The 128,540-nt window shown below is 42.5% G+C and overlaps 3 protein-coding genes across 3 annotated transcripts in view; 1 reads left to right on the forward strand and 2 right to left on the reverse strand.

The window, feature by feature from the left end:
- Window positions 1-3,069, reverse strand: part of metap1d (methionyl aminopeptidase type 1D (mitochondrial)) — a 19,866-nt gene extending 16,797 nt beyond the window's left edge. The window contains exon 1 of the mRNA XM_080726532.1: window positions 2,938-3,069. Coding sequence (XP_080582658.1) covers window positions 2,938-2,961 — 24 coding nt within the window. The 5' untranslated portion in view covers window positions 2,962-3,069. The remainder of the gene's footprint in view (window positions 1-2,937) is intronic.
- An 8,887-nt stretch (window positions 3,070-11,956) lies between these two features.
- Window positions 11,957-86,836, forward strand: LOC308286160 (electrogenic aspartate/glutamate antiporter SLC25A12, mitochondrial-like; the record flags this gene model as incomplete). The annotated part of the gene is made up of 19 exons (XM_080727116.1): window positions 11,957-12,031; window positions 20,584-20,637; window positions 38,884-39,029; window positions 44,173-44,288; window positions 46,042-46,181; window positions 48,561-48,587; window positions 48,742-48,861; window positions 56,224-56,362; window positions 60,290-60,383; window positions 62,072-62,156; window positions 63,964-64,042; window positions 64,944-65,102; window positions 70,205-70,257; window positions 70,727-70,804; window positions 76,718-76,858; window positions 78,404-78,542; window positions 82,877-83,035; window positions 85,808-85,898; window positions 86,554-86,836. 19 exons carry the CDS (start codon window positions 11,957-11,959, stop codon window positions 86,834-86,836), a joined length of 2,178 nt encoding a protein of 725 aa, XP_080583242.1.
- A 4,718-nt stretch (window positions 86,837-91,554) lies between these two features.
- LOC308286161 (uncharacterized protein) lies at window positions 91,555-120,478 on the reverse strand (the record flags this gene model as incomplete). The annotated part of the gene is made up of 13 exons (XM_080727117.1): window positions 120,410-120,478; window positions 119,578-119,691; window positions 117,259-117,372; window positions 110,771-110,884; window positions 110,295-110,393; window positions 109,334-109,392; window positions 106,240-108,064; window positions 102,935-103,108; window positions 102,230-102,403; window positions 100,852-101,004; window positions 100,326-100,375; window positions 96,025-96,591; window positions 91,555-91,661 (listed from the first exon to the last, which is right to left on the reverse strand). Exons 1-13 carry the CDS (start codon window positions 120,469-120,471, stop codon window positions 91,555-91,557), a joined length of 3,612 nt encoding a protein of 1,203 aa, XP_080583243.1. The 5' UTR covers window positions 120,472-120,478.
- Between the last annotated feature and the right edge of the window lie 8,062 nt (window positions 120,479-128,540).

Genomic DNA, 128,540 nt, shown 5'->3' on the forward strand with positions numbered 1-128,540 from the left:
CAGCTGCACGTACAGTTAACCCTTCGTTGTCTCGTTCAGGGACGAGACAACTCCTTTTGGCATGGTGACACCTAGTGGCCTTAACTCGTCACTGAACGGGTTTGGCTCCTTGGGTGTTAATACAGATAATACTGTTTTATAAATAATAGGTGTGGATATTGGCAAGAATCTCGTGATGCAATACGTATCACGATATATTGCAAATCTTTGCGATACTATTGCGATACTATTGTGATATATCAGCTTTAAAAGCTGAAGGCGCTGCTCTAATGTGGTTGTTTTTGTCGTTCGCAGACCTCACTCACTGAACCGTGGGAAGAGGAAGTAGCTACTATAGTACAGCGACATCTAGAGGCAGCGGAGTGTCAGGACTGGACTTCTACCATTGGTTCCTATGCATGGGAACATATTTTATTTTCCTCAAAGTATTGCAATACTACGGCCTGAAGTATTGATACAGTATTGGTAAAGAAACTATCGCGATGTATTGCCATATCGATTATATTGATATATAATCGATATGGCCCACTCCTAATAAATAATACTGACAACAGTCTTATTAATATTACACCTCTACTGAGTTGTCCAAAACACTTACTTAGAGAACGTAAAAAAGCTGCTTCTAGGTTCAAGGTTGTACTTTATTGTTACGTCTTTTCTACAGGTACATAAGAGTAAAACATATTTTTGTCCGGCTTCCTTCAGACAATGCAGTGGCATATACTGTATAATAACAGCAAAATCTAAAAAGATAGTAAGTCAATTTAGATAATTGTAATAGCGATAATGAGGTAGAAAGAGAAAAGAAAGAGAGTGCAAAAGGAAAAAGAGCAAAGAAGCGCAACTTTCGCAAGTGAGACAGACTTTTGCCTGAATTAATCACACTCAACGGCGTCGCCCCATCTCCCGGACGAAACTGGTGATGAATCAATAACCAACAGGATTTAATATTGTCCGTCTTTTGCTGTCTGTTTGAAGTGCGAGGCGCTGTATAAATATGATTGACATAAAACCTGAAACGCCATTCTTACCCCGACGATGCCCGGCGATTTAGAGAGAATGAACTTCACTTCACTGCTAGCCCACCAAAATGTGGAACGCCCTACCGAAGGCCTTAAAGGAGTGTGGTTCCCTAGCATCCTTTAAAATCGCCCTGAAAAACCACTTACAGGCGGCAGCCGTTCGCAACTGGTAATAACAAACCTAGCCCAGCCTCCCCTGACCCTCCTTTGTATTTACCTACTGTATATATTTTTTGCACTGTTTATTTTATTATATTTTTTTACTATATCTACTGCATAGTACTGTGTTCTATCCGTCTGTCATTCAATGTTATATGAGATACTTCAATGGTTTCCTATAGACCGGTTTCTTGTTTACAAACATTGAGACTAAATGCACAGCTGACTGTATCATGTAATCAATTCCCACCAATCCCCAAACCTGTTGTTTTGGGGAGCGCTGGTTTCATTGGCTCATTTGGTACCGACCTGCGCACGCATCTAGTTCTTATCAGTGTAACGTGGATCAGAAATGCGTCTATGGAAATAAGCTTAGTCTTTTCTAGGATCTCCTTTTAGTTGACCTTGTACCAGTGAACTATACTGTCAGGCCTGTAGGCCTGGGTTATTATTATTATTATTATTATTATTATTATGGGTATTTGGATTATTGATTAATAAGGTATTAAAGACTGCTGGTTGCCAACCACCTGCGATGCCCTGAACATGGCGGGGGGAGGGAGAGGGAGGGTTTTGGGGCCCGCCGAAAAGACAAAAAATAAAGTCAATTTTTTATTGGAAAACAAGCGAGTTTTAAAACAGGGGAGAAGCGAGGACTGCATGCGCTCCATGCCGCTCTGCTCTGGGCCGTGTACCACATTTTGGAAGCCACATACGTCACTCAGAGGCACAGCAGGGCAGCAGCAGCCTCGTAGGGGAGCACAGAGCAGCGTAAACTTTCTCTGTAATCCACACGACACAAGGATGTTAATACATACCTTGTGTTGTGGCATATCTTTTTTTTTATTCATACGGATTACTGGCGGAGCGTGGGCCGCGTGGACTAAAACCCGAAAATGAAACTATTTTACTTTTTCCACCGCGTCGCACGTTGTGCCCCGTCCGGCGGCGCGTCTGCGATTTTATAACCTTTTCTGTCAAGTCTTGTAACTAAAACCTGTATATAGCAGCACTCAATCACTGCGATTTGAGAGTTGAGACGTGACGTGAGTTTACAGAATCACTGTACACGATCTGACTACCCTTCCTCTTCTGGTTTGTTCACACAGCTGTTTGTGTCTGAAAAGCCCAAGTAGCTAGCCTACGTTACTATGGTAACCCGACGCGACGTGTTGTGAGCTTGTAGATCTGCTCCTTTCAAAGCCAGACCCGCTGTGCTGTACGGAGAAGTATAACTCGGGCAGTCAGGCTGTGGAGAGGCGACTTTTGGGAAGATGATTGCAATATTTTGGCTTATCGTCGAACCTTAATTAATAGATACGGGGGTGCAGTAATTACCGCAATACCGGCGGTAAATGGGAGGACGGTAACCGCGATAACAAAATGTCCATACTGCCCCAGGCCTAGAGCCTAGTACTATTGACAATTCCTCTCCTATTATTATATCTCTTCAGTCGTAGTATATATTATATTGATTCTAGATATGTGATACCACCTATAGATATATATATTTGCTACTATTTTGATATTATATAAACAAAAGAGCATTTTTGTACCACACTTTTAACTAATGTAATAAATCTTTGTATTGTTGCAATCCGGTTTTCAGTGTGATAATATGTATTGACCTGGTCCCTAGACCGACTTTTGCGGGTCGTTACATGTACCGTAATGAAAACTGTACCTTTTTCTATGCCAACTGTCAATAAAGTCTTCAATCAATCAATCAATCAATCAATCAATCAATCAAAGCTACCTTCAGGCTGCGTCCAGCCAGCATCAGAACGTGTCTGGCCAGCTGACAGGCTCTGCTCAGACCCTGGATCTGCTCCTGGTCCTTGATCTCCAGGTAGTCGGGCCACTCAGGGACCCCCGGCCGGCCCACGTAGGGGGGCCGCACGATGTGCTGCAGGGAGGGCAACCGTAAAGAGGTGGGTCACTGACACTGTATGTTAGAACAGGGTTCTAAAGCTTTTCAGCCCGCGACCCCCAAAATAAACATATTTTAACTAGGGACCCCCAAAATAATCATATTTTAACTGGGGGACCCCCAAAATAATCATAATCATATTTTAACTGGGGACCCCCAAAATAATCATATTTTAACTGGGGACCCCCGACCCTGACTTGCACTAAGAGTTGAGGCATTACATCTTGTATGACACGGTTCTATTGTGAAAATAGCAGATCTACATGCTCAGATCTGCTGTTTTCACAATTTCTGCCTCTAATATTTGACAATAAATCTGGCCCACGTTTTATTTGTCATTTTAGAGGTGTTAAAAAGTCCTTAACTCATTCCCTGCCAGGCCCGATAGTCCCGAGATTATTCCAATGTCTTTCCCCGCCAGGCCCGATAGTCCCGAGAATTTAAAAAAAAAAAAAAAAAAAAAAAAAAAAAAATGTTTTTTCAAAAAAACATTTTGACCCCCAAAAATGGAGTAGGCATGATAGCAATCGCGAAATTGCATGTTTAACCCCCATAGCAACCCCATCTTTCAAGCATGGCAGCCATTTTGGCAGCCATCTTTGTTAAACATAGTGGCTGTTATCTCATGAATGCCTGAACGGATTTCCATTCGGATTTTTTTGTTTGAAAGCTGTGAGCAATGTGGACACACGTGGTGCATTATCTAGGCATGGGTGTGCATGATCCGTGCACACCCAATTACATGGAAGTCTATGGAGACGAATGGCAGGTGGGAGTACGGAGGTATGTTAAAATGGCGGTCAATGTGTTAAGTTAATCATCTGGGGACCCCCCAAAATAACTTGAGAGGAAACGGGAAGAGAGTGGGAATTGAACCCGGGACTTCCCTAAAACACCCTGGACGACGCTCCACGCGTCCCAGACTCTTCTCCCTTCCCTAAAACACCCTGGACGACGCTCCACACGTCCCAGACTCTTCTCCCTTCCCTAAAACACCCTGGACGACGCTCCACACGTCCCAGACTCTTCTCCCTTCCCTAAAACACCCTGGACAACGCTCCACGCGTCCCAGACTCTTCTCCCTTCCCTAAAACACCCTGGACGACGCTCCACACGTCCCAGACTCTTCTCCCTTCCCTAAAACACCCTGGACGACGCTCCACACGTCCCAGACTCTTCTCCCTTCCCTAAAACACCCTGGACAACGCTCCACGCGTCCCAGACTCTTCTCCCTTCCCTAAAACACCCTGGACGACGCTCCACGCGTCCCAGACTCTTCTCCCTTCCCCAAAACACCCTGGACGACGCTCCACGCGTCCCAGACTCTTCTCCCTTCCCTAAAACACCCTGGACGACGCTCCACGCGTCCCAGACTCTTCTCCCTTCCCTAAAACACCCTGGACGACGCTCCACGCGTCCCAGACTCTTCTCCTTTCCCTAAAACACCCTGGACGACGCTCCACGCGTCCCAGACTCTTCTCCCTTCCCTAAAACACCCTGGACGACGCTCCACGCGTCCCAGACTCTTCTCCCTTCCCTAAAACACCCTGGACGACGCTCCACGCGTCCCAGACTCTTCTCCCTTCCCTAAAACACCCTGGACGACGCTCCACGCGTCCCAGACTCTTCTCTCTTCCCTAAAACACCCTGGACGACGCTCCACGCGTCCCAGACTCTTCTCTCTTCCCTAGAACACCAGTAAGGTAGGGATAGTTAGGATAAGGTAAGGTTAAGGTTAGGATAGAGAGCAGTACCTTTGGCACAGCGTACGCGGGTCGCACGGCGGCCGGGCGAACCACGCTGTGAGGAGGAGAAGTCCTCCATCTCTTCCAGAAGAAGCGTCTCTGCTGCTGCTGAGCGCTGGTTGGGGGAGGACCGCCCGCACTCAGCCTCCTGAGGACCCCCTGCCCACTGGAGGGGGGCGGACCACCCCCACACAGCCTCCGGAGGACCCCCCCTACACCAGAAGAGGAGGAGATGTGTGCATCACTACTGGGCACCAACGACTAGGGATGGGACATATGCGATATTATCGTTTATTGTGATTAAAAAAAAAAAAAAAACACTCACGATAATCGTATCGTGGAAATTTAAATGTATGGTGATATCGTCCTCCGTCTTGCACTGGGATCAATTCACCTTTTATTTGCAGAGCTGCATATCTGGTACCATTTAAACCCTCTATGATTGAGTACCTGAGATGAATAACAGTCCAAGTCCATATTTTAACATTTTGAATATAGATATTTGTGTTATTTACCAGACTGTAAACCACAATCTAGAAGTTTTTAATCTGTTAAATTGTTAATGCAATCCCCCCTCATTTTGTTGAATTAGATTTTTTTTTACTTAACTCATATATATTAGGAATTATAAGACATAATACTTATGGAAAGTGGAAAAACAGTTTGTGGAACAACAGTATAAGTCCGTACAAGCAATATTCAGCAGACAAAGGGAGCAGATAACATTAAAACAGACAATAGAACAAAATGAGGGGGGATTGCATTAACAATTTAACAGATTAAAAATTACTAGTTTGTGGTTTACAGTCTGGTAAATCAAAAAAATATCGAAATAAGAAAAATCAAATAAGGACTAAAGCCGCGTGCACACTACAGCTATAAAGTTATACAAATAAGCAAGCTAAAAAAAACATGTAGCTTTATTTTTATGCAAATGAGCATGTCCAAGGTACCTGTCACTCAACTCTATGCCAGTCAGCCTGCTTTCTATGAGACAAAACAGGTAGTTTTAACAGGAGCGCATTCGGAAACCTATAATCTAAAATAGCGTCTCTAGATGGGAAATAACTACTTAAGCTTTGTCTGGATAAAAAAATAATAGAACATTCAAACAAGCTATTAAATAACACACACACACAGCTGCTGCTGTGTGTGTGTGTGTGTGTGTGTGTGTGTGTGTGTGTGTGTGTGTGTGTGTGTGTGTGTGTGTGTGTGTGTGTGCGTGCGTACGTGCGTGCGTACGCGTGCGTACGCGTGCGAGAGAGAAAAACACGCATTCCTTGCAAAGAAAAAAAAACGTGGAGATATTTGACTAAATGAGGACCCCTGTTCTTGTTTAAAATAATAATAATGGGCATATTAGTTTTGTTTGTTGTTGTGCGTATACGTTTAGCGGCCGGTCGGTCACGCTGCTCCTATCTGGAAGAAAAAAATCTGAAAAATCTGATCTGATGAGAACCGCGGGGGCCGTGGCTCGGCCACGCCGCTCCCCCCAGACCTGTCTCCTCTCCCCGGGGAGATGGGTGGATGCATGGGGGGTCTCACGGGAGGACACAGTGTTTTCACGACTTGTTGGTTGTATATCCTTTCATTTCAGTCCATATATATGCCAAATCATCATTAATATTACATTATAGCCTATAGCTGTTATTTAAAAAAAAAAGTTAAAATATTTATGTCGCAATTTCTTCAGCTCCGTGTCTGTGGTCAGATGAGTTGACTCGGGGGACTGAATGAATCCCCGCCTACTCAGACCATGCTGTGCTCTGATTGGCTGGGCAAAACAAAGCAAGCTCCTTTCCAGTCTGAACGATAAAACCAAGCTGATATAAAATTGAGGACTAGTGAAAAAAAAAAGCAAGCTTTTCATTTCCAAGCTTTTTTTCAAGCATGGAAGCTGGTTTCCATAGAGATAACATTAAATAACCAAGCTAAACATTAGCTATAAAGCTCCCTATGTGAATGAGGCATTAGACTGTTTATATTCATCTCAGGTACTCAATTGGTAAAAGGTACTTATAATATACGTACTTGATACAGTCTTTTTTTTTTTACTTTCTACCAAATGTGCTTGCCAAAAAAATTGCAGATCTACAAGCTCACAGCGCGTGGCGTTGCGACGGGTTGTGTGAGCTTGTAGATCGGCAATTCTTTGGGGGCAAATATTCCACCCCAGGATAAGGAATTTGGGGGAATTTTTGATTATCGCAATAATATTGTAAACAACAATTTATTTGGTCACAATAATCTTCATATCGCCACATCCCGGATCCCATCGAAAGTTTAGTAAACATTGATAGTGGAAATAGCAGATCTACAAGCTCTGCAAGCCACGCCCTCCACTGACAGTCCTATAATCATATTATTAATAAATGTTTATTAATTAAACCACCTTCACGCTCTCCTCTCCTCCTGACCAATCAGAAAACATCAACACTGAGGCTGATGTGACGCCTGTCAATCACTCATCATGATGTGTGTGCGCGTGCATGGACGTGCATGAACGGCCAAGCGCGTGCACATTGATTCAGGGCTCCCAGTGCGTGCGTGCGTGCGTGTGTTGTTATTGTTCTTACCTCTGGACACACAGCTTGCTGCCGCACAGGGCGCCGCCATGTTGGATTATGGAAGACACGGTCACGTGACGTGAGGTGTCACCTGATGAAGTTGCCAGAGCAACGTTGCCACATCTGCTGTTTATAAGTAGGCTACTGTGGATTTTTATTTTTATTTTTGAAGTTGTTTGTTTTAAATGTTGCAGTGTAGTAAAAAGCGTTCACATTCTTTGCTCAAGTGAATATCTGTATATGATCTTGCATGCATTGGCCCCACCCCTAGAGGGGGGGGGGGGGGGGGTCTGGGGGTCCTCCCCCAGAACATTTTTAACATAGTAGATTTAATTTCCTGTGTTCTGGTGAATTTGGGGAGTTTAAAACCAAAAATCCAGGAGAAATCCAGGAGATGGGGTCAAACCAGGAGCATTGACAAGCCTGACTTTAATAGTTACTTTACGCCAGTGGATTGTAAAGAAACTTCTCCTCTGCTACTTATGACATCAAACTGTAATGTCACTACTCCACCCCTAGAGGTCACTGCCTGCTCATGGATTGATTGATTGAAGACTTTATTAGAAGTGTAGAGTTTCAGTTTCATGACAGTACAGTTCACTGGTACAAGGTCTACTAAAATTAGATCCTAGAAAAGACTAAGCTTAATTTCCACAGGAAACCATTAAAGTATCTCATATAACATTGAATGACAGACGGATAGAACACAGTACTATGCAGTAGATATAGGCAGGAAAAAAGGGGAAAACAAAAAACAAACAAACAAATAAAAACATACAGTAGGTAAATACAGAGAAGGTTCAGGGGAGGCTGGGCTAGGTTTGTTATTACCAGTTGCGAATGGCTGCTGCCTGTAAGTGGTTTTTCAGGGGGATTTTAAAGGATGCTAGTGATCCACACTCCTTTATGGCCTTCGGTTAGGCGCTCCACATTTTTGTGGTATAGCAGAAGAACGAGTTTGACCCTTTCTTTGAGGGTTAGGATATCTAAATAGTGTACAGTTTCAGTTTCATGACAGTACAGTTCTCTGGTACAAGGTCAACTAAAAGGATAAACATGTTTCAATTGGGGTATTTTTTTAAAACTCATAATGACATTGAATGATAGACAAATAAAACACTGCAGAAACTATAGGAAAGAAAGAAAAAAATATTAGAGATTGGAGCAGGGGTTCCCAAACCTTTTTGTCCCAGGGCACCCCATAATTTTTTTTTAAATCCGAGGCACCCCAACATTATAAATTTCACTCCCAGCACCTTATATTTATAGCATATCGTCGTTGTCGGGTGGAAACCTTCTATGTCCAAAACCGTTTGTTTTGTATTTATCATCTATAAAATGTACTAAACTAGTGAAAACATCAGATCACAAGCACACAACGCCGATGTGAGGTGTTGTGTGCTTGTAGATCGGCTGTTTTCACTAGTTTTGTGCGACAGTCTTGTATGATGAAGCAGGGCTTTGCTTTACCAAAAGACGTACACATTTGAAACATTTGGGACACCTTAGCTGAGAGAGAGAGATGAAGCAGGGACCCCTTAGTTGAGAGAGAGATGAAGCAGGGACCCCTTAGTTGAGAGAGAGATGAAGCAGGGACCCCTTAGTTGAGAGAGAGATGAAGCAGGGACCCCTTAGTTGAGAGAGAGATGAAGCAGGGACCCCTTAGTTGAGAGAGAGATGAAGCAGGGACCCCTTAGTTGAGAGAGAGAAGAAGCAGGGACCCCCACAACCTGTTCATAGATTCCATTTAGTTTCATTGTTTGACAGCACAATCATCAGTGTATTTTGGATTCATGTCAGTTTGTGTTTTCAAATATTTAACCACTTGAACCGTCAATACTTAATAAACTTGACCTTTCTCTCTGTACTTAGTCTGCTCTTTTCCCCCTCTACACCAAACATAGCTGCGAGGCGTTGTGAGCTTGTAGATCTGCTATTTTTGGCTAAAGTTCTCAGGCAGGCAGGGATCATCATAACATAGGCCTATTAAACATCCCCAGAGGAACTGCTTAAAGGACAAATTTAGTTTTTTACAACAAGGGTTCATATTTTAGATTGTAATTAAAGAATATAAAAGGTGCGTGTTAAAATGATTTCATTTGCTTCGTTCTATTGTTTTATTGCGTTTACCGTGCTAAAATCTGGGGCATGCGTACGCATGGGGGCATGCGTACAAATGGCTAAATATGTCTTTTTAGACACAATAAGCCAGCAGTTTCTTTATTGCTATTTACAGTAACACTTCTAGCCCCCATAAGTCACATCCAACCATGAAAGGTTGCGTTGCATCTTGGGAATGGGCTTATTTGTTGTGAAGAAAAAAGAGTTGAGCCGTAAGGCAAAGCTCTCTGTCTTTCGAGCAGTCTTCGTTCCCACTCTCACCTATGGTCATGAAGTGTGGGTATTCCGAAAGTATAAGGTCTCGGGTACAAGCGGCCGAGATGAGTTTTCTCAGAAGGGTGGCTGGTATCTCCCTTAGAGATAGGGTGAGAAGTTCAATCACCCGAGAGAGACTTGGAGTAGAACCGCTGCTCCTTCACTTGGAAAGGAGTCAGCTTAGGTGGTTGGGGCATCTAGTACGGATGCCCCCCGAGCGGCTTCCTAGGAAGGTCCTCGATGCACGTCCCACTGGGAGGAGACCCCGTGGCAGACCTAAGACCAGATGGAGGGATTATATCTCCACACTGGCCTGGGAACGCCTCGGTATACTCCCAGAGGGAGTGGAGGAAGTTGCGCAGGATAAGGAAATCTGTCTCAGTTGGAACTGTTACCCCCGCGACCCGATTCCGGATAAGCGGTTGAAGATGGATGGATGGATGGATAGCCACTTGTACGCCTAAACCCAACCACTGAAATAAGAATCTCTAAAACAATAGAAAGAAGTAAATGAAATACTTTTAACACTCATCTTTTATATTCTTTAATTACCCTTGTTGTAAAAAAAAGTTGTCCTTTAAGCACATTTAATTTTATGTTTTTTATGTTTGGGAATTCTTTAGAATAGTTTCTATTCATGTATTTCTATCACACAGAGAGCCTGTGTTGAAGGTGTTAAATGAGCGTGGTGTCATGCAGGTTTCAGTGTGCCAGGGAATCTGGTGACCCATTCTAAAAGGTTCTGCATCAACACTTATTAAAGGTGTGCTACAGAGGACACTGTTTTCTACGGGACACCAACCCCTGCATGACTGGGAGGACACTGTTCTCTACGGGACACCAACCCCTGCATGACTGGGTTAAACATTACTCTGATGACAGTGGAGTGGTGCCAAGTGCAGTAGCTGTAGATATGGGTCACCGTGTTATCACTGATAACAACACCTCTCCACGCTCATAAAGGTCACTGCACTGATAACAGGGGCTGCAGGGGTAGAGAAACCGTCGTTAGAACACAGAGGGTTCCCGGTTCGATCCCAGGCTCCCCCAGAGTTAGTGTTGAAGAGTCCTTGAGCAAGACTCTGAACCCCTAACTGCTCCTGATGAGCAGGTTGGTGCCAAGCATGGTTTCCTCTGACATCACTGTATGAATGTGTGTGTGAATGGGTGAATGTAATGAATGTCTGTGTGAATGGGTGAATGTAATGAATGTGTGTGTGAATGGGTGAATGTAATGAATGTCTGTGTGAATGGGTGAATGTAATGAATGTGTGTGTCATCAACATGGATCTCTCCCATACAGCGCCACCATCAGGACGATTTTTCCAAACACCTTTTTGGACACTGCTCCTACACATTTTGCTCTCAAATCACGCTGCGACCTGACGGTCGCTTATCTCCCGATCAGGGAGTCTTACTGGTTGTAGAGATCGCTGGCTTGTCAGAGGTGAGCTGAGGAGAGGAGGAGATCAAGCTCTACCAGTTCCACCTTCCAGTTCAATCAGGGACGTGCTGGGCCTCTGATTCAGCCCGGGAAAAAGAGTTGGAGAGGCCCTGGAAATATGTCCAAAACCGTTTGTTTTGTATTTATCATTTTAAAAATGATTTAAACTAGTGAAAACAGCCGATCTACAAGCACACAACGCCTCGCGGTGCGAGGCGTTGTGTGCTTGTAGATCTGCTGTTTTCACTACTTTTGTGCAACGGCCTTGTATGATGAAGCAGGGCTTTGCTTTGCGAAAAAAAAAATATATACATTTGAAACTTGGAGATACGAGGTTTCTGCCCGATAGTGACGATTTACTTTGTTGGCCGCCCAGCCCCCAAAATGGAACGAAGGCCGACATTTTATTTATTATATTTCTTTCCTAATGGCCAGCCTGGATCGGCCGGGAATGAACCGGCCGTTCGGTTTTCCCGCTTTTCCCAATGGCCAGCACGTCCCTGAGTTCAATCCAAAAGTATTTTTTTGTTACGGTAGCTTCAACAGTTGTGTTTTTTTCCACTGTATGGTTGTGATATCTTGATGATAAATCTTCTATCACGATGAGAAAGTCTCAGAGTCGCAGAGTTGTGATGTAAGATATGTTTAACAATGGAAATAGAAAGGTCATGTACTGTAGGCTACATGATGAGTACATGACCAGTGATTAGACAATGATAAAGAGCATGGCAGGATTTAAAGGAATGCAGTGTCACGACTACTTCCATGCAATGAGTCCTAACTTTAAGGTGAGCAGATTTATAATGGAATAAGCGTAAATAATAAGTTAAATAAATATGGATATGGATAAATCCATAACCAAAATAAGACAGAGACGAGCCAAAGGACAATCAATAAATTAAAGAGACAAAACAGTGAGCACCATCCTAGTGGCAGCTTGGTAATTCTCTCTTTCACAGATGGAAGTTAACATACAGAATATAAGGAATACAGATTATGACAGTTAGATCGTGGGACTCATTGATTCATTCCCATTATCATAACAAGAAGACAGAGACACATAAGGTCCTAGTAACTTTACACTAACCTGAACTTACAGTACCACCAAAACATGGTCTCCTATACTGTAAGTTCAGACAGTAGTTCACATAATATAACCTAATAAATTAATCATATAATTATGTATCATAATTCATATCTAACAATCAATATGAATTGATAAAAGGATGATATTAACCATAACAAAATACCAAGGTCTGATGGTGGATGTGGACCAAGGGTTTCTACTGTAACTGATTTATTTTTGGACTTTCAAACACTTTCTCTGAAGGGTTTATTGTCCAGTTCTGCCCTCCTTTGCTTTCGTAGCAAACAGATCCTTCTGAACAGATCTGTGTTTGATCTTTTCCTGCACCATTTATTTTTCACTGCGGTCCCATTGGCTTTAGTTGTTTCATTGTCTGACCATATGAATCCATTGTCCAACAACTAGGTTTCTCTCTCTCTCTCACACACACACACACACACACACACACACACACACACACACACACACGCGCGCGCGCGCATACACACACACACACACACACACACACACACACACACACACACACACACACACACACACACACAAACACACACACACACACACACACACACACACACACACACACACACACACACACACACAAACGAAGAATTCAACACATCAATACAAATACTACCCCTAACCCTAACCCATCAGAGCCATGGCAGGGGAATTACTTAAAAAAAGAAAAAACGTTAAAAAGTGAACACAAAATAATTGTGTTTTCCGCCTTCTTCGAGTTGCTTTAATGTAGGTCTACTGCCTGGCTTCACTCTGAAGCATACTAAACGATGACTTGTTGGAATGACTACATTTAGATTTATGACATTTTAGAATTATTATCAAATGAATTATGAATAGGCTACCTCATTTCTCTTTCTTATTACAATCAAAGCCAAACAGTACATTCTGCCGTTCAGACAAAAGTCAACATTGTCACCAATATGCTGAGATTAAAGTTACATCCTTCCAAAAGTCCATAGCGTTAGAATGAGTTCTCATTAACTCTATGTCACTATGACGTCACTATGTCACTATGACGTCACTATGTCACTGACGATCCTCTGCCCTGCAGGAGACTCTGCTCAGCCTCTCTTCTGTAGTAAAAATAACAAACACACTTTCTCTGCTCACCAAAACAAAGAGTGTTTTATGAAGGTGAAAGCCTGCTTTCCTCAGTGGCAACACTCTGACCCCCCCCCCTTCCCCCCCCCCACACACCTCACATCTAGAATACACTTTATGACACAAAAAGATGACATTTCAACTGTCATTTTAGCAACTCCACAGCGCCCTCTACAGATCTGGTCAATAGAAATGTACATTGAGCAGATTTAACGCTGTGGAGCAGAGCTGCATTGTCTCTTCTTGGTACAATCAATTCACACAATGAACAACAGATCACACAGATGTACTGTTGAACTGGAGGACACAGTGACTCTATGTTATGTAATGTAATGTTATGAACTTATGATTTTAACAGACTTTATCACTGAGAAGATATTTCTAAATGGAAGATTCCAAACTCCTCCCTCCCTCCCTCCAGCCATGTGACGTGATGTGTGACGTCACCCCCCTCTCTCTCTCCATTATTCTCTCTCTTTTTGTCACAGCGGCCGCGGCGCGTGCGCACAGCTGTCCGTGACGTCACAAGCAGCATGGCGGTCAAGGTGACTTGATGATTACATCTTCTACTTATTATTTTATTAATGATCTTTATTTATGTATTTATTCTCTGTTTGTGACACTTTATAACACCTCTCTCTGTCTCTCTGTGTGTGTGTGTGCGTGGTGTTACCAGCTGATGCTGGCCACATCTGATCTGTATACAATGTATCCATGTACTGTCTCCCATCAGAACATGGATACATTGTATAGATCAGATGATGCTAATAACCCTTACATCTGTTTGAGTCTCTCTGCGTTCTTCTGGTGGATACATTCATGTTGTATCCATCATCTGTCAGAGGGCTTGTAGATCGATCAGGACGACATGGATACATTGTATAGATCAGATGATGCTAATAACCCTTACATCTGTTTGAGTCTCTCTGCGTTCTTCTGGTGGATACATTGTGTTGTATCCATCATCTGTCAGAGGGCTTGTAGATCGATCAGGACGACATGGATACATTGTATAGATCAGATGATGCTAATAACCCTTACATCTGTTTGAGTCTCTCTGCGTTCTTCTGGTGGATACATTGTGTTGTATCCATCATCTGTCAGAGGGCTTGTAGATCGATCAGGACGACATGGATACATTGTGTTGTGTTGTGTCCATCTGAAGTAGTCTTGTAGATCAGGTGATGATGCTAACATCCACATTACAGCTGTGGGTTGGCGGATCTTTACTGTGTGTGTGTGTGTGTGTGTGTGTGTGTGTGTGTGTGTGTGTGTGTGTGCGCGCGCGCGCGTGTGCGTGTGTGGTGCTAAAACGCTGATGTATATATCCATGTTCTGTAATATATGGAGGTTATGTTTTAGCATCATCCGATCTACAAGCCTTCTAGTGGACAAGCTACACTGTATGCATGTTCTGTGTGTGATGTGGAATAACCTCCATATTAGCAGCTGTTTTAGATCTGTAAGATCATCAGCTTCACCATGTGTGTTTTGGTCGATTTTGACCTTAAATATTAAATATAAAAATCATGTCAAAAATCGGTCTATCATGGTTTTGATCCGAGGCTAGGATCGATATAGGCTAATCATAACAACAATAGTAACTCTGTTCTGTCTGTCTGTCATGTTTATTATGTTACTATGTGCTTATTGTGATTTACATGATGTTTTTAAAACGTTCTTCTCGTGTCTTTCTCTCTCTCTGTCTTCTTGTCATTGTGTCACCTTTGTTTTATTGTTGTTGTTGTGATGTCATCAGCACGCAACGGGTTGGTGTCTCATGTCATTGTAGTGTAGCATTTAGCTGTGTGTGTGTGTGTGTGTGTGTGTGTGTGTGTGTGTGTGCGCGCGCGTGTGCGTGTGTGTGCGTATGTGTGCGTGCGCGTGCGCGTGCGTGCGTGTTGCTAGAGGAGAACCAGTTAACTATTCAGTAGCTGCAAATTGCAACTCTAGATTTTATTTTAATCGGAAGAATCTATGGTTGCAAATACCTCCCATAGGCAACCAATGGATCACAACAGTTTTTTGCTATCTGATTGTGTTAAACAACGTCAAACTCACCAATATTGGGGCTCTATGGAAAGCTTGGAGTATCCTCTTTCTATCTGCAAAGTGTTTGTTTCAGAAAAATCCAGCGTAGACATGTTATGAGCTACTATCTGTCAAGAAATTCAGTTCAGGTGATTATTTTTAAGTGCTGGAGTTTAGAAGCGCTCGTGGGAAGTCACTCAGCGGTCCTGTGTACCAGCTGGTTCTAAATGTCACATAATGCAGGAGGCAGCGGGACATGGTGTTATAGAAGACGAGCGCTTCCAAAGTTCAACACTTAGAAAATAAACCATGTCTGCTCAGATTTCTTGACAGATAGTAGCTCATAAGTCATAACATGTCTACGGTGGATTTTTCTGAAACAAACACTTTGCAGATAGAAAGAGGATACTCTAAGCTTTCCATAGAGCTGCAATATTGGTTTGAAATTGTTTTATCCAATCAGATAGCAACAAACTGTTTTGATGCATTGGCTTAAAATGTAATCTAGTGTTGCAATTTGCGGCTAACTATTCAGATGCGTGTGTGTGTGTGTGTGTGTGTGTGTGTGTGTGTGTGTGTGTGTGTGTGTGTGTGTGTGTGTGTGTGTGTGTGTGTGTGTGTGTGTGTGTGTGTGTGTGTGTGTGTGTGTGTGTGTGTGTGTGTGTGTGTGTGTGTGTGTGTGTGTGTGTTAGTTAAACAACTAGTTAGATGCAGGTTATGCTGTGTGTTTTGCCTGGGTCTGAACAGAGCTGATCTACAAGTCATGGATGCTGAGGACTTGTAGATCAGCTGTGATCCTGATGTCTGTTGTTGTGAAAGTTGTGTTTGGAAGGAGAAACATGATTGTTTGTTTACTTTATTGATCACCACAATGTTGTCATGTTTAGCTTCACTGTTATGTTGTTTATAGTCTCGCGTAGCCAGACAATCTGTTTTCCAGGGTAACAGTTAAGGTAGTCTTGCGTAGCCAGACAACTATTCCACAATCTCTGAATGCTATATAGAGTCTGGAACAGCAGCTCCCGAACAGCGAGTAATGGAAACGGGCATTACCGTTCAAGAAAATATATTTTAAAATGTCATTTCTGCTAAGCAGCAAGCTAAACATGCTTATATGATTTTTATTTATATAATGATAAATAATGTGTGATGTGAGACTGAAACGGAAGTGACGAGGGGGCTTCACTTCCGCTTCATCTCGCACTCATCGTTTCTATTTCCCTTTACCAGACTGTATGCTGGGAGCATTTGACCAAATCGCGGAGGCAACAGTCTGGCCACGCGAGACTAGGTTGTTTAGAATGTAAACAGGAAAACAATGAACCTAGCATCAGTGTAAAACAGATGCTAGGATCATTGTTGTTCAGATAGCATGTTGTTTACACAGATGCTAGCTTCATTGTTTTCCTGCAATAGTTTCAATGTATAGATTATTACCAATAGGCTACTGCAGGGGTCTTCAACGTTTTCAAGCCAAGGACCCCTTAGCTGAGAGAGAGATGAAGCAGGGACCCCTTAGCTGAGAGAGAGATGAAGCAGGGACCCCTTAGCTGAGAGAGAGATGAAGCAGGGACCCCTTAGCTGAGAGAGAGATGAAGCAGGGACCCCTTAGCTGAGAGAGAGATGAAGCAGGGACCCCTTAGCTGAGAGAGAGATGAAGCAGGGACCCCTTAGCTGAGAGAGAGATGAAGCAGGGACCCCTTAGCTGAGAGAGATGAAGCAGGGACCCCTTAGTTGAGAGAGAGATGAAGCAGGAACCCCTTAGCTGAGAGAGATGAAGCAGGGACCCCTTAGCTGAGAGAGAGATGAAGCAGGACCCCTTAGCTGAGAGAGATGAAGCAGGGACCCCTTAGCTGAGAGAGAGATGAAGCAGGACCCCTTAGCTGAGAGAGATGAAGCAGGGACCCCTTAGCTGAGAGAGATGAAGCAGGGACCCCTTAGCTGAGAGAGAGATGAAGCAGGGACCCCTTAGCTGAGAGAGATGAAGCAGGGACCCCTTAGCTGAGAGAGAGATGAAGCAGGACCCCTTAGCTGAGAGAGATGAAGCAGGGACCCCTTAGCTGAGAGAGATGAAGCAGGGACCCCTTAGCTGAGAGAGAGATGAAGCAGGGACCCCCTTAGCTGAGAGAGAGATGAAGCAGGGACCCCCTTAGCTGAGAGAGAGATGAAGCAGTGACCCCCTTAGCTGAGAGAGAGATGAAGCAGGGACCCCTTAGCTGAGAGAGATGAAGCAGGGACCCCTTAGCTGAGAGAGAGATGAAGCAGGGACCCCCTTAGCTGAGAGAGAGATGAAGCAGGGACCCCTTAGCTGAGAGAGAGATGAAGTAGGGACCCCTTAGCTGAGAGAGAGATGAAGCAGGGACCCCCTTAGCTGAGAGAGAGATGAAGCAGGGACCCCCTTAGCTGAGAGAGAGATGAAGCAGGGACCCCCTTAGCTGAGAGAGAGATGAAGCAGGGACCCCCTCTACATATTGTATAAATGTGTGATGCAGATTTTCATGCATTTCATAGAAAGATTCATAGACTTGTTTGACTGTCATCAGTCTATGTTGGATTCATGTTAACAAGGATCTGGAGGACCCCCTGTAGTAACTCTGAGGACCCCCTAGGGGTCCCGGACCCCCTGTTGAAGACCCCTGGGCTACTGTATATCATTTAGTTTAGCCAGATGCTAGAGTCATTGTTTTCCTGTGATACATTAGTTTACAGCAGGGGTCTTCAACAGGGGGGCTGGGACCCCCAGGGGGTCCTCAGAGTTACTACAGGGGGTCCTTCAAATCTTTGAGTGATAGAAACTTAACCACTTGAACCCTAGTGTCCATATTCTGAGAACTTTAGCCAAAAATAGCAGATCTACAAGCTCACAATCGCGAGGCGTTGTGAGCTTGTAGATCGGCTATTTTTGGCAAAGAGGTTTGGTGTAGAGGGGAAAAAGAGCAGACTAAGTACAGAGTGAAAGGTCAAGTTTATTAAGTATTGACGGTTCAAGTGGTTAAATATCTGAAAACACAAATTGACATGAATCCAAAATACACTGATGATTGTGCTGTCAAACAATGAAACTACATGGAATCTATGAACAGGTTGTGGGGGTCCCTGCTTCATCTCTCTCTCAGCTAAGGGGTCCCTGCTTCATCTCTCTCTCAACTAAGGGGTCCCTGCTTCATCTCTCTCTCAACTAAGGGGTCCCTGCTTCATCTCTCTCAACTAAGGGGTCCCTGCTTCATCTCTCTCTCAACTAAGGGGTCCCTGCTTCATCTCTCTCTCAACTAAGGGGTCCCTGCTTCATCTCTCTCTCAACTAAGGGGTCCTTGCCCTGAAAACGTTGAAGACCCCTGGTTTACAGTATGTGGGTTTGTTCAGAGCACACTCCGACTCCTGACTAAAAGACCATTGATATTAAATATTGATGATGACAGTTAAATACAATCATTTAAATGTGATGCATGAGTCTTTGTTATGGTCTGACAGAAAGTACATTTTGTCAGGAGATGTAGACGGCCATTGGGTGTTTTAATATTTTCTAATGTGGCCCCCTTTGAAAAAACTTTGGACCCCTCTTGCACTACGCTATAGCCGCAGATTGCAACACTAGATTTATTTTTAAATTGGTTGAATCTAGGGTTGCAATACCTCCCATAGGCAGCCAATGCATCAAAACAGTTTTTTTTGCTATCTGACTGTATTAAACGATGTCCAACTCACCATTATTGGGGCTGTATGGAAAGCTTGGAGTATCCTCTTTCTATCTGCAAAGTGTTGGTTTCATGAAAACCCAGCGTAGACATGTTATGAGCTACTATCTGTCCGAGCAGTGTTGAACTTCGGAAGCGCTTGTTGCTGCCTCCTGCATTATGTGACATTTAGAACCAGCTGGTACACAGGACCACTGAGTGACTTCCCACGAGCGCTTCCAAACTGCAGCACTTAGAAAACATCCCCAGATCAATAACTTGATGTGCAACATTGTTTTCTTGCTCATCAGTAAACAAAGTAAAAAATCAACATACATTTTAAGTGTATAGAGGGTATCTGCACATTTCTAAAGTGACAATTTAAGGACTTTTTAACTCCTCTAAAATGACAAATTAAAAATTGTCCAAATTGACAAATATTAGAGGCAGAAACGCTGCCGAGGCGTTGTGAGCTTGTAGATCTGCTATTTTCACAACAGAACCGAGTTGTACAAAATGTAATGCCTCAACTCTTAGTGCTCGTCAGGGTGGGGGGGGGGGGGGGTCCCCAGGGGGGGGGGGGGGGGGGTCCCCAGTTAAAACATGATTATTTTGGGGGTCACAGGCTGAAAAGGTAGAGAACCACGGATGTAAAGTTGAGGAACCCACTTTGAGAAAGGACCTGTGTGTGTGTGTGTGTGTGTGTGTGTGTGTGTGTGTGTGTGTGTGTGTGTGTGTGTGTGTGTGTGTGTGTGTGTGTGTGTGTGTGTGTGTGTGTGTGTGTGTGTGTGTGTGTGTGTGTGTGTGTGTGTGTGTGTGTGTAAAAATACAATATCACAATATTTTCCCAAGCTGTATGACAATACATGATTTTATCACAATTCTTCACATAATTCTAACCCTAAATGTTAGAATTATGTGAAGAATTGTGATAAAATCATGTATTGTCATACAGCTTGGGAAAATATTGTGGGCTAAATCTTTCACATTGGTTTTTATGGTTATTTTTCAAGTTACTTGACATAAACTAGACTCTGGGTTCCTTTTGGAAGGTCTACATTGAAGTATGTAACCCTGACAGTATACAAATGAAACCAAATGGTTTCATTTGTATACTGTCAGAGTTAAGTGGAGACCTTGACTTTTTAAAGTTTGAGAACTACTGATTTAGACCAAAATGCAGGTTTAAATTGAATTCTACAATGAATCTCTGTATTAACGATTAAACAGCATTTCTTACAAGGCTCCCTCAATTGTATCACGATATATACGATACCTCTGAAAAGGCATATCGTGGAGACATTGTATCGTCTCAACGATAATTATCACCATATCGCCCACCCCTACATAGAAGTATCGACCATGGTATCTGAACAAGGTAACATGTAACTGATGAACTGTTGTGTTTTTGTTTTGATCAAAGGTTCAATCCACTAAACGAGGCGACACCAGTGAGCTGAAAGCCATCTTCCAGAAGGTAAGACAATCATAATATGTCCAAATCACGTGAAATGGCTTTGATTGATTGATTGATTAATTGATTGATTGATTGAAGACAGTATTTATTGTCAGTTTGCATAGGAAAAGGTACAGGTACACAGTATCTCTACAGTCATGTCATCAACATGGATCTGTCCCATTTCCCATACTCCCTCCTGATTGGCTACCATTGCCTTCTAAAGTTTGTGTATGTGACCTGACAGTCTCTTATCTCCCGATTAGGAAGTCTTACTGGTTTTTGACCAGTTTTGAGTAGCAGCCTCCTGTAAGTGTTTTTTCAGTGCGGTTTTAAAGGAAGTTAGGGATTTAGACTCCTTTAAGGCCTTCTGTAGGGCGTTCCACATGTTAGTGGTATAGCAGGAGAGCACCGAGTGCCACGCTGCGAGCTTGTAGATCTGCTATTTTTGAAAAGTCTTTGAATATATGTCTTTTTTTTAAGTGAACGTTTGTAACTCAAATTTTGCTTCTGGGTGGTCCCTGGAACTAAATATTTTGAGATGGGGGGTCCGTGGCCAAATACATATCATTTTGGGGGTCCTTCACATGAAAAGGTTTGAGAACCACTGACATAGTAGTCTCTCAAGAACAATTCAAATCTTCACGATTTTTCAAAAAATAGCAGATCTACAAGCTCGCAGCGCGGCCCTCGGTGCCACACTGTGAGCTTGTATATCTGTTATTTTTCAATAGTTAAAGCATAAAATATACCCTTTCTAAATGGGTTAAGGCCTTCGGTAGGGCGTTCCACATGTTAGTGGAACGCCCTAGAACGGAGAACGGATTTAAAGGAGTTTTTCACCCAAAAGATGACTTATTCTAAGTGACAGCTGGCAGGTGGAGGCCAGGTGTTGTTGATAAGGTGATAACGGGGGGGGGGGGGGGGGGCTGTGATAAGCTCTGGATGTCTCCTCTCCTGAACGTAAACGCCGGGCGATGTTCCGCCTAGCAGCCACTGTTGTTATTATGACATTTTATGTAAAATGATATTTTACATGATGATTAATTGTCACTCAAATAATTGCGATTAACGATTTAATTGTGTTTTTGTCGTTGACAATTACATTTCTGTTTGGCTTGTAGGCTTTGAAGTTGCACATGGTAGATATGACCGCTTCCCTAACACACTTCTGGCCTGTCTAAGGGAGAAGTGATAACTACCTCCAGATATGCTGCTACTGAGGGGATGGAGGGCAGATATGCGTTGACTATTTTGAAAGTACATTCCATTTTTAGTTGTTTAAAACTTAAAGGGATATTCCACTTTCAACAGGGAGCAGTGGAAGGGCCTCTCTCCACACACACACCCATTGTAACTTCAAACTCCATTTTAACCATGAGAGATTCATTAAAAACACACATTATTTCTTCTGGTGACTCATATTACCCTCCTAATACGTGAGCAGGCCGTTTTTTTCAATAACTTTTTTCATTTATTTTTAATAATTATTTGGGAAAATAGAAAAAATGAAATACAAAAAAATAATTATTAAAAATAAATGAAAAATGTTATCGAAAAAACACGGCCTGCTCACATATTAGGAGGGTATTATGAGTCACCAGGAAAAAAATAATGTGTATTTTTAATGAATCTTATCATGGTTAAAATGAAGTTTGACGTTACAATGGGTGTGTATGGGGAGAGGCCCTGGGCCTGGAGGTCCTGATAACATTTACATCAAATATCTAAATATTGAATCAAGCTAATTAAAAACTGTTCAGGGTGTTCATAAAAGCCTGATTAGACGCTAAAATTACCAAACGTTTTTTTGAAAGTGAAATATCCCTTTAAAGCTAGCAAAATGTGTGGGAGAAACACGGGTCATGACCCCAGGTGGAGAAGTAGCCCAATCACTTTGTATTGGGAGGTTTGGAGTTTAGTCTTTAGTAGCTTTTTGGTGTTGCAGTACCAGGAGGTCCAAGCGTAGTCAAAGAGGGACTAAATGAATGCCCAGCAAGAGACCTGAGGGACCTTTGTTTGACAACAGTGGAGATTCTTCCCAGGAATCTTGTTCTTTGATTGCGACCGCAGGGAGCAGTTTAATGTTAAAACCTGCAGCAGTTGTGTCACGCTGTCACGCTAAGCTATGACACTAAGCTGTTACCCTTGCCTGTCACACCCACACTATGCTCTTTCACACCTCCTAAAGGCAGCTTGTTGTAACTACACCTGTAATCAGTGTTAAGCCTGTTCAGTTAAATCAGCTCCATTGATGTCCAGCACACCTGAAACTGATCAGTTTGGTTGAGTGTCTCAAAGTGTTCAGATCTGCTCTGCTCTTTTCCTCCTCACTGAGCTTTGAACAGCCTTTACATGCAATTACGGTCTGCTCGCCTGCACGCAATTAATGGCTGCCCCCACCTTGTCTCATAGGGAGAGTGTTTTCTGCAGGTGTTTCAGTCAGAGTGTATCAAAGGGTGCGTTCGGAAATGTGCACCGGGTGTGTGCTCAGTGTAGTGAGTGCCTAAACCTAACCCTAATCCTAACCTCAGTAAAACTATACCTAAACCTAACCCTAACCCTAACCTCAGTAAAACTATGCCTAACCCTAACCCTAACCCTAACCTCAGTAAAACTATGCCTAACCCTAACCCTAACCCTAACCTCAGTAAAACTATGCCTAAACCTAACCATAATCCTAACCTCAGTAAAACTATGCCTAAACCTAACCATAACCCTAACCTCAGTAAAACTATGCCTAAACCTAACCATAATCCTAACCTCAGTAAAACTATGCCTAAACCTAACCATAACCCTAACCTCAGTAAAACTATGCCTAAACCTAACCATAACCCTAACCTCAGTAAAACTATGCCTAAACCTAACCCTAACCCTAACCTCAGTAAAACTATGCCTAAACCTAACCCTAACCCTAACCTCAGTAAAACTATGCCTAAACCTAACCCTAACCCTAACCTCAGTAAAACTATGCCTAAACCTAACCCGGGCGGCATAGCTCAGGGGTAGAGAAACTGGTATTAGAGCACGAAGGGTATAAATCCCGAAGGGTTCCCAGTTCGAATCCGGGCTCCCCCTGAGTTAATGTCGAAGGGTCCTTGGGCAAGACTCTGAACCCCTAGTTGCTCCCGGTGAGTAGGTTGGTGCCTTGCATGGCTTCCTCCGCCACCGGTGTATGAATGTGTGTGTGAATGGGTGAATGTAATGCACAATCTATGTAAAGCGCTTTGGATTAAAAGCGCTATATAAATGCACCATTTACCATTTACCTAACCCTAACCTCAGTAAAACTATGCCTACAACTAACCCTAACCCTAACCAGACCCGGTGCGCATATCCGAACGCACCCTTTGATACACTCGGACTGAAAGACCTGCAGAAAACACTCTCCCATGTCTCATATGCATACGTATACATGTTGATATGTTGATTTTTCTAAAATCTTTGGTGAGTCTAAATAGTCAAATTAGCTGGTACCCCCTGCGGTCGCTACTCTACCTTAGGGAGTGTTACTTTACTGTGTGTGTGTAATCATGACATGGCATGAGACGTTGGAGGTGACTTTGGTCTGTGTGTGTGTGTGTGTGTGTGTGTGTGTGTGTGTGTGTGTGTGTGTGTGTGTGTGTGTGTGTGTGTGTGTGTGTGTGTGTGTGTGTGTGTGTGTGTGTGTGTGTGTGTGTGTGTGTGTGTGTGTGTGTGTGTGTGTGTGTGTGTGTGTGTAGAACTGCTGTGACATTGCGTGGCGGTCAGCAGTTGTCAGGCTGTTTGGAATGTGTGCGACGCTGAATAGCTCAAACCTGCACAAACACGTGCGAGTGTGTGTGTGTGACTGTGTGTGTGTGTGTGTGTGTGTGTGTGTGCTCATGTGTGCACGTGTGTGTAAGTAAGTAAGTACCGGTAAGTAAATTGTATTTATAAAGGGGCACGGTGGTGCAGTGGTTAGCACTTCACCTCACAGTTAGAAGGTCCTGGGTTCGATTCCCGCCAGGGGAAGCTGTGGGCGCTGGGGGCATGTTCCTCCACCCGCGTCATCAGCACCCACACCCTAGGTGGGGTTGGCGATAGGGCCTTTCTGTGGTGAGTTTGCATGTTCTCCCTGTGTCTCCTTGGGCATAGGCCCTCACACAAAAACATGCAGTAGTCCTGGTTTCTATACTACCTCCCCCTAGCCAGCCGGGTGCTCCCCAATGTCCCCTGGCGCGGCAGGGGGAGAGCGGAAACCAGGACTACAGGTTGGGTAGTCACTGGGTGAGAAAAATGGGTTGCAAAAATCGTGGGATAAAAAACATAAAAAAAAAAAGATTGTATTTATAAAGCACCTTTCGAAGTGCTGTACAATGGACAAAAGTATACACAATCAAGTTAAAATAAGGCACATAGGAGTAATAACACAACAAGAATAAAATCAACAAAAAGAAACAATTCTCCACAAGTCGGTCATATAAAAGTAAATATAAGAACAACACTTCATGAACAAAATGCTGACGAATTAAGAGTGTCTTCCAGGCCTGAGATTACTGAATGTTTTAACCATAGAAAAATAGCAGATCTACAAGCTCACAGCGCGGCACCGAGTGCCGCACTGCGAGCTTGTAGATCTGCTATTTTCGAAAAAGTTGTGAAAATGTGTGTGTGTGGGGGTCCTTCACATGCAAAGGTTTGAGCACCACTGACATAGTAGTCTCTCAAGAACAGACTAACTGAGCTCCAGTTGAGTGAAAAGGACCTTTTCTTTGATGATGGCTGGCCAGATTGCTGACATAGAAACATAGGGTATAGGTTTTTTTTCAAAAAGACAGGATTCTAAAAGACACTTATAGAATCGGGTCAAAATTCTAATTTTCACCATGTTTCAAAAATAGCAGATCTACAAGCTCGCAGCGCGGCACTCGGTGCCGCGCTGTGAGCTTGTATATCTGCTATTTTTCAATAGATAAAGCATAAAATAATGATACACAATAATGTGTACCCGTTCTGAATGGGTAAAACCTTCAACCCAGAGTTTTGGGGCAACTGCCGCTAAGGCCCGGTCACCCTTAGTGACGAGGTTAGCTGGAGGAACTGTAAGAAAGATTTTCTCAAGGTCTTGAGAGGTGACGATTGCTTTGATTTTGGCAATATTGCGTAAGTGGTAAAAGCACGAATGGGTGCTTGTGTGTGCGCGTGTGTAAATGGTAAATGGTGCATTTATATAACACTTTTATCCAAGGCGCTTTACATAGATTGTGCATTACATTCACCCATTCACACACACACATTCATACACCGGTGGTGGAGGAAACCATGCAAGGCACCAACCTGCTCACCGGGAGCAATGTGGGGTTCAGAGTCTTGCCCAAGGACTCTTCCACATTAATTCAGGGGGAGCCTGGATTCGAACTGGGAACCCTTCGGGAACCCTTCGTGCTCTAATAAGGGTTTCTCTACCCCTGAGCTATGCCGCCCCAGTGTGTGCGTGTGTGTGCGTGTATGTGTGTGTGTGTGTGTGTGTGTGTGTGCGTGTATGTGTGTGTGTGAGATCAAGCATGTTGTGTTTAGACCTGTGGCAGTTACAGTATTACATAATAATACCCTGATCACAGTTACAGTATTACATAATACCCTGATCACAGTTACAGTATTACATAATACCCTGATCACAGTTACAGTATTACATAATACCCTGATCACAGTTACAGTATTACATAATACCCTGATCACAGTTACAGTATTACATAATACCCTGATCACAGTTACAGTATTACATAATACCCTGATCACAGTTACAGTATTACATAATACCCTGATCACAGTTACAGTATTACATAATACCCTGATCACAGTTACAGTATTACATAATACCCTGATCACAGTTACAGTATTACATAATACCCTGATCACAGTTACAGTATTACATAATACCCTGATCACAGTTACAGTATTACATAATACCCTGATCACAGTTACAGTATTACATAATACCCTGATCACAGTTACAGTATTACATAATACCCTGATCACAGTTACAGTATTACATAATACCCTGATCACAGTTACAGTATTACATAATACCCTGATCACAGTTACAGTATTACATAATACCCTGATCACAGTTACAGTATTACATAATACCCTGATCACAGTTACAGTATTACATAATACCCTGATCACAGTTACAGTATTACATAATACCCTGATCACAGTTACAGTATTACATAATACCCTGATCACAGTTACAGTATTACATAATACCCTGATCACAGTTACAGTATTACATAATACCCTGATCACAGTTACAGTATTACATAATACCCTGATCACAGTTACAGTATTACATAATACCCTGATCACAGTTACAGTATTACATAATACCCTGATCACAGTTACAGTATTACATAATACCCTGATCACAGTTACAGTATTACATAATACCCTGATCACAGTTACAGTATTACATAATACCCTGATCACAGTTAGTTTGCATAATGGGTCATAATGGTTTCCATTCATCCCAGGAAATGCTTACAAGCTCTTGTCTACAACAGATCTACAAGCTCTTGTCTACAACAGATCTACAAGCTGCTCTACGGAATCACAACATAGATTTACAACGCAGCTTGGAGATCTGTTGGATGTATTTATTTTCTCATGTTTGGAAAAGATTTTTCAATATTTATATGTTTCTGTTGGAGGATAAACTCATGTCATGTTTAGAGGTGTTCTCAAGGACAAGAATAGAACAGACATCACAATCTACTTGTTTCTGAGGTCTAGTTGTTTATTTGGGCTTGTTTTCTTCAACAGGCGGTCCAGGGACCCCTAGGGGGTCCTCAGGGTTACTACAGGGGGGGCCACCAAATCTTTGAGTGATAGGATCATGTTTATTTACATTAACCTTTTGAACCCTAGCATCCCCATTCTGAGTGGAACATTAGCCAAACATAGCAGATCTACAAGCGCACAACGCCTCGCAGTGTAAATTGCAACACAGTTGTATACACCAGTGGTTCCCAAACGTTTTTTTTTTTTTTCAGGGCACCCCGTAATTTTTTTTAACACATATGGTGCCAACCCCGAGTTTCCCGAGTTTGGGCCGTTTTTTCAATTTTTTTTTTCTTTCTTTTTTTTCAATTTTTTTTTTTCAAAAAATGTTTTTTGGACCTCCAGAAATGTATTAGTCATGATCGCGATCGCGAAATTGCATGTTTAACCCCCATACCAACCCATTCTTTCAAACATGGCAGCCATGTTTGTTTACATCTGAAGAAAACATAATGGCTGATAAATCATGAATGCCTGAACGGATTTCCAAGCGGATGTTTTTGTTTGAAAGCTGTGTTGAACAGCCTGCACACACGTGGTGCATCATCTAGGCATGGGCGTGCACGATCCGTTCACTTTAAATTACATGGAAGTCTATGGAGACCATGGCATCGCGGGACATTGAAGAGAAAAAATCATGGCACCAAAAAAGTTAATCCGAGGCACCCCTACATTATACTTTTCACTCCCAGCACCTTATATTTATAGCATATCGTCGTTGTCGGGTGGAAACCTTGTATGTCCAAAACTGTTCGTTTTGTATTTATCATCTATAAAATGTACTAAACTAGTGAAAACAGCAGATCTACAAGCACACAACGCCTCGCAATGCGAGGTGTTGTGTGCTTGTAGATCGGCTGTTTTCACTAGTTTTGTGCGACAGTCTTGTATGATGAAGCAGGGCTTTGCTTTACCAAAAGACGTACACATTTGAAACTTGGAGAACTTGGAGGTTTCTGCCCGACAGTGACGATATTTTAGTGATTATGTTGTGAGGAAAACGTTGAGATAACAGCCATTTTGGTTAGAACTGACTGAAAATAACTTTGTACCTCAAGTTTAAAATGATAGTCCAAAATAAATTCCAAATATTATCAGATTATCTTGCAGCACCCCTGGACTGCCGTCATGGCACCCCAGGGTGCCCCGTCACCCACTTTGAAAACCCCTGATCTACACTATATGGTTGTGGGGGTCCCTGCTTCATATCTCTCTCTCTCAGCAAAGGTGGTCCTTGGCCTGAAAATGCTGAAGACCCCTGCTCTAGAGCGTAGTTGTTTATTTGAAGTCAGTAAATGACACCATAACTGTCATAATGGACCAAACCTCACACCGTTCTGTCAGCTTCATCTCGCCCAGGGATGTCAAACTCAAATGCACAGGGAGCCAAAATAAAAGAAAAAATGGTTCAAGTCGAGGGCCGGACTGGTAGTGCATTGTGGGACTTGTAGTATTATGGTGTGTGTAGCATAGTGACTCACTGCCTCAGCCTGATGGCATCAAAAGTCTAATATCTCCCCCAGTCCATAGGGATATCCCTTTGGTCTGATGGTTAAAATGTTGGACTTTCTTGCAGGAGACCTTGGTTCGAATCCCAGGCATTTCATGTGCAATATACCAGAGGGCCGGGTTCTAATAGTAATTAAATATCATCCCAAGGGCCGAAGATAATTCATTCACAGGCCTGATTTGGCCCCCGGGCCTTGTGTTTGACACATATGATCTAGCCCATTTAGATGGGGTCTGCATATCTGTGTCACCACTTAAACCATTATTTCATGCTTTAACTATTACACAAATAGCAGAACTACGAGCTTCTGCTCGCTACATTTGATCTGTTACATTTGAAAAATCTTGAAAATGTGTGCAAATCTTTGAATGTATGTATATATTTTTAAAGCAGACATTTGTAAACACAATTCCTTCTTTCTCTTGTTCCCTGGAACTAAATATTTCCAGATGGGGGTCCGTGGTCAAATACATATAATTCTAGGGGGTCCTTGACATGAAAAAAGTTTGAGAACCTGACTTAAGCTCTGTCCAGACCGGCGAATTAGCGAAAGCGACGTGAATAAGCGAACCAAAAAGGCGAAGAATTCGCGATTCGCCCTTTTCCATACACACCAAAAAGCGATGCGAATATGCGTATAATATTCGCTTAATTCGCCTAAATACGAGGGGGTGATAATCTGCCTGTAACCACAGGAGAGAGGAGAAGAAAGGAGAGAGAGGAGAGAGGAGAACGGACGGGGAAACAAATAAAACAATGGAAACAACATCCTCAAGTGATGATGACCTGGTCGTGGTTGTTAGCCTATTAAATAATAAAAAGAAAAAGAAGAATAGAAGTCTTCACCGGCGCACACAACCCATCACATCACAGAAGAGACAACACACGTTCACCGTTCCCCCTCCGCTCTGTTCCCCCTCAGACAGGCAGCTCGCAGCAGCAGTGGTGTAAAGTAATTAAAAGTACATTTACTTGAGTAGCCTGTACTTCTAGGTATTTGTACTTGAGTCCAATTCCCAGTGCTTTCCTTCTACTCCACTACATTTCGGATCCTATTGTATTTAATACCCAGCGATTTATTTTAAAACATAAGTCTTTTTGCAGATATCAATTAACAATAAAACATACATAAACCATGCTTTTACCAGTAGACATTCGAGTACTTTCCCCAAGCAGCCACACAGACGAGAGACACGGAAAAGCAATGCAAAGGGAAGGTCCCTCGACCATGCTCTCTCTCTCCCTTTAAGTAGGATAGAGTGAGCTTGATTTAATACAGAGAGAGAGAGGAGTTCACCAGCGAATGTTCGCTAAATTCAACACAAGGGTGAATAAAAAACAGACGCCTTTTCGCTTTTTTTAAATTCGCGTTTGGTGTGGATGCTTCCATTGACTTTATAAGGTTTTAAACAAAAGGCGAATTATACGCTAATTCGCTATTCGCCAATTCGCCGGCGGTGTGTACGAAGCTTTAGGTTTTTCAGAAAACTGACTTTTTCTCATGTCTAAATGGGCTAGACTGTGGAACCATTGGCTGTCTGTATGTCAGAAACTCAACAATATTTTAATGTTGGGACAAAAATGTCCTTTTCACTGAACTGGAGCTCTGTTCTTGAGAGACTTCTATGTCAGTGGTTCTCAAACCTTTTCATGTGAAGGACCCCCAAAATGATATTTATTTGGCCACGGACCCGCATCTCAAAATATCTAGTTCCAGGGACCCCCCAGAAGCAAAATTTGAGTTACAAACGTTTGCTTTATTTTTTCTCAAAAATAGCAGATCTACAAGCTCACAGCACGGCACTCGGTGCCGCGCTGTGAGCTTGTAGATCTGCTATTTTTCACTGGTTAAAGCATTTCAATAATCCCAGGCCTAAATGGGTTAAATAACTGCCTTGGATCGTCTACGTTCCCCACCTCATCTTTGCACGTTTTTCTTGACACAACGGAATGGAAAATTTTGTCCTAATATTTAAGTGTGCCTGCCATGCAATGGCAAAAAACTTATTGTAATCCGCCATACTTATTAAGTGTGCCTGCCATGCAACGCAATGGCAAAACACTTATTGTAATCCGCCATACTTAATTAATGATAATAATAATAACTAGAAAAGAAAATTTCTAAGAAATTTTAAGTGTGCCTGCAGCTCGCTAAGTCTGTGCAACCTTGTGTAGCGGTTGGTGTTAGCATTAGCGTTATTAACATTAGCATTTTTTTGCATAAACGTTAACATTATTGTTCTTCATATGACACCACCCACATGTCTGTACGACAAACGGTTCACGAGAAAACGGGTCACTTCCTGTTTGGTGAGGGGCACTTCCTGTTTGGCGAAATAGGCCCCAATTAAGTTTAAGGACTCTTAATCTTGTCATTTGACGCAACCCGCGTGTCTGTATGACAAACGGTTCACGAGATCAAGGGTCACTTCCTGTTTGGTGAGGGGCACTTCCTGTTTGGCGAAATAGGCCCCAATTAAGGTCATGGACGATTAATGAATTAAAGCTGCAAGCAGCGATGACCGGGCCCTCGCAGCTCTACCCACGTCACAAGGCCAGCAGCCAATCAGAAACCAAACAGGAAGTCAGCCATTTCGACTAATTAGTGGCGTTTTGGCGCATTTTTGGCCGTTATCACGGGTCGCACTTTAACGACAGTTTTGTGAGAAAAAAAAAGTTTTTTGAGAAAAAAAAAAGTTTTTTGAGAAAAAAACATTTTTTTGAGGAAAAAAAAAAATTTGAGAAAAAAAAAATTTGAGAAAAAAAAATGAGAAAAAAAAATTGAGAAAAAAAAATTTGAGAAAAAAAATGTTTTGAGAAAAAAAAATTTGAGAAAAAAAAAATTTGAGAAAAAAAATTTTTTGAGAAAAAAAAAATTTTGAGAAAAAAAAAATTTGAGAAAAAAAAATTTTTGAGAAAAAAAAAATTTTGAGAAAAAAAAATTATTGAGAAAAAAAAATTTTGAGAAAAAAAAATTTTGAGAAAAAAAAAATTATGACACCAGCCGCGAGTCTGTACGACAAACGGTTCATGAGTTATAGAGGCACTTCCTGTTACAGAGGGGGCGGGGCTTAATCAATTACAGCTCATCCCTATTGGCCGGAAAAAGACCAAAGTTGTGTGTGCATTTTAAAGTTTAAATCACGTTGCTAGGCAAAAGTATGGCAGAGTTATGTGGCGCCAAAGTTTCTGTTTTTTTTTCGGAGTCCCCCATTCTAAGTCAATGGGGTTTTTGGGCGTCGTTTTTTGCGAATTACATCGCAATCGTATCGCGGATCGGAAAGAAAAGTAATAGCACACCATTCCCGGCCGAGCCGCACGTTTTGATGTGTATATTGCGGGGGTGGCGTAAATCGTGCGGCAGTTATTACGTGCCGAAATTTCCCCCATTCTAAGTGAATGGGGTTTTTTGGCGTCGTTTTTTGCGAATTACGTCGCAATGGTAACGCGGATCGGAAAGAAAAGTAATAGCACACCATTCCCGGCCGAGCCGCACGTTTTGATGTATATATTGCGGCGGTGGCGTAAATTGTGCGGCAGTTATTACGAGCAGAAATTTGCAAGAACATTACTTACTGACTGACTGACTTAAGTATGGCGGATTACAATAAGTGTTCTGCTATTGCATAGCAGGCACACTTAATAATGATCCCACAAATTTGGTGCGGTAATAACTGCCGCACAATTTACGCCACCGCCGCAATATATACATCAAAACGTGCGGCTCGGCCGGGAATGGTGTGCTATTACTTTTCTTTCCGATCCGCGTTACCATTGCGACGTAATTCGCAAAAAACGACGCCCAAAAACTCCATTGACTTTGAATGGGGGACTCCGAAAAAAAACCCAGAAACTTTGGCGCCACATAACTCTGCCATACTTTTGCCTAGCAACGTCATTTTTAAAAATGTAAAATGCTCACACAACTTTGGTCTTTTTCCGACCCATAGGGATGAGCTGTAATTGATTAAGCCCCGCCCCCTCTATAACAGGAAGTGCCCTTCACCAAACAGGAAGTGCCTCTATAACTCATGAACCGTTTGTCGTACAGACTCGCGGCTGGTGTCATAAATTTTTTTTTTCTCAAAAATGTTTTTTTTCTCAAATTTTTTTTTTCTCAAAGATTTTTTTTTTCTCAAAACATTTTTTTTTCTCAAAAATTCTTTTTTTCTCAAAACTTTTTTTTTCTCAAAATTTTTTTTTCTCAAATTTTTTTTTTCTCAAATTTTTTTTTTCTCAAATTTTTTTTTCTCAAATGTTTTTTCTCAAAAAAAGAATTTTCTCAAAAAAAAAATTTCTCAAAAATTTTTTTTTTCTCAAATTTTTTTTTCTCAAAATTGTTTTTTTCTCAAATTTTTTTTTCTCAAATTTTTTTTTCTCAAATTTTTTTTCTCATTCTTTTTCTCAAAATTTTTTTTCCTCAAAAAACTTTTTTTTCTCAAAAAACTTTTTTTTTTCTCAAAAAACTTTTTTTTCTCACAAAACTTTTTTTTTCTCACAAAACATTTTTTTCTCAAAAAACTCGTTAAAGTGCGACCCATGATAACGGCCAAAAATGCGCCAAAACGCCACTAATTAGTCGAAATGGCTGACTTCCTGTTTGGTTTCTGATTGGCTGCTGGCCTTGTGACGTGGGTAGAGCTGCGAGGGCCCGGTCATCGCTGCTTGCAGCTTTAATTCATTAATCGTCCATGACCTTAATTGGGGCCTATTTCGCCAAGGAAGTGCCCCTCACCAAACAGGAAGTGACCCTTGATCTCGTGAACCGTTTGTCATACAGACACGCGGGTTGCGTCAAATGACAAGATTAAGAGTCCTTAAACTTAATTGGGGCCTATTTCGCCAAACAGGAAGTGCCCCTCACCAAACAGGAAGTGACCCGTTTTCTCGTGAACCGTTTGTCGTACAGACATGTGGGTGGTGTCATATGAAGAACAATAATGTTAAAGTTTATGCAAAAAATGCTAATGTTAATAACGCTAATGCTAACACCAACCGCTACACAAGGTTGCACAGACTTAGCGAGCTGCAGGCACACTTAAAATTTCTTAGAAATTTTCTTTTCTAGTTAAGTGTGCCTGCCATGCAATGGCAAAACACTTATTGTAATCCGCCATACTTAATAATAATGATCCCACAAAATTTCGGCACGTAATAAGTGCCGCACGATTTACGCCACCGCCGCAATATATACATCAAAACGTGCGGCTCGGCCGGGAATGGGGTGCTATTACTTTTCTAAGAGAAAAGTTGTATCGTTTAATTGATATTAATTTATTCGTGAATTAATTTTACCCATTGACTTATAATGGGAATCGCAAAAACTCACATTCAATATTTTTTTTCTCGCAAACCATAGGGGCTACAGTTTCAAAACTTGGAGAGGAGATTTATAATGATATCAAGGATTAAATAAAAAATAATTTCATCAGTTGGCCTCATGGTGGCGCTATAACAGTCCACTTTACCTTTCGGCCTGTAACTCTTGAACCGTGGGTCGGAAAATTAAAATTCCTTTTTCCCTGGATTCCTTGGGTCATGACGCATCTCCTCATATAGGCCACGCCCATTTGCGTCAGGATAGATTTTCCGCCATTTTGAATTTTCTTCAAAACACACTTTTTGCTCCTTTTCCTACATATTTTCTCCAAATGTCACAAAAATCGATACACACGATCTATGGACTCATGCGATAAACATATTTAAACGATATTTTGATAGTCCATACTGTTCTTCCGTAACAGGGTTCCAAAGTTAGCGGGAGGAGCCCGTTTTGTAAGAAGTAGCCATAAATCACAAACGAAACATCCAGTCAACACCAAATTTTAACCAAAAGTGGGGGGCGCTATACTGAACATATACCCAAAAGCATTTCCACTTCGACCCATAGGGGGCACCACAAACGCGCAAAACTTAACCGTTTCATGCCAAAACGTGTTTTTCAGGGGGAACGACCCTCTCAAAACGAAACACTAACACCAACCGCTACACAAGGTTGCACAGACTTAGCGAGCTGCAGGCACACTTAAAATTTCTTTTCTAGTTATATACCCTCTCCAAAGCAGGGGTTTTCAAAGTGGGTGACGGGGCACCCTGGGGTGCCGTGACAGCAGTCCAGGGGTGCCACGAGATCATTTGATAATATTTGGAATTCATTTGGACACTTGAAAAAAAATGTAGTATCATTTTAAACTTGAAGTACAAAGTTATTTTCAGTTAGTTCTAACCAAAATGGCTGTTATCTCAACGTTTTCCTCGCAACATAATCACAAAAATATCGTCACTGTCGGGCAGAAACCTCGTATCTCCAAGTTTCAAGTTTGTCCTTTTGGTAAAGCAAAGCCCTGCTTCATCATACAAGACTGTCGCACAAAACTAGTGAAAACAGCAGATCTACAAGCACACAACACCTCGCATCGCGAGGCGTTGTGTGCTTGTAGATCTGCTGTTTTCACTAGTTTAGTACATTTTATAGATGGTAAATACAAAACAAACGGTTTTGGACATACAAGGTTTCCACCCGACAACGACAATATGCTATAAATATAAGGTGCTAGGAGTGAAAATTATAATGTAGGGGTGCCTCGGATTAAAACAAATATTCATGGGGTGCCCTGAGACAAAAAGGTTTGGGAACCACTGCTCCAAAGAGCACCTGTTTATAGCTTTACATTGCTCACGTTCCCACGTAGCGCTTCTTCTGCTTTTACTGTTTCAATATTTTAATGTGTTATTTCAGTAGCCTGGTTAATAAACCAGACTGCACAACACCACCCCCTGGTAACACGCAGTGAGGAATTAGTATGAACAACGCCAGTCTATTATTTCATGCCACGCATTGTGATGTTGGAGGTGATTTGTTCCACTGACCAACCCTGCCTAGAGGGAGATGCTAATCATTGAAGGTTAATGTAATTAATAATTAATAAGTATAAAACATTTAAACCGTGTGACTGTTCACTAATATGACCTTTACAAGATCATCACAGCACTGCAGCGGAAAGTTAGAGCTCAATGAAAACGACTGACACACGCACGCACGTGCACACGCACACACGCAGAATGACAGACAGACCAGTAAGACTCCCTAATCAGGAGATAAGCGACCGTCAGGTCGCAGCGTGATTTTAGGTCAAAATCTGTAGGAGCAGTGTCCAAAAAGGTGTTTGAAAAAAATCGGCCTGATGGTGGCGCTATATGGGACAGATCCATGTTGATGACATGAGTGTAGACCAAGTGTGTACCGATTTGATGTTAGGGCAAAATCTGTAGGAGCAGTGTCCAAAAATATGTTTTGCAAGAATCGGCCTCATGGTGGCGCTAGAAGAGGTTCATGTGAGAATTGATGGTGGAGGTTGTGGTTTGGCAGGAAAGGAGTGTGTGTGCAAAATTTGGCATGGATGGGGGCAACGGTGGCGGAGATATGAGCAGGGGAAAAGTGTGACGTGTGACTGACTGACGGACGGACTGACAGCCGGTGAAGTGACTGCGACCTGACGGTCGCAACTACTGATGACATTCATTTGGATAGAAGCATGTTATGTATCGAACATGGCTCTCAGTAAATAGCTTGTTGATCGGCAAATCTTTGTACGTGAAGAATAATTGCACATGAGTTTTATATTCAGAAATGCAGCTCTCACTAAGTGGTTGTCAAGCCTTTTAGGCCGTATAACTCCCAGAGATAATCGTGTTGTTAAAACCCATTCAGAACGGGTACACATTATTGTGTATCATTATTTTATGCTTTAACTATTGAAAAATCGCACCCGTGCGAAGTGAGCGGTGCAAACTAATTCCTGCGCAAATCAGTGTTGATAGGCATGCATGGCAATATTCTTTTTGTTGTGTATGATGTCAGTCTAGAGGTCTGCTCAGACTATATAAGGTAGCACTTTACAATAATGACCTGTTATAAATCATTTATAAACATTTATAAGCAGTTTATAGATGAGTAATAAACATGAACAAACTGTTTATTGACATTTGTAAATGTTTAACTAAACATTTATAACTGTTTTAAACATCATTTACATGTTATTAGTAAGGTATTAGTAAGTAGTAAACTAATCATGAATAAACCATTTATATACATTTGTAAATGCTTACTAAATCATTTATAACCAATGCTAAAATTCACATAATGTGTAGGTAGGAATGCATTTACAAATGTCTGTTAAGGTGACCTCCATGTGTTGTTCATGTTTAATATACGCTTTGTAGATGTTATCAAGAGCCCTAATGTAAAGTGAAGGCTATTCATTGCGACCGTGAGGTCGCAAGTTACTATACAAACCTCCACCGGATGTCCGTCACGTCACGTCACGTCACGTCACGTCACGTCACGTCACACTTTTGGCCCTACTCTTATCTCTGGAACCGTTGCCCCTATCCATGCCAAACTTTGCACACACTCCTTGGCTGCCAAACCACAACCTCCACCCCTGATTTCTCACATGCCCCTCTTCTAGCGCCACCATGAGGTTGCTTATCTCCTTACTGGTTATTTATATCTGTCTGTTAATGTGGCCTCCTTGTTTGTTCATGGTTATGCTTTGTAAAACATTCCTTAAATATCTATAAATCATTAGTAGATGTTATCAAGAGCCCTAATGTAAAGTGAAGACTATTCATTATTATTATTTATATTTATTCTGTTAATGTGGCCTCCATGTTTGTTCATGTTTAGCAGTTTGGCAAGTTTGGCATGGATAGGGGAAACGGTGCCGGAGATAAGAGTAGGGCCAAAAGTGTTACGTGACGTGATGTGACGGACAGACTGACGGAGGGACTAACAGACAGCCGGGGGAGGTTTTCATAGTAACTTGCAACCTGATGGTCGCAATGAATAGTCTTCACTTTACATTAGGGCTCTTGATAACATCTACAAAGCGTGTATTAAACATGAACAACACATGGAGGTCACCTTATCAGACATTTGTAAATGCATTCCTACCTACACATTATGTGAATTTTAGCATTGGTTATAAATGATTTAGTAAGCATTTACAAATGTATATAAATGGTTTATTCATGATTAGTTTACTACTTACTAATACCTTACTAATAACATGTAAATGATGTTTAAAACAGTTATAAATGTTTAGTTAAACATTTACATATGTCAATAAACAGTTTGTTCATGTTTATTACTCATCTATAAACTGCTTATAAATGTTTATAAATGATTTATAACAGGTCATTATTGTAAAGTGCTACCGTCATGGCTCATCAGTTAGTTGACCAAGCTACGGATTGTAGCTTGTAAGAGTGTCATAGTGTAATGATAAGTGACCTTATTTACCTCCAGAGAGGCCTCCAGAGAGGCGAGAAGAGGCCAGAAGATGAATATTTTAGTTTTTCAAAGTCTGTTCATTTGTATTTTAAACTTGTATTAGCTGCCTATCATTTATAACCTGTAAGATTTTCCACAGTCTGTCTAAAAGTGTGGTTATTTTATCGCTTATAAGTGATATTCATCTAATATAATTTTGAAATTCAAGGTTAGCACCGCTCAATAATTTTTTATGACGTATTTTACGCGGCCTAAACGCGTTCTAAATCAGGGTGAACCAATCGAGTGCCTCTGTGACTATGACATCATGGACAGATCAACAGAATCGAAGTGTTTCATTGGTCTAGCGAACTCATGTCATCATCATTTGTGACATCATAGTTTTGGTAAAAAATCGGTCTATAGGAGCGGTTAGCACCGCTCAAAAATAGCAGATCTACAAGCTCACAGCGCGGCACCGAGTGCCGCGCTGCGAGCTTGTAGATCTGCTATTTTTTGGGGGAAAAAAAGTGAAAATTTGAATTTTGACCCGAAGTGTCTTTTGAATCCTTCTAAGGTTTTTTTTTTTTTTTTTTTTAACCTATGTTTCTATGCCAGCAATCTGACCAGCCATCGTTAAAAAGCGCTTCATTCATTAACATGTTCTCTCTCCTCCATACAGCATGCCAGTGTGGTGGATAAGGACGGGGAGCGTTTCATGACCCCTGGTGATTTTGTCCAGAAGTACCTTGGTCTCCACACACAGATCCACCACAACCCCAAGACCGTGCAGCTCATCGCTGGAGTGGCCGATACCACCAAGGATGGGTATGTACCTCACTGTGATGTCAGGGGAACCACACTAACAGAATCCCTTTTATGCCCATATATGGAGGGGTATGTACCGCACCGCTCTGACATCACTGTGATGTAAGGGGAACCACACTAACAGAATCCCTTTTATTTGGCGAAAGGGCCTTTTTGTGTGGAGTTGGCATGTTCTCCCCGTGTCTCCTAGGGTAGATACCCTCACAAAAACATGCTGTCATCCTGGTCTCAATAATGCCTCCCCCTGGCCAGCCGGGGCGCCTGATGGAGGGGAAAGGAACTGGTTGGAATAACGTGTTCCTTCCACGCGCTACGTCCAAACCAGGGAAATCTCCACTGTCAGGTGAAAAGAAGCAACTTGGACTCCTCATGCATTGAAGGAAGCATGAGGTCAGTCCGTTGTCTCCCCAGGCGCGGCAGAGGGAGAGCAGAGCCCAGGATTACATAGGCAATTGGCACTGGGTGAAAAAATGGGTTACAAAATCGTGGGATAAAAATTATATATATATATATATATATATATATATAAAAAAAAAAACTTTTATGCCCATATATGGACTAGGGATGGGAGGATAAGCGATGTTATCGTATATCGTGATAAAAAAACACTCACGAAAAATCGTATCGTGGAGATTTAATTTATGGTGATATCGTCCTCCGTCATGCACTGGGATCAATTCACCTTTTATTTGCAGAGCTGCATATCCGGTACCATTTAACCCCTCTATTGGTAAAACATACTTATAATATATGTACTTGATACAGTCTTTTTCTCACTCTATCAAATGTCTTTGCCAAAAAAATAGCCGTTGCAACGCGTTGTGAGCTTGTAGATCTGCTATTTATTTTTTTGGAAAATCATGTTCCACCCCAGGATAATGGATTTTGATTATTGCGATAATATCGTAAATCGTGATTTATTTTGTCACGATAATCGTGATATGAAACGTTCATAGCGTCCCATCCCTAATATGGAGATGGGAGATCCCTGATGTCATCATATCTAACAGGACTTCATATGGGAATGCCCATATATGGAGGCCACATACCACACTAACAGAATCCATATATGGCCAAGACAAATGGCCAAGACAGCCCATATCTGTGTGCACTGGTTCTACAGACAGGGATCTCCATGTATGGGCATAAAAGTGATTGTATGTATGATGTCAGATGTCATAGACGTCATAGGACTTTCACATAACGAATAACTGAGTAAGCATGTTTGGGCTCTCACAGCATATCTCCATATACAGTACATGGATCTCCATATATGGGTACCAGGGGTCTCCATATATGGGTAACTGGTCTGATGCACATCACTGGCCAGATGGCCAAGACATGTCTTCCTTAGGCGTCGTACTGGTTTTATTTATATTTATTTTAAAGGACAACTTTATTTTAGATTGTAATCAGAGAAAAGAAAAGATGATTGTTAAAATGTTTTCATTTACTGCTTTCTATTGTTTTATTTTAGTACTTTGATTTCAGTGGGTGGGGCCATGCGTACAAGTGGCTAAACATGTCTTTTTAGACACAATAAGCTATCAATTTCTATATTAGCCTACTATTTACTCCATCCCCCATATGTCATCTGACCATAAAAGATTGTGGTGCATCTTGGGAATGGGCCTACTGTGTCTAAGAGAGATTTAGCCACTTGCATGCCTGCCCCCATAGACCTTTTTCATATGGCGTCATATAAGAACTGTGTTCCAAACATAAACAAATGATCTCAGCGGTTTGACTCATATGGATATGAAGAATCAACTGAAAACACTAATGTTACTGCTGCCCAATTAGTTACATTTTCACCAGAAACAGATAAGAGTGACTGACTATCATAAACCACACAGAAACTCCTCCACGACAATATCTAGAGGACCGTTTGTTTATTTTTGGACCACAATGCTTATATGAGAGGATTTAAGATGACTCAATGTTATTCTCCATAGAGAAATTACTTCATTGGAACCGGGGGATGAGCGAGTGATGTCATGACTTTGTTGCTCTATAGTTACTCTGTATAGTGGAATGAATGAGTATTTGTATCATTCTGTTCAGATGTGTTTTCTTGTGTTTCACTGGGACTCTGTAACGTCTGCCAGAGAGTAGCAGGTCGTATTCTGAATGAGAGGGGTCGGCAATGATTTTCTTAGACAGAAAATAATTGAAATAATAACACCCACACCCACACACATCTTTCATTTGTGTCATATTTAACAAGAAATTCTTGAACACAAACAATAGTAGATGCACAAGCTTGGGAAACTCCTCAGCAAGTATTTCACACAAATACTACTGCTAATTTCATCAACAAATAAAAACTATACTAAAAAACTACACATAAAAACTGTACTAAAATGTCACAGGGAGAAACAGTAGTGGAAAAGAGACCAAGTTGTGCTCTGGTGTTGCACTCTGACACACACACACGCACGCACGCACGCACGCACGCACGCACGCACGCACGCACGCACGCACACGCACACACACACACAAGGGAATTCACCAAATATTCGAATATTCGAATATCAAGGTCACTATTCAACATTGTTCACCAAAGTTGAATATTCGCTTATTTTTATTTTTTTATTGTTTTCTCTTTAAAAAATATATAGTTTATAAAGCTTGGCTAGATAGGAAGTCATAAGAATGAGTTGTCAATGCCCCTGGTGGATGAATGTGTTAATGCTCTATACCAGGGCTTCTCAAACCTTTTTAGGCCGTGACCCCCAAAATAAACATATTTGAACTGGGGACCCCCACCCTGACAAGCACTTGGAATTGTAGGTATTACATTTAATGTGACTCGGTTCCGCAGATAAATGTTGTGAAAATAGCAGATCTACATGCTCACAACGCCTCGCAGCGCGAGGCGTTGTGCATGTAGCATGTAGATCTGCTATTTTCACAACGTTTGCCTCTTGCTTACTTAATATTTGACAGTTTGGCCAGTCCTGTAGAATATTCCACTATTCGAATACTTTGAGCTCGAATAATTTGAATACTAAAAATCACTATTCGTGAATGCCCTATCACATGCACGCACACACGCACGCACGCGCACGCACGCACGCACGCACGCACGCACGCACGCACGCACGCACGCACGCACGCACGCACGCACGCACACACACACACACACACACACACACACACACACACACACACACACACACACAGACCTTATCATGTTTAATTGAGTAGTTTTACAGGTGTAGTGTGATTAGTGGTCATTAACAGATAAGATAAAACTTTGACAGTTAAACTGTCACAACGGTGTTCTGTTTTGTTGTGTTGTGTTGTGTTGTGTTGTGTTGTGTTGTGTAGACACACTGACAGCTGATTGGATCTTAATGCTGTCAATCATTAATTCATTCAGAAAACATTCAGCCTCGAAGGAGAAACAGGAAGTATTTACAGTAGAGGACCTTATAAGGTCATTAGAGGTTATCTGAACTCATTTACTGACATAGACCAGTGTTTCTCAACCACTGGTCCTGGGGACCTTTGCTGTGCCCCTGAGAAGGGTCAAGTGTGCCCCTTGAAACTGCTTGAAAGCCAGTATTGTATTTATCATTTAAAAAATGACTTAAAATAGTGAAAACAGCAGATCTACAAGCACAAGTTGTGTGCTTGTAGATCTGCTGTTTTCACTACTGTTGTGCGACAGCCTTGTATGATGAAGCAGGGCTTTACTTTGCCAAGAAACGTACACATTTGAAACTTGGAGATACGAGGTTTCTTCCCGACAGTAAGGATATTTACACCCCCGTATTATGTTGGTGTGACCATGGATTCTTGGGACATGAAAAGTGTGCCCATGCAGAAAAAAGGGTTGAGAAACACTGAGTTAGAACAATGTTTATCGGGGTTGACCCCCGCGATTGTGGATCTGCGCGCATGTTGTGGTCTACTCTGGAATACAACAGAACTCATGTTAATCCCTGCGACCATTTCAGCACCAGCTGGCATTATTTATCCAGCATCTGAACCACTGAACCACTGTTTGATGGCATTTAGTCATCTCAGACCCACGAAAATGTTTTTATTGTTGGATAAAGATTTTGTCCATAATTCCATGCTGTATTGATGTGGGAATGTGCTGTATCAATGTCTTATTAATAATCATATCATATATATGTATGTATGTACCGGTATGTATGTATGTAATTTATGTAATGTATGTTATGTATGTTATGTATGTTATGTATGTATGTATGTATGTATGTATAAGGGCTGGGATACGATTCAAAATTTTAATTAATTACAGGCTCTGTGATTAATTAATTGCAATTAATCACATTTTAATCGCACATCGATATTTGACCCGAGAAGCATTTTTTTTTCAAGTAAAACACATTTTGTTGTACGAGTGAATCAACGAGTGAGTTTTTTAAATCTAAATTTGGCATCCACTGGGCCAAGCAAAGCGCTCTGATCGGCTACTTCTCCCTTTGTGTTTGTTGTCTCTTCTTGGTTGGTGCATCGCTATGATCGGTATGCCCCAAACTGAAGGTTCTGAGGTGCAAAAACTAAGTGCGATTAAAATGCTTTAATCCTTTTAATCGCGTTAATTTTCTGTAATTAATTCATCGCAATTAATCAGTTAAAGTCCCAGCCCTAATTAATATTCCTATCATTCCAGACTCATCTCGTCTCAGGAGTTCGTAGCGTTTGAGTCAGTGCTCTCTGCTCCTGATGCTTTGTTCATAGTTGTTAATAATCATAATGTTGATAATCATATATTAATAACCATATATTAATAATCATATATTAATAATCATATATTAATAATCATATATTAATATTCATAATGTTGTTGTTCCTATCATTCCAGACTCATCTCGTCTCAGGAGTTCGTAGCGTTTGTGTCGGTCCTGTGTGCTCCTGATGCTTTGTTCATCGTTGTTAATAATCATAATGTTGATAATCATATATTAATAACCATATATTAATAATCATAATGTTATTATTCCTATCATTCCAGACTCATCTCGTCTCAGGAGTTCGTAGCGTTTGAGTCGGTCCTGTGTGCTCCTGATGCTTTGTTCATCGTTGTTAATAATCATAATGTTGATAATCATATATTAATAACCATATATTAATAATCATAATGTTATTATTCCTATCATTCCAGACTCATCTCGTCTCAGGAGTTCGTAGCGTTTGAGTCGGTCCTGTGTGCTCCTGATGCTTTGTTCATCGTTGCCTTCCAACTGTTTGACAAGACTGGAACAGGAGACATCAGCTTTGGTACGACCTCTGACCTGTGTGTGTGTGTGTGTGTGTGTGTGTGTGTGTGTGTGTGTGTGTGTGTGTGTGTGTGTGTGTGTGTGTGTGTGTGTGTGTGTGTGTGTGTGTGTGTGTGTGTGTGTGTGTGTGTGTGTGTGTGTGTGTGTCTGCAAAGTCAAGTGTGTTAAAATCATACATCAACAACAGTGAACAGTTGCATGTTAAAGGTTTTCTTAAGGAGTAGTCTGAAGCTTAAAGAGTTGTTTCTTAGTGAAACGGTCCAGGAAGGAGGGGCACAGAGCTGGGAGGAATGTGATTTGACGTTCAGAAAGTAGGCGGGCCATAACTCACTGAAGACATTAATTTGTAAAGACGATCGCAGCGTCGCTCCCATAGTCAGACTGACAAGGCAGCGGCTACGGAAACACATTTGTGTTCATAGGACAGGGGTCTTCAGCAGGGGGTCCACGACCCCTAGGGGGTCCGCCGGGATACTGCAGGGGGTCCCCGAAAATTGCTGATAAAAAAATAAAAAAATAAGAAAGACAAAAATGTAATTTGTCTTTAAATATATATATATATATATATATATAAAAATCATGATTCTGTCTCTTAGAAAATTTTAACATGGAAACGATTATGGCGATTATGAAAAATAATCGCGATTATGTCAAATAATTGCGATTTAGACGATTACCGGTATGTAATAATTGTGACAGCCCTATAATCACTACAGATATGCTCTCAAAATGTGAAAAACTTACTTTTCATTTCACTAGGTCTTTAAAGCTTGTTAGTGCCTCTTCTACGTACGCACCCTTAGTTTGAGTTAGTAAAGACAGATGATTGGAAAGTAATCAAGCCAAATATACGACAAAAAAACACACAAAACAACAGTTTCTTTGTACACAAACAGGCTGTGTGCATCGTGTCCATGTGTTCCTATGGTGAAACTCTTTGTTTCATAAGGTTATTATGGGATTATAGTCTGAAGACACAATGCTGCACACACACACACACACACACACACACACACACACACACACACACACACACACACACACACAAAGAGAGCTTTTCGGCTATTTTCAGCTAAAGTACTCAGACTATGGACTCTGGGGTTCAAGTGGTTTACATGAAAAAGGAGGAAAACAAAGTTTCTATCACACAAAGATTCGAAGGACCCCCTGTAATGACACTGAGGACCCCCTAGGGGTCCCAGACCTCCTGTTGAAGTCCCTTGCCTTACACTGTAAACTGTGTATATTTGTGTAGAGAATGTTTCTTACACCAGGGGTCCTCAAGGTTTTCAGGCCAAGGACCCCTTAGCTGAGAGAGAGATGAAGCAGGGACCCCCACAACCTGTTCATAGATTCCATATAGTTTCATTGTTTGACAGCACAATCATCAGTGTATTTTGGATTCATGTCAATTTGTGTTTTCAGATATTTAACCACTTGAACCGTCAATACTTAATAAACTTGACCTTTCACTCTGTACTTAGTCTGCTCTTTTTCCCCTCTACACCAAATCTCTTTGACGAAAATAGCAGATCTACAAGCTCACAACGCCTCGCAGTGCAAGGCGTTGTGAGCTTTTAGATCTGCTATTTTTGGTTCTCAGAATATGGACTCTAGGGTTCAAGTGGTGAATATGAAAAAGGAGGGAAAAAAAAAAAAGTTTCTATCACACAAAGATTTGGAGGACCCCCTGTAGTAACTCTGAGGACCCCCTTGGGTTCTAGCCTTACACTGTAAACTGTGTGTGTTTGTAGAGAATGTGCGTGACATCTTCAGCCAGACCACGGTGCATCACCACATCCCCTTCAACTGGGACTGTGAGTTCATCAGGCTGCACTTTGGCCACGACCGCAAGAAACGCCTCAGCTACCTGGAGTTCACCCAGTTCTTACAGGTAATAAACTACCATGAACTACCTGGAGTTCACACAGTTCTTACAGGTAATGAACTACCTGGAGTTCACCCAGTTCTTACAGGTAATGAACTACCTGGAGTTCACCCAGTTCTTACAGGTAATGAACTACCTGGAGTTCACACAGTTCTTACAGGTAATAAACTACCATGAACTACCTGGAGTTCACACAGTTCTTACAGGTAATAAACTACCATGAACTACCTGGAGTTCACACAGTTCTTACAGGTAATAAACTACCATGAACTACCTGGAGTTCACACAGTTCTTACAGGTAATAAACTACCATGAACTACCTGGAGTTCACACAGTTCTTACAGGTAATAAACTACCATGAACTACCTGGAGTTCACACAGTTTTTACAGGTAATAAACTACCATGAACTACCTGGAGTTCACACAGTTCTTACAGGTAATAAACTACCATGAACTACCTGGAGTTCACCCAGTTCTTACAGGTAATGAACTACCATGAACTACCTGGAGTTCACCCAGTTCTTACAGGTAATGAACTACCATGAACTACCTGGAGTTCACCCAGTTCTTACAGGTAATGAACTACCATGAACTACCTGGAGTTCACACAGTTCTTACAGGTAATAAACTACCATGAACTACCTGGAGTTCACACAGTTCTTACAGGTAATAAACTACCATGAACTACCTGGAGTTCACCCAGTTCTTACAGGTAATAAACTACCATGAACTACCTGGAGTTCACCCAGTTCTTACAGGTAATGAACTACCATGAACTACCTGGAGTTCACCCAGTTCTTACAGGTACACGCACGCACGCACGCACGCACGCACGCACGCACACACACACACACACACACACACACACACACACACACACACTTCTTAGCCGTCCATCGTGTCAGAGTGTTGTTTCAGTTTCAGCTCATCCGAGCTTCTTTCCAATTAGAAAAAAACGATACTATATTCTATAAGTCTACTACGGCCAGGCGTATGTGAGAGATGAGCACGGCTGCATGCATTCCACCCGTGATACATAAAAAAAATACCAGAGTTTAGTCTGTCTGTCTGTCTGTCTGTCTGTCTGTCTGTCTGTCTGTCAGTCACATGTCACACTTTTGCCCTACTCATATCTCTGCCTCCGTTGCCCTGATCCATGCCAAACTTTGCACACACACTCCTTGGCTGCCATTTCCCATATTCCCTCCTGATTGGCTACCATGGCCTTCTAAGGTTTGTGTATCTCCCGATTAGGGAGTCTTACTGGTATGTTCTACAGGAGTTACTAGTGTTCTCAAATTCTGCCGAACCCGACCGACATTTAAGGTATTGTAGGACCTAAAATGTATGCTAACTAGTCGGGCCTCGGGCCTGCCCATTTGGGGCCCAATTACGGCCGGGCCTTAATTTTCAGGCCCGTTGAGAACTCTAGGAGTTCCAGTTGGAGCATGCGTTCCTGCAGAAGGATAAGCATCAGAACATGTCTATGGGTATAGTATATTATATATGATATATAGGCTATATATATATATATATATATATATATATATATATTTACAGGAGTTAGAACATATTACATTGTATATTATATAATAGATATATATATTATATTGTATATTATATAATATATATTATATTGTATATTATATAATAGATATATTGTATATTATATAATAGATATATATATTATATTGTATATTATATAATAGATATTATATTGTATATTATATAATAGATATATATTATATTATATTGTATATTATATAATAGATATATATTATATTATATTGTATATTATATAATAGATATATATTATATTATATTGTATATTATATAATAGATATATATTATATTATATTGTATATTATATAATAGATATTATATTGTATATTATATAATAGATATATATTATATTATATTGTATATTATATAATAGATATATATTATATTATATTGTATATTATATAATAGATATATATTATATTATATTGTATATTATATAATAGATATATATTATATTATATTGTATATTATATAATAGATATATATTATATTATATTGTATATTATATAATAGATATTATATTGTATATTATATAATATATATATATATATTATATTGTATATTATATAATAGATATTATATTATATTGTATATTATATAATATATATATATATATTATATTGTATATTATATAATAGATATTATATTATATTGTATATTATATAATATATATATATATATTATATTGTATATTATATAATAGATATTATATTATATTGTATATTATATAATATATATATATATATTATATTGTATATTATATAATAGATATTATATTATATTGTATATTATATAATAGATATATATATATTATATTTCTAGGAGCTCCAGTTGGAACATGCTCGCCAGGCCTTCCTCCAGAAGGACAAACATCAGAACATATTATATTGTATATTATATAATATATATTATATTGTATATCATATAATATATATTATATTGTATATTATATAATAGATATATATTATATTTCCAGGAGTTACAGTTGGAACATGCTCGCCAGGCTTTCCTCCAGAAGGACAAACATCAGAACGGGGTGATTTCTGCCATGGACTTCAGTGACATCATGGCCACCATCAGACATCACATGCTGACACCCTTCGTAGAGGAGAACCTGGTGTCGGTAAGAACGTCAGAACATCAGAACATGCTCAGGGTCTTTCTGTGTGGAGTTCAGGGACGTGCTGGGCCCCTCATTCAGCCTGGGAAAAAGAGTTGTAGAGGCCCTCATTGCGCGCTATAGAGAGAGATCTCTCTATAGCGCTGCTGCTACTCAAAGATTTGCCATTTCAGATCATGACAAGTGACAAGCCAGTGGGACAATTACTGTACATGAGTTATATTTCGTTGTTGTCGGGTGGACACCTTGTACGTCTGTTTTGTATTTATCATTTTAAAAATGATTTAAATTAGTGAAAACAGCCGATCTACAAGCACACAACGCCTGTAGATCTGCTGTTTTCACTACTTTTGTGCAACAGCCTTGTATGATGAAGCAGGGCTTTGCTTTGCGAACAAATTTACAAATTTGAAACTTGGAGATACAAGGTTTCTGCCCGACAGTGACGATTTACTTTATTGGCCGCCCAGCCCCCAAAATGGAACGAAGGCTGATATATATATATTTTTTTTGAGCGGTGCAAACCGCTCCTATATTTCTCTTTTGGTTTATTTAGCTAAAACATATTAGCACGGGACGATTCTTTCATTCTTCATCGATTGGCTAGTTGATTAACTAAACATTAATATTGACCAATCAGAAACCGTTCTACCCATGACGACATGTGTTAGCCAAACAGAACAGACCAATCAAACGCTGTGTTGTTCATGCCAAATTTAGATCTGTCTTAGCCAATCAAAATCCTGCTGTGTCCATAATGTGTTGTGCGTAATGGCAGGTTGTTTGTCTGACCTCCTGTCTGTTTTCCCTCTTGTCTCCCTCTTGCTTTATAACTCTGAACTTCAAACCGAACTTCAAGCTGGTGTTGGCTGGGTGTATCCTGGGATCCAAGACAGCGACCACACTACATTACACTTGCAGGTTATGGTCGCTGTTTCAGATCTCAGGCTACACCTAGCCAATACTAGCCCAAAATACAGGCAAAGGCAGAGGGTAAAATCTATTCCCTTGAGTTGCACTCCCTCTATAGTATGTCCCTGTCTTGTAAGTGACAAAATATACATCTTCACACCTTATATATCTGACCACGAGTTGTCCCGCTTTCCCCAATGGCCAGCACGTCCCTGATTATACTATGTTATACTGTAAACTTTCTGTGTGGAGTTTGCATGTTCTCCCCGTGTCTCCTAGGGTTGATACCCTCACAAAAACATGCAGTAATCCTGGTCTCTATACTGCCTCCCCCTGGCCAGTCGGGGCGCCTGATGGAGGGGAAAGGAACTGGTTGGAATAACGTGTTCCTTCCACGCGCTACGTCCATCCCGGGGAAATCCCCCCTGTCAGGTGAAGAGAAGCAACTTGGACTCCTCATACATAGAAGGAAGCATGAGGTCAGTCCGTTGTCTCCCCAGACGCGGCAGAGGGAGAGCAGAGCCCAGGATTACATAGGCAATTGGCACTGGGTGAAAAAATGGGTTACAAAATTGTGGGATAATTTTGTATTATTATTTTTTTTTTAAAGAACATGCTGTCACCCTTCATAAGAACATCAGACATCACATTTCATAGTTTTAGTCGATGAAATCAATACTGGTGCATTGTAACCTACCTCTGGAAAATGTATGACTAAAATCTTTGCACACTGCTGCGTTTTTGGGGCCGAATATCGGAGTGAATTTCAGAGTGCGTGAATAAAAAAAATCTACCTCACGTTATGTCAATCACGTTTGCACACTGCCGCCCGTTTCCTATTTATTTTCGGACCAGGGTTGATTTTTCCCGATTTTCTCATCTGTCGCACTGAGTCCCTTGCTCTCTCTCTCTTTCCTCTCTCTCTCCCTGGCCTACGGCTTTCGGATTTCCAAAACGCAACGCAAACACGCAGTGCAGTAGTGGTGCAACCAGCTTTACTGTATATTGCAGGGTTGTATTCATGGTAATGCTGATCTCTGTGAGGCGCTTAGGGCTTGTAGATCAGGTACACAGTAAACAGTGTGGTTGTGTAGGGCTTGTAGATCAGGTACACAGTAAACAGTGTGGTTGTGTAGGGCTTGTAGATCAGGTACACAGTAAACAGTGTGGTTGTGTAGGGCTTGTAGATCAGGTACACAGTAAACAGTGTGGTTGTGTAGGGCTTGTAGATCAGGTACACAGTAAACAGTGTGGTTGTGTAGGGCTTGTAGATCTGGTACACAGTAAACAGTGTGGTTGTGTAGGGCTTGTAGATCTGGTACACAGTAAACAGTGTGTAGGACTTGTAGATCTGGTACACAGTAAACAGTGTGGTTGTGTAGGGCTTGTAGATCAGGTACACAGTAAACAGTGTGGTTGTGTAGGGCTTGTAGATCAGGTACACAGTAAACAGTGTGGTTGTATAGGGCTTGTAGATCAGGTACACAGTAAACAGTGTGGTTGTGTAGGGCTTGTAGATCAGGTACACAGTAAACAGTGTGGTTGTGTAGGGCTTGTAGATCAGGTACACAGTAAACAGTGTGGTTGTGTAGGGCTTGTAGATCAGGTACACAGTAAACAGTGTGGTTGTGTAGGGCTTGTAGATCAGGTACACAGTAAACAGTGTGGTTGTGTAGGGCTTGTAGATCAGGTACACAGTAAACAGTGTGGTTGTGTAGGGCTTGTAGATCAGGTACACAGTAAACAGTGTGGTTGTGTAGGGCTTGTAGATCAGGTACACAGTAAACAGTGTGGTTGTGTAGGGCTTGTAGATCAGGTACACAGTAAACAGTGTGGTTGTGTAGGACTTGTAGATCAGGTACACAGTAAACAGTGTGGTTGTGTAGGACTTGTAGATCAGGTACACAGTAAACAGTGTGGTTGTGTAGGGCTTGTAGATCTGGTACACAGTAAACAGTGTGGTTGTGTAGGGCTTGTAGATCAGGTACACAGTAAACAGTGTGGTTGTGTAGGGCTTGTAGATCAGGTACACAGTAAACAGTGTGGTTGTGTAGGGCTTGTAGATCTGGTACACAGTAAACAGTGTGGTTGTGTAGGGCTTGTAGATCTGGTACACAGTAAACAGTGTGGTTGTGTAGGGCTTGTAGATCAGGTACACAGTAAACAGTGTGGTTGTATAGGGCTTGTAGATCAGGTACACAGTAAACAGTGTGGTTGTGTAGGGCTTGTAGATCTGGTACACAGTAAACAGTGTGGTTGTGTAGGGCTTGTAGATCAGGTACACAGTAAACAGTGTGGTTGTATAGGGCTTGTAGATCAGGTACACAGTAAACAGTGTGGTTGTGTAGGGCTTGTAGATCTGGTACACAGTAAACAGTGTGGTTGTGTAGGACTTGTAGATCAGGTACACAGTAAACAGTGTGGTTGTATAGGGCTTGTAGATCTGGTACACAGTAAACAGTGTGGTTGTGTAGGGCTTGTAGATCAGGTACACAGTAAACAGTGTGGTTGTGTAGGGCTTGTAGATCTGGTACACAGTAAACAGTGTGGTTGTGTAGGGCTTGTAGATCAGGTACACAGTAAACAGTGTGGTTGTGTAGGGCTTGTAGATCAGGTACACAGTAAACAGTGTGGTTGTGTAGGGCTTGTAGATCAGGTACACAGTAAACAGTGTGGTTGTGTAGGGCTTGTAGATCAGGTACACAGTAAACAGTGTGGTTGTGTAGGGCTTGTAGATCAGGTACACAGTAAACAGTGTGGTTGTGTAGGGCTTGTAGATCAGGTACACAGTAAACAGTGTGGTTGTGTAGGGCTTGTAGATCAGGTACACAGTAAACAGTGTGGTTGTGTAGGGCTTGTAGATCTGGTACACAGTAAACAGTGTGGTTGTGTAGGGCTTGTAGATCAGGTACACAGTAAACAGTGTGGTTGTATAGGGCTTGTAGATCAGGTACACAGTAAACAGTGTGGTTGTGTAGGGCTTGTAGATCAGGTACACAGTAAACAGTGTGGTTGTATAGGGCTTGTAGATCAGGTACACAGTAAACAGTGTGGTTGTATAGGGCTTGTAGATCAGGTACACAGTAAACAGTGTGGTTGTATAGGGCTTGTAGATCAGGTACACAGTAAACAGTGTGGTTGTGTAGGGCTTGTAGATCAGGTACACAGTAAACAGTGTGGTTGTGTAGGGCTTGTAGATCTGGTACACAGTAAACAGTGTGGTTGTGTAGGGCTTGTAGATCAGGTACACAGTAAACAGTGTGGTTGTGTAGGGCTTGTAGATCTGGTACACAGTAAACAGTGTGGTTGTGTAGGGCTTGTAGATCAGGTACACAGTAAACAGTGTGGTTGTATAGGGCTTGTAGATCGGGTACACAGTAAACAGTGTGGTTGTGTAGGGCTTGTAGATCAGGTACACAGTAAACAGTGTGGTTGTGTAGGGCTTGTAGATCAGGTACACAGTAAACAGTGTGGTTGTGTAGGGCTTGTAGATCAGGTACACAGTAAACAGTGTGGTTGTATAGGGCTTGTAGATCAGGTACACAGTAAACAGTGTGGTTGTGTAGGGCTTGTAGATCAGGTACACAGTAAACAGTGTGGTTGTGTAGGACTTGTAGATCAGGTACACAGTAAACAGTGTGGTTGTGTAGGGCTTGTAGATCAGGTACACAGTAAACAGTGTGGTTGTATAGGGCTTGTAGATCAGGTACACAGTAAACAGTGTGGTTGTGTAGGGCTTGTAGATCAGGTACACAGTAAACAGTGTGGTTGTGTAGGACTTGTAGATCTGGTACACAGTAAACAGTGTGGTTGTGTAGGGCTTGTAGATCTGGTACACAGTAAACAGTGTGGTTGTGTAGGGCTTGTAGATCAGGTACACAGTAAACAGTGTGGTTGTGTAGGGCTTGTAGATCAGGTACACAGTAAACAGTGTGGTTGTGTAGGGCTTGTAGATCAGGTACACAGTAAACAGTGTGGTTGTGTAGGGCTTGTAGATCAGGTACACAGTAAACAGTGTGGTTGTGTAGGGCTTGTAGATCTGGTACACAGTAAACAGTGTGGTTGTATAGGGCTTGTAGATCAGGTACACAGTAAACAGTGTGGTTGTGTAGGGCTTGTAGATCAGGTACACAGTAAACAGTGTGGTTGTGTAGGGCTTGTAGATCAGGTACACAGTAAACAGTGTGGTTGTGTAGGGCTTGTAGATCAGGTACACAGTAAACAGTGTGGTTGTGTAGGGCTTGTAGATCAGGTACACAGTAAACAGTGTGGTTGTGTAGGGCTTGTAGATCAGGTACACAGTAAACAGTGTGGTTGTGTAGGGCTTGTAGATCTGGTACACAGTAAACAGTGTGGTTGTGTAGGGCTTGTAGATCAGGTACACAGTAAACAGTGTGGTTGTGTAGGGCTTGTAGATCAGGTACACAGTAAACAGTGTGGTTGTGTAGGGCTTGTAGATCAGGTACACAGTAAACAGTGTGGTTGTGTAGGGCTTGTAGATCAGGTACACAGTAAACAGTGTGGTTGTGTAGGGCTTGTAGATCAGGTACACAGTAAACAGTGTGGTTGTGTAGGGCTTGTAGATCAGGTACACAGTAAACAGTGTGGTTGTGTAGGGCTTGTAGATCTGGTACACAGTAAACAGTGTGGTTGTATAGGGCTTGTAGATCTGGTACACAGTAAACAGTGTGGTTGTATAGGGCTTGTAGATCAGGTACACAGTAAACAGTGTGGTTGTATAGGGCTTGTAGATCAGGTACACAGTAAACAGTGTGGTTGTATAGGGCTTGTAGATCAGGTACACAGTAAACAGTGTGGTTGTGTAGGGCTTGTAGATCAGGTACACAGTAAACAGTGTGGTTGTGTAGGACTTGTAGATCTGGTACACAGTAAACAGTGTGGTTGTGTAGGGCTTGTAGATCAGGTACACAGTAAACAGTGTGGTTGTGTAGGGCTTGTAGATCTGGTACACAGTAAACAGTGTGGTTGTGTAGGGCTTGTAGATCAGGTACACAGTAAACAGTGTGGTTGTGTAGGGCTTGTAGATCAGGTATACAGTAAACAGTGTGGTTGTGTAGGGCTTGTAGATCAGGTACACAGTAAACAGTGTGGTTGTGTAGGGCTTGTAGATCAGGTACACAGTAAACAGTGTGGTTGTGTAGGGCTTGTAGATCAGGTACACAGTAAACAGTGTGGTTGTGTAGGGCTTGTAGATCAGGTACACAGTAAACAGTGTGGTTGTGTAGGGCTTGTAGATCAGGTACACAGTAAACAGTGTGGTTGTGTAGGGCTTGTAGATCAGGTACACAGTAAACAGTGTGGTTGTGTAGGGCTTGTAGATCAGGTACACAGTAAACAGTGTGGTTGTATAGGGCTTGTAGATCAGGTACACAGTAAACAGTGTGGTTGTATAGGGCTTGTAGATCAGGTACACAGTAAACAGTGTGGTTGTGTAGGGCTTGTAGATCAGGTACACAGTAAACAGTGTGGTTGTGTAGGGCTTGTAGATCAGGTACACAGTAAACAGTGTGGTTGTGTAGGGCTTGTAGATCTGGTACACAGTAAACAGTGTGGTTGTGTAGGGCTTGTAGATCAGGTACACAGTAAACAGTGTGGTTGTGTAGGGCTTGTAGATCAGGTACACAGTAAACAGTGTGGTTGTGTAGGGCTTGTAGATCAGGTACACAGTAAACAGTGTGGTTGTGTAGGGCTTGTAGATCAGGTACACAGTAAACAGTGTGTAGGGCTTGTAGATCAGGTACACAGTAAACAGTGTGGTTGTGTAGGGCTTGTAGATCAGGTACACAGTAAACAGTGTGGTTGTGTAGGGCTTGTAGATCTGGTACACAGTAAACAGTGTAGACAAACACAGACAGGTTGTGTAACACAGTGTGATCCAGACCTCATATCTCTGTCTAATAGCAGCTCACTGATAAGATTAGATACACTTTATTGATCCTCCAGGATCAATAAAACCCTGCTGTCAAAGCCGCAGTCAAACCCCCTTCCCCTAGGCCTAGCGGTCCGAGCACCCAGGCTCAGCGCAGCCTGCCAGCGTGGCGCGGGTTCGAGTCCCGGTCCCAACGACCTTTTGCTGCAAGTCATCTAAAAAAAATAAAAAAAACGTATAAATACTCTGTCTATGACAAATGGTTCACAACTTTTTCAGGCCTTGAACTCCCCTAATAATAACAATTTATTTGAAGTGGGGACTAGAGATGGACCGACATTTTGCTATTTTGAAAGATGTGTTTGTTATGGTGCTAAACATGCAATTTCACGATTGCGATCATGCCTAATACTTTTTTTTTTTTTTTTTTTTTCTTTTTAATGGTTGCCAACTCGGGAAACTCAGGCCTGGCATTTAATGAGTTAAGAGCGTGTGATAAAACGTTTATTGTATTATTTATTCTAAGTCCCCAGAATAAAGTGTGTGTGTTGTTCCTGTGTCAGGCCGCAGGGGGCAGCACCGCGCACATGGTGAGTTTCTCCTTCTTCAACGCCTTCAACTCGTTGCTCAACAACATGGAGCTGATCTACAAGATCTACAGCACGCTGGCCGGGACTCGAACCGACACCCTGGTTACTAAAGGTAAGATCTGTGAGATCTAACCCTTAGTTGAGAGAGATGAAGCAGGGACCCCTTAGTTGAGAGAGAGATGAAGCAGGGACCCCTTAGTTGAGAGAGAGAGATGAAGCAGGGACCCCTTAGTTGAGAGAGAGATGAAGCAGGGACCCCTTAGTTGAGAGAGAGATGAAGCAGGGACCCCTTAGTTGAGAGAGAGATGAAGCAGGGACCCCTTAGTTGAGAGAGAGATGAAGCAGGGACCCCTTAGTTGAGAGAGAGATGAAGCAGGGACCCCTTAGTTGAGAGAGAGATGAAGCAGGGACCCCTTAGTTGAGAGAGAGATGAAGCAGGGACCCCTTAGTTGAGAGAGAGATGAAGCAGGGACCCCTTAGTTGAGAGAGAGATGAAGCAGGGACCCCTTAGTTGAGAGAGAAATGAAGCAGGGACCCCTTAGTTGAGAGAGAGATGAAGCAGGGACCCCTTAGTTGAGAGAGAGAGATGAAGCAGGGACCCCTTAGTTGAGAGAGAGATGAAGCAGGGACCCCTTGGTTGAGAGAGAGATGAAGCAGGGACCCCTTAGTTGAGAGAGAGATGAAGCAGGGACCCCTTAGCAGAGAGAGAGATGAAGCAGGGACCCCTTAGTTGAGAGAGAGATGAAGCAGGGACCCCTTAGCTGAGAGAGAGATGAAGCAGGGACCCCTTAGCTGAGAGAGAGATGAAGCAGGGACCCCTTAGTTGAGAGAGAGATGAAGCAGGGACCCCTTAGTTGAGAGAGAGGTGAAGCAGGGACCCCTTAGTTGAGAGAGAGATGAAGCAGGGACCCCTTAGTTGAGAGAGAGATGAAGCAGGGACCCCTTAGTTGAGAGAGAGATGAAGCAGGGACCCCTTAGTTGAGAGAGAGATGAAGCAGGGACCCCTTAGTTGAGAGAGAGATGAAGCAGGGACCCCTTAGTTGAGAGAGAGAGATGAAGCAGGGACCCCTTAGTTGAGAGAGAGATGAAGCAGGGACCCCTTAGTTGAGAGAGAGATGAAGCAGGGACCCCTTAGTTGAGAGAGAGAGATGAAGCAGGGACCCCTTAGTTGAGAGAGAGATGAAGCAGGGTCCCCTTAGTTGAGAGAGAGAGATGAAGCAGGGACCCCTTAGTTGAGAGAGAGATGAAGCAGGGACCCCTTAGTTGAGAGAGAGATGAAGCAGGGACCCCTTAGTTGAGAGAGAGAGATGAAGCAGGGACCCCTTAGTTGAGAGAGAGATGAAGCAGGGACCCCTTAGTTGAGAGAGAGATGAAGCAGGGACCCCTTAGTTGAGAGAGAGATGAAGCAGGGACCCCTTAGTTGAGAGAGAGATGAAGCAGGGACCCCTTAGTTGAGAGAGAGATGAAGCAGGGACCCCTTAGTTGAGAGAGAGATGAAGCAGGGACCCCTTAGTTGAGAGAGAGATGAAGCAGGGACCCCTTAGTTGAGAGAGAGATGAAGCAGGGACCCCTTAGTTGAGAGAGAGATGAAGCAGGGACCCCTTAGCAGAGAGAGAGATGAAGCAGGGACCCCTTAGTTGAGAGAGAGATGAAGCAGGGACCCCTTAGCTGAGAGAGAGATGAAGCAGGGACCCCTTAGCTGAGAGAGAGATGAAGCAGGGACCCCTTAGTTGAGAGAGAGATGAAGCAGGGACCCCTTAGTTGAGAGAGAGGTGAAGCAGGGACCCCTTAGTTGAGAGAGAGATGAAGCAGGGACCCCTTAGTTGAGAGAGAGATGAAGCAGGGACCCCTTAGTTGAGAGAGAGATGAAGCAGGGACCCCTTAGTTGAGAGAGAGATGAAGCAGGGACCCCTTAGTTGAGAGAGAGATGAAGCAGGGACCCCTTAGTTGAGAGAGAGATGAAGCAGGGACCCCTTAGTTGAGAGAGAGATGAAGCAGGGACCCCTTAGTTGAGAGAGAGATGAAGCAGGGACCCCTTAGCTGAGAGAGAGATGAAGCAGGGACCCCTTAGCTGAGAGAGAGATGAAGCAGGGACCCCCACAACCTGTTCATAGATTCCATATAGTTTCATTGTTTGACAGCACAATCATCAGTGTATTTTGGATTCATGTCAATTTGTGTTTTCAGATATTTAACCACTTGAACCGTCAATATTTAAAGGAGTGGTGACACCGGCCGAAATGTAACATTATGGTACAGTAGGTCACGTGGTCTTTGTTGAAACGGTTTGGAAAGGGGGTGGAGCTCAAAGTATGCAGTACAATCAACAGCCTATTCTCTGACTGTGTTGCTGCCGACACGCCCATACAGCTACTGTAGCTGTATGGGCGTGTCGGCAGCATCATTTGATTGGATAATTTAACATGGGGGTACATGACATCATTACAAAAAATGCTAATTTGATAGCCATAATTAGCTGTTTTGGCCGTGTCACGCCCCCTTTAATAAACTTGACCTTTCACCCTGTACTTAGTCTGCTCTTTTTCCCCTCTACACCAAACCTCTTTGACGAGAATAGCCGATCTACAAGCTCACAACGCCTCGCAGCTTGTAGATCTGCTATTTTTGGCTAAAGTTCTCAGAATATGGACGCTATGGGGGTCAAGTGATTAATATAAAAAAAGGAGGAAAAAAATACGTATTGTAAGTCGCTCTGTACAGAGCGACTTTCGCGAAATCTATCTAGGTCGTCCTCAGACGAGCCCTCCATCGTTGTTTCCAGTCATCTCGGTTCTCCATACATCTGGCCAGCTCATTGGTGTTCTGTGTCCCTACGTCTTCCTTGAGTATGTCCACGTATGTTTTTGTGGGACGTCCTCGCGGCCGGTGCCCGTGTGTTGGCTCCCACAGTACCAATTTGCTGGCTGGAAGCTCCTGGTGTCTTTGGCAGTGTCCTGCTAGTCTCATTCTTCTGGTGGCAATTTTCTCGCTTACCTTTGGTATTCCCTCATACAGGCTCTCGTTTGTAACATGTGCATTCCTGTTGATGTTGAGTACTGCACGCAACATTCTAGTGTAGCACCCGTCTAGAGACTTCTGCAGGGTTGGCTTCAGGGTCCAGCATTCACTGCCATAGAGGAGAACAGACTCCACCGTTGCAAAGAAGAAGCTAAGTTTGATTTGGCGGGGGAGGTTAGAGTTCCATACACTGTTCATGCCGTTCAGGGCCCTCCAAGCGAGTGCCTTCCTTACTTTAAGGTCTTTCTCAGTTGAGTCGACCCATGCGCCCAGGTACTTGAAGTCCTTGACTTCCTTCAACACAGCTCCTTCTGTTGTTGTCACGAAATATACAGAAATAAACAGGACATACTCGGATTACATTTACTCGGATTACTTTTCTCGCCAGTACTCTCGCCGGTAGGTAAAATGACGCGTTGCCATGGGCACCAGCAAATTAAGACCTCAAAACCACGTGGGCGTCCGATGTGTTAAAGGACAAGTTTAGTTTTTTTTTATAACAAGGGTTCATAATTTAGGTTGTAATTAAATAATATAAAAGATGAGTGTTAAAATTATTTCATTTACTTCATTATTGTTTTAGGGATTCATATTTCAGTGGTTGGGGGCATGCGTACAAGTGGCTAAATATGTCATTTTACACAGAATAAGCCCATCCCAAGATACAACGTAACCTTTTATGGTTGGATGTGACTTATGGGGGCTAGAAGTGTTACTGTAAATAGCAATAAAGAAACTGCTGGCTTATTGTGTCTAAAAAGACATATTTAGCCACTTGTACGCATGCCCCCATGCATGCGTACGCATGCCCCACATTTTAGCACGGGAAACGCGCTAAAACAATAGAACGAAGCAAATGAAAACATTTTAACACTCACTTTTTCTTTTCTCTAATTACAATCTAAAATATGAACCCTTGTTGTACAAAAAACAAAGTTGTCCTTTAAATGGTAAATTGTAAATGTATAATATCCATTCTCTCTCTCTCTCTCTCTCTCTCTCTCTCTCTCTCTCTCTACAGAGGAGTTTGTCCATGCAGCCAATAAGTTTGGTCAGATCACTCCTATGGAGATCGACATCCTGTACCAGCTGTCCAGCCTGCACTCCCCCTCTGGGTAAGACCCTGACCCTGACCCCTGACCCCTAACCTCTGACCCCTGACCTCTGACCCCTAAACCCTAACCTCTAACCCTACATCCTGTACCAGTGCCCTTTGCACACAGGACAGTTGCGTTTTTTTCGTTTGCGGCATGAATAAAACGGTTAAACGCGCCTGTGTGCAAAGGGCTTAAGACCCTAACCCTGACCCCTAACCTCTGACCTTCTAACCCAGGGGTGTCCAAAGTGCGGCCTCGGAACCAAATGCGTCCAGAGGACACATTTTAAACGGCCCACAGCGTCATTCCTAAAGTGTATCATAAAGACGTTCAAAGACGCCGTCAAACAAGATTATTTTCCCAGAGTATAATTCGTCAACATTCCTTGTTTCCTGTTGTCTCATTCTGGTCAAAGTATTTTTTTATTTGACCTTGCACGTCTGGTTACATTTGGTAATGTCAAATAATGCTTTAGTTTTTAGTGTTTTGTTCAGAGCAAACACCTGACAAAAGACCGTTGAAATGTATATTGATGATAAATAGTTAAATGAAATGGTTTAAATGTGATGCATATGTATGTGACTTTGTTACGGTCCGACCATAAGTACATCATGTCAGGAGACGTAGTCAGCTCTGCTACCTCCTTAACTCATTTCTGACAGAGTTTATTTATTTATAATTCTCTGACATTTGTTTTACACTTTTTCTCTCACTTTGATAAATTGTCCAGTTGTGATAAGCTCATGTGTTGTCTGGCTGCTCCACAAACGCACGCACGCACGCACGCACGCACGCACGCACGCACACACACACACACGCACACACACACACACACACACACACACACAGGGTCATGTCATTGACAACAGCTGCAGTCTTACAGAGAAGCCAGAGACTCAGTCTGACTGCATAGCTTGGTGAACAGCACCCTCTAGTGGCTAACAGTGGACTCTAGCCTGCATTGGGAGCCTGTAGATATTTTCAACATAACATTTGTTTGACGTTCCATTTGTTCGATGGGGGTGAATGCTAACCTGGTGAAATGCTAACCTGGTGAAATGCTAACCTGGTGAATGCTAACCACTATGCCTACACCTAACACAAACCCTAACCTCAGTAAAACTAACCTAACCCTAACCCTTAGTCGACACATAGAAGTAGCAAGATTGATTTTCATTTGAAGTCATATGACGTCGCCCTCCCCTAGACAATGTGACACCTTACTGACATCTGTCATGTTTGGTGATACCACATGTGGTGATGATAATAGTGACCTTGCTTAATGTAAATAGCTCTGGATTAAGAGCGTCTGCTAAATGCCTAAACTGTAAACTTTCTGAACCTGTCTGACATTGAGAGGATAATAATAATAACTGGAAAATTTGCACGTTGTGAAATTGCAAGTGTGGTTGCCCTGACAGGCCCTGTGTTTCAAATCATATTTGAGTTTTGGGAAGTGAATTTCCATTATTTTGGGGGCTGTGTTTGTTTACCAGTAAGTAAATGCATCTTGTGCATTGTAACCCCCATATATGAGTATAAGGGGCTACCCTAACAGTGCAGCAGATCTACAAGCTCGCAGCGCGGCACTCGGTGCCGCGCTGTGAGCTTGTAGATCTGCTATTTTTCAACTGTTAAGCATAAAATAATGATACACAATAATGTGTACCCGTTCTAAAAGGGTTTTTATATTGTGTTCTCCTCAGTCGTCTCAACCTGTCTGACATCCAGAGGATCGCTCCTCTGGAGGAAGGCTCTCTGCCTCATCACCTGGTGGAAGCACAGAAACAGGTGTGTGTGTGTGTGTGTGTGTGTGTGTGTGTGTGTGTGTGTGTGTGTGTGTGTGTGTGTGTGTGTGTGTGTGTGTGTGTGTGTGTGTGTGTGTGTGTGTGTGTGTGTGTGTGTGTGTGTGCGCGCGCGCGCGCGCGTCTTGGTCTGTCTCTAAAGGAGAATTTGATGATAGTTTTCACCCAACAACAACATCATGATGATGCATGTGTTTGTCTCTGCATGATAATCGCTGCAGTGTCTCTGACGTAAGTTTAAGATGTCTGTCTGTCTGTCTGTCTGTCTGTCTGTCTGTTTGTTAGGCATTAGTATTCCTGTCACATCTTCAGTACCATGTGACATGTCATGTGACATGTCATGTGACTGTCAGCCCTAAATAAGAGCTAAGGGAATAGTTTGCCCCAAAAGGAACAACTAAGATGTGTTTGTTGTGGGATTGAGCGTCCTACTGACGCTCATCAGGTTATGGTCTCAGGAATAAGACAAAGACGTGCTTAATTTATAGAAAATCATTCATGTTTTGGGTGAACTACTCCTTTAAGATGTCCCCGTCCAGTGGTAGATTTAGTCATTTAGTCTCTGTCCGGTCCAAAGCACTTGCAGCAGCTGCCTCAAGTCACGTCATTAAAAAAAGAAAGAAATAGGCGATCTACAAGCAACGTGGCAGGGCTCGTTGTGATCTGTTTTCACTAGTTTGGGTCCCTGGCAAATGTCCAATTCCTCTTTTGGGTTTCGACCTGAAAAGGTTTGGGAACCACTGGTGTAGATGTAGTGATGACCTGCAGTACCTCTGTCTCTCCAGCAGGGGGACTCCTCCATAGTGTACATATAGTGATGATGACCTGTAGTACCTCTGTCTCCCCAGCAGGGGGACTCCTCCATAGTGTACATATAGTGATGATGACCTGCTGTACCCCTGTCTCCCCAGCAGGGGGACTCCTCCATAGTGTACATATAGTGATGATGACCTGTAGTACCTCTGTCTCTCCAGCAGGGGGACTCCTCCATAGTGTACATATAGTGATGATGACCTGTAGTACCTCTGTCTCCCCAGCAGGGGGACTCCTCCATAGTGTACATATAGTGATGATGACCTGTAGTACCTCTGTCTCCCCAGCAGGGGGACTCCTCCATAGTGTACATATAGTGATGATGACCTGCTGTACCCCTGTCTCCCCAGCAGGGGGACTCCTCCATAGTGTACATATAGTGATGATGACCTGCTGTACCCCTGTCTCCCCAGCAGGGGGACTCCTCCATAGTGTACATATAGTGATGATGACCTGCTGTACCCCTGTCTCCCCAGCAGGGGGACTCCTCCATAGTGTACATATAGTGATGATGACCTGCTGTACCCCTGTCTCCCCAGCAGGGGGACTCCTCCATAGTGTACATATAGTGATGATGACCTGCTGTACCCCTGTCTCCCCAGCAGGGGGACTCCTCCATAGTGTACATATAGTGATGATGACCTGTAGTACCCCTGTCTCTCCAGCAGGGGGACTCCTCCATAGTGTACATATAGTGATGATGACCTGTAGTACCCCTGTCTCCCCAGCAGGGGGACTCCTCCATAGTGTACATATAGTGATGATGACCTGTAGTACCCCTGTCTCTCCAGCAGGGGGACTCCTCCATAGTGTACATATAGTGATGATGACCTGTAGTACCCCTGTCTCTCCAGCAGGGGGACTCCTCCATAGTGTACATATAGTGATGATGACCTGCAGTACCCCTGTCTCTCCAGCAGGGGGACTCCTCCATAGTGTACATATAGTGATGATGACCTGTAGTACCCCTGTCTCCCCAGCAGGGGGACTCCTCCAGGTCGGTGATGGTTCAAGCAGCAGAGTCGGCCTACAGGTTCACCCTGGGATCCATCGCTGGAGGTGAGAGGAAGATGATGATGATGATGATGATGATGATGATGATGATGATTATCTCTTTTTGATTGATTGATTATTTTATTAGACAAAAATGTAGAACAGTACAAGTATAGTCAATACAATATTATGTAGTACAGTACAAGTACAGTTAAACACCCTGCCTAAAAGGAACACATCAAATAAGACCTTTTACAGTCTTGTTTGACGGAAGCCCTCTGGTATTTAATTCATGAACATAATAAATAGCAAGCAAAGAAAACATTCAATAATATCACAGTTATAAAACACACTATGTACAGGATAGGGGAAACAAGGGGGTGGGGCTAAGGTAAGGGGGGGGGGGTGGGTGCTCACTTCTGGCCTGTCTATGAGAGAAGTGATAACTTCTCTGGTCCCTGGACTCGTGGAGCAGAGATCCAGTAGAACTAAGACTGGTGGAGAAGAGATGCAAGCTAAAAGAACAAGTTATTTTGTGTTTGGTTGTGTGCGGGCGTCATGTCCGTATATAGCTGATCTACAAGCTCTGCCGTGGACTGAAGACTCTCCTCTTCAGACTCCACCTAAACCCATAGCACTTCTGAAACACTCCCCTCGGTGGTATACCGATGTCTAGATTGATATTCCTATGCCTTGTTGTATTGTTGTTGATGTACTGACATATTATCTTGTTTATTATAGTGATGTATTATCTGCTTATTGTAAGTCACTTTGTATTAAAAGCGTCTGCTAAATGCCTAAACTGTCTTGTAGACCAGCTATTTTCCCTTTCCCTGTATTTTTCTCCTCTATGTGGACATAAATAAATGGCTAAACTGTGTGTGTGTGTGTGTGTGTGTGTGTGTGTGTGTGTGTGTGTGTGTGTGTGTGTGTGTGTGTGTGTGTGTGTGTGTGTGTGTGTTCATAGCTACGGGTGCCACAGCGGTGTACCCCATCGACCTGGTGAAGACGCGCATGCAGAACCAGCGCTCCACCGGGTCCTTCGTAGGAGAGCTGATGTACAAGAACAGCTTCGACTGCGCCAAGAAGGTTCTGCGCTACGAGGGAGCCTTCGGCTTCTACAGAGGTGGGACTGGGAGGACCCCCGCTGGCCGCGCTGCGACACTGCACCTTACGTTGGACATGTCCTTGTAGAGATAGTCTCGCGTCGCCAGACAACTATTCCTCGATCTCCGAATTATATGGAGATCAGGGGTTCCCAAACCTTTTTGTCTCAGGGCACCCCATGAATATATATTTTTTTTAATCCGAGGCACCCCTACATTATAATTTTCACTCCCAGCACCTTATGTTTATAGCATATCGTCGTTGTCGGGTGGAAACCTTTTATGTCCAAAACCGTTCCTTTTGTATTTATCATCAATAAAATGTACTAATCTAGTGAAAACAGTGACGATATTTTAGTGATTATGTTGTGAGGAAAACGTTGAGATAACAGCCATTTTGGTTAGAACTGACTGAAAATTACTTTGTACTTCAAGTTTAAAATGATTTTTTTCAATTGTCTAAATAAATTCCACTCTGTTTTCACTAGATTAGTACATTTTATTGATGATCAGTGTTGGGCAGTAACGAATTACTAATAATATATTACTGTAATATTATTACTTTTTCCAGTAACGAGTAATATAAGGTATTACTCTAAAAAAAATGGTAATATATAACGCTTTACTCCGGATACAGATCTACAAGACATCAACATACATCTACACTTCTACAGAGATGCGATGTAGCTTGTAGATCAGTCATTTGCGCAGTGCGCACAGTTATGACGTTGCTTATGTCATGAGATCAGTGCATAACCCAGTACGCAAATAGCGCCATCTTGGATATGGCGCAATGCATTCCGGGTATTCGCAAAGGTCTCTGGGATTGTTTGGGTCCATGCGCATCCAACGCTAGGGGCGCATCTCAGAGCCGCAATTGGGTTTGATGATAGTCTTGGAGGATGACGGACGCAGATGACCAATATAGTAATTTAAATGTTCCTCATCTAAGACGTGACATTGTTGTGTCAAATGCATTAAAGAAGGATTTAGTTGCCTGTTGCCGTGCAGCATGTATTTTAAATCTGCAACCACCAAAACAATACGCTACAGATTACAGAAATAGAGGACCAGAGGAGGTCCAAACTAATTTTAGATGGGGGTATAATTTGTCTTCCCGATCCTGATACCCTCCGAAACGGCTGGGTAGACGTCATGCTATCCACAGTTGTTACAAAGTGCTATAGAAGTAAGTCTAAGTCCGTTATTGTCTCCAGGTTGGCAGAGGTAGCGCCCAGGATTACATTAGATAATATAATTAATTGACACCGAACATGGGTTACAACATCGTGGGATAAAAACAAACAAACAAATAAATATTAAGTCTATTAATAAGAATCAAATCACGTTTGCTGCAATAAATAGGCATATATGCCATTGACTGTTAAAATATTGAATTGGCTCTTAATTATAAAGACCACCGGCTATGTGGCCGCCTGGCCAAATGCTGTTATTAGGCTATTTTATAATTTAAGCCTATTATTGTTATTATTATTATTATTTCGATAAAGTAGAACAACCATTAAAAATTCATAATCATTTAAAGTTTGTATCGTGCTCGGACTCTCTGTCCTGACAGCTTGCTGCTGCTGCTGTTATAGATCAGCCTATTTGTCGTACGATGGTGTTGCGCGCTGAAAATATCAGAGCTACAGGCTCACAACACGTCTCAACTCGCCAGGTTGAGAGCTTGTATATCTGCCATTTAGATATGCAGAAACACCGTCGTACGGCGAAGGCTCGAAGCACATTTTCTCCAATTTATCAGCGCGGTGTACGGGACTTCTTGGTTCGCTTGGAGTCGGGGTTTAGGTTTACTGTTATGACAAACAGAACCGGGCGTGATCTGAACCGGACCCGGTTGAGGATAATAAAACAGGGATACAAACTTCTATGGGTCGTGGAATCAGTGCCACTTGGATACGAGCAAGAACAGTGACTGTCTGATCACAGCAATGGATGGATTAAGTGCCAAGAAAAGTGGTGAAAGTTGGTGACGATGCAGGCAAGTTGCTTGCGCCATCATGACATAACATTAACAAAACAAAACATGTTTGCATATTAAGGTTGAATGAGATGTAAAAGCCCAAATCATATGAATTGGTAGGCTACTGTGCGACCGCATCGCGCAAGCAGTTCCCTTGCGCCCACTTCATTCATTTTATTTTTTGGCAAGCCCTCTGAGTCTGCACGAGTAGATTAATATAGACATTATTTTGTTAATTATAAAAACGGTAACAGATAGCATCTGTGATAAAGTGGAAGAAGTGCAGCGCTATAACATAAAACAGTTTAATAATCGGCACGTAGAGAGCAAAGACGCGTACACTCAAAGCATATCCCAAGCAGCTGAGACGCTCATGGACCCATTTACTCCCAGATAGCTTTGCGCTTACCCCCAATGCAACGCGAAATATCCAAGATGGCGGTATTTGCGAACTGGGTTATGGAACAGTGTCAGCGCTGCGCTGCCTGTCACAGTCACAGAGAGAGCATCAGCGTGCGACGCGCTTACATGGATGGGACATTTACAATCTACAAGCACTCCTCTCGGCCGCGGAGGGGTCCGCGGGGGTCCGCCGCGGAGGGTTCCTTTGCGGGGGTCCGCTGCGGACCGTCCGCGGAGCTCAGCGGGACCACCGTGGACCACTGCGGACTGAGTTGCTGCTGTTAGCCACTAATAGCCAGTTAGCGTAGCCTCCACTGTCTGAGCCCAATAAGCATCATGTCTGTTGTAAAATGTAAAACTACTCACCGAAATAGACGGTTTTAGGGAGTTGAAACTAAGCCTACTTTCCTTAGTGGGAACACCCAGAGCCCCTGCACCTCACGTCTAAAATAGCCTACACTTTTTAGGCAGAAAAGAAAATATGTAGCCTATTATTTAACTCATTGACTGCCAAGGCCCGAGTTTCCCGAGTTATTACAGTAGTCCCAGGCTGCCACAGCCCGAGTTTCCCGAGTTGGAAGCCATTTTGAAAAAAAAAAAAAAAAATCTAAAAATGCCTAAAATGTATTAGGCATGATCGCAATCGTGAAATTGCATGGTTAGCCCCATAACAAACACATCTTTCAAAATGGCAAAAATGGCTGTTTTGTCTGACTTTGAAGGCTTCTATCTCATGAATGCTTGAACGGATTTCCAAGCGAATTGTTTTGTTTGAAAGCTGTTAAAAAGTACTACACATATGGTGCATATATGGTGCATGGGCGTGCATGATCTGTGCACAAAAATTTTATCCGTGCACTAGAAATTTAGGAAGGTGGAAGTGTTTGTTTTGTCTGACTTTGAAGGCTTCTATCTCATGAATGCCTGAACGGATTTCCAAGCGGATTTTTTTGTTTGAAAGCTGTTAAAAAGTACTACACATATGATGCATATATGGTGCATGGGCATGCACGATCCGTGCACTACAAATTGATCTGTGCACTAGAAATCTAGGAACGTGGCATCCTGGTACTTGGCGGCCATCTTGAAAAGGGCATTCAATGAGTTAAGGATAATATAGGCAGGGGTCTTCAACAGAGCTGAGAGTTTTAAATGTAATAAAAAATAAGCAATGTTTTGTTGGGTTATATATTATGTCTTAATTATTAATTGATAAAATCCATTAAAAAAGTTTCTAACTGTTCCCAGGTCAAATATTGATGTGAGATTAAAATGTGATTAATTGAGATGAATTAATTACAAAGCCTGCAATTATAATTTCTTTAATTGCATCCCAGAGACTGTTATTGTTCCAATAAATTGGATTCAGTTCTAAAAGGAGCTGGCTAAACAGATTTTGCAGGTTAAAAAAAAGAAAAGAAAAAAAAGTAATATAACTTAATATATTACATATTACTCTTGATTCCAAGTAATAAGTAATATAATATTACTTTTTCCAAGGAGTAACGATTACTCTCCTAAGTAATATTGCCCAACACTGTTGATGATAAATACAAAAGGAACGGTTTGTCCAAATAAATTCCAAATATTATCACATTATCTCGCGGCACCCCTGGACTGCCGTCACTGCACCCCAGGGTGCCCCGTCACTGCACCCCAGGGTGCCCCGTCACCCACTTTGAAAACCCCTGATGGTAGAGTCTGGAACGGCAGCTCCCGAACGCAGAGTATTAGAAGTATTCACTGCTGCACTGAACTGTAGTCCCATTGGAAACATAACAGAAACACACTAGCACAGACAGAGTCATTATAATGAACTGTAGTCCCATTGGAAACATAACAGAAACACACTCGCACAGACAGAGTCATTATAATGAACTGTAGTCCCATTGGAAACATAACAGAAACACACTAGCACAGACAGAGTCATTATAATGAATTGTAGTCCCATTGGAAACATAACAGAAACACACTAGTACAGACAGAGTCATTCGAGCGGCATATTCTTGTTATGTGTGTATAGTTTAAGAAAACATTTGAAAATATCATGGAAGTAACACCAACAACACCAGAGAAAGACTAAATAACGTCCCAAATATATTGAAAGAAGACATAACGCTTCCAGTAGGACTTATCGCTACTGCACCAAGGGAGCGGTTGCAATGATTACTGTCACAATATAGAGCTATTTAACACTGTTACTGAACAAACACTCTATAGCAATGATTACTGTCACAATATAGAGCTATTTAACACTGTTACTGAACAAACACTCTATAGCAATGATTACTGTCACAATATAGAGCTATTTAACACTGTTACTGAACAAACACTCTATAGCAATGATTACTGTCACAATACAGAGCTATTTAACACTGTTACTGAACAAACACTCTATAGCAATGATTACTGTCACAATATAGAGCTATTTAACACGGTTACTGAACAAACACTCTATAGCAATGATTACTGTCACAATATAGAGCTATTTAACACTGTTAATGAACACTCTATAGCAATGATTACTGTCACAATATAGAGCTATTTAACACTATTACTGAACACTCTATAGCAATGATTACTGTCACAATATAGAGCTATTTAACACGTATTTTAACCAAAGAAAATGATTTACCCTACCTTTAAATTATGATGTATAAAAAAGTAAATATGAATGATTGATGATTTGCGCTGTGTCACACATGTGCCCTTATTTCCCACAATGCTTTGCAGGTCTGGTTCCTCAGCTTATAGGCGTGGCTCCAGAGAAAGCCATCAAACTCACAGTGAGTCCACGTGTTCACTTTATACACACACGCACACACACACACACACACACACACAAGCGTGCGCGCACACACACACACACACACACACACACACACACACACACACACACACACACACACAAAGGCTGTCACGATTCTTGATTCAAACCGAAAATGAATCGAAGTTGACGTTCAATTCCTATCAGAAATACATTTCCAGGAGAGAAAAAAAGTAATAGACAAATCTTGCCGACATTGAAACATATATGAGATGTATGAATCTAACACTGTGTGTGTGTGTGTGTGTGTGTGTGTGTGTGTGTGTGTGTGTGTGTGTGTGTGTGTGTGTGTGTGTGTGTGTGTGTGTGTGTGTGTGTGTGTGTGTGTGTGTGTGTGTGTGTGTGTGTGTGTGTGTGTGCGCGTGTGTGTGTGTGCGCGCGCGCGTCTGTGTGTGTGTGCGTGCGTGCGTGCGTGCGTGTGTGTACAGGTAAACGACTTCGTCAGAGACAAGTTCACCACTAAAGACGGCATCCCACTGTTTGCGGAGGTGATGGCGGGAGCATGTGTAAGTCTGTTCTGATTGGTCCATTTGGTTAGCATTTAGTCCAGGGGTGTCAAACTCATTTTGGGGTGAGGGCCGCATTGGATGAAAGGTGACTTGATGAGGGCCGAACCAGTCGCGGATCGGATGGCATGCACACTCACGCACATGTTGGCTCTGTTTTTCTTCCTGTCGTCTCAGCCACTGCTGTAGCTAGCAGTATAGCAGTATATCATTTTACAAATTGTGTTTATTATTAAGTAAAATAGCTACTTTCATTATTGGTATTACAGTTAGGTACGAGAGATGCTATTTGTTTAAAGGAGTAGTTCATCCCCAAAATGACTTTTTTTTTCTTTGATTACTCACGCCATGGAGACTTGAGTTCAATAATATATTTGTATTTTATTTGTCGCATTACTAAGACAAAAATGTGATAATAGTACACTTCCCCCCATTGATTCCGGATGGGGACCCAAATGCATTTGGGTCCCCATCCAGAATCAATAGGCATGCATTTATTGTAATCAAATTTCTGTTTTAGGAATGAGTCTCCATTGGCTCCATGGCATTTTGGGGGTGAACTACTCCTTTAAGAAGTGCCAATAAGAATAAACCATTTGATAATAGAATAATTCAATTCCTGATAGTCTCTGCTATAATTTGTAAATGGCTAAAAAAAATATTATTGATGCAGGACAATAATTATTTTTATTGTATTTTATAATAAAAAAGAATAAAAGTAATGAACAATAATGGCATATTCAGAAAATATCTGAATAATAAAACTTTTACATTTTATTATTATATTTTTTAAATAAGTTATTTTCTTAACAACATTAATTTCCATGTCTAATATGTGTAATCTTTGAGTACAGTTCGAATATTGTAGGTATGTTCAGGTAATTCATAGCCAGATCCCCCACCCCATTCCTAGCAATGCTGTCATCTTCAAAGAGAGAGAGAGAGCTGGTCACTTAACATTCCAATCAATCAACTCAATCACTGCCAGGTGGGAGAAACCTAGCCTGCAGTGAGAAGGCATTAGTTATGTTAATTCTTAAAACAATCATAACTCTTGACAGGAATGGGCTAGAGACTTACTTTTTTTTCTAAATGCTTGATTGAATGAATGATTGAATCATCTCGCGGGCCGGATCCGGCCCGCGGGCCGTATGTTTGACATCCCTGATTTAGTCTGACTAGCATTTAGTCTGACTGGTCCATTTGGTTAGCATTTAGTCTGACTGGTCCATTTGGTTAGCATGTAGTCTGACTGGTCCATTAGGTTAGCATTTAGTCTGACTGGGGTCCATTAGGTTAGCATTTAGTCTGACTGGGGTCCATTAGGTTAGCATTTAGTCTGACTGGTCCATTTGGTTAGCATGTAGTCTGACTGGTCCATTAGGTTAGCATTTAGTCTGACTGGGGTCCATTAGGTTAGCATTTAGTCTGACTGGGGTCCATTTGGTTAGCATTTAGTCTGACTGGTCCATTAGGTTAGCATTTAGTCTGACTGGTCCATTAGGTTAGCATTTAGTCTGACTGGGGTCCATTAGGTTAGCATTTAGTCTGACTGGGGTCCATTTGGTTAGCATTTAGTCTGACTGGGGTCCATTTGGTTAGCATTTAGTCTGACTGGGGTCCATTAGGTTAGCATTTAGTCTGACTGGTCCATTAGGTTAGCATTTAGTCTGACTGGTCCATTAGGTTAGCATTTAGTCTGACTGGTCCATTTGGTTAGCATTTAGTCTGACTGGGGTCCATTTGGTTAGCATTTAGTCTGACTGGTCCATTAGGTTAGCATTTAGTCTGACTGGTCCATTTGGTTAGCATTTAGTCTGACTGGGGTCCATTAGGTTAGCATTTAGTCTGACTGGGGTCCATTAGGTTAGCATTTAGTCTGACTGGTCCATTTGGTTAGCATTTAGTCTGACTGGTCCATTTGGTTAGCATTTAGTCTGACTGGTCCATTTGGTTAGCATTTAGTCTGACTGGGGTCCATTTGGTGTCAGACTGGTCCATTTGGTTAGCATTTAGTCTGACTGGTCCATTTGGTCAGCATTTAGTCTGACTGGTCCATTAGGTTAGCATTTAGTCTGACTGGTCCATTAGGTTAGCATTTAGTCTGACTGGTCCATTTGGTTAGCATTTAGTCTGACTGGGGTCCATTTGGTTAGCATTTAGTCTGACTGGTCCATTAGGTTAGCATTTAGTCTGACTGGTCCATTTGGTTAGCATTTAGTCTGACTGGGGTCCATTAGGTTAGCATTTAGTCTGACTGGGGTCCATTAGGTTAGCATTTAGTCTGACTGGTCCATTTGGTTAGCATTTAGTCTGACTGGTCCATTTGGTTAGCATTTAGTCTGACTGGTCCATTTGGTTAGCATTTAGTCTGACTGGGGTCCATTTGGTTAGCATTTAGTCTGACTGGGGTCCATTTGGTTAGCATTTAGTCTGACTGGGGTCCATTAGGTTAGCATTTAGTCTGACTGGTCCATTTGGTTAGCATTTAGTCTGACTGGGGTCCATTTGGTTAGCATTTAGTCTGACTGGGGTCCATTAGGTTAGCATTTAGTCTGACTGGTCCATTAGGTTAGCATTTAGTCTGACTGGGGTCCATTAGGTTAGCATTTAGTCTGACTAGCATTTAGTCTGACTGGTCCATTTGGTTAGCATTTAGTCTGACTGGTCCATTTGGTCAGCATTTAGTCTGACTGGGGTCCATTTGGTCAGCATTTAGTCTGACTGGGGTCCATTTGGTCAGCATTTAGTCTGACTGGTCCATTTGGTTAGCATTTAGTCTGACTGGGGTCCATTAGGTTAGCATTTAGTCTGACTGGTCCATTTGGTCAGCATTTAGTCTGACTGGGGTCCATTTGGTCAGCATTTAGTCTGACTGGGGTCCATTTGGTCAGCATTTAGTCTGACTGGTCCATTTGGTTAGCATTTAGTCTGACTGGGGTCCATTAGGTTAGCATTTAGTCTGACTGGTCCATTTGGTCAGCATTTAGTCTGACTGGGGTCCATTTGGTTAGCATTTAGTCTGACTGGGGTCCATTAGGTTAGCATTTAGTCTGACTGGTCCATTTGGTCAGCATTTAGTCTGACTGGGGTCCATTTGGTCAGCATTTAGTCTGACTGGGGTCCATTTGGTCAGCATTTAGTCTGACTGGTCCATTTGGTTAGCATTTAGTCTGACTGGGGTCCATTAGGTTAGCATTTAGTCTGACTGGTCCATTTGGTCAGCATTTAGTCTGACTGGTCCATTTGGTTAGCATTTAGTCTGACTGGTCCATTTGGTCAGCATTTAGTCTGACTGGGGTCCTTTTGGTTAGCATTTAGTCTGACTGGTCCATTTGGTCAGCATTTAGTCTGACTGGTCCATTTGGTCAGCATTTAGTCTGACTGGTCCATTTGGTTAGCATTTAGTCTGACTGGTCCATTTGGTCAGCATTTAGTCTGACTGGGGTCCTTTTGGTTAGCATTTAGTCTGACTGGTCCATTTGGTTAGCATTTAGTCTGACTGGTCCATTTGGTCAGCGTTTAGTCTGACTGGTCCATTTGGTTAGCATTTAGTCTGACTGGGGTCCATTTGGTTAGCATTTAGTCTGACTGGTCCATTTGGTTAGCATTTAGTCTGACTGGTCCATTTGGTCAGCATTTAGTCTGACTGGGGTCCATTTGGTTAGCATTTAGTCTGACTGGGGTCCATTTGGTCAGCATTTAGTCTGACTGGTCCATTTGGTTAGCATTTAGTCTGACTGGTCCATTTGGTCAGCATTTAGTCTGACTGGGGTCCTTTTGGTTAGCATTTAGTCTGACTGGTCCATTTGGTTAGCATTTAGTCTGACTGGTCCATTTGGTCAGCGTTTAGTCTGACTGGTCCATTTGGTTAGCATTTAGTCTGACTGGGGTCCATTTGGTTAGCATTTAGTCTGACTGGTCCATTTGGTTAGCATTTAGTCTGACTGGTCCATTTGGTCAGCATTTAGTCTGACTGGGGTCCATTTGGTTAGCATTTAGTCTGACTGGGGTCCATTTGGTCAGCATTTAGTCTTGATGCTTCCTTTGACAACCTGTAGTATTATGATGTTGATTCCACAGCCATTACTTTAACTCTTTTACCACCGTTTAGGTTGTTAACAGTCTGCTCACGGCCATCAAAGTATTTACACAAGACCGCGATTGGAAATAATGGATGGTTGTTTTTCTATAAAAGCGCAAAGGTCCAATCGTCCAAACATCCAATCGCGGTCTTGTGTAAAAGACGGCTGCATTACTCACGGAATCGTAAAAACAAAACAAAACATTATGCGAGCAGCCATTACAGAGAGAGAGGCTGCTCCTCCCCCTCGGTTTGCATCAGTTTTCAGACATAGAAACAGAGAAAGTAGATTCTGATTGGTCAATCGCTGAAATCAGCGGTCTGTTATTCCCTGATAACAGACCGCTCCGCTCTATAACAGACCACTGCTAATCAAAGACTCAGAACACCTGCTGCAGTCAAGCTGCACTGTGTGAATCTGGTACCGTATCCAACATGTCAGCCATGTAAACAAACACACAGCGACATTTACAACTAAACGTTGCTCTCAAGAATGTCGAGACAACGTTGTATCAGAAAAAATCAGCACTTCCTTGTTTTCCAAGGCGACCGTGACGCACTGGGGGGGGGGGACGCCCAGCGCAACACTTGTGGAACACTTCCAGCCGTCTGTAAACAAGAAAATACTTTGTTTTGTTTTTAGTTTTGAGTCAAATTATTAATTTTATTTAGTAGCCGGGTAATAAGCGGGATAATGAATGGTGTTTTGGTTCCCTCCGTTTGTTTCCCCAATCCCTATTAAAATGGAGGGGTCCGCAGCAGTTAGTCTGGGATCACTTCACTGCTGCAGACCCCCCCCCCCCCCCCCCCCCCCCCGCCTCCTCCATCTGCTCTGACAGGCTCTGGCGGGGGGAAAAGAACCAACACTCGTTATGGCGCCGGGGACACGAGAAACAAGAAACGAGCGCTTGTTCAGCGGCCAGAGAGTTGAGGCCTAAACGTGTGTGCGTGTGTCAATGTTGATTTTGTTGACTAAAACTATGACGAAAAATGTTTGTCGACTGCGCTTTTTGGAGCCGTGTGCAAAGCACATGAGCTCCCAGTGTACAGCTTTCAGCGTTTGTCCCGTCTAGTGGGAAAAGGTTGTTTCGTTCAGTTCGAACAAGGTTTCAGGCCAGGCCAGGCCAGGCACACACACAAACGCACACACACACACACAGGGGGGGAAGGGGGGGTAGAATTTATAGTTCTAGAACACATAGAATTCATAGATCTAGAACACGTAGAATCAAAAACATAGATCTGGAAGTGCTCAAATTCACGGCTCCACTTCGAACGAAGGTTTGATTTTTTTAATGACGAAAACTAGATAAAAACTAAATAAAAACTAAGCTGTGATGACTAAAACTAAGACTAAATATATTGACAATTTCGTCAACAAAATATAAACTAGACTAAAACGTTAGTGAGGGACTAGTGGAGAAGAGAGTCATTTAATGTTTGGTTGCTCTCAGGTGTTGCGTGCTGAAAACAGCTGATCTACCACATTGTGAGCTTGTAGATCAGCTATTTTCAGCACGCAACCAAGTGTAAAATCAGTCATTACGATGCCATCAAGGCCTGCTAAAATACATTTAGGCGACTAAATCTACTGTAGATTTAGTCGCCCTAACATCTTGTGATATTTAGTCAACTAAAACTAGACTAAAACAAAAACTTTACAGATGACTAAATTATGACTAAAACTAAAATACATGTTATTCAAAAGACTATGACTAAAACTAAATCAAAATTTGCTGTCAAAAACAACACTGGTGTGTGTGTGTGTGTGTGTGCGTGTGCGTGTGCGTGTGTGCGTGCGTGCGTGCGTGCGTGCGTGCGTGCGTCAGGCGGGGGGGTCTCAGGTGATCTTCACCAACCCTCTAGAGATCGTGAAGATCCGCCTGCAGGTGGCAGGAGAGATCACCACGGGACCAAGAGTCAGTGCTCTGAATGTGGTGCGAGACCTGGGCTTCTTCGGACTCTACAAGGTACTGAGTTTAGATATATAGACCCTCTACTAGATATATAGACCCTCTACTAGATATATAGACCCTCTACTAGATATATAGACCCTCTACAAGGTACTATAGAGATCACCACGGGACCAAGAGTCAGCGCTCTGAATGTGGTGCGAGACCTGGGCTTCTTCGGACTCTACAAGGTACTGGAGTCCTGGGGTCCATCATTTTACTCTATTCACATCATTTCCATGAGGGGTCTTCAATCTTTTCAGGCCAGGGACCCCCACACTGATGGGGAGATGGAGCAGGGACCCCCTACCACCTCTTAGGGTGGGGGGGGGTCAAAGCTACAACATATTTATTTTATTTTAAACAGTAATCATGCATACAGTACAAGCTATTCAAATTGAACAAAATCATGATACATTTTCAACATAGATTTGAAGACAAATGACACATTTTGCAGACTCCATGCAGTACCTCCGCGGACCCCCTAGGAGTCGCGGACCCCCTGTTGAAGATGGATAGACCTTTAGAAAGTAGTGGAGCCAGGGACACATCCTTCAGGGGTCTTCAACAGGGGGTCCTCAGAGTTACTACAAGAGGTCCTCCAAATCAAAAGTTTGTGATAGAAACTTTTTTTTTTTTTTTTATATTAACCACTTGAACGCTAATGTCCATATTCTGAGAACTTTAGCCAAAAATAGCAGATCTACAAGCTCACAACGCCTCGTGCTGCGAGGCGTTGTGAGCTTGTAGATTGGCTATTTTTCGGCAAAGAGGTTTGGTGTAGAGGGGAAAAAGAGCAGACTAAGTACAGAGTGAAAGGTCAAGTTTATTAAGTATTGACGGTTCAAGTGGTTAAAGTTATACTATGTAACTTTTTTTATAAAACAAATCTTAAAATTGTCCTAACTATTAAATCGCTAAAGTTTTAGAACCCCCACTCCGTTAATTTCAGCCCCAAAAGCCTTTTCTTTATATGTTTTCTACTTAGCCGTGACAGGGGCGGGATTTCGCGGCAAAATGACGTCATCTGCATCATCCGTATACGTTGTGTATACGTTGGCCAATCACATTGCAGATCATACACACATGATATACTACCGGCCAATCACGTCTCTTCAGGGAATAGCTTGCTTCAACAGCTTTGTTACGCTGGTCTAGAAGTCTAGCCTGTAACTCCCCAACGCCGCTCCGCAGAGGGACACGAGACACCTCTACGGATGCGTGGCGAGGCGGACGCGGTGGTCTGAAGGCCCGGTCCGCGGCGAAAAACGGTCGAAAAAAGCAGACGCGACCGCGGTTTGCTATAACGCTACTGACCACTAGTTCAGCAACTTACACAGTATAACTTTAAATATCTGAAAACACAAATTGACATGAATCCAAAATACACTGATGATTGTGCTGTCAAACAGATAGATATTTAACGTACAACTGTGTGTGTGCGTGTGTGTGCACGCGCGTGTGTGCGTGCGCGTGTGTGCGTGCGCGTGTGTGCGCGCGCGTGTGTGTGCGTGTGTGTGTGTGTGTGTGTGTGTGTGTGCGTGCGCGTGTGTGCGTGTACAGGGTGCTAAAGCCTGTTTCCTTCGGGACATCCCGTTCTCAGCCATCTACTTCCCGGTCTACGCCCACACCAAGTCCCAGATGGCCGACGAGCAGGGCAGGCTGGGACCCCTGCAGCTGCTGACTGCTGGAGCCATCGCAGGTACTCACCTATAATACCCTATACCAGGGTTTTCCCCAAGGGCCAAATCATGTCTAGGGTACCAAGCCGAGGGCCACAACATTGAATCATGTCTAGGGTACCAAGCCGAGGGCCACAACATTGAATCATGTCTAGGGTACCAAGCCGAGGGCCACAACATTGAATCATGTCTAGGGTACCAAGCCGAGGGCCACAACATTGAATCATGTCTAGGGTACCAAGCCGAGGGCCACAGCATTGAATCATGTCTAGGGTACCAAGCCGAGGGCCACAACATTGAATCATGTCTAGGGTACCAAGCCCAGGGCCACAACATTGAATCATGTCTAGGGTACCAAGCCGAGGACCACAACATTGAATCATGTCTAGGGTACCAAGCCGAGGGCCACAACATTGAATCATGTCTAGGGTACCAAGCCGAGGGCCACAACATTGAATTATGTCTAGGGTACCAAGCCGAGGGCCACAACATTGAATTATGTCTAGGGTACCAAGCCGAGGGCCACAACATTGAATCATGTCTAGGGTACCAAGCCGAGGGCCACAACATTGAATCATGTCTAGGGTACCAAGCCGAGGGCCACAACATTGAATCATGTCTAGGGTACCAAGCCGAGGGCCACAGCATTGAATCATGTCTAGGGTACCAAGCCGAGGGCCACAACATTGAATTATGTCTAGGGTACCAAGCCGAGGGCCACAACATTGAATCATGTCTAGGGTACCAAGCCGAGGACCACAACATTGAATTATGTCTAGGGTACCAAGCCCAGGTCCACAACATTGAATCATGTCTAGGGTACCAAGCCGAGGACCACAACATTGAATCATGTCTAGGGTACCAAGCAGAGGACCACACCATTGAATCATGTCTAGGGTACCAAGCCGAGGGCCACAACATTGCAGGGGGCGACGGTGGCGTTCCCGCTACTCCAGCGACAGTTCAGATATTGTCGTTGTCGGGTGAAAATCTTGTATGTCCAAAACCGTTCATTTTGCATTTATCATTTTAAAAATGATTTAAACTAGTGAAAACAGACGATCTACAAGCACACAACGCCTCGCGTTGTTGCTGCTCTTATACCACCATTATTACTGGGGCTGGTGGGGGCCAGACAGTAGCCCCCCCCTATTGGGGAACCCTGCCCTATGCCTATCTCCCAACCCCCCCCCCCCCCCCCCCCCCCCCCTATTGGGGAACCCTGCCCTATACCTATCTCCCAACCCCCCACCCCCATATAGTTTATAGCTGCAGCTGCTGACTGCTGGGGCCATCGCAGGAACATGGTCACCTCCCAACCTCCATATAGTTTATTGTGTAAAAGTACATTTTATTGAATCTTTCATATTATATTCTGGATACATTGGACATGCAGTGAATTATTCCGAACCCTTTTTTGTTAAAGTGGTCCCTGGCTAATACGACAAATATGCCTTAATACATTATAATTGTCCTCTATAACTGCAAAGTAAAATTAAAAACACCTTAAATATTTTATTTCTTCTAGAAATAGCTAATCTTTCACTCAATAGGGGAAATGCCCGTCGCAAGTTGATGATGTCATAAATGTCATGTGTGATCTATCCCTATGGAATTTATGGCATGCATGTGAAAATAAAAACGAACTTAATATTTCCTATGGTTAATATGAGCATCAAATCAATATTTCAAATGTGTTTGAGGACTATTATAATGTATTAAGGCATATTTGTCGTATTAGCCAGGGATCCTTTAAAATGTTGAATTTATACGGCATACAGCTCATGAATATCAAAGGTCCATATTTCACAATATTACAATATTACAGGAGACCAGTCAAAACAAGGATTTATAATAGAGAAATGTCAACCTTCTGAAGTCAGAGTTGATTGAAGTCCAGTGGGAAGTTTCCGCAGTCAGTGATGATTTGGGCTGCTATGACATCTGCTATGCTTTTTTACACAATATTCTAATTTCCTGAGATGGACATGTATGTATTAGGACATTCACCAAATATTCAAATATCAAAGTCACTATTCGACATTGTTCACCAAAGTCGAATATTCACTTTTTTTTCTCCTCTCTCTTTAAAAAATCTATAGTTTATAAAGCTTGGCTAGATAGGAAGTCATAAGAATGAGTTGTCAATGCCCCTGGTGGATGAATGTGTTAATGCTCTATACCAGGGCTTCTCAAACCTTTTTAGGCCGTGACCCCCAAAATAAACATATTTGAACTGGGGACCCCCACCCTGACAAGCACTTGGAATTGTAGGTATTACATTTAATGTGACTCAGTACCGCAGATAAATATTGTGAAAATATTTTCACAATGCTTCACAATGTTCGCCTCTTCCTTACTTAATATTTGACAGTTTGTCCATTTCGAATATTCCACTATTCGAATACTTTGAGGTAGAATAATTCAAATACTAAAAAATCACTATTCGTGAATGCCCTAGTGTCTATATATTTATTTTAAGATATTCTTTCTAGCTGTTCTGCCTCTGGATAGTACAGTAGGCAGACAGTTAACAGGGAGAGAGATGGGGAGTGACAGCAACAAAGGTCGTGGGGACCGGGACTCGAACCCGGCGACACGCTGTCAGGCATCAGAGCCTATGTCCAAATGTGCCTGGACCGCTAAGCCAGCAGGTTAACTGTTCTGCTGCCCTTGACGACGCTCACCGTCACTGAAAGGGTTAATACCATGGCGCCGTTGACGGCGAGGACTGTCAATCTTACTGTATATACAGTAAAGGTATTATTACTTACTGTACGTCGCTCCGGTCCCGCCCGCATCGGTAATGTCCGCGATTTGTTTACAACGCACATCGGGCGTGCACGCGAAGTGAATGTCCTCCATAGTAAATCCATTGAGAGGCCCATAAAGAGACTTCATTTACTCAAAAGTGACATTCTTATACAAAGGATGGTCTCCACTCTCCATACTGTACACAAAAGCTGGGCGCATCCATGTTTCTCTTCTGGGCTCACACTGTCATGTGACTAGATGACGTAATCGTTGCCGTCAAGTGATAATCCAAAAAAACAAAAACAACCCCCTTCCGGCCCTTCAAAATAATAGCGGCGGCCTATGGAGGAAACGGCGTGGCACCGAGGCACCAAGCAAACCTTCAGATTAAGAGGCAGTAGTTGTGTTAAAAGAAACTTAAGAAACGTAACATATTCTCACGGATCAAAGTGTTCTATGGAAGCACGTTCACAGAAAATAGCCGATCTACAAGCTCTCAATGCGTCGTGCTGTTTGGAGCTTTTGAAGTGGTCAAACTAGATGTCCAACGCTTCTGTCATCCAGTTTGGAGCTACAGAATGTAATGCTCGTTCACAACCTTTTTTCACTGACGAAAGCCAAATGAAAACTAAAGTTAAAGTTATACTGTGTAAGTTGCTCAACTAGTGGTCAGTAGCGTTATAGCAAACCGCGGCCGCATCTGCTTTTTTCGGCCGTTTTTCGCTGCGGACCGGGCCTTCAGACCACCGCGTCCGCCTTGCAGGCTCGCCACGCATCCGTGGAGGTGTCTCGTGTCCCTCTGCGGACCGGCGTTGGGGAGTTACAGGCTAGACTTCTAGACCAGCGTAAACAAAGCTGTTGAAGCAAGCTATTTCCTGAAGAGAACGCAAGATGCACTGTGATTGGCCGGTAGTGTATCATGTGTGTATGATCCGCAATGTGATTGGCCAACGTATACACAACGTATACGGATGATGCAGATGACGTCATTTTGCCGGGAAATCCGCCCCTGTCAAGGCTAAGTAGAAAACATATAAAGAAAAGGCTTTTGGGGCTGAAATGAACGGAGTGGGGGTTCTAAAACTTTAGCGATTTAACAGTTAGGACAATTTTAAGAAATGTTTTATAAAAAAAGTTACATAGTATAACTTTAAAGCCAAATAATAGCTAATCTATGATGCATAAAACTAGGACTACATATATTGACAATGTCGTCAACAATTAAAAGCTAGACTAAAATGTTAGCGGAGAAGAGAGTTTGGTTGCACTCGGGTGTTGCACTCTGAAAATGGCAGATCTACAAGTGTTTCAGCAAGTGTAAAATCAGACATTACGCCAACATACTTTTTGTGTCGGAAAAATGTACTGTATCCCCAACTTTCCAACATCCCATCATGCATTGCGCAGAAGTTGCACAGAGCTTCCGGCGCCACAGCCGAGTGTGATCTACAAGCTCACAACGGCTGCATCTGCGACGCGACGTGAGCTTGTATGTCTGCTGTTAACCGGAAGTGTGGTGCAAAACATTCTCCAGTAAATTCCCGCAGAAAGAGGTGGATGTGTTATGATATTTATTTTTCTCTGTGTTTCCCGCCTCCAGGCGTTCCCGCCGCCTCTCTGGTGACGCCCGCTGATGTCATCAAGACGCGCCTGCAGGTGGCGGCCAGGGCGGGGCAGACCACCTACAGCGGAGTCATCGACTGCTTCAGGAAGATCATGAAGGAGGAGGGCTTTAGGGCCCTGTGGAAGGGAGCCGCAGGTACTGTATACACAGAGGGCTTTAGGACCCTGTGGTCCTAACCATACTGTATACACAGGGCTTTAGGACCCTGTGGTCCTAACCATACTGTATACACAGGGCTTTAGGACCCTGTGGTCCTAACCATACTGTATACACAGGGCTTTAGGACCCTGTGGTCCTAACCATACTGTATACACAGGGCTTTAGGACCCTGTGGAAGGGAGCCGCAGGTGGGTGCTCCTTAGCATCGCAACAGCCAGACTCTCCAAAAGGAGAGTCTGGGAGTTCTCCATAGACAACGCTTTACGCCATGACGTAGTTACTCACTTTGACTGACAGGTCCAGTCAGTAGCCATCAGCGAATCAAAACATCGTCGGGAGAACATCAAAAACGTCTTTTCCAGACAGAAATTCCAAAGGTGCAAACTGTTGTTCGTTTTTAAGTTATGAGATGCCGTTGATTTCAGATAAAACTTCGCTTTAATGCAGCTTTTATTTGAGCGTCGGACATGGGGTCCGCCATGTTTGTTGACAAAATGCGAGAGCTGTAGAAGCCGCCCGACCAATCAGGAGCGGTGTGAGGCGGGTTCGCTCCAAATGCAGCCATTTGATCGGAAATTGAGAACCTAAGTTCTAATAAAGAGGCTCGATGGGAGGGACTCCAGACCGAGAAAGGAAGCACATTGGTGATGACGGAGCTCAGGATGGCTTGCGAGGCTAAGTGTTCCTAACCATACTGTACATGCACACAGAGGGCTTTAGGACCCTGTGGAAGGGAGCCGCAGGTGGGTTCTCCCAGCCATACATACTGTATACCAGGGTTTTCAAAGTGGGTGACGGGGCACCCTGGGGTGACGGGGGGGTGACGGGGCACCCTGGGGTGCCGTGACGGCAGTCCAGGGGTGCCGCGAGATAATATGATAATATTTGGAATTTATTTGGACACTTGAAAAAATATTATATATTTTTATATATATTTTTAAAATTATATATAATTTTAAACTTGAAGTACAAAGTTATTTTCAGTCAGTTCTAACCAAAATGGCTGTTATCTCAATGTTTTCCTCACAACATAATGACTAAAATATCATCACTGTCGTGCGGAAACCTCGTATCTCAAAGTTTCAAATGTGTACGTCTTTTGGTAAAGCAAAGCCCTGCTTCATCATACAAGACTGTCGCACAAAACTAGTGAAAACAGCAGATCTTGTGATTTAAACTAGTGAAAACAGCCGATCTACAAGCACACAACGTTGTGTGCTTTAAACTAGTGAAAACAGCCGATCTACAGGCGTTGTGTGCTTGTAGATCTGCTGTTTTCACAACTTGTGTGCGACGGCCTTGTATGGTTTGCGAAAGAACGTACAAATTTGGAGATACGAGATTTCCACCCGACAACGACGATATACTAGTGTTGTTGCTGCTCTTATACCACCATTATTACTGGGGTTGTTGGGGGCCAGACAGTAGCCCCCCGCGGGCCGCAAATGGCCCGCAGGCCGCCTATTGGGGAACCCTGATATAGAAGCTTGGGTTGAAGCGGTTTATAACCGCTTCATATCCTTATATATTTATTGTGCACTGCTAAGCTGGGAGATGTGTTTCTCTCTCTGTCCATCTACTCCCTCTCCCTCTGTGTTGCAAATCATCTCTACATATCTACTAGGGGTGTAACGATACATTTTAACTCATCCACTGCATATGACGAGTTTGACGAGCTATAGTTATGGGTCCACTCTGCTTATGACGAGTATGACGAGTTATCAATTAGCTTTAATTACTATAAAACAAAAAAGTATGATCGCCGATTCGCCGCCCATAGCGCTCTATGGAACGGCCCTATTCACAAAAAACAGATCTGGATGTTCCAGACCGGAAATGGGGGGGCGGGACAACGACGCCTGTATCCTGTCTGCCGAAATGCCATCCGGTTCAATGTTACACAACACCAGCGTGGCGCTCCGTCAGTTTCGCTTTGAGCAATGGAAGGCTGTAGTGTTTTGTTGCTTACCGTGCCTGGATCGTATTGTGAATGGAATCGGTGAACCATCGCGCAATGGATTCGCGCGCGCGCCCAGGTAGGCAAAATCCTGGCGGTGTGGACCATTAGAAGGGTCTTAAAAATAGCGGTGGGTGAGTTAATAGCGATTCGATACATATCACGATACATGGTTGACGATACGATACATGGACGATATTGGTTCATTCATAACGATACGATTCTATTCAATGATTTAAAATCGATATAGTAACTATTTAGCAAAGAAATTAAATCTGTGTGAAAGGTGTGGATAGTGCAGGTTTTTAAGGGAAACATGTATTATTATGGATATAAATAAGTAAACACAGTGATTATCTGCCAAATACATGGACATTGTATATTGACAAACCTGCACCTTGACATGAACCCAGAGATTACACACATTATGTAGCTACAGTATATGGAATGGAAAAGTAATTTAACCCCCCCCCTTTTAATTTTTTTCTTCTTAAAAATGCTAAATACAATGCATGTAAGTAGGTAGTATCGATACAATCGATTCTTTGCACTGCCGATTCGATACGATACAAAATCAAACAATACGATTTGGTTTTAGCTGTTTTTATTTCGATACACTTCGATTTAAAGTTAAGTTAAAAACGATATTTCGATGCAGTTACTATATTGTTACACCCCTAATATCTACATATGCACAGTGTTCAATCACCTTCGGGATTAATAAAGTCTCTCTCTCTCTCTCTCTCTCTCTCTCTCTCTCTCTCTCTCTCTCTCTCTCTCTCTCTCTCCAGCTCGTGTGTTTCGTTCGTCCCCTCAGTTCGGTGTGACCCTGGTGACCTATGAACTGCTCCAGAGATGGTTCTATGTGGACTTCGGGGGAAGGTCAGTTATCAGTATTGTTGCGACCGTCAGGTCGCATTTACTATCAAAACCTCCACCGGCTGTCCGTCCGTCAGTCAGTCCGTCAGTCACACGTCATACTTTTGCCCTGCTCATATCTCCGCAACCGTTGCCAAATTTTGCACACACACTCCTTGCCTGCCAAACCACAACCTCCACCCATCAATTCTCACATGGCACTCTTCTAGCGCCACCATGAGGCCGATTCTTGCAAAACACATTTTTGGACACTGCTCCTACAATTTTTGCCCTAAAATCACGCAAAACGGTACACAGTATGTCTACACTCATCTCATCAAGATGGATCTGTCCCATATAGCGCCACCTTCAGGATGATTTTTTCAAACACATTTTTGGACACTGCTCCTACACATTTTGTCCTAAAATCACGTTGCGACCTGACGGTCGCTTATCTCCCGATTAGGGAGTCTTACTGGTTAGTTTACTATGAAACCGGCAGATCCTACAGATTTTTTCCCATATTCCCTCCTGATTGGCTACCATTGTGTATGCGACCTGACAGTCGCTCATCTCCTGATTAGGAAGTCTTACTGGTGATATGTTTTATTTTCATAAAGATGTAATCTATATCATTTCAATAATCACTCTCCTCTCCTCTCCTCTCCTCTCGTCTCAGCCGTCCATCGGGTTCAGAGCCCGCTCCCAAGTCTCGCATCTCGGAGCCCCTCCCCCCCATCAACGCGGACCATGTGGGTGGCTACCGGCTTGCCGCCGCCACCTTTGCCGGCGTGGAGAACAAGTTCGGGCTGCACCTGCCCAAGTTCAAGTCCTCCGGGGTGGTGTCCATCCTGCCACAAGAGCCCCCCACCCCCGCCCCGGTGCCCGCACCGGTGTCCGCTGCCCCGGTGCCCGCTGCTGTGGTGCCCGCTCCAGCCACAGAGACCCCCCCTGCCCCTTAGAGCCCACCTACCACCCCCCCCCCCCCCCCACCCATCACCCCCTCCCCTCTCACTCTCAGGGTCCTATTGTCATCCTTACTAAACCCTAAACCACTAAACCTCTTTGACTTTGTTTTACTATTTAAAAAAAAAAAAAGCATTTTAAATACCATAATTGCTGGACTATAAGCCGCTAGGGCATTCACGAATAGTGATTTTTTTAGTATTCGAATTATTCGACCTCAAAGTATTCGAACAGTGGAATATTCGACAGGACTGGCCAAACTGTCAAATATTAAGTAAGCAAGAGGCGAACATTGTGAAAATAGCAGATCTACATGCTCACAACGCCTCGCGTTGCGAGGCGTTGTGAGCATGTAGATCTGCTATTTTCACAACATTTATCTGCGGAACCGAGTCACATTAAATGTAATACCTACAATTCCAAGTGCTTGTCAGGGTGGGGGTCCCCAGTTCAAATATGTTTATTTTGGGGGTCACGGCCTAAAAAGGTTTGAGAAGCCCTGGTATAGAGCATTAACAAATTCATCCACCAGGGGCATTGACAACTCATTCTTATGACTTCCTATCTAGCCAAGCTTTATAAACTATAGATTTTTTAAAGAGAAAACAATAAAACATTTTAAAATAAGTGAATATTTGACTTCGGTGAACAACGTCGAATAGTGACTTTGATATTCGAATATTCGAATATTTGGTGAATGCCCTTTAAGCCGCAGCTTTTTCCCCATGTTTTGAACCCTGCGGCTTATACAACAGAGCTCACAAGCTCACAACGTGTCGATGTAGATCGGCTATTTAAAGTATTTTAAAATGTTTTTTCAAAATAGTAAAAAAAAAGTCAAATAAGTTTAGTGGTTTAGGGTTCAGTATGGATGAAAATAGGGCCCATTATCTCTCTCTCTTTAGCGCCTTTCAGACGGTCAGCGGTCGACGCACCTTGATAAAATCATTATTATTTGTGGCGAGTGGAGAAGTTGCGAGACGGAGAGCCAAGCGGGCGTGGAATTCTGGTGAAATTCGGCAAGAGCCGAATCGCCTTTTTTCCCCAACGTGTCTTGTAGTCGTGGCGTTAGGGATATTTCGTGCTAATCAGTCTAAAAGCGCCACATTTTGCACAGATGTAGTCCAGGGCATGCTCTAATGATATAGCTAGGGCGCCCGAGTCGGCGACCTTCGGGGTCGTCACAGCGGCCAAATCAAGTTGGGCTCCCATCGACTTTCTATACAGGAGGAAAATACCCAGAAAAAAATCACTCATCACTTTTCATCACTAAACCATCGTTTTCTGGGGCCATTTATAGCCCAAGGAATGTTTTTTTTTTGCGCAAAACAAATGCTTGCAATGGATTCAGCATCGTGACAAACCCCTAGTTAGACCACTCACATCCTACTTAAATACCCAGAAATACATTTTTTTTTTTCTGGGTATTTTCCTCCTGTATAGAAAGTCGATGGAAGCCCAACTTGATTTGGCCGCTGTGGCGACCCCGAAGGTCGCCGACTCGTGCGCCCTAGCTAAATCATTAGAGCATGCCCTGAGCTACATCTGTGCAGAATATGGCGCTTTTAGACTAATATAGCGTGAAATGGCCACGTTATCTCCCTAACGCCCCCGACTATTGAGCTCATGAGAACGCGAGAACGCCGATGTCGCCTGCCGTCCGTCCGTCCGTCCGTCCGTCCGTCCCAAAGGCGCTTCTTCTCTCCTCGATAGAAAACCAAACATCAACACACAAAAACACACTTCCTTCAGCGCACAAACACTCCAATGACACACACTCCACAACCAAGGGGCCATGAACACACACACACACACACACACACACACACACACACACACACACACACACACACACACACACACACACATACACACACACACAAAGAGTGGTCCAGGGACCCTCATGATTCCTTGAGGAGGGTTCTGTAACTCTGAGAGGGTACAACATGGAACCAAGCGTTGTACATTCTCAAGACTTAAAGGACAACTTTGTTTTTAGTTTTTTTTACAACAAGGGTTCATATTTTAGATTGTAGGAAAGAAAAGATGAGTGTTAAAATGTTTTCATTTACTGCTTTCTATCGTTTTAGACAATTTAGCGAGTTTGATGTCAGTGGATGGGGGCATGCGTACAAGTGGCTAAAGTAAGCCATTTACCATAAGAGGGTTGTGGGTTGTTGGCTGATTTACCACAAATATGAACCCTTGTTGTAAAAAAAAACTAAGTTGTCCTTTAAGGGCTGCACTAAACGGAACCTGATGGTCCATATAATCACTACCACCTGTGAAGGAAAGTAAGTAAGAGGCCCGCTCTGTGTCCAACATGGCCGCCGTTGACGGCAGACTACAAAAGAGGTGCTAAAAAAAAACTCTGCACTTTCATCTCCCGTGTCTCTTTTCCATCATCTGTGTTTTCCTCTGCAGCGTTTGTATAAAAATATAAAGATATATAAATATATATAAATATATATGAAAACCAGAGCCACGGATCCTCTCTTCTCATTGGCTGATTGACCACCTCTCTTCTCATTGGCTGATTGACCACCTCTCTTCTCATTGGCTGATTGACCACCTCTCTTCCTTATTTTCCGCAAGGAAGTTAAAACTAGAAGGAAGGGAAACGCGTGACGCCGTCGGCCGGCCGTTGGAATATTTCTCGTTGAAGCCGTTTGTAGTCGATGCTTCGTCCGCGTCGCACGGGTTGCTTTTATTCGCGACGACAAAACGATCTCTTTCCCAGATACCTATTGACCGAATGCAGGTTACGCAACTTCCTGGTGCTGACGTCACGTTTGAAGGGTAAACCCTGCTAAAAGACCATAGAGTTAACACAGAAATCACACATTTAATGCAATTTCCGAATAGTGAAGTATAAAATACGGCTAGCATGATCAAGAACACAAGATAGTAAAAGGCACAAAGCGTTATAATTTACTTTACCGTTCGAAATAATGATTTGTTGGCTTTAAGTCCAGCAATTTCTGTGTTAGTTTACCCTTCAAAGTTGCCGTCAGCACCAGGAAGTTGCTGATAAATTTGCTGAGTGCAGGTGCGTGGACGGGCCGTGAATAGGGTCTATTACGTCACTTCATCTCCGCGTGACGAACGCTCAACACTTACGACGCGCACACATGAAAAAAAGAGTGAACAATAAATGAAAAAGAAAGCCCTTAACCCTGCAAGACCCAAATGAATTTCTACTGGCCAAAAAAGAAAAAAAAAAATCAGATGGTGTTGTAGGAGTCCTAATCACAGGAAAATGTAATGTTAAAAAATGTATAATGTTTTTGTAAGGTTTTATAACGATAAATCATAATTCATGCTCTAATTTGCATTTTGGGGATATTTTTCACAATAATAACACATGTACATGTTCTAGACATTATAATGATCACGAAAAAAAATATTACAGGCATTTTACTTATGTTTTAGTGAGGAATAGCTTCAGTTAAAAAGTGAGATGTTGTTCGTCCAGACGCTGGAATTTCAACTTCTCTGGGAGGTGTGAATGTCAGCCTCTGTGGGGGGTATTTATATGCAAATATCCTGGCCAATGGCATTGTAATCCTAAACAATAGGATTTAATGGTGTTGTTAATGTGAAAAAAGAACAGGAAAACTAATTATAACATTTTTTTAAAATGATTTAAAAAATGTTGCCAAAAAGCAACGCTGGGCCTTGCAGGGTTAAAGCTGGATGACTGTACATATTGTACATGCTGTACAGACGCACATCCGTTGAAACGACAGCCATTATGTAATAATTGTGATGCGGCGAGGACATCTCAAAGATGGCCGCCACCGGCGGAGAAAAGAACGAGTAAAAGAAACGCGACCCTAAAGTAACCTTTCCACTGTCAGTTTGTTGTACCTCTAATGAGCATTATTGATGACCAGTTATACAAAGATAAAGTTGAAAATGGGTGAAGTGCTCCTTTTTAAGTGTTTTTGCCAATTAATCGGGGGTCCACTTGCAGTACCCTGGTGGTCCACCAGGCGGGCCCCGGCCCACAGGTTGAGAACCTTTGGACGTTGAATCCAAAGTGAAGTCACAGTAAAATAAGCGGATCATGTTGATATGATTCCAACACCATAGAGTAGTGAAGTGTGACGTCATTTACACATCCTACCTGGTTCACGTTTTTCTTCCCCCCCATTCTGAATTCCCATTGACCTTTTTTCAAATGGCGTCATATAAGAACTGTGTTCCAATTATAAACAAATGATCTCAGTGGTTTGACTCATATGGATATGAAGAATCAACTGATGGTGAGAAAACTCTAATGTTACTGTCGCCCAATTAGTTACATTTTCACCAGAAACAGACTGTATCAAATATGAGTGACTGACTATCATAAACCATACAGAGCCTCCTCCCCGACAATATCTAGAAGACTGTTTGTTTATTTTTGGACCACAATGCTTATGAGAGGATTTTAAGATGACTCAATGTTATTCTCCATAGAGAATTACTTCCTTGGAACCGGGGGATGAGCGAGTGATGTCATGACTTCACTGTTCTATGACATACAGTCTTCTTACAGTCGTCATGCGTACAGTCGTACACTATGATATGATATACAGTATGTTAAATGATTCCTACACTATGACATACAGTGTGCTGACAGTCAGGTTCGGACTGGCCGTCTGGCGTACCGGGGCATCGTCATGTGTGCGTGTTACGTTACGGTGATCTTTGGGCCTGGGCGGGGCCACTAAAGTGGAGACGGCCAATCCGTCAGCAGCACCGGCCCCACAGCGCAGAGAGACGTCACGTGATTGGCCCCGCTGGCTTGGCCCAGTAGCCCAATCACAGGCTGTACTGTGGACCCAGGAGTCACACCAGGACATATGACAGCTGATCTACAAGCCCACAACGCGCCGCTGCCTGGATGTGTTGTGGGCTTGCAGATCTTCTATGTTGTTGTGGTGGGCCGGTGTGGGACGAGATGTCTGGGCCCAATTTGTGTGTGCAAGTCTTTGAATATCTTTGACCCGATCTTTTGACTCGACTTCTAAATCCTTCCTCTAAATCATGCTGTTCTCAAACTTTTTCATGTCAAGGACCCCCAAAATGACATTTATTTGGCCGCGGACCCCCATATCAAAATATGTTGTTCCAGGGACCCCCCCAGAAGCAGAGATTTGAGTTACAAAATCTGCTTTGAAAAATATATATTGAAAAATGTGCACACATTTTCACGATTTTTCAAAAATAGCAGATCTACAAGCTCGCAGCGCGGCACTCGGTGCCACGCTGTGAGCTTGTATATCTGCTATTTTTCACTGGTTAAAGCATTCAATAATCCTAGGCCTAAATGGGCCGAGATGCCTGGGCCCAGTTTGTGTCCCAGTCCGGCCCTGCGTCCAGTAATGATACAACATACAGTGTTCTTCCAGCCAATCAGAATCATTCTTACTGATGTACAGATGTAGTTTTTTTTTTCTTTCCTTGATGAACAACAATCATGAATTTAGGAGTTTAATAAATGACATGTTTCAATTCATTCATTGTGTTGTATTATTTTATTGGAAAATGACGAATAAAGTGATGAAATCAAACATTTTACCTGTGTGTGTGTGTGTGTGTGTGTGTGTGTGTGTGTGTGTGTGTGTGTGTGTGTGTGTGTGTGTGTGTGTGTGTGTGTGTGTGTGTGTGTGTGTGTGTGTGTGTGTGTGTGTGTGTGTGTGTGTGTGTGTGAGAGAGAGAGAGAGAGATAGAGCTTTAAGATTTCAGTCGCAGGTCGGGGCGAATTTTTCACTGTCAGACTTTGGGTTCGGTCAGGCTTTGAAGCTGCAAACGTAACTTCTGTGGTAACGTGAGCCGCCTCTCACAACCATGCGTTTCCAAGTAACCCAGCGCCGCCGCCGGACCGTACCGCACATTCCCAAACATAAACATCGGTCGCCCGTCGTGGTATTTTGCGATCGTTCCGATCTTGTTATGAAACACCAATAGCAGACATGTTATGTTGTGTTTGATTACTAGTTCGTAGTGCTCCTATTCTGCCTGTTTCTTTGGTTACCAAGTAGCACTAGCAAGCAACAGGCTAGCCACTAGCCAGCCACATAACACCACTACGTCATCTGCTTTGCTACTGTTGTGTTGGTCAGACGGTGAACCAATCACAGAAGACTGCCTCTTTGGCAACGCCCATCCCAGAAACTGCCTTGGATGAAAGCAGGTTCAGACTGAATAATGGAGTGAAACGAAATGTCAACTCAGGCTGAGTGTCAGGCTAACTGTCAGGCTAACTGTCAGGCTAACTGGACCATTGACGTTGTTTTAATGAGGCCACAGCAGGGACGTGCTGGCCATTGGGAAAAGCAGGACAACTCCCGAACGGCCGGTTCATTCCTGGCCGGTCCAAGCCGGCCATTAGGAAAAAAACAAAATAAAATTGAATTTTATGCAATTCGATTCGATGCGATACGGTGTGATCTGATACATACGTTTAATGAAACATTCATTTTCCATTCAATTAAGAAGCTATAATCTATAAAGTAGCATTGCTGACCTTCAAATAATGGATATCTCATAAAAGGAATAACAGAAAATTGTAAAGAAAGATGGATGACAAATCATTTTAGTATCATGTCATTGTTGTGTTCATTCTAAATAGACACAGACATGTAGATACAAAAAATAATTAATGTAAACTACAAAGCCTACTGACATGGTTTGAAAATCTGTCTCACACACCCATTTCTAAGAGCTTCACTTTAGCAGTTACAGTTGGTCAGGTGGAGAAATATAAAACAAACACACAAAAGGCCTGGCCCTTCAGGCTTCAGTACATGTCAATAATTGTACTTTGCAAAGCTGCTAAAATAACACTGAAAAACTAAAATATTACATCCTCACCAATGCCACAGATCAGATCAATCCTCACCAATGCCACAGATCAGATCACCAAATAAAACTAGTAAAAGAGCCTGCTGTTATTCAGTCAATAAGATCATTTCAAAGAGATCCACAGTAACAACAGCAGTATAAAGTAAGTGCAACATTTGAAGTCTGGCACACATCATGTCTTCTTGTTATCTTATGGCTCTACTGCAGTAGTTCTAAAAAAATAACTAAATCAATGTTGCACAGTTGCAAGCGTCATATACGCACCAGTGTGCTGAGCCGGAACAGGCAGATCTACAAGTTTACAACCCATCCATGCAACATGCTGTGGGCTTGTAGATCTGCGGCTTTCCTGCAGGACAGGAGACGCGTATGACTGCTCTACGCAGAAACCCAAATCCAGATCTATTGGAGGACAGAGCAGGCAGCTTTTTCTTTTTTTTCTTTTCTTTCCGTTGCACTGACTGTGTTAGCAGCGCTCACTTTTGAACTAATGATTTGTAAACGCTGAGTAAGTGAGTTCAGAGTTTCACAGCAGGTTAATTATTTAATGCTGAAATCCAGTGAATCCGATTAATAACTTTAGGACCGATACATCGACCGATACAGCTGCGATTTGGACCGATCCAGGTAAACGCGGATCGATGCAGCCGTATCGCTAGTGTTGAAACAGATAATCGATTCATATCGATCGTTAATAAACATTTTGATTAGAACTGACTGAAAATAATTTATTTCAAGTTTAAAATGAACCCAAATATATTTGTTAAGTGTCCAAATAATCTCTAACTATTATCAAATGATCTCACGGCACCCCTGGACTGCCGTCACAGCACCCCAGGGTGCCCCGTCACCCACTGTGAAAACCCCTGATCTACATCACTGCTGGCAGATACTGTACTCCTGTGAAACAATGAGTTTAGAAAACACAATTTTACTTTTCATCAAAATGTTTTATTTTGTTTCAATAACATCATTGCATTAATTGATGTAACATTGAAGTCACAACGTAAATACAAAATGCATTGGTTTCATTTCCGTGAAGATAAAAAATACTTTCATTAGGATATAAAATAAATGTGAAATTACATTTCATAAGATATAAAATGATAAGATAAACATTTTTTACAATGTTTTCAACATGCTACCATTGTAGTCCATGATCAATAATGTGTTAGGGCATTAACGACAAAGTCGACAAGTCGACTCAGTCGACTTCATTACACAAGTCGACTCCCACCAGAGAAAGACAAAAGTCGAAGTTGAAAAAAAATAATAATAAAAAATTAAAAAAACACTATTGTGAAAATAGCCGATCTACATGCTCACAACGCAAGGCGTTGTGAGCTTGTAGATCTGCTATTTTCCCAATTTCTGCCTCTATATTTGACAATTTGTACAATGTTTAATTTGTCATTTTAGAGGCATTAAAAAGTCCTTAAATTGTCACTTTAGAAATGTGCAGATACTCTATACACTTAAACTTTATGTTGGTTTGTTTACAGTTGAGTGAGAAAAACAATAATTCACACTAAGTTAATCATCTGGGGACCCCCAAAAAATAATTGGGGGGGTCGTGTGTGATGTGATGACGTCATCAAACGATAAAGTCGACTTCAACTCAACTTTTTACTGAGTGGAGTCGACTTGCAAAAATCACGAGTCGTTAATGCCCTAACTGGCCTGGGAACGTCTCGGTATACTCCCAGAGGGAGTGGAGGAAGTTGCGCAGGATAAGGAAATCTGGAAGTCTCAGTTGGAACTGTTACCCCCGCGACCCGATTCCGGATAAGCGGTTGAATATGGATGGATGGATGGATGAAATAATAATAATAATGATAATAATAATAATCTGTTAATACTTTGTGCCACAGACCACATTTTTTACAAGATTTTGACTATTTTGGGGGAAAATAGCCGATCTACCAGCTCACTACGCGTTGCCATGGCAACGCGTAGTGAGCTTGTAGATCGGCTATTTTCAAATGGTCAATATATAAGTATTAATGGTTACAGTGGCTACAGTGAATTTGATGTACATGAATGTTGCTGGGGACCCCCCTGGAACCCCCTCAAGGACCCCCGGGGACCCCACTTTGAGAACCACTGTATTCATGATCTATAAATCTGTACAATATTCATGTTTAAATGTGTTAGACACACAAAGCCCCCCCCCCCCATCGCTATGGAAACCAAACCATATTGATTATGCAACCCCCCCCCCCCCCGTTCACCCCCTTTCTTGATTATTACTTTATGACACAACACACTTTCTGTCTGTCCTCACACCCTGTCTGTCTGTCTGTCTGTCTGTCTGTCTGTCTGTCCTCACACAGACACACTGAGGAGTCAGGGTCAATATAGAACCCAGCATAGAGAGGTTCAGTGAATGTTTTCTGGACGGTGTACAGGTGTGTCAGTGTGTCTGAGGACACTGTGTAGAAGGACAGAGTCCCAGCAGGACAGTCCACAAACACTGCTGCTCTGTTGACCTCCTGACCCCTGTGACCCCCTGCTGCTCTGTTGGAGTCAGAGGGACGGAGAGGAAGGGCAGTCATCCTACTATTGTGTGAGACAGCGTAACCGTCTCCATGGTGAACATCACCACAGCCCAGACACCAGGACTGCTCATTCCCTCCAAGCTGACAGTCCTCACCCTCTCCTTTCCTGTTGATTCCTCTATAGGTCAGTGCTATCTCAACCTCTCCACTCCACTCTACCTCCCAGTAAGAGCGTCCAGTCAGACCCTCTGTACACAGAACCTGAGGCTTTCTATCAAACCTGTCGTGATGATCAGGATATGATTGATCCTGTTTCACCCACGTCGCCTTCCTGTTGTTGTCAGACAGAGAGAGCTTTCTGTGTGCTGTGTTTGTGTCCAGAGTGAGACGATGGGAATCTGATGAGAAAACAACACAGTAAACATTAAACACACACACACACACACGCGCACACATGCACGCACGCACACACACACACACACACACACACACACACACACACACACACACACAGGCGTGCGCGCGCACACACACACACACACAAAGCAATAACTGATGCGCTGTGAGCTTGTAGATCTGCTATCTTTAAATAGACAACATGTAAAATATGGATGAAGACATTAAAATGAGAGTGATGCTGTTTCATCACATTTTGCTGGGGACCCTCTGGAACCCCCAAGGTCCCCCTGAAATCCCCCAAGGACCCCCTGGAACCCCCAAGGACCCCCTGAAACCCCCCAGGGACCCCCTGAAACCCCCCAAGGACCCCTGGAACCCCCCAAGGACCCCTGGAACCCCCAAGGACCCCCAAGGACCCCCTGAAACCCCCCAAGGACCCCCTGGAACCCCCCAAGGACCCCTGGAACCCCCTAAGAACCCCCTAAGAACCCCCTAAGGACCCCCTGGAACCCCCCAAGGATCCCCTGGAACCCCCAGGGACCCCCTGGAACCCCCCAAGGACCCACTGGAACCCCCAGGGACCCCCTGGAACCCCCCAAGGACCCCCTGGAACCCCCAGGGACCCCCTGGAACCCCCAAGGACCCCCTCTAACCCCCCAAGGACCCCCTGGAACCCCCCAAGGACCCCCTGGAACCCCCAAGGACCCCTGGAACCCCCCAAGGACCCCTAAAGTTTTAACCACTTTAACCCTTCATTGACTGGTGTCTCTCAGGGCTCTATACTTGGTCTGTTCAGTTTTTTTCCTCCACACTCAAAATCTTTGTTGAAAATAGCTGATCTACAAGCTCACAGCACGTTGCAGTGCAATGCGTTGTGAACTTGTAGATCTGCTATTTTAATGTTCATGCATGTCCAACATTGGGATGCAAGGTTTAACCCTCTAAGGCCCAAAAATAGAAATACTTGAAAAAAAAATGAAAAAAATCAGATGGTGTTATAGGAGTCTTATTCAGAGGAAAATGTTTTTGTAAGGTTTTATAGCCATAAATCATAAATCATGCTCTAATTTACATATGGGGGATATTTTTCACAATAATAACATATGTACATGTTCTAGACATTCTAATGATCACCAACAAAAATAGTACAGGCATTTTACTTATGTTTTTGTGAGGAATAGCTTCCATGAAAAAGTGAGATGTTGTTCGTCAAAACTCTGGAATGTCAGCGGGTGTGAATGTCAGCCCCTGTGGGGGGTATTTATATGCAAATATTGTGGCCAATGGCATTGTAATACCAAACAATAGAATCCAATGGTGATGTTTAGGTGGTAGGGGGAGCTAAAATAAAATGATTTAAACCTTTTTTTGGATAAAATACAAACGTTGTAATATTACAACAGTGGGCTCTAGAGCAGGGCTACTCAACTTAGGAAGGCTCAGGGGCCACTCAGCAAAATACCAAAGGTCCAAAGGGCCGCAAGCTAAAAATGACGGTCCTATTTTGGACGTTTACAATGATTTTGTAACAGACTTCATGACAAGCCTAATAATTAAGGAACCACACAGAAAACAGACACATTTCTATCTATATAAGCCAGGCCAAACCTTGTTGAACCAAAATATTGTCATGGATGGAATGATGAAATGATATAATGTTATCAAATTATATTTATTCACACAATGTGATGTGGAAATGAACAGATCTGGTTGAATCATTTTGTAACTGCCCCTTGGAAACAAATAGCACTGAGACCAGACTAATATACACAACAGTTCTATGGTCTGGGTATGTGAGGCTAGTGAACTGGCAATGTCAAGGTATTTTTTCTTAAGCCAATAAACTCCTTTGAATTGAATTGAATAATTGTAACAGAGTGCAACAATTCCTTGAAATAATATCCTTGAAATAAAATTAAGTACTTCTTCTTTTGTAACTTTGAAAATGTGTAACAGAGTGGAACAATTCCTTGAAATATCCTTAAAATAAAATTAAGTCCTTCTTCTTTTGTAATAAATAAAATAAAATAAAAAAAAGTCTCTTTGGGGTTTTGGAGAAAACATCATCTCACTTCAGCTGCATGTAGCCATGGCCTGACAGGCTCTTATTGATCCAGACCTGTAAATACAGTAAAAGACACACAAAGAATCATGAATATGCTATATTTCAGTAATATTACTGACAGGCTGTTATTGATCCAGACCTGGCAGACCTGTAAATACAGTAGTAAAGGCAAACACAACACATATTGTTAATATTATCATGTTACTGCTTGCATATTAAAAACTATTAGTTTCATAAATCAGCTATAGGCCTACTTACTTAATGTGAAACTTGAGTCTGCATATCGGCCACTAATTGCCCCAGGTCTGGCTGGTATGCAGAGGTTGCGGTGCGCAGACAGTCGTGCAGGTGCCTGTCAGTGAGAGCGTTGCGCTGTTTTGACTTGATCATTCCCATTGTTGAAAAGGCACTTTCACACACATAGGTTGACCCGAAACATGTCAGAATCTTCTTTGCACAAAGAGAGACAGTGCTGTAGGAAAGTCCAGCTACATAACGCATCCAGAAATCCACCAGGGATTCATCCTTATAACTCTGCTTCAAAGCGTTATTGTTTTTCAATTCAATAAGTTCCTCTTCAAATCTTTCCTTTGAAACCCCAAACCTGTCACAGTGCTGCTGGGAAACATCACTCACATCGGCGCTGTATGGGTTTTCCACCATGCTTATCACTGGCATGATCACTTTTAGGTCAGTGAAACGATTTCCAAACTCAGTAGCAAGCTCATCGAGGTATGCGACACACATCGCTGGCTGAAAGGAGACACTGCGTAGCTTGCTGATATGAGGCACACTGGCTTGTCTTTTACCTCCACGAAAGCAAACTCTTCCTCCCATGTTTGTTGAAAGACGCGGTGTTCGTCTGAAATCTTTCTTTTGCTCTTCGCCATGTTTGCTGACAGACCGGCGAGATACCACTGTTTTCTGTGTGCAGTGCACGCTGTCACTGTTTGTGTTTGCACTTCCTCGTACGGCAGTGTCGTCGCGTGCCGAACGCGCGGCTCTGCAAGTCCTCACCGCGTCATGCATTCAACACTTGTGGGCTTGCAAATCGTCTATGTTTGGCGCGGAACACTGTCGTGCAACTAAGTATAAATCAGACATCAAAACAACACACCCACTGCATACGCATCATCGCCCTCTTGAGGAGATTGTTAGAAATTATTTATTCACACTGAGAAATGCTCGGTTCACTCTGAACATAGAAAAATAATATTTTTATTGGTATGATCATGACGGGCCGCACAGACAGGCGGCGCGGGCCGCATGCGGCCCGCGGGCCGCGGGTTGAGTAGCACTGCTCTAGAGGGTTAAATGGTTTAAAGAAGGTTCTTTGAGGAATCATTTGTGGTTGAGAGCTTGTAGATCTGATATTTGGTGTAGAGGGAAACAGAGCCCTGATGAACTCCAGTCAGTGACGTGGGTTTAAGTGTTTAAAATACACACTAAAATCATTAAGATAATGTTTTATTCATTATAAATCACTTCCAGATTGCAGCTTTAATTAACCACGCGAACACGCGACCACGCTCCACACGTCCCAGACTCTTCTCCCTTCAGACAGGCAGGCAGGCAGGCAGGCAGGCAGGCAGGCAGGCAGACAGACAGACAGACAGACAGACAGACAGACAGACAGACAGACAGACAGACAGACAGACAGACACTCACGTGTTGTAAGGAGTTGAGGTTTAATCCAGTGTTCTCCTCCATGATTCACACTGTAGGAAATAGAACAACAATTAATCAATGTCTGAGTGTCTAACACAACACCTACCTGACACTATTATCTCTCTCTCACACACACACACACACACACACACACACACACACACACACACACACACACACACACACACACACACACACACACACACACACACAAACCTCCTATGAGACTAGTTTCAGCCTCTGTGCGGGACGGCACATTAATCTAATCATAAATCTATATTTATTTCATTTCTACTCTGCTGGAAAATCACAGGATGAACGAGGACTAGTTCATCATCCTGTGGGCTCACATGAAGAAAGGATGAAGGATGAGGATTGTGGTGGTGGTCTTGTACATCTAAAGAAAGGATGGATGGTCTTGTACATTGGACGTTATGGGTGAAGCCCCCTCCCACCTGGCCAGCCAGTTCAACATTGTAAGGAAACACTGCACTAACCAACATGGACACAGTCCAAGTCTACTCACTTCAGAGTCTCCAGTGCAGCAGAGAGCTTCTTCAGACCAGAGCCTCCTAAGTGGCTGAAGTTCAAGTCCAGCTGTTTCAGATGGGAGGGGTTGAAGGTCAGAGCTGAAGCCAGAGAAGAACAGCCTTCCTCTGTGAGCCCACATCCTGACAACCTGCAGAGAAATCCATATTTAAAGGCCCAGTTCAGGGAATTAAGCTATTTCTTTATAGACACATTTTATATGTAGAATATTAATTTCTGAAACACAGTTAAAAGAATTGGAACTTTATATTGCAGCATTGTGATATAAGACTGCTTTACGTTTTTTAATCATAACTGGGGTGTCATATTTTAATGCTTGTCACCGTGGTGCGCAATCTGCGCATCACGGTGATAGCTATTCATTAATTACATTTGATAGGCTGAATAGCCTATGAGATCAGTTACTAGGCAAATTCCTCCCTTCTTCCAGCTAGCCTGGTCGCTAACGTCCACACTGTTGCTGTAACGTCCACTGTTGTTGTCCCCCCCCCACACACACACACACACACACACACACACCCCACACCCCCCACACCCCCCACACACATACACACGCACGCGCGCGCGCGTGTGAGTGCATTAATCCATGCGCCTCCACGGAGTTTAGCTGCTGCTAGCCTGCTAGCATTAGCCACGTCCCTCTCTCTACAGTAGCTAGATCTGTGTGTGTGTGTGTGTGTGTGTGTGTGTGTGTGTGTGTGTGTGTGTGTGTGTCTGTCTGTCTGTGTGCGCATGCGCGTGCGTGCGTGTGTGTCTGCTGTCTGCACGTCCTGTGACGACGACACGAAACACTGGAGAGTGATATTTTACTTGAGTAAAAGTATCACTACTACTGCAAAAGTTTTCAAATCCATCAAATATTTTGAAAATAGCAGATCTACAAGCTTGACACATTGTGAGCTTTTTTCTTTTCTTTTTTTTTATTTGGAAAAAAAATATATAGCCTACTCAAGTCAAAGTACCTCAAAATTATACTTAATTAGAGTACTTGAGTAAATGTACTTGGTTACTTTTTTGAGTAAAAGTACTTTTTTAACACCCCTGAAAACGGAAGCAGATACTTCCATGAGTGGGCGTGGCTTCATGCTGTACATGGGCCACGCCCCTACAGCCCTTGGCAAAAAGGCCAGAAAAATATGTATTGGACTTCACACATTTTTGAAACATAATTTTTCAAAAATTAAGATTTTTTCATCATTCAAATTTTGTCTGTTGGTTAATAATACATTACTCTGTTGTATGACAAACTGGGAATACCCTTGTTATCATCTTTATTTGACTGAACACCCCCTTTAACAAAGTGCTGTTGATGTTCAAGTAGAGATCCACACAGAGAGAAAACACTATTTATTTACCTCAGGATCTGCAGTCTACACTCTTCACTCTTCAGTAGAGCAGAGAGTTGCTCCACTTGTGATTCCTGCAGGCAGTTGAAACTGATGTCCAATTCTCTCAAATGGGAAAGATTAGAGCTGAGAGCTGAGACCAGGATGTTGAATCCTGTCTGTGTGATGTTACAGCCAGCAAGTCTGAAATGACACATTATAGATCTGGATGAGTTTTGGAGTAGAGACCAAAGAGATGGAAAGAGAAGGCAGGCAGGAATAATGTGAAAGTACATCATCTTAATGGTAAACTTCCAACAGGCAGCTAACTGACAGGAAACAGGCAGAAGACAACAGATGATCTAACAAACTGACTGAGAGGTTACCAGGTGTATCACAAGCATTAAAGTTTTAAATCTCAGATATCAACCTTATAGACAAAATGAAACAGTCAGAGACTACTGGTGGGCTGGGGAACCAGCAAACCTTCCAGACTGAGTTTACACCAGTTTGACAGTCAGTGATTGTTTAAGTGGATGTGATAATTCTCTAGCAGCCATGATGGATCACATGTTGTAGTTACTGTACATCACTGTGATGAAACTTGGACTGTTTCATGATTCTAGTCAGTGTGGGAGAGCATCATGTCAACTTTATTCACACTCTTCTAATTATAATCAAACATTAAATAATAAAACAGAACTAATCAAAAGAATGCTGGTTATTTAATCTGACCTCAGTATCTCCAGTTCACAATGTGGACTCTTTAATCCAGCAGAGATGATCTCCATGATTGAATCCTCCACATTGTTATAACTAACGTCCAATTCTCTCAGATGTGAAGGATTAGAGCTGAGAGCTGAAGACACAATTTCAAACTCTGGCTTTTGGAGTGCAACGCCAACAAGTCTGTAAATGTAGATTATGTAAAATCAGAGATTATCCAACAGATTATCAAACATAGTATATCAAGTTCATTAAAAACTCATTCTCTGCCAGTCAACTGCCTGATCCACATTTCAACTAGGGGGTTCCCTGACGATCAACTTTTATCTACTTTTTTATAAAAAGTGATTTTTTTAGATATTCTTTGCGGGAAAAAAAACATGTGTTTCGCACAAAACCCCTGTTTATTAAGGAGATGAACTATGAGAATGTAAATTTAGTTGACCAGATATTAACAGGTCATACAGGGACGTGCTGGGCCCCTGATTCAGCCCGGGGAAAAGAGTTGTAGAGGCCCTCATTGCGCGCTATAGAGAGAGATCTCTCTATAGCGCTGCTGCTACTTTGTCATTTCAGATCATGACAAGTGACAAGCCAGTGGGCCAATTACATGAGTTATATTTCGTTGTTGTCGGGTGGAAACCTTGTATGTCCAAAACCGTTTGTTTTGTATTTATCATTTAAAAAATGATTTAAACCAGTGAAAACAGCCGATCTACAAGCACACTGTTGTGTGCTTGTAGATCTGCTGTTTTCACTACTTTTGTGCGACGGCCTTGTATGATGAAGTGGGGCGTTACTTTGCGAAAAAAATAAGAATACAAATTTGAAACTTGGAGATATAAGGTTTCTGTCCGACAGTGACGATTTACTTTGTTTTTTTTTTTTCTAATGGCCGGCCTGGACTGAACTGGCCGTTCGGGAGTTGTCCCACTTTTCCCAATGGCCAGCATGTCCCTGAGGTCATATAAGAACAGGGAACCAGAAAACATAAAAGTGAAAGACAGATAATCTGTAGACTACAGTTTTTTTAATGTGCTATGAACTTGTTCTGTGAACACATTTAGTAATTCCTCATACAAATCCATAAAACCTATAGGTAATGACCAATCAGTGTTAATTTTGACAGCAAATTGTGATGTTTTAATCATATTCTTTTGAATACGTCATATCTAGTCAAATGTTTTAGTTGACTTATTATCATGAGACTAAATCTACAGTCTATAGTCGACTAACATGTATTTTGGCAGGCTGTGATGGCTTTGTAATGCCAGATTTGCTGCATGCCAAAACTAGCTAATTTACAAACTCATCTACAAGCTGACAACATGACTGTAACATGTTGTGAACACATTTATAAAGTCTTGCTGTCGGCCTCCATTTGTTTCAATTTTGTTTTTCATTCACCTAAAAAATGTTATACAAACAAAACAGAATTATCACTATTAACCCAAACCCTAATGAGAGAAACAAAGTGTTTCAATAGTGGCGTTTCATTAAAGCCACTTTTTGCGCATTAACGGCTTATTCGCAAAATGTTTTTATGGAAACACTTCAAAATGCGAATAAACTTTCATTATCCGCAAAAAAAGTTATCCGCTTGGAGGAGGAGGATTTTGAGCCTTTATCGAATAAACTATATGCGCATAAGTGAACGGGTCAGACAATAAATGCGAATAGATTATGACGTTCTGGGTCCATTTCCCCTGCCGCTACGTCCATGGTATAGCGTTAGCCCACAAAACAAACCTGTTGTTTGTTACACACGGAGTGACACGGACCGTGTGTAAATTCCTCCCGTTTTCACCTCCCGGAGTCAAGCCATCGGTGGCGAACCCTTCCACATCCCACGGTGTTGCGTGCCTGAAGTGCCCAATCTACAAGCTCACAGCAGCTCGCATCCACGTCTCCACGCCGCGTTGTGAGCTTGCAGATCGGCCACCTGACCTTCCAGAGGACGCTGAAACTTGCAGGATGAGCACTGTGTAGCGACGCGGTTTTCCCAGTGAACCGGTAGCTTTATGTATTGAGAGGAACTCTTGCCAATTTCGTAAGAGACTCGTCGCCAATTGTAATATATTTAAATGATGGCTGATAACCCCTTCTTCCCACTACTAGACAGCGACCGAGTCACAGCAGTCAGACGTGCAGACGGTGCAGTGCTCAGGTTCGGTCTGAAAAAAAATCATCCCGATCAACTCTTGCGACCGTCGCTAATTCGAATGACACCCGCAAATGGAAACATGCTAAATTTGCTTTGTCTTAATGCGTATTTCTGATCATTCGCTTCCCTAATTCGAATACGTTTATGGAAACATGGCTAATGTAATCAGGTCAGGAACACTCATAGCTTTTATACTAGAGTGAGTTGTTAATTTGTGTCTCTTCACATTTAAATGTCTGGTGGAAATTGGTTATTTTACGTACATAGGAGCAACCCTACAGTATAATCCAGGAAATATATTTTAATTTAATTGAATTTTCGTGTATTGTTCATGTGATGACTATAATATATTCATTGTTAATAATAGTTTTGTTAATATATTGTACATGACAGTCATCATGTGATCAGACATGTTAAAAGAACCACAATGGAAATAAATCTGGACTTCATTGTGTCTCCTCCTCAGATGGTTATAACTGTACTATTATTGACTTTAAACTAAAAAACTAAACTGAATGAATAGTTTATAAGGCCATCCTCTGTACACCCCTCCACTAATGGGATGGTCCGTTGTCATGGTGAATAGTACAGAGGACTTGAGTTCTCCTGTTCTGTGTGGTACCAGGTTCCTTGTTCCCTGTTGGTGTGTATTTTACACCCTGTTTTACCTGGCTTTAAAGGAGTAGTTCACCCCCAAAATGACTTTTTTTCTATTGATTAGTCACGCCATGGATACTAAAGTTCAATAATATTTTTAGTTTTTTGTCACATTCCTAAGACAAAAATGTGATAACAATAAATTTACCCCCATTCGTTCCGGATGACGAAACGGGTCACCATCCGGAATCAATGGGGGTAAATTTACTCGAATCAATTTTTTGTCTTAGGAATGTGACAAAAAACAAAAAATATTATTGAACTCTACTCTCCATGGCATGAGTAATCAATAGAAAAAAAGTATTTTTTGGGGTGAACTACTCCTTTAAGACTAGCCTTTATTTATACATTCACAATGTGACATTCACCTGTCACTATTTTAACTGAGAGCTGGTTATTATTGAATATTTTACATTAAGCATCACATGTAGTTTTAGATGTGATGGTAGATTGATTCTCTTCTAATATCTTTTCTATTCTCATGACTACTAACCGAGCCATTCTGGTGTTCCTCACAGCTGGGAGCAGTCTGGATTTCCTCCAAGTTGTTGTGTTGTATTTGTCCAGGTCCAACTCATCCAGAACCTCCTCTGACGACAGCAGCATGAAGGCCAGGGCTGAACACTGGCTGTCAGACAGTTCTGTCTTTGATCTGTCCCCTGACTCCAGGTACTGTTGGATCTCCTGATGCAGTGAGTGGTCGTTCATCTCCATCAAACAGTGGAAGATGTTGATATATCTGTCTGGAGAGAGATTTGGATCATCTTGTTTTATCTCCTTCAGGTTGTTGATGGCTCTCTGGATCTCATGTTGTCTGTTGTTCTCTATCTGACCCCGCAGGCGTCCTAAAAGACTCTGGTTGGACTCCATTAAGAGGCCATGGAGGAAGCGGACAAAGAGGTCCAGGTGGCCATTTTTACTCTTCAGGGATTCTTCAAAGGCTCTCTTCAGGAAGTCAGACAAGGAACTGACATCATCTCCCAGGAATGTCTTCAGTACCTCTGTGTTCTTCTGTGTGTAACAGTGGAACAGGTAGACTGCAGCCAGAAACTCCTGGATGCTCAGATGAACAAAGCTGTAGACCTTTCTCTCAGATTGAACAGTCTCTTCTTTGAAGATCTCTGTGCACACTCCAGAGTACAGCGAGGCGTCTTTCACATCAAGACCACACTCTTCCAGGTCTTCTTGGTAGAACATCATGCTGCTTTTCTCCAGATGTTCAAACGCCAGCCTGCCCAGCTTCAGAAGTAACTCCTTGTCAGCTTCCATGAGCTGCTGTTGATTTTCTCTCTGCTGTTGCTTCTTTCTCTGGCTCTTGTTTGGTTTTGTTTTCTTGGTCTTGTCATACTTCAGATTCTTCCTCTTGGTCTGGACCCACAGGAAGTGGCCGTACATCTTAGTCAGGGTCTTGGGCAGCTCTTCTGTCTCGTCTGTCTTCAACATGTCCTCCAGAACGGTAGCGGTGATCCAACAGAAGACTGGGATGTGACACATGATGTGGAGGCTCTTTGATGTCTTCACGTGTGAGATGATTTTGTTGGCCAGCTTCTCATCACTGAATCTCTTCCTGAAGAACTCCTCCTTCTGGGGGTCTGTGAACCCTCGTACTTCTGTCACCAGGTCAACATATGCAGGAGGGATCTGATTGGCTGCTGCAGGTCTGGTGGTTATCCAGAGGAGGGCTGAGGGGAGCAGATTCCCCTCGATGAGGTTCGTCAACAGCAAGCCCACTGATGATGTCACTGTGACATCAGACACAATGGCATTGCTGTCAAAGTGCAGTGAAAACCTGCTTTCATCCAGACCATCAAAGATGAAGCCAACCTTCCAGACAGCGAGCTGCTCTGCTGTGACCTTCTTTAATTCTGGGTGGAAACGATGGATCAGTGAGAGAAGACTGTGCTGCTCATCTCTGACCAGGTTCAGCTCCCGGAATGAGAAGGGAACCAGGAGAATGACATCTTGATTTTCCAAACCCCTTGCCCAGTCCAGAGTGAACTTACGCACAGAGAAGGTTTTTCCAATGCCAGCGATGCCCTTGGTCAGAACTCTTCTGTTGGGTTTATCTCTGCCAAGGAGGAGGGGCTTAAAGATGTCACAGCATTTGATTGGTTGGTCATGGAGGATCTTCTTCTTGGAAGCTGTCTCAAGCTGCCAGACCTCATGTTGGGTATTAACCCCTTCACTCTCTCCCGCTGAGATGTGGAGCTCTGTGTAGATGCTGCTGAGGGAGGGCACTTCAGTGACGTATGTCACACGATCAAGACGGTTCAAACCGACCTTATAAACCTTTAAATCCTCCTGTGGACTGACACCTGCTATGAGAAGACAATAAGACATATTAACCCTTAAGTTCTGTTCAGATTCACTACACCTTCGTTCTGTTCGGGTCATTTTGACCCAGGGGGTATTTGTTTTAACACTTTGTAAGCCGTCCGCACTTGCCCGTACTTGTCTGGACCACCGAGTGCGCCAGGTCGTACATTCCCGTACTTTCCCGTAATTTATGAAATTAATTATAATTTTTAAAAAAATACAGTCGCCGGTCGTGCTCTGTCTCTTTTAGAGTGCTCCAGAGACGAGATCGCGTCAGAAACGTGATGACGTCATCGGCTGGGGCTGAAACTGGGATCCACAAGCGGCCATTACGTTCCCTTGTAGTGTGTATGCAGCCGGCTGGCTAGCCCATCCCATGAGCCCATGATAGGAGGGGGGAGGGGGGAAGGAGGTGACTGTATGTCTGTGTTAGTATACATGCTTTCTTTTATTTCTGTGCATCCGGGGTGGCGGGGGGGGGTGGGGGGGGGGTGGGAGGGAGGTGGGGGGGGTGGGAGGGAGGTGGGGGGGGGGTTGGGTTGGGGGGTTTGGAGGGGAGGGGGTAAGGGCGAGGTGAGGGGGGTTGGAGGGGTGGAAGGGGTTAGGGGGTGATTGTGTATCTGTGTTTGTACATGATTCCTTGCATTTCTGTTAATCAGGAGTTAACTGTGGGGAGGGGGGGGTGCGGAAAGGGGGGGGAGGGTTCGGAATGGGGCTTCGGAAGGGGGGTGTTAGAAGTGGGGGTGACAAGTGGGGGTGACTGTGTGTCTCTGTTTTGGCATCATATATTTCTGTGCATCTGTGCTTCCGGGTCAAAATGACCCGAACAGCACTTAAGGTTCAAAAGATATGAGGGGGGTGTAGCATGGGTGTAGTGCAAAAATATTTTTTTTACATGTTCATCTCAGAAGAATCTTTAAGGCCAGTGAGTTTCAGGTGGAAACAATTTAAACTTCTACCTTTTTTTTCCAAATGAAAATGTAAAACGGGTCAAAATGACCCGAACAGCACTTAAGGGTTAAACAACGAAGTTTATTTATAACATTACATCTAATATACCAAACCATTAAACCTATGTCTTAAATACCATCAGATATCTACACTTTGTAAAAAGAAAACTACATATTTTAAGACATTTATTTTTGTCTAAATGTTTAGCATCAGTATTTGGACATTGATACAAGAATACAATGTGGACATTGAGTCTGATGTTGTTTTCTGCTATTAATTGATATGAAATATAAATTAGTATAAAATGTGTCCAGTCCTACTTTGTTCACTTGTGGTTTGACTGAATGTCTTCTGTTCAGGTGTGATTCTGAGTTTCTCTCTGTGGAGATGAAGATATAAAATATGGATAATACATAGTTTAATATATAACTTATATAACACTGTTTTCATATCATATAGTAAATAGAGTATCATATAGTACAGTATAAGCTATGCTATCATATCATAAAGCCAGTTAGTTCTGTGAGCTGTTGACTATAGTTATGATGACATATAGGTATTAATCTAAGTAGGATGACGTCTAGGTATTGTATAGCAGGGTTCCCCAATTAGTTGGGGTTCCCCAAGCCGAGGGCCACAACATTGAATCATGTCTAGGGTACCAAGCCGAGGACCACAACATTGAATCATGTCTAAGGTACCAAGCCGAGGGCCACAACATTGAATCATGTCTAGGGTACCAAGCCCAGGGCCACAACATTGAATCATGTCTAGGGTACCAAGCCGAGGGCCACAACATTGAATCATGTCTAGGGTACCAAGCCGAGGGCCACAACATTGAATCATGGCTAGGGTACCAAGCCCAGGGCCACAACATTGAATCATGTCTAGGGTACCAAGCCGAGGGCCACAACATTGAATTATGTCTAGGGTACCAAGCCGAGGGCCACAACATTGAATCATGTCTAGGGTACCAAGCCGAGGGCCACAACATTGAATCATGTCTAGGGTACCAAGCCGAGGGCCACAACATTGAATCATGTCTAAGGTACCAAGCCGAGGGCCACAACATTGAATCATGTCTAGGGTACCAAGCCGAGGGCCACAACATTGCACAACCTGTGGACAGATTGGGGCTTGGGGGCAGCATTCCCACTATGGACCCCCATTTTATTATTATTTTATTGTATTAATTTTATCATCAACATTAGCTATCATCTTCAGTTTGTCCAAGTGCTTCATTTAAACAGCATATACGAAAGTGTTTTACAATTGACATACTGTGTGTGTGGAGGTCCAGGTTCACTGAAGTCAGGAGGATTTTCCATAGACCGGTCACTCACACAGCTGGCTGTTGGAGACTCTGCTCTGTGGTGACTTCTGGAATCATAACAATGTTCATAGAATCATCATAAGAATGAAAATATCAGTTCATTCCAGATTATTTATTGTTATGTCCCATAATAGATATGCAAATAGAGTAAAAACATATTGCACAGACTTCATTTGCCTGCGTGGTCATCATATGAATGAAAATATCTTTATTGTTATGTCCCATTATACTTTACTGGAGAGTAAAAAAAAATCACACCCAGTGTGAAGTGAGCAGTGCCTCTTATGAGTTTATTTCATTAAGCGTCCTGCAAAGCACCGCTCAAAAACATATGGCAGGGATGAACTTTATTTGGCTACTGGCTTGAGCCTCCTCTGATGTCTATGTGTGCACCTGTCTGTATTGTATATGAGGATTGACATACTGTGTATGTGGAGGTCCAGGTTCATTACTGAAGTGTGGAGGATTTCCCATGGACCAGTCACTCTTCATAGACACACAGCTGGGTGTTGGAGACGCTCCTCTCTGGTCAACACTTCTGGAATCACAAAGTCACTTTATTACAGACGGACTGCAACGGAAGTTCTCCACTTGCTCCACTTCCTTATGGTGACGCAGTTCCTGGTGAAACGCTCCAGGAAGGAGGGACATAGCGCTGGGAGGAATGTGATTTGACGGTCAACATAGCGCTGGGAGGAATGTGATTTGACGGTCAACATAGCGCTGGGAGGAATGTGATTTGACGGTCATGACTAGGAGTTGGTGGACTGTGGGTTGGTGGAGAGCTTTCAACTCTTTGGTGCGGAGCAAGAGAAGTGACTGATTGACCTGACTGACTGCGAACGAAAAGCAGGGAAGTAGCCTAGACTATACCGTTCATTTCCTGAACGAAGTGACCAACTTGTGAAGGAGATGCACTGACTTCTCAACACTCTCTTCAGTCATGAAGTGTGGGTCATGACAGAAAGTATAAGGTCTCAGGCAGGGCCGTCGAGAGTATTTTTGGCAAGGGGGTCAATATCAAAGAGCTGGCCGGGGCCCCCCTCCACGCGGGCCCCCCTCCACGCGTGCCTGTATTCGTGTTTTGGCCCGCGCGCAGCGCGGGCCGAAATAACGTGTATTTCACAGGAAATTACTCATTTTCAAAGTAAAAAAATGGTTAAAAGTGGTTCTACATGGCGGCATAACCGTTCAGAGATTGTGCTAGGGTTTTAAACTGGGTTTTAAACTGTTGATCACTGTAACTGGCATGGTTAAAATTTACCGGACATCTGATAAAAATATCGGTCATAGATATTTGTATGCATTAATGACAAGCAGGTCTGTGTAATGTGCCAATGTGAACCAGAGACATCGGTACATGTTGGATTGTACTGTTTGAACATAAGTATGTACACAAATGTTAGGGCCATCTTGCACAAATACATTAATTAACCATGTTACCATTTGCGCATCGGCGTGCGTAAATGGTTGCTCAATAACCTGAACATTGCATTACTTTGAGAACACATTTCCTTCATAATAAGAAACAAAGCATATAGCCTGCTGCACATAAATATGTATTTCAGATTAATCCTTCAAAATATGGCTCAGCTTTCAGCTGACATAAGGTAATAAAGTATATAGGCTTAGGCTACTCACAAGCTACTGTAATAGATAAAGGCGTCCCTGCATCTGGTTTAGGACAGCTGTTTGGGACAATTCAGTTGATAAGCATTTGTGCCTCCTCGGATATATTCCACTCAAGCCACGGTGACATTTTAACGTGTCCTCTGTCCACATGATAACGTGTTTCATCTTTCTGGATGGAACAGCCCAGTCCATTTTTTCCCATCTTCAAATAGGTGTGCAGTGGCTGGACAACTTAGCCAACTTTACTCACACAAGTGCCCTCTTGTTTCAAAGTGTCTGTAACATACTCTAACTAATAATACAGATTTGACTGTCCATCGTCCACGTGCAACTTAAACTGTGCCCTATTTCAAAGCCTTATTTTAGCTTATTTTACTCAGGTTAATATTAAAAGGAAATATGTACTGTATAACTTATTTTGTGCAACTTCGCTTCGCTTGCGTCTCTCTGGGAGGGAGAGAGAGAGAGAGAGAGAGTGAGAAAGAGAGAGAGAGATGTCGCTGAACTGCCGCACCAAACATGTACAATTATGCAATATATAAGGTGCTCACCGCATTGTTGAAACTCTTTCTACCGACCCGCAAACTCCTCGTCCTCGCCATGTGTTAATCCATATGTTTCCAATAAATTAATGTTCACTCAAACTTGTCTCGGAGTCGGCAGTCGGCACTGTAGCTTCTTCCGCAAACAAAGCATGTCCTAGTATGAGAGCGAATAGCGAAGGAGATAAATGTCATGTGGGCCATCTTGACCCAATGAGATTCCAAGATTCCTGCCTACCGTAACTGACAGTGTAAGTGCGCCCTCCAAAGGCCCGGGCCGGAGGGAGGGGGCCCGGGCCGGAGGGAGGGGGCCCGGGCCGGGGCCCCCCACCCACGGGGCCCCCCCACTCCCGGAACGGGGTAAAGAGTACCCTTTACCCCCCCCTATCGACGGGCCTGGTCTCAGGTACAAGCGGCCGAAATGGGTTTCCTCAGACGGGTGGCTGGTATCTCCCTTAGAGATAGTATAGGGTGAGAAGTTCAGTCACCCGAGAGAGACTTAGAACCGCTGCTCCTACACTTGGAAAGGAGTCAGTCGGGCATCTAGTACGGATGCCCCCCGAGCGCCTTCCTAGGAAGGTCCTCGATGCACGTCCCACTGGGAGGAGACCCCGTGGCAGACCAAAGACCAGATGGAAGGATTATTGCGACCGAAGGTCGAAGTATACCATGAGAAATGTCGAAGCTTGTCTGTCTGTCCGTCCGTCCGTCTTTCAGTACAGGAAGTTATGTCACGTGTCTTTCCGTACAGGAAGTGATGTCACATGACATCACCTGATCAAAGATCAAACCCTGGATATTCATACTGTCACTGTGACATCACAGGTGATATCACAGTGACAGTCCATAAATATGTATCCCTTTTATGCCCATATATGAAGCTCCCTGATGTCATTGATATATATCACTGGCCAGATGGCAAAGGCATGGCCCATATCTGTGTGGCTGGTTCAGATAGGGATCTCCATGTATGGGCATAAAATACATTGCATATACTGTATATACATATTATTATTAATAAAGGATAAAATAAAATAAAAAAGGTATCTATCTATCTATCTATCTACCCCCTTATGCCCATATATGGCGATCTCCAGGCATCAGACTAATTAACATACGTGTTATGCCGTAAGGATACATATTATTAGGATAAAATAAAATAAAAAGTCCATTATGGTCATTCCCAGAAACAAAATCCCTTTTATGCCCATATATGGAGATTTCTGATGTCATCAATCCCAGGCCGAAAACTTATATATATATATATATATATATATATATATATATATATATATATGTGACGGAGAGAGTCGCAGCCCCAGCCTTGAAGCCTCAAAAGTCTAGTATCTCCCCCGGACCAAAGAGATGTCTCTTTGGTCTAGTGGTTAAGATATTGGTCTTTTCACCCTAACCCTAACCCTTGAAAATAGCAGATTTGAATCTGAGATGTAATGGAGTAGAAGTAAAAGTATTGGAAATTTGAAATACTCAAGTAAAGTACAAATATCTCAAAACTGTACTTAAGTAGGCCTACAGTACTTGCACTTTTTTTATTTAAATATTTTTCTGCCTTTATTGATAGGTCTATAGTAGGCTAACAGCTAACGGGAGAGAGAGGGGGGGGGGGGGGGTGGCACGCAGCAAAGGTCGTCAGGGTCGGGACTCGAACCTGCGACGCTGCAAGGCTGGTCTGGATTTGATTTGATTCATTTATTAGATCCCCATCAGCTTACTGTAGAGAGACAGCAGCTACTCTTCCTGGGGTCTTAATCCGGGGTGAAAGTGGTTTGAAGTTCTTGCCGGAACTCTGTGCGGCCGAAAACATTGGGGAGGCTCTAACCACCCAAAACCCCCAAAATGCATAGAAAACTGCATTTTGGCACAGTTAGACACACAATAAAAACACTACAGGTCCTACACCTGAATTAGGCTACTGCATTACACCTACTGTAACATGAAACATGAATGTAATCCTAAAGGAAATATCTATAATAAGCCTCTTCATATTGTTCATTGTTCCATACAGAAGGGTAAGCAGTAGGGCTAGCAGAATCACCTAAGATAAGATAAGATGTTTATGGTCACTGTACAACAACATTTTGTTTAGTATATCCACATAAACACATACAGTAGCAGCATCAACAAAGAAATGCTGATAGAGCAACATTATTCTATCCTAGTCAAAGTCACCATCACCTGCTCTCTTATTTGTTGTCTCCCCAGGCCCCCACACACATGTAAAGCATGTTTAAAAGCTCTATATACATTCAAGATAATACAATATATTATAATTTATATTAGTATAACCATTTGTCTAAAGTAACTAAGTACATTTACTCAAGTATTGTATTTAAGTACAGGTTTTAAGTATTTGTAGCCTAGCCTACTTTATTGGAGTATTTCCAATACTTTTAATTCTACTCCACTACATCTCACATTCCCAACGAGTCTGTGGCCTTAAGCTAGATGCAGCAGAATAGAATCATTTTGGTCTATTCTGCTTCTAGCTTAAGGCCGCATCGCATGCAGGCACAGACGCACGCGTTTTCATTTTTTTTTTTTTTTTTTTTTTTTGCATTTCATTTATAATCTATAGTAATGTATCATCTATATCAGGGTTGGGCAACTTTGTTGATGGTGAGGGCCACAATATTTCCAGGGCCACATTGCATAATGCTACATCCTACTTTGTCATTCTAGTATCTCATACAAAAGAAGCGAAAAAATAGCAGATCTACAAGCTCAAAACGCATCACGCTGCGATGCATTTTGAGCTTGTAGATCAACCTGAAATATGGTCTCTGTCTAACATCATCCCGGTGCCTAAAGCTGGGGACCTCTCAAAGCCAGACAACTACAGAGGCATCAGCCTGACATGTATCACTGCTAAGGTCTTCAACCGAATGATACTGAACAGGATACGGCATGCCATCGACCCTCACCTGAGAGAGAACCAAAATGGTTTTTGAGAGGAGAGAACAACCGTAGCACAGATCCTGGCATTAAGGAGATTAATAGAGGAGGTGAAAAAGGACAACCTAGCAGCTGTACTGTGCTTCATTGACTTCAAAAAGGCTTTTGATTCTATCCACAGAAGCAAGATGGTGAAGATCCTTGAGGCCTACAATGTCCCTCCCAACATTCTCCGGGCTATCGAGACCAAGTACGCAAGAACAAGGGCCAAAGTGGTGACCCCAGATGGCAGCAGTGAGGTGTTTGACATCCGAGCTGGTGTAATGCAAGGACACCCTAGCCCCCTACCTCTTCATCATAGTTCTAGATTATGCGCTCAGGAAAGCCATAGGTGGACGAGAACAAGAGCTTGGCTTCACGCTAACAAGGAGGTCAAGGCGGCATCCCGCAGTAGTTCTGACAGACCTGGACTATGCGGACGACATCAGCCTGCTCTCCGACAGCATGGAACAAGCACAAGAACTCCTGAACAGGGTGGAGATAGAGTGTGCCAAAGTTGGTCTCAGGCTAAATGCTAAGAAAACTGAGGTTATCACCTATAACCTACCTGATCACTCACCTCTGACAACAACAGAAGGAGCTGTGTTGAAGGAAGTCAAGGACTTCAAGTACCTGGGCGCATGGGTCGACTCAACTGAGAAAGACCTTAAAGTAAGGAAGGCACTCGCTTGGAGGGCCCTGAACGGCATGAACAGTGTATGGAACTCTAGCCTCCCCCGCCAAATCAAACTTAGCTTCTTCTTTGCAACAGTGGAGTCTGTTCTCCTCTATGGCAGTGAATGCTGGACCCTGAAGCCAACCCTGCAGAAGTCTCTGCAGGGAATGTTGCGTGCAGTACTCAACATCAACAGGAGTGCACATGTTACCAACAGGAGCCTGTATGAGGGAATACCAAGGGTAAGCGAGAAAATTGCCACCAGAAGAATGAGACTAGCAGGACACTGCCAAAGACACCAGGAGCTTCCAGCCAGCAAATTGGTACTGTGGGAGCCAACACATGGGCACCGGTCGCGAGGACGTCCCACAAAAACATACGTGGACGTACTCAAGGAAGACGTAGGGACACAGAACACCAATGAGCTGGCCAGATGTATGGAGAACCGAGATGACTGGAAACAACGATGGAGGGCTCGTCTGAGGACGACCTAGAGAGATCTGCTATTTTCTTTTTTGCTTCTTTTGAATTGGAATCCGTTTTTTTTTTGTTATGTTTGAATTGGAATCCTGAAATGTAACATTTTGATTGAATTTCAAACACATTTAATTATATACTCATGTTAACTTTATGAACTTAAATACAAATACATTGGACATAAAAAAAATACATTTTAATACTACTATACTAGTAGAGAAAGGTATCTGCAATAAAGCAGACAGCCCGCAACACTCCAAGTTAGATGAAGGCTTTTAGGTGCACAGCTCAAAAAAGCATATGATTCCTTGAGTGCTGGCGACTACTTCTTTCTCATACTACTATACTAGTCATTAAGCTACTAATATAGACTGAAGGAATTAAAGCAGGTCATGTTTGGAATTGTAACAGCTGAAATCAATAATATATCAGTATTCCGGTATCGACCTGCGGGCCGCATTAAGTGAAGGTGGGGGCCGCATGTGGCCCCCGGGCCACCAGTTGCCCATGTATGTTCTATAATAACTATAAGGATTGGAGAGAGAGGACACATTGTCGTTAGACTGTCTGACTATGTAGTAACATCTAGTGTGTATAATATTGTATAGGAGGATTCACAACACATTAACATACTGTGTATCAGGAGGTCCAGGTTCATTACTGAAGTTTGGAGGTATCGGTAGAGACCAGTCACTCTTCATAGACACACAGCTGGCTGTTGGAGACTCTGCTCTGTGGGGAAGACTTCTGGAATCACAATAGATGTTCATACAGTTATCATGTGAATGAAAAGGTTTAAAAGAACCGGGCGGCCGATCGAAGCGCAAAATGGCGTCAGACCGCCGGCGGGGTTTTTGGTGCCCGGCGGCTGTTTACCCCTGGACGATTATTTGGAAATCTAAGGTTATGATCTTGGAATATGATTTACACAAAACAGCATGTTTTCAGGTGCTGCCACATTAACTTTATGTAAACAACTTCACAGTGTCTTCAACATACAGCAAGTTAAGCAAACTGAAATGCAAGAATCAGATCGTAATCAGAAGAGCCTGATTGTACTTTTATCAGACTGATAATCAATTCATTCATTCATGAATCAATGAATCAGTCTGCCAACATTACATCAGAAATACATCTATCTGGTGTGCATTGTGACAATATGACGAGATTATTAATAACTGAAAACAAAGGTTATTATGATTTCATAACCTGTTATAAAATGCTATAAAACCAAATCAGTGTATTAACTCATAGAAGGTCCACAAAGTGCCAACGCGTCAAACTCTTTGATGTCTCCCTGTGCCCATCGACGCGTTCGACACGTTGTACAGTAAACTATATTAATCTGAAGCTACAAAGCTACCACAGTGAAGAGAAACACTCCATTTCCCAAAATGCAGCGCAAGATCACGTGACCAGGAAGTCCTGTCTCCCCCCATTCACAGCAGTGTAACTAAATCACCTTCATGTTTAAAACGCGGCCTTCTCTACCGGCCGTTACAAAAGCTCTGTGGCCCGCCATTGTTTAAAAACTGTCCCGACTGAAAGAAAATACTATCGTGAACATAAACTGGACATACTCGGATTACATTTACTCAGATAACCTTTTTGCCAGCCCTTCAAAAGACGCTAAAATGGCATGTTGCCCATTAATGTTGAATAACCTGCTGCTCACTAGACTTCATTTGATGACAACTAAATCATATGTTGTTTTCTGTGTGCAGGGGTGGACTGGGCATCGGGCATAGCGGGCATAAGCCCAGTGGGCAGACCAGGGGAGGACTGGGCATCGGGCATAGCGGGCATAAGCCCGGTGGGCAGACCAGGGGTGGACTGGGCATCGGGCATAGCGGGCATAAGCCCGGTGGGCAGACTATACAAGCCGGCATGTAGCAACGCCCCCACAGAGCAGAGAGATATCACATGATTGGCTCACTGGCTTGTCTATCATCAGAATACCGTCCTAGTAGCCCAATCACAGGCTACTGTGGCACAAACATTTAACAGCTGATCTACAAGCCCACAACGTGCCGCTGCCTCGACGCGTTGTGGGCTTGTAGATCTTCTATGTTGGGTCTGTGCCGGTTGTGGTGGGCCAGTCTGGGCCGAGATGTCAGGGCCCAATTTGTGTCCCAGTCCGGCTCTGACATCTGTCTGTGTTTCAGTAGACCAGGGGTTCCCAAACCTTTTTGTCTCAGGTCAGCCCATAAATATTGTTTTAATCCGAGGCACCCCTACATTATAATTTACACTCCCAGCACCTTATATTTATAGCATATCGTCATTGTCGGGTGGAAACCTGGTATGTCCAAAACCGTTCGTTTTGTATTTATCATCTATAAAATGTACTACTAAATGCTTTGTGATGCGAGATCTGCTGTTTTCACTAGTTTTGTGCAACAGTCTTGTATGATGAAGAAGGGCTTTGCTTTACCAAAAGACGTACACATTTGAAACTTGGAGATACGAGGTTTCTGCCCGACAGTGACGATATTCTAGTGATTATGTTGCGAGGAAAACATTGAGATAACAGCCATTTTGGTTAGAACTGACTGAAAATAACTTTGTACTTCAAGTTTAAAATGATACTAAATATTTTGTCCAAATAAATTCCAAATATTATCAAATTATCTTGCGGCACCCCTGGACTGCCGTCACGGCACCCCAGGGTGCCCCGTCACCCACTTTGAAAACCCCTGCAGTGAGTTTAGTTTGATAACAACTAAATGATGTGTTTTACATTCTGACCTGGGATCAGTAGAGTTCATAACAATTAAATGATGTGTTTTACATTCTGACCTGGGATCAGTAGAGTTGATAACAACTAAATGATGTGTTTTACATTCTGACCTGGGATCAGTAGAGTTCATAACAACTAAATGATGTGTTTTACATTCTGACCTGGGATCAGTAGAGTTCATAACAACTAAATGATGTGTTTTACATTCTGACCTGGGATCAGTAGAGTGGTGTCCATCTTTGAAGAGAATAGGTTCATCCATGGACTTGTCACTCTTCATGGAGACACAGCTGGGTACAGGAGACCCTGCTCTGTGCTGGTGGACCCTGACAGAAAGACATCAACAACATCATTTATGTGTGCTCGACAGGGACGTGCTGGCCGTTGGGAAAAGCGGGACAACTCCTGAACGTCCGGTTCATTCCCGGCCGGTCCAGGCCGGTCAATAGGAAAAAAAGTACAAATAAAATGTCGGCCTTCATTCCATTTTGGGTGCTCTGCGGCCCCCAAAACCAGCGCTCCCCAAAACAACAGGTTTGGGGATTGGTAGGAATTGATTACATGATACAGTCACCTGTGCATTTAGTCTCAATGTTTGTAAACAAGAAACCTGTCTATATATAATATATATCACTGCATTGTCTGTAAGGAAGCCGAACAAAAATAACTTTTACTCTTACGTACAGGTACGTAGCGTACCTGTACAAAAGACTTAACAATAGTAAGTATAAAGTACAACCTTGAACCTTGAAACTTTACTTTATTTATATTCATTGAATATAAACAAAGTAAATGTAATATTATTCAATCATTAGAATCAATATGGAATCCACTCATTCAAACCTCACAGACAGACAGACAGACAGACAGACAGACAGACAGACAGACAGACAGACAGACAGACAGACAGACAGACAGACAGACAGGAAGGCAGACAGACAGACAGACAGACAGACAGACAGACAGACAGACAGACAGGCAGGCAGACAGACAGACAGACAGACAGACAGACAGACAGACAGAGAGACAGAGAGACAGACAGACCTGTCACTCAGCTTGTCTTTAGAGGAGGGGTCCAAGTCTTCTCTCTCCGCTGAGCCACTCATGGTCGAGCAAGACCTACACACACACACACACACACGCACACACACACACACACACACACACGCACACACGCACACACGCACACATGCACACACGCACATGCGCACACACACACACACACACACACACACACACACACACACACACACACACACACACACACACACACACACAGAGAGAGGGGGAGGCAACATGTTGTAATCACAGAGAGTACAGGATGGGGCGTGTGCTTGCGTGGGCATGCGTGTGCGTGTAGAAAAAAAAAAGTAGATCTACAAGCTGTAGGACGGTGTCACGTGGCAACACACGTGAGCTTGTAGATCTGCTATTTTCAGTGAGGTTTAATAACAGTATATTATATGTGTTGTTATAATGTTAACTTGACATGCATCTATTAGTGAGGTTTAATAACAGTATATTATATGTGTTGTTATAATGTTAACTTGACATGCATCTATTAGTGTGGTTTAATAACAGTATATTATATGTGTTGTTATAATGTTAACTTGACATGCATCTATTAGTGTGGTTTAATAACAGTATATTATATGTGTTGTTATAATGTTAACTTGACATGCATCTATTAGTGTGGTTTAATAACAGTATATTATATGTGTTGTTATAATGTTAACTTGACATGCATCTATTAGTGTGGTTTAATAACAGTATATTATATGTGTTGTTATAATGTTAACTTGACATGCATCTATTAGTGTGGTTTAATAACAGTATATTATATGTGTTGTTATAATGTTAACTTGACATGCATCTGTTAGTGTGGTTTAATAACAGTATATTATATGTGTTGTTATAATGTTAACTTGACATGCATCTGTTAGTGTGGTTTAATAACAGTATATTATATGTGTTGTTATAATGTTAACTTGACATGCATCTGTTAGTGTGGTTTAATAACAGTATATTATATGTGTTGTTATAATGTTAACTTGACATGCATCTGTTAGTGTGGTTTAATAACAGTATATTATATGTGTTGTTATAATGTTAACTTGACATGCATCTGTTAGTGTGGTTTAATAACAGTATATTATATGTGTTGTTATAATGTTAACTTGACATGCATCTGTTAGTGTGGTTTAATAACAGTATATTATATGTGTTGTTATAATGTTAACTTGACATGCATCTATTAGTGTGGTTTAATAACAGTATATTATATGTGTTGTTATAATGTTAACTTGACATGCATCTATTAGTGTGGTTTAATAACAGTATATTATATGTGTTGTTATAATGTTAACTTGACATGCATCTATTAGTGTGGTTTAATAACAGTATATTATATGTGTTGTTATAATGTTAACTTGACATGCATCTATTAGTGTGGTTTAATAACAGTATATTATATGTGTTGTTATAATGTTAACTTGACATGCATCTATTAGTGTGGTTTAATAACAGTATATTATATGTGTTGTTATAATGTTAACTTGACATGCATCTATTAGTGTGGTTTAATAACAGTATATTATATGTGTTGTTATAATGTTAACTTGACATGCATCTATTAGTGTGGTTTAATAACAGTATATTATATGTGTTGTTATAATGTTAACTTGACATGCATCTATTAGTGTGGTTTAATAACAGTATATTATATGTGTTGTTATAATGTTAACTTGACATGCATCTATTAGTGTGGTTTAATAACAGTATATTATATGTGTTGTTATAATGTTAACTTGACATGCATCTATTAGTGTGGTTTAATAACAGTATATTATATGTGTTGTTATAATGTTAACTTGACATGCATCTATTAGTGTGGTTTAATAACAGTATATTATATGTGTTGTTATAATGTTAACTTGACATGCATCTATTAGTGTGGTTTAATAACAGTATATTATATGTGTTGTTATAATGTTAACTTGACATGCATCTATTAGTGTGGTTTAATAACAGTATATTATATGTGTTGTTATAATGTTAACTTGACATGCATCTATTAGTGTGGTTTAATAACAGTATATTATATGTGTTGTTATAATGTTAACTTGACATGCATCTATTAGTGTGGTTTAATAACAGTATATTATATGTGTTGTTATAATGTTAACTTGACATGCATCTATTAGTGTGGTTTAATAACAGTATATTATATGTGTTGTTATAATGTTAACTTGACATGCATCTATTAGTGTGGTTTAATAACAGTATATTATATGTGTTGTTATAATGTTAACTTGACATGCATCTATTAGTGTGGTTTAATAACAGTATATTATATGTGTTGTTATAATGTTAACTTGACATGCATCTATTAGTGTGGTTTAATAACAGTATATTATATGTGTTGTTATAATGTTAACTTGACATGCATCTATTAGTGTGGTTTAATAACAGTATATTATATGTGTTGTTATAATAATAATAATAAAACTTTATTTGTATAGCACCTTTCATGACATGAAATGCAGCTCAAAGTGCTTTACAGAGCATAAAATGAAGCACACGTGCTTAACAGAGAAAAAGTAAAATAGAAATAAAAAATACATAAAAAAGAGATAAGTAAAATGATTACAATAAAGCAAGAAAAAATAAAAGCATAGAACATTGAAGAACAATTTCAGAGCCGTGCGGACGTCAATAGCAGCATAGGGATTAAAAAATTTAGCTAAAAGCAAGAGTAAAGAAATAGGTCTTGAGCTGTGCTTTAAAGCTATCCACCGAGGCTGCCTGTCTTAGGTGTAGTGGTAGTTTATTCCAAGCTGTCGGTCCATAGAAGCAGAAAGCTGCTTCACCATATTTTTTATATGTCATTGTTGGCACCTCAAGTAGGTCTGCACTAGAGGACCTGAGTGGGCGGGTTGGAACATATCTATGCAGGCAGTTATAGAGGTACGAAGGTGCCAGACCATTTAGAGCTTTATAAACAAGTAAAAGAATTTTAAAATCAATCCTAAAAACAACCGGGAGCCAGTGTAGCGACGCTAAAACTGGAGTAATATGTTCTCTTATCTTAGTTTTTGTTAAAACTCTGGCTGCTGCATTTTGAACAATTTGTAATCTGTCAGTTGTTTTCTTTGGCAGACCAGAGAGAAGTGCGTTGCAGTAATCAAGCCGAGAGAAAACAAAAGCGTGGATCAGCGTTTTTGCATCGTTCAGCGACAGATAGGCTCTAATTCGCGCAATATTTCTAAGGTGAAAGAAGGCAATCTTCGTGACATGATTAATGTGTGTATTAAAATTTAATTCAGCATCAATGATCACCCCCAGGTTCTTAACAGAGGTGTTATTTTCTTTGGCCAGGTTACCAAGTCTATTTATTATTGATTCTCTCTGGGCAGTAGAACCTATTATGAGAACTTCTGTCTTGTCCTCATTTAGCTTGAGAAAGTTCTCACTCATCCAGCATTTTATGCTGGACACGCACGTCAGCAATGGGTCTAGAGCACAGGGGTCGTCCGTAGCCACCGAAAGGTACAACTGGGTGTCATCAGCATAGAAATGGAAATTCACACCGTGAGCGGAAATAAGTTCTCCCAGCGGCAGTATATAGAGGGAGAATAATAAAGGACCAAGAATCGAGCCCTGTGGAATACCAGAGCAGATGTTGTGTTTGTTTGACTCGAAGTCAGCTAGATTAACAGAGTAGCTTCTGCCTGTCAGATAAGAGCAAAACCAGGACAGAGCTGTACCTGACAGTCCTACCCAGTGTTCGAGACGTTGTATTAGAATTGTATGGTCAATTGTGTCAAAAGCCGCCGATTGGTCCAGCAGTAGGAGAACGGACACATCTTTGTTATCAGCAGCCACCCTAAGATCATTAATAACTTTTAAAAGTGCAGTTTCTGTGCTGTGTCCTTTCCTGAAGCCGGATTGGAATTTGTTGTGCACCTTATTGTTCTGCAGAAACACATCCAATTGATGAAAGATAATTTTTTCTAGGACCTTGCCCAGAAAAGGCAAGTTAGAGATGGGTCGATAATTATCCAGCACGGACGGGTCAAGGTTGGGTTTTTTGAGTAAGGGTTTAACTACAGCCGTTTTCAGTGAGTCTGGAAAGACACCTGATTGTATAGAGCTGTTTACTATTTTTAGGATATCTTCAATAACACAGTCTACAACCTCTTTAAGAAACGGCGTGGGTATTGCATCCAGCGAGCAAGAAGACGATGTCATTTGCGATATGGTTTTACGAAGTTCCTCTTCATCAATTGCACAAAATGATACTAGGCTCCCCCTAGATTTATCGATGCTTTTACACATGGCACCATTAACCGCATTTGCATTTGTGACAGTATTATTCGTAATACCAGCTCGAATGTTAACAATTTTGTTGTCAAAGAAGGATGCAAACTCATTACACTTTGCTTTAGAGGCAGGGAGTGACTGCTTGTAGGACTGGGGGGGGTTTAAAAGGCGTTCAATGGTAGAGAATAAGACCCTAGCATTGTTCTTATTCTCATTAATAATTCCGGAAAAATAGGCCTGCCTAGCCAGACGCATGGTTTTATTATAGGTGGCTGTTGACGCCTTAAATATCTGTAGGTGGATAGTTAATTTATTTTTTCTCCAAGCTCGCTCTGCTCTGCGGCATTGTTTTTTGAGTGAACGTATATGATCGTTTATCCAGGGTGTTACTTTGGAATTATATTTCTTTTTAGTTTTCATAGGAGCCACTATATCCAGAGCTGACTCCAATTTAAGATTAAAACGTTGAACCATATCATTTACTGAGGGAATATCAGGAAGGCGGGGTGCACACGCAAGAAGGCTGGCAAACTCTTCTGCTGCCGAGGAACCGAAAAATCTCTTTTTTATAGTATATTCTCTATTGTTTTTTTCTAGATCAGAGACAGTCATATTAAAACACAGTAAATAGTGGTCTGATAAATCAGGCTTAGCGATAATCCTGTCCATAGAAATATTTAGCCCTTTAGAGATCACAAGATCAAGGGTGTGGCCTTGATTGTGGGTTGGCCCGGTAACATGCTGATCAAAATCAAGGGAATGCAGTAACTGTAAGAAACTCATAGCTGTAAGATCAGTAACAGTGTCCACATGCAAGTTAGTATCACCAGCAATAAGGGTTCTCTCATAGTCCGTGGAACAGATAGATAGAAGTTCAGATATTTCTGTAAGAAATAAGGCTTTGCTACATTTTGGTGGGCGATATATCGTAATCATTAGAACAGAGGATTGACTCTCAAATAAGTTAGCTTGATATTCAAAGGATGAAAAACTTCCAAAGGACAGGCACTTGAATTTAAAAATGTCAGAGAAAATGTATGCCAAGCCTCCGCCTCTTTTTCCTTCGCGCACTGATTGAATAAAGTGATAGTTTGGTGGGCAGGCGACGCCAAGTGCAAAAGCTCCATCGTTGCCCAGCCATGTCTCTGTTAAAAAGATTATATCTAATTTCTCTTCACAGATTATATCATTTACAGAGGAGGACTTGTTTAAAAGTGACCTGATGTTAAAAAGTGCCAGGTTTATTTTATGACATTTTACTGTACTATAGCCCCTACAGGGAATGTAAGTTAAGTTAGCTAAATTAGCAGAGCCACTGCTTATCCTGGACTCTCTATTTGAAATTACAGTAGAAATGTTGTGAGCCTGCTTAATAAAAGCGCTTGAAGGAGCATCGGGTCCAGATACGTTAGTTGCTGGGTATAATGGACCCAGCTGACATCAACGGCTAAACGTATTGTCCAGCTGGGAGGCCTGGGTCTTCTGTCGTTGTGGTCGTGGAGGGATGGGTGGGGGCGAAAGCACCCAGGCCACAGATTTCTGGGGCACGGCCGGGGCAATTTCAGGCGTTTTCGGGGATGGTGGTTGTGGTGCCGGGCGTTTGTCCTGTGGTGGTTGTGCCGCCGGGCCATTGACCGTGTGTCTGGCCGGGGTCATTTTTAACGCAGTGTTAATGAGTTCATTCATTCCATTCGTGAATTCTAGGAGAGGCATTGGAGATAGGGAGAAAGAGGAGGATTGGGGTGATGGGGCGGTTGTACCCGCCCCCTCCTCTTCCTCTGTCAACTCTCCGTTGTCAGTTGCCAGTTCACTTTGCTCACTGTTCGGGCCAGCCACGGCTGAAGCAGGGAATCCACAAAACTCTTCTTCATTACTGTCCTCTTCGAACATTTCCCTGAGTGACTCCAACTCTGCATTCATTCGTCTACTCCACTCTTCAGCGGAGATGTTGTCCATATTCAGTTCCTCGTCAGGGAGGGCAGGGACAACAACGGTAGCTCCTCCGTTCACCAAGGCCGTTCCCCCCTCGGCCGAGGGGGGCAGTTCAGTAACCATACTGTCATGCTCGTCAGGGAGGGCAGGGACAACGGAAGCTCCTCCCTTCACCATAATCAGTTCCTCGTCAGGGAGGGCAGGGACCAAGGCCGTTCCCCCCTCGGCCGAGGGGGGCAGTTCAGTAACCATAACACTATCTCTTGTTATGGATTCTTCGTGGGTTGCAGATAAGAGTTGTTCATCACAATCTGTTGTTTTGGATTGCTGTGTTCTGGCCAAGGCCAGAGCATGGAGAACATTCTGCAAAAATATCTTTGCTCCTAGCTTATTTAGTTGCCGTTCATCAGCAAATAGGTGTCTTCTGTCGAAGAAAAAACTGAAGTTGTCAATAAAATGCACATTTTTGTCGGTGCATGCAGCTAAAAGCCATTTGCTCAGAGAGAACAGTCTGCTGAAATTCTCGTCTGTGCCTCTCATAGGCGGTAGGGGACCGCTGATCCAAAGCTCTATGTCACTGTTCAGGAAGCTCAATGTGTTGAATAGAGCCCTGAAATTCTCCTTTAAGATTTCTGACTGTTTTTCTTCTGTGTCATATGTGCCAGTATGTAGAATCAGGGTTTTCACCGTTTGGTGTTTGTTGACAAGATCCAGAATTCTGTCTTTCATGTCAGAGACTGTGTCTTTGGGAAAACACATAACTTTTGCCTTCTTCTTTCTTATGCTTTTGACACCTTTTAAAGCAGCATCGCCCACAATCAAAATGTCAGGATCAATCACTGAGGTGGTTCTTACCCTGCTGGGTGGGACGTTCTCTCTGTCAACAGGGGGACTTCGGGGGGCTTCTAGTAGCTGTTCTGTTAGCCAGCTTGGGGAGATGCTACCCCTGTCATCCTCGGCCAGTGGCGTGAATCTGTTTGCCAGCTGCACACTCGGTGTGTGTGGAGATTGGACTGCGTTTGACTTTTTAGCAGTGTTTTTCCCCTTGGCAGTTGCCCATTTATGGAGGGGGGTCGAAGCAGCGCTGTGCCGGGGTAATTCCGGCCATTCGTCGGTGATAAGAGGGCTTTGGGAGGGTGTCCTGCCCGTCGTCCGTTCTTTCATCTTTGGCTTTGCACCAAGGGAATTCCAGGCGAGTGGTTTATCCAGTCTTTGGGTTTGTTTTAATTGGAATAATTCCGTTTCCAGTACTGCAATCCTCTGAAGCAGTTTCTGATAAACCCTTGTAGAAATGGTTGGTCCGGCCATCTTGCTAGTTAGCTAGATGCTACGTATCCAGTCACCAAGTGGCAAAAAATAGTATATTGCAGTACAGCAAAACAATCCCGGAGTTTTATAAGTATCCAAGATCCATTTGTAGTTTCTCAGAGAAAAAATAAAACATCAGTATCAGCAGAAGAATGTAAGCACAAGCGAGCCTAAGCGGGAGCAAGCAGCGATACGTCCGCACTGTAGGAGAGCAAGCAGCATGTTAACTTAATGTTAACTTGACATGCATCTATTAGTGTGGTTTAATAACAGTATATTATATGTGTTGTTATAATGTTAACTTGACATGCATCTATTAGTGTGGTTTAATAACAGTATATTATATGTGTTGTTATAATGTTAACTTGACATGCATCTATTAGTGTGGTTTAATAACAGTATATTATATGTGTTGTTATAATGTTAACTTGACATGCATCTATTAGTGTGGTTTAATAACAGTATATTATATGTGTTGTTATAATGTTAACTTGACATGCATCTATTAGTGTGGTTTAATAACAGTATATTATATGTGTTGTTATAATGTTAACTTGACATGCATCTATTAGTGTGGTTTAATAACAGTATATTATATGTGTTGTTATAATGT

This window comes from Nannobrachium achirus, assembly GCF_963921795.1.
Source record: "Nannobrachium achirus genome assembly, chromosome: 5".
In the NCBI taxonomy this organism is placed as follows: domain Eukaryota; kingdom Metazoa; phylum Chordata; class Actinopteri; order Myctophiformes; family Myctophidae; genus Nannobrachium; species Nannobrachium achirus.